The sequence below is a fragment of the Molothrus aeneus genome, chromosome 26, assembly GCF_037042795.1.
Source record: "Molothrus aeneus isolate 106 chromosome 26, BPBGC_Maene_1.0, whole genome shotgun sequence".
Classification (NCBI taxonomy): Eukaryota; Metazoa; Chordata; class Aves; order Passeriformes; family Icteridae; genus Molothrus; species Molothrus aeneus.
In genome coordinates, this window is record NC_089671.1 from 2,621,595 (window position 1) to 2,763,412 (window position 141,818).

The following is a 141,818-nucleotide window of genomic DNA, read 5'->3' on the forward strand; positions in this document are numbered from 1 at the left end:
CACAATGAGGACAAGGCTGCAGAGTTTTTCCTCTGGAGAAGCTGGGCTGGAGACCCCCTGAGTCACCTTCTCAGAAATCCTCTGGAGCATCTGCTTGGGGGATTTAACTGATCAGAAAAAATACCAGCAGATATTAAAATATAATTTTAATTTTTAATTTTAAATCTATTTTTATTTTTATTATTTTTGCTATTATTTATTATTATTAATTTCTATAAATTTTTACATATAAATCATATACATTTTTGCCAAGTATTTTATATATAAATTATGTACATTTTGCCACCTCTCAGGAGTGAAGGCTCACCCCATCCAAGGCCACCCCAGCTCTGCTGCCCGCTGGGAACATCTGCAAGGGTTGAGTGCAATCCTCCAAAGCGTGCTGTAAACACGCCCAGGCTCGGGGCCAGCTGGTTGTAGGTGCTGTTCCAAGGCTGGGTCATCCCTGCAGAAGTTTTGGGAGGGTTTGGATCATCCCTGCAGAAGTTTTGGGAGGGTTTGCCCGGGTGACGTCAGCCTGGAGAGGGGCAAGGCCACCGGGCTGAGCCTCCCTGGGGCTGAAAAGGGACCAGCAGCCCCGACACCCCAGAGCTGCAGGAGAGACCTGGGCCCCATGGAAAACACACCAGCAGGTAAGCAGCCACAGACCTCTGCTTTCTTCAAGGGGAAAATTAATTAAGAAAGTAAGGATGGGAAAATTCTCCGTGCAGGGTTTGAGTTTTCGTGAGGGGATGATGAGGTTTTCCTAATTAGTGCTTTATGATGCTTCCCTCCAGCTCTGTTTTCTGGTGGACTACAAGTTCACAACAAAATATTTTACAGGAAGAGGAGTAAAAATATTCAGCTTTTCTGGGGGTGTGTGGGTTTTGGTTCTCCCTGTGGCTGCAGGTTGAGCACTGGATGATGATCCCTCCCTTTGCTCTCCTCCTCCTCCTCCTGCCCTGCTGTCACTAAAGGCATCTAAAAATACAAAACCCCCAAATTTCACTTCTCTGTATGAGCTGAAGCTTTGGGCTTTGATTAGGGACAGGCTTAGAGTTGTTATTTTCAAGTTGAGGGTAGGAAAAAAACAACCTGTTCCAGTCTGAGTTGGAGGGGAGTCAGTGCAAATCTGTCTCGGGTTTATCAGATGCAAACACAAAAAACTGCAAGAACTGGCAAAGAGGAGGGGATGGGAAGAGCTCTGCACTCTCCGTGTGCTGGGATTCATCCTTGACTCTGGGAAAGCCACTGGATCCTCTGGAAGTGTGAGATGCACCATGGATTTGTCCCTTTGAACTCAAAATTGAGAGGCCCCTGCCAGAGCTCCTGAGGAGCAGCTTGATTTTAGGAACTAAAATGATAAACTCCAGGAATGCTTTGGGTTGGAAGGGACCTCTAAAACTCACCCAGTCCAACCCCTTTACAATGAGCAGGACACCTTCAAACAGACCTCAAAAAGTTAAATTTATAGAGGAAAACAGTGTGAAGAGGTGCCAAAGAGGAATTCCCTGGGATAGTAAATAAAGGGATTATATGGGATGTGCCTTCCTGGGACAGCTTCTGGTAGAGCAGAGCTGCACACAGGGGCCAGGAAAAGTTATTGCAACACCTTGGCAGGGAGTTCCTGGAGAGCAGGAAGTTTGGATGCACTTAATGAGGCCCTGGAGACATCCAGCTTTACAAGTGATGCTCTTGAATGGATTAAATTTCCCAAACATCACTGCCTCCAGTTTCTGATGTGTTTATTTTGCCTTCTGCATCTGAAGTTTTGAGCCTCAGACCACACAGAGGATTCTCTCTTGGCTGTATTTTTTACCTTTTTGGTGATTATCTAATAGATTGATTAGATACCTAATTTAAAGTTAATAATAGCTAATATTTATTAGATATCTGACCAAAAGTTAAATTCCACAGCCTTTGTAGGCAGCATCACTTGTTTGAATTCCTGGCTTCATATTTGGCTCCCAGTGGTATTTGCTCCTTGCTCCACGGGCAAAAAGCAAATTAAAACTGGTAGAAACTTGGTTAAAATGTTTTAAAAAGCTTTAGATTTGCTCCATCATTTAAAAATTGTTTGTTGTGACTGCAGAGATTCCGTGCATCCTTTAAAGACCATCATGTTTTCATGTTTTCCTTGTTATCCAAACACCACCACACTTTGTTTACTACCCAAACATCCTGGGCTGAGCTGCTGCTTTCAGTTCATGACTGAAATCCAGACCTGAGCAAAAAAAGAAAAAGAAAAAAGTGACACTTCCTAGAAATCTCTTCCTATTTACCTTTAACTTTTAGTGCAGGCAGCAGGGAGGAATCGTGGGAGGAAGTTTGGGCAGGGAAAGAGAGATAAAGTAAGATAAGGTAAGCCCTGTGATAACTGGGATCTTGGATCTCTTACCCCCAGAGTACACAAATATTTAATTATTCCAAAAAACAAGCAGTGAAGGGAACAGAGCAGTGGAACCATTTATTAACTCCAGCTGCCCAATGCATGAAATCAGGAATGCTGTCCAAGGGGAATGGAGACTCTGCCTTTGAGGTTGCTTTGATTTTGGGTTTTTATGATTTTGAGTTTCAGCCATTTGAAAGGATTAAACCACAAAAACATGTTGGGAGGTTCCCTGCCCTGTTCCCATCACTGTGAACCTGCTCCTGTTCTTGCTGCTTGGCCACAGGATTCAATCTGGAGCTGAAATAAATATCCCAAAGAAATACTCCCTGTTCAGCATTCAGGAGGGTATGAAGGAGCACATGGCTGTTCTAATCCTGCCCTGCTCTAACTGCATTAAAGTTCCTTAATATCTGGGTGAAAACAGAACAAACTGGTCTCTTACCAGCCTGGTGAAGGCAGGCAGTGGCAGCCTCTGTTTTGGGTTATTTTTCGCATCTGCCCAGTGTTTGTAACGTGATTCAGGGCCTGGTTCAGAGCCCAGGGCACGTGAGCAGTGCTCTGCCAGCAAACCACATCTCTGAGGCCAGACACAAATTCACTTCCTGCAGTGAAACGTGGAAAGTGAGCGGTTGTCTGTTCCACAAAGCCTCTTTGGGATGAGGAAGGATGAGTTTGGGTGAGGAAGGATGAGTTTGGGTGAGGAAGGATGAATCTGGATGAGGAAGGATGAATTTGGATGGGGAAGGATGAGTCTGGGTGAGGAAGGATGAGTCTGGGTGAGGAATGATGAATTTGGGTGAGGAAAGATGAATTTGGGATGAGGAAGGATGAGTTTGGGTGATGAAGGATGAACGTGGATGAGGAAGGATGAATCTGGGTGAGGAAGGATGAATTTAGGATGAAGAAGGATGAGTCTGGGAGAGGAAGGATGAGTCTGGATGAGGAATAATGAATTTGGGTGAGGAAGGATGAACCTGGATGATGAAGGATGAACCTGGATAAGGAAGGATGAACCTGGGTGAGGAAGGATGAATTTGGGATGAGGAAGGATGAATTTGGGATGAGGAAGGATGAATCTGGATGAGGAAGGATGAATTTGGGATGAGGAAGGATGAATTTAGGATGAAGAAGGATGAGTCTGGGAGAGGAAGGATGAGTCTGGATGAGGAAGAATGAATTTGGGTGAGGAAGGATGAATTTGGGATGAGGAAGGATGAACCTGGATGATGAAGGATGAACCTGGATGATGAAGGATGAACCTGGATAAGGAAGGATGAACCTGGATGAGGAAGGATGAATTTGGGATGAGAAGGATGAATTTGGGTGAGGAAGGATGAACCTGTGCACGTGGAAGAGGCAGCTCAGAGTCCAGCCCAGCTCTCTGTTCCCTTGCATGATCTTGGCCTATTTCCTTTCAATTTTAGTTGTCCAAAGTTAAGGAGACAACTTTTCCCCCCTTGGCATGTTGCTGGCTTCCTCTGAAGTGCTATTTAACTCCCAGTGACCTGTTTTGTTCTAAATTACATAATTTTCTTTCCCATCTTAGCTGGAAAAATGCAGGGGGCATCCAAGAAAGCCTCACAAATATTTCAGCAAACCTGTGCTCTCCTGTGGAAAAATATCCTTCTGGTGTGGAGGATGAAGACAAAAAGTTTCCAGGCAAGTGTCAGTTCCTCCAAAGGGAAATCAGGATTTCTACTACCGAGTATTTTCACGTTGCATTGTTTTTGTGTGAGGGGATGTGAGAAGGCTCAGCTGTGGTTCCCTGGGAAATGTCAGCAGTTCCTTCTTCCTGTGACACTGCAGATCTGCCTCGTGACAGAGCTGGCTGCTGCCTTTTGCTTGTTGATCCTGCCCTGTGCAGAGGAACACAATGTCCAATTCATGGCTCCAGTGTCAAATTATCCACAGACCTCGCTGGCTCTGGGACTAACAAAACATGTTTTCCATCTGAGACCTTGCTGGGATTTAAACCCAGCACACCTGTGGAACAGCTCTCCCTTGTGCACAGGGGAAAGGCCTGAGCTGGGCTGGGCAGGGGGGGCAGAGCTGGGTTAGAAGGGTCCTGGAGGAGCCTCCCCAATGCCTTGCAGTGGCTCCCTAAAACAGAGGCAAGATTAAGGGAATAAAAGTGGGTATTTATTGCAGGCCTTCAATAAATACACCTTGGGCAGCCAGAAGCCTCTGAGGGGTACACCCCAGGTGGACAATGGCACATTTGGTCCATTTACATATCAGGGGTTAATCCTCCAATTACAGCTTCAGATAATGAAGTAATTTACTCCCAATTTCCAGCCCCAGTTCACTGTTGTTTCCATCTCCCCAGGCCTGAGGCAGTGAGGTATCCTTAATTCCCAGGCCTGGAGAGGAATTTTTTGTCTGGGTAAAACGGGAGAACAGCAGCTGTGGAGTTTTAGAGTGACACCCTAAAGGAGTGGACCTGAAAAACAGAAAAGCTAAATCCTGAGGCACCAGCACTTCCCTGGGCTGCCCCTCACCTCTGCATTCCCCCCCTTCCTTCCCTCCTTCCTTCCCTCCTTTCCTCCCTCCCTCCCCTGCAGGAATGGGGGCCTCTCTGGTTTTCCTCTACGTCCTTTGTGACTCTGCAGGGCTGACCATGGACTGCCCCTCACCTCTGCATTTCCCTCCTTCCATTAGGAAAATTATTCCACAAACAGCAGAGGTTTATATTCAAAAAGGAGATAGAGGAGTCCTTTTTACTTTATTCTAATAACGGCCATGGGCCATTCCCCTGGGGTCTCTCCAAGTTTTGGAGGACACAGCCTCCCTTTTTATCCCAATTTCCAGCCACATTTCCCTTCTCTCTTTCCCCATTTCTGAGGTGCTTGAGAGGTTCAGACTTCCCAGAACACCTGATCCCAGAGATTCCCCTCTAATGTACAACCCTCCCTTTTCATTTTTAATTCTTATGGAATTTAGGGATTTTTCTTCCCCATTGTTTCTTTCATCTTTCAATACCTAATTTCATTTATCAGCAAACCTGAAGTTTATTTGTAAAAGCAAATACCTTTTTCCATTCACCAATCAGTGGAATCCTTCCCATTGTTTCTTTTATCTCTCAGTGCTGGTGTTATCCTCCAGCAAACCCACAGCTGGTTTGGAAAGACAAATCTGCCATTCCTCTCACTTCCTCCCCTGCAGGAGTGGGTGGCCTCTCTGGTTTTCCTGTACACCCTGAGGGACTCTGCAGGGCTCATCATGGACTGCCCCTCACTGTCACCCTGATTTTTTAAGTTTTTCTAAGCCTTTGGATGTTTATATTCTTGTAACAAACCTTCTCACACACTTTATGGAAATAACTTATTGTTTTGCATTCTTTTAGAGAGAAGGAGAAATTTGATGGACTGTTGGTTTGTCCAGCGTCATTGGAGAGGTGTCACCCCCCAATCCACTGTCACTTTCGGAAATCTTTAAATGTTGGAGTCAGAAATTTAAAACCTCTCTTTTATCTTGAAAAGAGCAGCACATCCACATCATGTTGTGTCCTATATTCAATACCTAATTTCATTTATCAGCAAACCTAAAGTTTATTTGTAAAATCAAATACCTTTTTTCCATTCATCAATCAGTGGAACCCTCACCATTGTTTCTTTTATCTCCCGGTGCTGGTTTGTAAAGACAAATCTGCCATTCCTCTCACTTCCTCCCCTGCAGGAGTGGGTGGCCTCTCTGGTTTTCCTGTACATCCTGAGGGACTCTGCAGGGCTCATCATGTACTACCCCACCCAGGAGTTCCCCTACAAGGCCCTGGGGCGCCTGGACGAGCCGGCCTTCAACGCCTCGGGGGTCACCCTCATGTTCACCCCTGCAACCAGCAGCACCCGCAGGATCATGGCCAAAGCGGCTTCCAGCTCATCACTGAGGGGTAAAAGCTCTTAAATCCACGTTCCTGCAGTGGCTCGAGTGGTCCTGACCCACCCTCGTGGCAGGGAGGGACGAGAGCATTTGTCCCATGTGATTTTTGAGGGGGGAAAATGGTGGTGATGCCCAATTTCATTGTTGTTGTCTGAATATTCAGACAAGAGCTGTGTGACCGTGTTCACAGGGCTCTGAGGATGAGGGAAGAGACGAGGATCTGACTCCATGTTTCAGAAAGCTTGATTTATTATTTTATGATAGATATTATATTAAAACTATACTAAAAGAATAGAAGAGAGGATTTCAGCAGAAGGCTGGCTAAGAATAGAAAAAGAAAGAATGATAACAAAGGCTTGTGGCTCCGACAGAGAGTCCGAGCCAGCTGGGCTGTGATTGGCCATTAATTAGAAACAACCAACATGGGCCAATCCCAGATGCACCTGTTGCATTCCACAGCAGCAGATAATCAATGTTCATATTTTGTTCCTGAGGTCTCTCAGCTTCTCAGGAGGGAAAAATCCTAAGGAAAGGATTTTTCATAAAATGTGTCTGTGACAAGCTGTGCTGGTTTTATTTATTTTTTTTCTTTTTTTGTCAATATTAATTATTTATTCTAATGGCAGGTATAATCATAGAAGAAGTGGAAAATGAGGCAAAAATGGAAGAAAAAGGACTTTTGGAGGAGGAAACCATTGGTGTTGTTTTTAAGGATGATTTCTCCTACACACTCAGATTTCAAATGGGCAAAGCAATGTTTCCAAATGAAGGCTTTGAGCACATAGGTAACAAAATAAATGAAACTCCAGGCTCTGTTTTTGCATTAAAAACTGTTTAGCTGCATTTCTGTGCTGCTGTGCTACCCCAGAGGGATGGAGGCTGCATGTGCCAAATGGCTCGAGAAAAACATGAGTTAAAATTTGAGGTTTTATGTCTGTAAAAGGAAAAAAAAATCAGAGAAAAAAAAGCTGTAAGAACATAAATGTCATCCACAGTTAGAGAATCAGAGAATCCCAGAATGGTTTGGGGTAGAAGGGAGCTCAGAGATCACCCAGTGCCTTTTTGCCCCTCTCCCCTTTGTACCTTAACACATCAAATCATGCCTGGAAAATGAGAATTGTGTGTGCATTAATGTCCCTGGCCAGAGATTTAACACATTAAAAGACAAAAGGCTGAGTAAACCCCAAGTCTTGATTTCCTCACACTTAGGTAAAACTCATTTTCAACCCCACATGTCACGCACAAGTATTTATATGCACATGTGCATGGAAATGTATTGATTAATATTGATTAATTCTTTTTTAAAAATTTCTTTCCCCAACAGAAACCTGCTGGGATTTTTCAGCAAGGCACTGCAAAGTCCCTCTGTACTGGTATGGGGGGTTCCTCTCAGTGCAGTCCAGCATTGATGCAGCAGTCATAGAAGTAAGTGTGCTCAGGGTGGAATTTGCTGTTCTTCCCACAGTTCTGTGTAAACTTAAAACCCAAACTGATTAAACCAAAAATAGAGGGGAATAAAACCCCAAGCATCACAAAAACCACCAAGCCAGTTCATTTTTCCAGCCCTAAAATTGTCCAAGGCCAAGTTGGACAGGGCTTGGAGCACCCTGGGATAGTGGGAGGGGTCCCTGCCCATGGAGGGGGTGGAAAAAGAGGATCTTTGGGGTCCCTTCCAACCCAAACCATTCTGGGATCCTGTGATGCTCTGATTTTCTGTGGTCATCAACTTCTTAACTAATTAGTGTAATTCAAAATTTAAAAGAATGACAGATCATTCTCATGGCTCAAGGCAGCGAATGGAACAAGGATTTAATAGTGTTTATTGCAAGTCAGCACAAAAAGATGCTAAATACTGGTAACTTGCTTAAAAACATAACCCTATTATTGACAAACTAATAATTCTGATGCTTGTAACCCCCTGCTTGTTCTGATGTTGGCTATTGCATTGCAAAAATGAAATTAATTTAATTTCCGATTTCCTTTAGATGAAAACCAACCACTCTGTGTGGAAGGAAATGAAGTCAATTAATGGAGTTCACCTGCAAACTGTGATGAAACCTCTGTTCAAACTGGATTACCTTTGGTTCATCATCTGTGCCATACTGAGCTACTGCCCATACATGCACTTTTTATCAGTGAAAGTTCTCAAGGAGAAGAAGAGGCTGAAGGTATTGATGAGAGCAATGGGTCTGCAGGATATTTCCTTCTGGTAAGCCTCAGAAATTAATCAGTGCGTAATTACTGGAATTATTTTATCAATGTGTAATTACAGGGATTAAATTATTTATATTAAATTATTTTATCCAGTGTATGGAGCAGCCTGGTCTGGTGGGAGGTGGCCCTGCCCGTGGCAGGGGTGGAATTCGGGGATTTTTGAGGTGTCTAAACCATTCTGGGGTTCTTTTTGTCGGGGGACCTCTGTTTCCAAGCCTGTGGCTCTGAGGCAGATTATTTTTGTAGTTGTTTTGTTGCTTTTCTCCTCCCCAAAAAAGAGGAGGAGCCCTCCCGGTGCAGCAGGGTTCTGGGTGGGGAGGGGGTTTTGTGGAACACGCAGAAACAGCAAAGAAACAACAAATTCTGGAGAAAGCCCTAAATGCTGAAGCAGAGGAGGGATGCTGGGCCTATCCAAACAGGTTTCCTAACCCATCTGGGCATGAGTATTTCCCATCATTGGAAAAGCACACGGATAAAAGGTCCTGGCTGCAGATTCTCTGTGTCCCCTTGCTGCCATCACTGAGCTGCAGAGATCTGGGCACGTGCCAGGCCTGGATTTGTGGAAGAACTTTTTTCCTGAGCAGTAACCAAGCACTGAAGAGGCTGCTCAGAGAGGAATGTCCCTCACTGGAGATACTCCAGACCCACCTGGACACATTCCTGTGCCTTGTTGAGCTCTGGGATGTCCCTTTTTGGGCAGAGACATTGACCCTCCCTGTCCCTCCCACCCTGACCCTTCCTATGCCTCTCTGATATTTGCACCTGCCCACTCTGGAAACTGGAAATGGTTGAAAATGCAGAATATTTGAATTCCAACCACTTTGGCTATGTCATGGCAGTGTTATTATGCTCAGGGGCAGAAATAATTGTGCCTTGCCTTGTAGGTTATCCTGGAGTTTGCTGTACACTGTGTATGTCTCCATCACAGCCAGCCTGCTGACCTGGGTCACCCTGAGTGAAGTTTTTAATCACAACAGCTTCTTGGAACTGTATTTTTTTTATTTCTTTTATGGCATGGCATGTGTAAGTTTGCTTTTGTATTCTTATATGATGCTCCTTTTTTTTTATCCCTAATTAAAATATCTGCAGAGTTTTTTAGGGCTGGTATTATATGAGAAAGTAACAAAAATACTCTGCTGTGATTTATTGTTATTTTTTATAGGCTAGGTTTTAGGTTATTTTTTTGTATTTTTTTTACCATTATATTTTGGGAGATTCTGACTCAAAATCAGAGTGAAGAGAGGTGCTAAAATGAGAAATGAGGCTGGGAGTGATTTGTCTTATAAACCTCATAAACTTTACAAACCTGCCCTAAATCTCAGAGCTGCTAGACAAAGCCTTGTGCATCTGGAGGGAACAACTGAAACCCAACAGGGTCTCTAATTTTGCTCCTATTTTCATGTTGTTTTATTTTTAATTGCAGCAGAAATGCATCCTGCTAACTACTGGTTTTCTCTGCTGTAGATTCACTTCACTTTCCTGCTCAGCTCGTTGCTAAAGCAGCCAAACATTTCCAGTTTTGTGGGATTTCTCCTTCACATCCTCTTTGGGGCCCTGGGCTTTTTGACACTGTTTGAGAAACTGCCACGGGCTTTGGAATGGATTTTAAACCTCTTCAGTCCTTTTGCCTTCACAGCTGGCCTTGCAACGGTATGTCCATAATAAAACCAGTGCATCCCCAGAGCTCAGCCCCCAAAATTCTGCCAGAGAGCAGCAAAATCCACAATTTGCATCACCAGAACAACCCAGTCACACCCCTCTGCTTTTAAAAAAGAAAACTTGGCTCCAAAAAATCTTTAAAAAAAAATCTAAAAAATCTGTGCTAAATCGTGGCAGAGATGGTTGGACACTCAAGTGCATCATGAATTTTACTGCAACAGATTTAAATTTATAAAATGAGCAGTGGGATGTGGCTGGTGGGTACCAAGGGCTGCAGGAACTGAGGGCTGGAAGTGCTGCCTTTGCAAACAGCACTCTGTAACTTCTGCATGGTTTGAAATTCAGCTTACTGAGGCATTTCTGCTGCCTGTGGTCAGAATAAACCCTTTCCCTCCTTAGAAACAGCGTCGTGGTCACGAGTGAATTGGCTTTGAGTGAAAATGGCTATGATGACACAGCAGTAGCTCACACAAAGTATTTCTGTCTGAAGGAAATGTTGCGTCTGAATTTTTCTTTTTTTTTTTTTTGCTTTTTTTCCTCCCCTAGATGGTAAAACTAGAAAAATATGGACGAGCATTTAGCCCAGAGTTGTACCCTTTTTATAACCTGTACCTCATCCTGAGCCTTGACAGTGTCTTGTATTTCCTGCTGGCCATCTACTTCGATAAGGTTTTGCCTGGTGAGTGAAAGTGTGAGGGGAAAAATGCAAACTTCATTGCTTTTTCTTCTATAATTCCCTGATTTGTAGAGGGGAAGTCACCGAAGGGGTGGTGGGAGGAGAGAAAACAGCAACCCTGCAGTGAGATCCTGCTCCGACAGCCCTGACCACTGGGGTTGGAAGGGTGTTGGAGGACTTGTTCTGATTTTTTGGGACCAAAGAGGTTGTAAATGGGTGTGATTATTCCCCACCTGCATTTACAGATATGGACAATTTAAATTGCAGAATTTATAAATTCTTTCACTCTGCTGGAAGTTCACGTCCTGCACTGCCGGGGGAGCGGTGGCTGGGTTGGGCCTTTATCGGAGCTGACAGATGGAGGTTTTGGGAGCTTTGGGGGTTGATATTTCACCTTCTCTGCCTCTGATTCAGGCAAGTATGGGGTCCCACATCCTCCTGCCTTCTTCCTGAGACCCTCCTACTGGCTCAGGGGCAGCAGAGGGTCCGTGGGGGTGAGAGCTGGCAGCAGCCACGACCCCGTTCTGGGCGGTGACACCGAGCCGATGCCGCCGGGCTTCGATGGCAAGGAGGCCATCAGGTAAGGGGCAAGAGAAATACAGCTCTGAGTGGGTTGTTTGGCTCCAGAGAGCACAGCCACGCTGCACTGGTGGGTGTGAGGCTGGCAGCTGGCATTGTGAGTGAGATTAATGCAGATGTGTGAAGGGCAGGGGTTGCTCGGTGTTTTGTCCCACTCCGGAGCTGGATTTGAACATTTATTGGATGTGGGGCATCCTCCAACTCCCTGCGCTGTACTTCCCTCTCAGCAGTGAGTCTGTTCCCCTTCCCCAGCATCTTCACAAGAGTGTGCTGCAGAAAATGCTGCCCTGTCCATCCTTGCAGGGCTGGGTGGGCTCGTGGCTGGTGCTGCCACCACGAAATGTGCCAAAATAACAGCCAGGTCATCACTCCTAATTAAATATCCACGTTTATATCCTCCTCCTTCACTCACCAAATGTTCCTCGAGTTTGGCTTTGAAACCTTTCAAACAGCTTTTAGAAAAGCACAGCTAATCCTGCTTTAAAGGTACCAGAAATGAATTACATCAAGGAATTCCTTCTGCAGGACCAGTTGGAGGAGGAGGTTGGGAAATATTCCCCCAAAAGTTTTCAAAGTTTAATTTGAGGCAGAGGAAACAGCCCCCAAATTGTGATTCAATAATTAATGGCTTGCTTACTTTTCTTTAGGCTAAACAATATTAAAAAGATATACAAGAAGAACAACAAGAGCATCGAAGCTTTAAAGGGTAAGGAGAGGCTTTGTAATTATTTTATTCATTTTTCACTAGATAAGAACCCAAAGTGTTTGCAAATGTACTGGCTGTACTGAATTCTGCCTCTGGGCCTGTTAAATTATATTGTGCAATGGTTATTTCTGCTGGGGTAAATTACTGGCAAATTTCTAACAGGTCGTTATCTCCCTGTTCCCTCCAGGAAAAAATCACTGTTTATTATTTTTTGCAACAGCAGAAATCTCCTTAAAAGCTGTGTTTTTGCAGTGATGAACCACTCTAGAAATCCCCTCTCAAACCTCCCTTTCAAAATGTAAACTATTTTGGGCAAACTGGGGATTTTATGGCCAAATCTGCTGCCCCTGCCTGAGCTGTGTTCTCCAAGAACTTGCCAATGCAAATATTTGACACAGCCATAGTAAAGTCATGGGGTATTTGTTAAATGCCTTTGTTTAACAAGAACTCCAAGTGAAAATATCAAAAATGAAAAATACAAAAATACTAAAAATATCAATATGGCCTCAAAGGTATATATTGAGTGGAAAAACCAAGCAAACACAACCTGAACAACCCAGAGAAAGACAAAGTATTTTTTAAAAAAGAAAATGAGGGGACAAAGTCTGGCTGCTTTGAAATATGTCGTGAAATCTCACATCTTGGAAAAGCTCTGCGCTCTTCTCTTCCTGAGGACTCTTTTTGAGCCACACTAAAATAAAATGTGAACCTTGTATAAAACTGAAGTCAAAATTCATTAAATATTGAAAATAATACATTTATTCCCTCAGTTCAATCAAGACATAATTCCTTACTAAGCTTAGGCCTAACTCCTGAAGAACCAACCTGTGCTTTTGGATCTGGTTTTGCCTCTCAGTTTCTAAAAAATGTCACTTCTGTCCCCTGTGGCAAAAGCTACAGGTCCAAGTCCACTTCTCACACACTTCCATCTACTGTTGTCCTTCTTTTCTTCTAGGTTTGTCCTTAAATGTGTATGAAGGGCAGATCACTGCCCTGCTGGGTCACAGTGGATCTGGGAAAACTGCTCTGTTAAATGTGCTCAGTGGATTTTCCAAGCCTACAGCAGGTGAGATGGATGGGCCTGGATGCTGAGCTGTTTTGTTCAAGTGTAAGGGGAAAATAAGCAAAAAACCTCCAAGTTTTCCCTCAGTCATTCATGCTAGGTTGTTTGCAGTGCAGATTTCTCCTTCAGCACGAGCTCCAGGGATAATGGATCCTTCATGTGTGCACCATCTGGATGACCTGGTGCTTTCCATCAGCTGCACACCTACAGGAAATATGGTTTTATTTGTAAGGCAGGGTTTTGGTGCTCTGAAATATTTTTTAAAGGTATTAAATCTTTGAGCTATCTGGTTATTTTGCTTTTTTGTTTCTTGCATTTTTAATTTAACACTTGGGAAGCATCTGTGGTGCTGGAATTATTGTCAAATATTTCATTCACCCCCCTGTGCAGGTTCTGCAATGATCTACAACTACAATGCTTCTGAAATATGGAATATGGAAGGAATGCAGGAAAAAGTTGGGATTTGCCCCCAAATTAATTTGCATTTTGAAGCCTTAACAGTGAAGGAAAACCTGAGAATTTTTGCTCACATCAAGGGGATTCAGTGGAAGGAAGTAGATGAAGAGGTTGGTATGTGCTTCTCAGCCATTGACTTCTCTTTTATGGCATCTTGGGCACTTTTTGCTTTATTTATAAAATCTGATCACCTGCATCTTGTTCTGTGGAAATGAGAACAAACCTGATTTAGTGCCAAAGTGGTTTTCCAGTGCTCTCTTATCCTCATGCCATGAGTTAAAACTCAGACTTGTCTTATTTATCTCCAAGCAAAGCCATTATGGGTAGGTAAGTTTGAAATCTTGAAGTTGTAATGTTTGCAGCCATTTAGGGATTCAAACCAGTGCTCTGGAAATGTGACTCTTGTCTTTGTGTGTTCCCAAGGTGCAGAGAGTTCTCATCATGTTGGACCTCACCGACGTTCAGGATGTTTGTGCTGAAGCCCTGAGTGGGGGACAAAAACGAAAATTGTCTCTTGGAATTGCAATTTTAGGAAATCCCCAGGTAGGGAATGGCTGTGGTTATGCACACACAACATGTGTTGTTTTGGGACATAGCGTTGCATTTTGACTTGGCACAGAGACTGTTGTGGTTTTCCCCTGCCACTCCAGGCTGCTATTCCCTTACTGGAAGGATTGGGGAATCTGGTTCAATCAGAGCCATATTTTTAATTAGAAGGGTGGTGATACTGCAACAGAAGAAGGAGCAATAAAAACGAGCCATCCTTGAGGGTACATTCTCTTCTCTGTACGGGACCATCAAAAGCATGAAACCAAGTGATGCAAGTGTGGAACTGAGCCACGTGGGCTGGTGTTGTAGTTGAGATGGACACAATATAAAACAACAGACTCCATTTTCAGAAGGCTTCAAACTGTTTTTATTCTAGCATGCATGCTTTTTATACATTCTTACCAAACTCATAAGTTTACACTTTACTCATTGGTCAGGAAAGAAAAAGTGCTCATTGGAACAGGCAGCTGCAGGTTTCTCTTATTTATCCTTCTTTCTTTCTTGGTTTCTGTGTCAAGGAGCTTGGTAGAAAATTCTTCCAGGGGTGAACATGGATCCTGTTATCAAACTCCTCTCTGGCTCACAGAAGTCCCTGTAAAACTCGTAGTGTGGCATCCCCAAAGGGGTAATAATTAGCATTGACTCCATGATTCTCAGAAGGCTGATCAATCACTTTATTATACTATATATATAGTATAGTATATATACTATATAGTATATAATATATATACTATATAGTATATATATATTATATAGTATATATATATAGTATATATATACACTATATATAGTATAGTGTATATATATATACACTACACTACATATATATACACTATATATAGTATAGTATATATATATACACTATACTATATATATACTATATAATATATATAGTATATATATTATACTATATATATACTATATAGAATATATATTATATACTATATAGAGTTATTATTCTATAGCATAGAATAGTGATACATATATCACTTTATTATACAATTCTATCACTTTATTATACTATTCTATTCTTCTCTTCTTATTAAGAAACCCATTGCCTTTACAGACAGTCACAATACAGGTTGACCTAATTGGTCCTTTACTAAAAACACCATCACCATTGGCCAATTAGGAAATCACCCTTTGGTGAACAAAGCTCCCAAACACATTCCACGTGTTCACAACAACAGGTGCAGCAAGTGAAGATAAGAATCGTTCATCATTCTTTCCTCTGATCTTCTCACAGCCTTCCCCAGGACGGTGCCTGGGAAGGTTGTGTTTCTCTCTGTGGCCAGAGAGCTGCTGCCACACCAAACCTCTTGCCCGGGCTGGGGTGTGGGGAGTTCTGACCTGGTTGTGCTTTGCAGGTGCTGCTCCTGGACGAGCCCACGGCGGGGCTGGATCCCTGCTCCAGGCACCACGTCTGGAGCCTGCTGCGGGAGCGCCGCGCCGGGCGCGCCACGCTCGTGGCCACCCAGTCCATGGAGGAGGCGGACACTCAGGCTGGTGAGCCCCGGCTGGCACCTTGGGGTGCACACCAAGGGTTTCCAGGGCACAGCCCACCTGTGGCACTGCTGGGTGTGTTTTTTCTGACAGTGACCACCCAAGCCGAGCTTGGCGAGGGTTAAAACTGGGCTGATGTGTCCCTCCAAGGCTTTGCTCATGCTCCTCTCTAGGATAAAGCAGTCTTCTTTGCTCATGCTCCTCTCTAGGAGAAAGTATTTCCACATTATCTGGCTTTGTCTCTATGTCAGCAAAACTTAGTTTATTTTCCATAATTTTCCTTTGTTTTTATTTTACTTGCCGCTATTCCCATTTCCGTATCATTCCTGTGCTGCGTGGGAAATACTCCAAAAACCCACAAGAATGCAGAACTAAAATAATTAACCATGATGCTGAGAAGAAAGGCATTGGTTTAAAAATATTAAAAAAAAAAAAAAGACCTTCAGGCCTGGCCTGGCTTTACTCCTCTCAATTTATTATTAAAATGTCTGTTGAGTTCAGAAGGAGCAGAGTGAGGTCAGTCTGCTGCACTCTTGTAAATCCCCCTAAATCCTTTGCATTCCCTCCTCCTTAGATCGAAAAGCTTTCCTCTCCTGTGGGAGATTACAGAGTGTTGGCTCATCTCTCTACTTGAAGAGAAAGTGGGGAATTGGCTATCACTTAAGGTAAAACCTTTTGTTTTGGTCATCATTCTTTTTGTGAAAAGCTTCTCATTCTCATATTTTCTTGTAGAGTCTGTGTTTTTGTAGAGTTTATCTGGACAGTAGTAGAAATCCTGACAATTCATTTTAGAAGACCTTTAAGGCTGCCAAAATGTTCCTGCTTTGGACAAGAAGCTGCCTTTCTTGGGAACCCAACCCTGAAAGCTCTGAGCACGCAGCTAAAATGACTCTGCAGTGAAGGGGGACCAGAGTGAGGTGATCTGTGGTGCCAGAGTGACGTTCAATGGCTTTGATGCAAAGCTATTTTTCTTCTTAGGAGTTTGATTCCTGAGTTCTTGGTTTAGCAGCATTGTCCAGGATCATAATTCTTACCCTCAACCATTTTGTGCACGCATGGCAAAACCAGGGGCACTGCAGATGGCTGTAAAAATTCCCACTGAAGTTCTGCCCAGTTTTGGAGATTTCCCTATGGGAGGATCACTGCTGCCTCTGTACTCCAACCAGATGAGGCACAGATTTTTTATTTCTTATTTAACTTTATAACAAATGGATTTTTTTTCAACAGGATGCACATAAATGACCTGTGTGACCCCGAGCTTGTGTCGTCCACGGTCAGACAGTACATCCCTGATGCTGTGCTCAAGGGACAGAAGAGGGATGAGCTGTGTTTTAGGCTGCCTCTGGAAAACACTGACAGCTTCCCAGGTGAGAAACCTGCCCCTGTGCCAGGGTTTTAAAGGGAAACCCACTGGTGGGAAAAGCAGAAATCAAAGGTACTGTGAAGGGAATAAATATATTCCTTGGTCCATAATGTGTGGAATTATGAAGCTGCATAAATATCAGTTTTATAGAAAGCCTTCAGTGCACATGCTAATATTAATGAGGAAGATGAAAAAAAAGAAAATCCACCAACTAATCTACAAACTAAAATCCACTGACCCTCTTCTGTTTTCAGGATGGTCAATGAAAACCAAAACCACTGAATTTTCCACTAGTTACCTCTAAAACACAATAAATTAGTGATGACTTTTACGTCATGGGGGTTAATGACGTGAATGCTGGAACATCCAGTGTTAATTGGCTGAGTTTTTTAATTAAGACTTGCTGAGCCTGTGCTCAGCACGAGCTGTGGTACCTGGGCTGAGCCTGGTTGTTTCTCCTGTCCAGATCTGTTCAGCCACCTGGAGAGCAGCCTCTTGCAGGGGGTGGTGAATTATGAAGTGACCAGGACAACCCTGGAAGATGTTTTCCTGAAGCTGCAGGGTGAGGAAGCCATCGATCCCGAAGGTAAAGCCTTCACTCCCTTCTGCAAGCATGCCATCCGTAAAGTTCCATCTAAATGCGTGTTTTAATTGAATATCTAATCCATTTCTGCTAAATGTCAATATTGATAGGCCTAGAGTGGCTTAGTTGTGTCCCACTTGCCTTCAGTGAGGAACATCATCTTGGAGAAGCCCAAATGATTCTGTCTTGGTTTCCCAAAGGGTTTCAAGTATGAGAATTAAAGCTCATGTTGGAAGGGTATTTATTTACCTTTGAAGGGTTGTACAGCCCAGACCAGGAGGTGGGAAGGGATAAAGTTTGCGGAAGGCACTTCCTAAGGTCAGTGAAGATCTTGGATGTGTTGCCACACCAGCCAGTCTGCATTCACCAGTATAAATTCTGTTCTGGATTAATTACGGCCCCTGTTCTCTGCACTTCTAACTCTTGTCTCTCTAAAAAAAAAAAAAAAAAAGGCAAAAAAAAATTAAACAATTCAAAGCGTCCCTCTGTTCAGAGCAGAAGATCCCTGATGATTGCTGGGGATTAAAAGGTGTCCTTGGAAGGCTCTTTGTGGATAATGGCATTTCATGGTGAACACACAGGAGAGGGAGACCTCGAGGAGAGGGACCAGAACCTCCCGTGGCTCTCCAAGCAGGGCATCCTGGCCATGAGTGGGATGATGCTCTGGAGGCAGCAGGTGTGTGCTGTGCTGAGAATTCACCTGCTCAGACTGAAGCACGATGGAAAGTTCCTCAAGGGCATGTAAGTACAGAAGCTCCCACCTGCCCTGCAGCCCTGGAGCAGCTCAGGAGGGGTTTAAATACTGCTGGAGATGTTTGGAAGCAGAGAATTAGGTGGGAAATGTTTCAAAGGTGCAAAAACAAGGGCAGTCTGGACTTAGCAGGAGAACTCTGGCTTGCTTAAGTTTTAAATTTCCCCATAAATAACACAATTACTTATTGGTGGATTTCCCCTGGCCTCACTTATGGTCTGTTTTTCCATCTAGATTGCTGTTGTTTGGAATATTTATCCTTCCACCACTGATGGTTTTAATGCTGTTTCATCTGTGGCACACCGCCAGCAGCTGGGAAATCACATCTAGCCAGTATTTTCTTCCCACAAAAGAGAAAATTCAAAATAGGTCTACAAACCTCCTCATCTTCAATGACACAGGTGAGGAACAACATGTGAGGCTGACTCACTTTCTGCATCAATGTGAATTTTATTATGATTGACAGAGCAACTTTGCAAATGCCACAGATATACAAAGGAATGTGCATTGAGAGGTGTTTTATTTTGAGCAAAAGGAAATGCAGTCCTAGTGATGATTTAGATGATATGTAAAAGAGTAATGAACCAGGAAATCTTAAAAAAAGGCAATAAAAAAACTAAGTTTGAAACACATATATTTTGTTTGACCAGTTTAAATATATAGAAAAGATATACAAAATATGTGTTTGCTTAGAATCTCAATATTTGGGGTTTTTAACATAACTCTGCTTTGCAAGTAGGAACTTGTTTACATCAAACCCTTTTTATTTAAAGAAAAAAAAATTCCTCTAATGACTCTAATTTCTGTCCTTGACTTGATTTCAGGATCAGAAATCGAGGATTTCATTGCTGCTTTGAAGATTCAAAACATAACCCCAGAAATAACCTCGGAGAAAAACATCACAAGCCTTCCAAATTATAATGGAGCTATAAAAATATCCCTGGAAGGCAAGGTGAGGGATATTTTTTTTTTCCTTCTTTCATCCTGCACATCAACAGGATTTCCTGAGAAGTATTTAAATGAGAGAAATAAACACACCTGTGGCCATCATGTTTTCTGGAAAAATCCCCTTGCCCGGGATTTTTCTCCTGGGGAGCTGAGAAGCCTCAGAGAAAAATGAAAACAATAATTATCTGATTTGCTTCCCCTGTGTTTTGCTGCTTTGGAATGTGTTTGGAGATTGTTTATCCAACAGGTGATTGTTTCATTGGTTTTTGCTGTGGGTTGTTTTCACTCCTTGGCCAATCAGGGCCAAGCTGTGTCGGCACTCCGGAAAGAGTCACGAGTTTTCATTATTATCTTTTTAGCCTTCTGTAAGTATCCTTTCTGTATTCTTTAGTATCGTTTAGTTTAGTATTCTTTAATATAATATAGCATCATAAAATAATAAATTAACCTTCTGAGAACCTGGAGCCAGATTCATCATTCCTGCCTTTGTCTGGGAGCCCTGGAAATACAAGACACACCAGAAAAAGGAGAATATTTTTTTGGTACAATAAGGAGTTTCAGTAGTGCTGCTCCCACCTCTCAGGGACATGAAGGCCTTTTTTTATTTTGACACCTTCAGAGCCGCCAGTTCACGGTGATGTGCAGCCCAGAGCCCATCAACTGCTTCCCTGTGCTGGTGAACATCCTCAGCAACACCTTCCTGCGGCTCTTCAACTCCACCTCCCGCTTCCGCGTCTGGAGCCAGCTCTTCTACACGGTCAGGGTCCCTCCCTGCCATCACCTGGGGCAGCTGGAGGGATGGGGACTGCGCAGCCTGGGGGCTGGGGGAGCAGCTCCCAAGGGCTGAGGGCAGTGGTCCCACTGCTGCTGGTTCCTGGGGGTGTTTAATGGGGATTTTTCCAAGGGTTCTGTGGGGTTTCGGTACCGTGAGGAATTGGTGCTGTTTGGAGAGGATTGGGATTGTTCTTGGAGAAGTTTCAGGGTGATCTACTTGTGGCCTTCCAGTCCCTGATGGAAAGATGGAGAGAGGCTGTTTACGAGGGCAGTGACAGGGCAAAGGGGAATGGCTTCCCACTGAGCCAGATTGGTTCAGATTGGATTTAGGAGGAAAATGTTCCCTGGGAGGGTGGGGAAGCCCTGGCACAGGTGCCCAGAGAAGCTGTGGCTGCCCCTGGACCCCTGGAGGTGTCCAAGGACAGTTTGGACAGGGCTTGGAGCCACCTGGAATAGTGGAAGGTGTCCCTGCCCACAGCAGGGGTGGAATGAGATGGGCTTTAAGGTCCTTTCCAGCCAGCCCATGCTGATGAGCGTGGTGGGAATACAACAGTGATCTTTGCAAACCACACCTTTCCTCAGCAACAAAAAGCTGGTCTCCATCCTCAACAATTTACAGTAACCCAAATTCTTTCTGCAAATTCTAGGATGCTAAATGTCATTATTTTGTTCTTTTTACCTTGTTTTCTGTTCTTATACACCACTGATTTAGCATTAGTGCTCTTGCTCACTGCTGTGTTCAACCATCCCATGAGCGTTGAGCCAGGCAGATTTTCCCTGGGCAGCATCAGCCGTGGATGACTGAATTTCCCCCCACAGGGAGAAAACCCAGAGCTGAAGCATTACATTTTTTTTGGCTTATTCACCTACCTGCTGGTTTTGTCTGCTGGTTTGCCTCCTCTCTTTGCGATGAGCAGCGTGGAGGATTACAAGGTAAAGAGCACAAGGAGTGAATGCAATGCAAAATATCCGGAGAGCACCAGTGGGGAGGCCCTGGCACAGGTGCCCAGAGCAGCTGTGGCTGCCCCTGGATCCCTGGAAGTGTCCAAAGCCAGGCTGGACAGGCTGGGAGCAGCCTGGAACAGTGGAAGGTGTTCCTGCCATGGCAGGGATGATCTTTAAGGTCCCTTCCAACCCAAACCATTCCATGATTCTGTGGTTTCTAGGTAGGATGATAGAAGAAAATCAGTCAGATCAGTACCAAAGTGCACTTCTCTGCATCCCAGGGAGCCAGCTGGGGCTCACAGTAATGTGGATGTTAATAAAGCTTTTGAGATCTGAATGATTTAATTTTCTTTTCATTTTAGGAATGACGTGGTTTTAAACAAATGGTTGAACTGAGAATTGGAAGTGCTCAGAAAGGAGAGGAAGGGAGGAGCAAGGGAATAGAGAAGGAGCAGGGCTGATGTTTTAGACTCTCCCTTTTCTCACTTTTGTCATTTTTGCAGCTCCAGGCTCGCTCCCAGCTGCGGCTCGCGGGGCTCTTCCCCTCAGCCTACTGGTGTGGGCAGGCTCTGGTGGACATCCCCTTCTTCTGGAGCCTGATGTGCCTCATGTTCGGGCTCCTGGTGCTCTTCACCCGCATCTGCCCCTTGGAGACCCGTGCTGTGCTGACCCTGGTGAGCTCTGGGCAAAATGGGTGAATGGGAACAGCTCCCTGCCTTCATTTCACTGCAGGATTTGGCTTTAGAGAGTTTATTTGCAATGGGCTTCTCTGGGCAGGTTGTCATGTGTCCAGAGGCACCTCCTGGTCACTGATGTCTCTCTCTCTCCAGCTCGTTTGCATCTTTGGTTATGGAATATCTCTTGTCCTCTTCGTTTATTTAATGGCCTTCAAATTTCACGTGGGGCGAAGCAATCGTTACATTTGGTCCTTAACCTTCATTTTGGTAAGTGAGGAGCAGCTTCACTCTGAAATGTTTGATTTACACACCTTGCCACTTGGAGCTTTGTTTCAAATTTGCATCAGTAAATTTCAGTTTATATCAATATTCAGCAGAATAACCTGAATCACTGACAAATATCCTGTTTTTTTAGCATTAATACATTAGTGTTGTAAATCGTTTTTCTGCTTTATTCCAGGTGAGTTATGTTGCTTTTATGCACAGTGATCATCATGAAGTGCTGTACTACATCTGTATGCTGATCCCTATGTTTCCCCCTGTGGGCTGGATCATGTTCTCTGGACTAGTAAGCAAAACACATCCTACTAAATTCAATAATTATCCTAATGGTGCAAAAACTGGCAAAGCAAGAGGCACTTCCCAAATTCCCAGTCATAAAGAGAGAGTGGGAAAAGAAAAAGGAGTTCCAGGCTGTTGAGTGAGAGAAGAGGCTGAGATTTGACCTGTTAATCCTCTGTTTGATTGGGATGTTTTTGGTTTGTTTAGTCACTAAGAGCTGTTACAGTGGCTGTATGTTGGCAGCAGGGGTGGGATGGGAGGGGAAAGTGTTGGAATGGGAAAACCAGGAGGGAAGAAGTGAGATGGGAGAAGGCCAAAGACCTGGGAAGAGAGAAGCAGTGATGGAAAAGGTCAACTTAACCTGGCTGATTTGAGGCCTCTGAATTTCTGTAGCCAAGGAAGCCACAACCCCTTGAGGCAGTAAGAACCAAAGGAAAAAAATGCAGATCAAAGCTCCTTTATCCTGTCCTGAAGAAAAGCTAAACATCCCTACCTGCCCCACTTGCTCTGACCCTGCCCTGAGACACACCGTGCTGAGGAGTTTTCTAATTGACTCATCTCCTTTTCTTCCAGAACTTCCTCATGTACCACGATTTCACCATTTTTGAGACATGGAATTACATCTACATGCCTGTCTTTGCAGTAAGGAGGGACTTGGAGATGGTTGCTTGGGCAGGGGCGACTGTCACTGATGCAGTGGGCTTGCACTGGGCTTGTAAACTCTCCCCATAAAGAAAGGATGGGGTTTGTAGTCAAAATTTCCCATTAAGTGTTGGCAGGGGAGGCAAATTCCAATAAATCCTGAGCTTGTGCCTGATGTGGCCCTTGGATGCTGCAGAAGTGGGGCAGGGGCTTAAGTGGAGCTCATGTAGAAGGCAGAGATATCATTAATAAAGTGATCATGCCAATGCTGCTGCCACAAAAGGATGAGAGGATCTCCCATCCCATGGGGTGTCTGCTGGGGTGCAGGTGGATTATCTGGGCTAGAGCTGCTGTAAGAAATCAAGGCTTTTGCAAATGATCTGCATATCAGAGAGCAATGTCTGCAAAGCATCAATTTGGCTCCTTGCCCCTGCAGACCTTTCAACAGCTGCAATTAATGGGATGGGTTACTGCATCCCTTTATAATTAAAATTAACAGGGTGTGTTGTTACCTTGTCTGCACCCAAACCTAATGAGTGTCTGCTTTTCAGCCATATGTCCACTCTGTGATTTTTGCTTTCCTCCTGCGCTGTTTGGAGATGAGATATGGAGAAGCAGTCCCAGGGCTTGATCCCATTTTCAGGTGGGTCCCAGGGAATCCTTGTGAGCCACAGCTGTCCCAGTCTGCAGGGTGGGCTTGGAGCTGCACAGCCTCCTGACAGCAGGGGGGAAAACGTGTTATGAGAAAAATGTTTGTTAGCATGTGGATAAAGTTCGTATTTTTAATTGTTTCTGTGTCCTTGAGAGGACAAAAATTGTGATTTCAGCCTTTTTTTAAGGCTCATAGCTGTGATTTCAGGGCGTTTCCCTACAGGGGGTAAATTTTAGTTCCAATTTGAAAAAGAAAAGTTTTAACTCCTTTTCAAAGGTGCCAGTGTTGCTCCAAAGAGGAATGAGAATTTCCCTAAATCTTGATCAGCGTGTCCAAGTGCTCCCTGCTTAAGTGTCACCAACAACAAGTGACCTGAGTGACATGAGAGAAGATTTATAAAAAGTATTTAATTACCAAACACTATGTGGTTTTGGTTAATTGGTTAATTTGGTAATTTGGTAAAATGTCCCAAAAAAGGTAAAACTTGGTAACATTTGTAATTGGGTTAAATGCCCAAATTGCTTTGCAAACCTGCCACATGTATTTTAATTCTCCTTGACCAGATGATTGGAATGTCTGGAGCAGGGAACCAGTCAATAATTAAAGATGAAGGAGAAGCTGAAGCTGGCCTTTATTTTCTCAGCCATGCCAGTGAGGTTTTGCTTTTCCTCCCCAGGAATAAATTCTTGAGCAAACCCCATCAGGGGAACAGCTCAGTGATCCTTGTGTGTCCCTTCCAACTCTGAGCCTGTGAGCTCCCCAAGGGCAAATAAATTTTGGGTTTCATTGGTGCTGCCAACTAAATAAATTTAAGGGACCACACTTTAGGTGGGAGCCCTGCAATAAATTTAAAACGTGGCAGCACTAAAAGTGTGATCCTTTAAACACATTTTACTGCCCCAGAGGTTTGGGGCTTATCAAAAACACTTATCTGGCAAAATCTGGGCCTGGAAGGTGCCATTTCGCAGGTTCTTATCTAATGTTTGTGTCACCAGCTTCAACCTCAGCTGGCAGAAAAGTATTAAATTAAAAAAAAAAAAATAGGGAATTTGAGGCTTCGAGGCAATTTTATTTATTTCCTTCCTGTCACTGTGGTGGGTAGTTCAGGCCCCAGTCTGTGCACTGGGAGATAAATTTGAAAACTATTATACTTATTTCTAGATATAAGTATCCATTTATGTCCTCTCTATACTGGGAAAAAACTTATAAATGCAAACCTTTTTGGAAGTGATTCCCAGTGAAAGCATCTCTCCTCCTCTGTGGGAAAAGGATTTGTAGAAAAAGTTTAAGATTTGGCAGAAGGCTCACATAGTGTGTATCTGTGTGTAAACTTTGATATAAGAAATACTGACTTAGAAATGTTATAGAATAGATATTGTTGAGAGAGAAATTGAACTAGAAATAAGTTTTAGAACATGGTTTTGCAAATAAGACTAGATGCTTTAGGGAAATAGAACTATGAAAGATGTATTGTAGTAGGATTCAGAAGGGGTAATTTGTCACAGACATCTTGTATGAAAAATCCTTTCCTTAGGATTTTTTCCTCCTGAGAAGCTGAGAGGCCTCAGGAACCAAATGTAAACATTGATTATCTGCTGCTGTGGAATGCAACAGGTGCATCTGGGATTGGTCTCGTGGGGTTGTTTCTAATTAATGGCCAACCACAGTCAGCTGGCTCAGACTCTCCGTCCAAGCCACAAACCTTTGTTATCATTCTTTCTTTTGCTATTCTTAGGATTTCCTCAGAAGGCTAGCTTTCTTCTATTCTTTTAGTATAGTTTTAATAAAATATATATCATGAATAATAAATCAAGCCTTCTGAAACATGGAGTCAGAGCCTCCTCTCTTCCCTCATCCTCAGACCCCTGTGAACACGGTCACAGTAATTTTAGATGATTAGACATTGAGATGATTAGACATGATGTTAAGACATTTATAATACAGTGTGGTCAAAGTTGATAGGTTAAGAAATGCTTATAGTGTTTTGTAATTAGGAAATAGTTGGCTTCTGATTGTGATGTTGTGAATTAGAACATCTGTATTGTCTCAGCCTTCACGAGACTGAAAATGGAATAAAGTTTTTAAAACGCCCCTCAGTTTGCCCCATCTGTGGGTCAGAAAAGGGCTTAGTCTGACCCTGCTGCACTCTAGGATCCAGCAGAGAAGGGAGGAGCCCCAGCAGAACAAGGAGCCCCCCGGAGAGGAGCCCCCCGAGGTGCAGGCGGAGCGGGACCGCGTGCGCGCCGCGCTGGCCTCGCTGCAGCACGAGCAGGTGAGCCCACACCCAGCCCTCTGCATGCTCTGCTCCATCCTCCATCATCTTCATTCTCACATCTGCCTCTGCTTTCTTAGCTCATGCACTCAGATGTTGTCAGAGCCCAGGAAATCCCTCTGGCTGCCCCGGAGGACTCAAAACCCTGACGGGGGCTCAGAGACCTTGGCACAGAGGCCAAGACCCCTGCGCCTTTGATTTTGACCCATGGAAAAAATTACCAACCTTATATGAAGATCTACAAGCCACAAAAGTTTAAGTAGAATGATAGTGAATTTATCACAAGGTGAAAAGTAGAATTTTGAGGTTTTTAGAATGGTGGCTCGAAGTCCCAAGACAGAAGAATTTGAGCGTGCCCTTATCCTTCTTCTTTCTTCTTCCCAGCCTCCGTGCTCTAAGTGATGTTGGCACTTTTAGATTAGTTTAAGGTAGAAACTCACTGTCCAACATAAGTGATAAGTGTTAAAAAGTTATTGTAATTAATTACATGTAGTTTTTAGTATAAAAGACAGCACTGCCTCTGGGGGTGGCCAGTGTGCCTCAACCTGACCTGACCTCAGCGAGTCAGAAAAAGAATGTTATAAATAAGAAATAATAAACAACTTTGAGAATGAGAACAGATAGAAAAGAGACTTGTACATATCTCAGAGTCACTCTGACCAGCAGAAATCCCAAGAAGATGTGATCTCACCGTCCAGCCCACGGTCACCCTGGCACCACAAGGACTTTAGTTGGCCCTGTTATTTTTATTCCCATCCTGCATATTTTCCTGTTTTGGTTTTTTATTTTTTAACCTCTGTTTCATGGCTTTTTAATTTAGAAATTTTCTCTTTTTCAAAGTCCTGCTTAATGGTAAGAAGAGATCAGCTGTCTCGTGGGGTAGGAGGAGAATTTTTATTTCCCTCTCTGTCTCTTCACAGGACTTGGTTGTTGTCAACAGTTTGCGCAAGGAATACGAAGTCAAGACAGCCACTTCCATCTTCAAGAAAAAGAAGAAACTTGCTGTCAAAAACCTCTCTTTTGGTGTTAAAAGAGGTTCAAGTACTTTTCTGCACTCCCTGTAATATAAATGACTAAAATCTAAAGGGAAGGCCTCGTTTGGAGGCAATGTTTTTGTTAGAATTTTCTTGTAGGCATTGAGACCTGACACTCTGGGCTCCTGCATTCAAAGTTTTAATTTATGGGCATAAAACAACCCTTTCTCCTACTGTACTTTTAAATGTTACATGGAATGCAGGGGAGCAGTCATATGACCAGTAAATATTATTAACAGTTGTTGCATTTTTGTTCCAGGAGAAGTCTTAGGTCTGTTAGGACCCAACGGAGCAGGGAAAAGCACAACTCTGAACATGATTTCTGGAGGTGTAGCAGTGACTGCTGGGGAGGTAGGTGGCTCCTTGGAGCAGCTGCAGAAATAACCTTGATGCATTTATAAATTAAAACTGTGATAAGGCAAGCCAGCAAAATCTTCCTACAACCAGGGGATGTTTGGATGTTTATGTACAATTTATGTGTCCTGGATATTTACAGAGCTGAGAAAAAGTGTTGATTTATGCCAAGCATAAATTCTAGTGTTCATCAAAGTCAGTGTTACAGATTTAAGAGTTTGAGCAACAGGAAATCTTCAGCTGGCATTGGAAACCCATTGTGAAATGTCTCGAGCCCTGTAAGAATTGTTGACATCTAAAATACCCCAAAAATAACACTCTCCATAAACAGCCTTGCAAAACCAGGAAATTGAAAACGAATGTGAGCAGTGTTGGGCCAGTGACAATCCATCATTAATTGCGTGCAGAATGATTAATGGCATGTGCTGGGGGAGGGGAAATGCCATTGCTCTTACAGATTTGGGACTGAAGGTTGGAAATAGAAAAGTATTACTAGGAAAAGACAGGCTGGTGTTGGTAATATCACCCAAAGTGAAAAAGCAGATGGAGCAGCATCCCCCTGCTCATGGAGGGTGACCACTCCCAAGTGGCTGCTGACCACTCAACTGCTTGCCTTGGCCAGTTGGATGGGGCTTGGAGCAACCTGGGCTGGTGGGAGGTGTCCCTGCCCATTGTAGGGGTGGGATGGGCTCTGAGATACCTCCCACCAAAGCCCCCTGTGATTGTGTGACCCCACAACTGCAGAGCTGTGTCTGTGCAGGTGCTGCTTGGGGCCCTGGGCTGGTGGGAGGTGTCCCTGCCCATTTTAGGGGTGGGGTGGGATGAGCTCTGAGGTATCTCCCACCCAAGGGATTGTGTGACCCCACAACCGGAGCTGTGTCTGTGCAGGTGCTGCTCAGGGGCCAGGATGAAGCCCTCCCGTGCCCAGGGTCCCTGGGCTGGTGCCCACAGCAGGACCCACTCTGGCCACACCTGACAGTGCTGCAGCACCTGGAGGCCTTCACTGCCATCAGGGGAATGAGGGAGGAAGATGCTGCTCTTGCCATCAGCTGGTAGGAAGCCAAATGATCTCATCTGTTGGTTCTCCCTCCCTCCTGAGGTGGGGAGCCTTCCAGCCTGTCTGTCGCTGCTGGAAAGGAAGGGTTGGGACTGTTTTCAAGCTCAGAATGATTTATTGCTCAGATAAAAATCATTCTCAGAGGCCATGAGATGTTAGAGGAGCAAGCATTTGGCCATAGCTCAAGAGTAGTCACCAGTTTCTTCACTACAAGGCAATATAGAACTTTCTAAACCAATGGACAGTTGCCACTGTCCATTAATTTATTATATTATAGAATTTTATTTTGCTTTTATAATCTATCACCTTACTCCTGCTGCAGTGCAGATACTTTTGTCTTATGGCTTCTGTCTCACTTGCACACAAATGCTTCTGTTATAACTTCTAAACTCTCAGCTTATTCCATACAACCCCACCCTTATTATAAGTCCTTCACCATCTTATCAATACAGTTTCTTACTTACTTAAGGCATATTCTCACCTACAGCTATAGAAATATAAATTTATATTTATGGTTTTTCTGCTTAATATCTGTGCGTTGTATTTTTGCATCAATCTAAGCTTCTTCCAAGGCTGTAGATTAAATCCTTCGGTGTCTGTGGAAGCTTCTGTGTTTCTGATTCCCACACCACCCCAATCACTCTGTGATTTTATAGGGTGGGGAGGGGTTTCTCTGTTAACAAAGCTGGCTCGTGTGGTTAAGAGACAACATCTTCAATGCCTCTCCCCTTAGAGAGGGGCTTCTCCTGATGAGGTCTGCTATTTTATACTGTTCTCAGTCCCTTGCCTATGAAGATTGTAGCCCAAGTTTACCTGGGAAAATTCAGAAAAAAAAAAATCAAACTTGTCTCAGTTCATGGCTAGTTGCATGAGTGACACTTCTCTCATTAGCTGCACTTCCTGCCTTGAATTTCTGCAAAAATTCCTCCATTTAACATCCAAGTTAGGAGCAGAATCCCCAAGTAACCCAAGGTGATGGATATCAACCAAAACATGTCAGTGTTCCTCAGCACCCCTGACCACCAAGGTTGCACGCCAAGATGGTCATTTGAGGCTTTTCCCTTTCCATTCCCCACAGCATAGGAAGGACCTTGGATCTCCTGAAGCATTTCAGGACCCCAGCAAGGAGTTTATCTGCTGGAGAAGCCAGAAAGGTACGTGTTGGATTTGCTACTTCCCCAAACCCTGCTCGCTCTTTCTTGGACGTGGTGCAGAGGAAAACTTCAGCTGAGTGGGTTCCTGGCATTATTAATTTTCATCAATACCTTTTGAATCCATCCTGGCAGGATTCCCTGCCTCCTCCTCACCCCCTTTTCCCCTTCTTCTGCACTGTGTGCTTAATAAGTGCTGACCACAAATTGGATTTACAATCACCTCTTCACGCCCCACCACCTTCATCTTCCAGTAAATGGGATGGAAAACCACTTTGACATCTTTGGCAGGCTCAGGGGTTCTGGGGAAATCTGATTTTGAGAGATTAAAACATTAACTGAGAACACCTGAAGTGGGATTTTTTTTAAATCCCTCTTCCTTTTGTACTTTGGAATCAAGAGCTTCAGCTTTGAAAAAATTCACAGGGATTAAGGTTCACCAGTTTTGCAGGTAAACAAAAGAGCCCTGACCTGATGTTGTTCCCATTCCAGCTGTCGTTTGCTCTGAGCATCCTGGGAGGCCCAGCAGTGATGCTTTGGGATGAGCCCTCCGTGAGCGTGGACCCCAAAGGGCAGCGCCGCATGTGGTGAGCAGCCCTGGCCTGGCAGGAAGGGGAATCTGGGACAGGTTTAACAGGATGAGCTCACCCATCATTGCAGGAACTCTTGGGCAGGCAGAGGTGACAGTGGAGGTCTGACATTTCCCTTTTTCCCAATGCCCAGGGCATGGGGAGAGCTTGCTGAGCTCCTCACTCAGCTGGCAGCAAGCCCTGTAACATAATGGTCATTAATACACCCCAAAAAATTACCCCATCATGGTTATTAATACATCCCAAAAGGTGACCCCATCATGGTCATTAATACACCTCAAAAATGACCCCATCATGGTCATTAATACATCCAAAAAAATGACCCCATCATGGTCATTAATACATCCCAAAAGGTGACCCCATCATGGTCATTAATACACCTCAAAAATGACCCCATCATGGTCATTAATACATCCAAAAAAAATGACCCCATCATGGTCATTAATACATCCCAAAAGGTGACCCCATCATGGTCATTAATACACCTCAAAAATGACCCCATCATGGTCATTAATACATCCCAAAAGGTGACCCCATCATGGTCATTAATACACCTCAAAAATGACCCCATCATGGTCATTAATACATCCAAAAAAATGACCCCATCATGGTCATTAATACATCCCAAAAGGTGACCCCATCATGGTCATTAATACACCTCAAAAATGACCCCATCATGGTCATTAATACATCCAAAAAAATGACCCCATCATGGTCATTAATACATCCCAAAAGGTGACCCCATCATGGTCATTAATACACCTCAAAAATGACCCCATCATGGTCATTAATACATCCCAAAAGGTGACCCCATCATGGTCATTAATACACCTCAAAAATGACCCCATCATGGTCATTAATACACCCCAAAAAATGACCCCATCATGGTTATTAATACAGCCAAAAAAATGACCCCATAATGGTGATTAATACACCCCAAAAAATGAACCCATCATGGTCATTAATACATCCCAAAAATGACCCCAGCATGGTCATTAATACACCCCAAAAAATGACCCCATCATGGTCATTAATACACCCCAAAAGATGACCCCATATTGGTCATTAATACACCCCAAAAAATGAACCCATAATGGTCATTAATACACCCCAAAAAAATCTCATTAGGCACCAGCTGAACCCATGCATTTGGTACAAAAGCCCAAATTTCTGTTTTCTTCAGAGCAAGGGAAGAAAGGGAAGAATTTGTAGGAAGTCCTCCCTTGAGTCATTCAGGGCTGGTGTTTGCTTTTGCTTTTCATCAGTGCAAAATTTGGAGGGATGCTGACATGACAAATTACAACATAGCAGTGGCATCCAGGTCATCTTTAAACGAGAAAACTGATGTTTTTTAAATAGTTCTCTGCTTTTTAATAACTTTAAAAAGTTGTTTCTAGGGAGGGAGACAGACCAGTGTTGGAGTCTTGGATGCCGAGAATTTTAAACTTTCTGTGCTGAAGGGCACAGACCCACAAGAAAATACTGTAATTGACCTGAGGCTGTGGAGAAGGCTTCCAAAATTGATTGATAGCCCTGGGATTACGGGTGTGGAGTTTGATTAGAAGTTTGTAATATCACAGGGTGGAAAACTCAGAGTTTGGGGTTTTAGAATATAGTAATATATAGAGAGCAAGATGGAGGTTTTAGAGTGGAGGCTGCTCCTTCACCTTCTTCTCCATGGGTTTGGGTGGTTTTGTGTACTTGGACAGAAAAGTCTGTGGACTTTGAGTGACCAGCTATTGAGTTAAAAGTGAAAATAATTTAGGTGTCATTCCTTAATTGGATAGTTTGGCCTCAAAAGACCTTGTGTAGAAAGATAGTTAGCCATTGTGTAGCTTGTTAGTAGAATGCTGTAGAACTGATGACTTTTAATATCGATAAGAAATAACAAACATCTAAACCTGAACACGAAGTACCACCTGTAGCGCTTCAATCCCCGCCTTGGCAGGGGCAGAAAAAGGAGCCGGGAGATTCTCTGTGGCTGTTCCCGCGAAGTGACTGCGGTCCCTCTGTTGGCAGGAGGATGCTGGAGGCCTCCGTGAGGAGCAGGGAGAGGGCAGCCATCCTGTGCACGCAGTCCCTGCCGGAGGCGGCGGCGATCTGCGACCGCGTGGCCGTCCTGGCGTGCGGCCGGCTCCGGTGGGCACGGCAGCTGGGGCTGGGCTGGGCCTGGGGCTAGCTTGGATTAGTTTGGGGTTAACCTGGGGTTGGGGTTAGTTTGGGTTCATTTGGGTTATTTTGGGGTTAATCGGGGGGTTGGGGTTTGTTTGGGGTTAGTTTGGGTTCATTTGGGTTATTTTGCGGTTAATCAGGGGGTTGGGGTTTGTTTGGGGTTAGTTGGGCTTATTTTGGTGTTAGTTTGGAGGTTGGGGTTCATTTGGGGTTAGTTTGGGTTCATTTTGGGTTAGTCTGGGTCATTGTGGGGTTAATCTGGGGGTTGGGGTTAGTTTGGAGTTAGCTGGGGGTTAGTTGGGAGTTGTAGTTAGGTTTGGGTAGGTTGAGGTTAGTTTGGGGTTAGTTGGGGTTAGTCTGGATTAGTTTGGGGGTAATTTGGCATTAGTTTGGAGGTTGGGGTTCATTTGGAGTTAGTTTGGGTTAGTTTGGGTTCATTTGGGTTATTTTGCGGTTAATCAGGGGGTTGGGGTTTGTTTGGCGTTAGTCTGGAGGTTGGGGCTTGGTTTGGGTTAGTCTGGGTTATTTTGGGGTTAATCTGGGGGTTGGGGTTAGTTTGGAGTTAGTTTGGGTTAGTCTGGAGTTAGTTTGGGGTTAGTTGGGGGTTGTGGTTATGTTTGGGTAGGTTGAGGTTAGTTTGGGGTTAGTTGGGGTTAGTTTGGGGATAGTTTGCAGGTTGAGGTTATTTTGGGGTTAGTTTGGGTTAGTTGGGGGTTAGTCAGGGTTAGTTTGGGGGTCGTTTGCAGGCTGGGGTTGGTTTGGGGTTTGTTTGGGTTAGTTGGGGTTTAGGATTAGTTTGGGGTTAGTTGGGGTTAATCTGAGGGTTGGGGTTATTTTGGGGTTAGATTGGGGTTATTTTGGGGTTATTTTGGGGTTAGATTGGGGTTATTTTGGGGTTAGTTGGGGTTAGTTTGGGGTTATTTTGGGGTTAGTTGGGGTTAGTTTGGTTTTTTCACTTCCTAATCTAATGGCAAATACTGGTTTGGGTGCTCCCACGTGTGTAACAATCAGTTTTGTGGGAGGTAGCATGGCATGAAGAGCTGATGAAGAAGAGGATGTACAGCCACTCCTCAGCTCCCTCAAGCCATGGATTTCTTTTCTGGCTGTGGTGGTTTGAGCAATGTTTTCCCCCCTCTGCAGGTACATCGGTTCCCTTGAGGATCTCAAAAGGAAGTTTGGCACAAGTTACCGCCTAGAACTCAAAATGACAGAGGCGGGGCAGAGCGATGCTCTGCACACCGAAATCCTGAACCTCTTCCCCCAGGCAGCTCGGCAGGAAAGGTCAGTGCCCACGGGCTGCCCATGGCAGCCTGGATTTGGGTTGGGATGCTCTCTTCCTCCTGCTGGCCTTGCTCAGTGATTTACCTGGAGCACAGTTATCCTACAAACCCCCCCCTAAACTGCAAAGCTGAGTCACAAGATGAATAATTCCTTTATTTTTATTAATTTTTCAGGACTTCTTCCATGCTCACCTACAAGATTCCAGTGGCAGATGCACTACCTCTGTCCAGGTCTTTCTCCCAGCTAGAAGCAGGTAAAAGGAAACCACCAGTTAAATAAGGAAATCACTTTCAAATGGTTTCTGTGGATTTGCTTTTTAAGGATGCTTTCTCCATCCCTCCGCAGCCAAACGGAATTTCAAGCTCGAGGAGTACAGCTTGTCACTGAACACTTTGCACCAGGTAGGTTTGTGCAGGAGCTCCAGGTTGGGAATTGCCTGTGGAAGAAGAAGGAATAACCTGTGAGCAGCACAAATACAGCCAGTCCCTGGCAATGATGGGGTGCTTCCCACTGTGTCCCCTTGCAGGTGTTTGTAGACCTCACCAGGGATGCAGAGGAGCACGACCTGGAGGTGGCATCCAACGGGGCTGTGGAGCAGAGACCCCTTCAGCCCTGACTCCTGGAGCCACAGTGGGAAATATTCCATGCATTTCTTCAGTGTTACTGAATTTCATCAGTGAAATCACTGGTAGCTGTGGTCAGCTGCAGCCCCAGCACTCGGTGACCCACGTCACAGCACACACAGCCCTGCAGGTGTTCTGCCTCACAGAGAAAAAAAAAAGAGTTATTATTTTAATAAATAAAGCCTTTATCCTTTGACAAATTGATGGCTGACTCTCATCTGTGCCCCTGCTCAGGGTGGCTCATGTTGGAATTCCTGACCCCAAGGCTGTGAGGGACACTGGGCTGGGAAAGGAGCTCAGTCCCTGGGGAGAACCAGGAGCAAACCCTGGGGAGGCTCTGACACCTCTCTTATCCTTGGCAGGAGGACACCAGCTCTCTGCCTTGTCAGCCCTGAGAATAATCACCCTCTGCCTGGTGGGATGTGGCCAGCACAGCTGCTGATTCCTGGGAGAGAGGGGGACAAAATTTTGACCCAAAAAGCTGCTCTTGCTGTGAGTTCCAGCTCAGGCCAACTTGGCCCATCCCATCCTCTCCACTGGGGCCAGGGACAGAGGAAAGGCGTCAGCAGTGGCTGGATAAATGTAATGAAAACTGGCAGCTCTAATATCATCATCATCAAAAGCCAGTTATTAATTAGAGTCAAAATAAGGTGTGCTTTGACCCAAAATAGAGCTGAAGAAGGACAGCAGACCTTGCTTTGGTCACCGGGAAGAGAGGGGGGCTCCTCACCAGCACCCCTGTGGGTGCTTGGGAGGGATGGGGCAACTGATGGGGAGCTGGGTGCAAGCTCCATCAGCCTGACCCTGTCTGAGCAGGTCAGCTTCTCCTCTTGGATTATCTGCCTGCCTAGGGCTAGAGTTAAAAAGTAAATTAAAAAAAAAAAACACAAAAAAAAAAAGAAAAGCAAACCCAAAACCCAAACCAAACAAAAACCCAAACCCAAACAAACAAACAAACAAACAAAAAACCCCCCAAAAAATAAACTAAAGAAAACAGGAGCATCCAGGTGTTTCCCCTTGTGCCCCGTTGCCCTCTCCCCCAGCACCCTCTGGCAAAGGCTGGGGACCCACTGGAGGCCAGGGGCAGTGCCATGCCATGGGATGGACACAGCAGCACGACCCTCAGCATGCCCTGAGCTGCCCTGGTTGGTGTGGGTGATGCTGGGCTGGGACACAGCAGGGAGGATCCTGCAGGTGCCTCGGGCAGGCAGGGATGGTGTCTGGGCAAGCAGGTACCAGCAGGTGGCTGCCGTGGCTCACGGATGGGCTGCTCCTGCCAGGAGCAGTGCCCAGAGCAGCCACCCACACCCCAGGGTTCTGTTTTCCCCCTGGATCTCCCAACATCAGGGCTCTGCCAAGGAGGTGGGCAGGGAAGAGACTGAGATTCACTGCCTGGCACCTGGAATCTCCCCCCTCTTCACGTTAGGGTTGTTGTTTTTCCTTTTGGAAGGAGAGGAGGAGAAGGTTTGGACCACCAGGAGATGTTCGGGGGACAGGTTTAACTCCATCCTGTGCTCTGACTTACTGCACCTCTGCTGTCTGCCTCGCTCTGGCACATCTGAATGGGATTCAAACCTTAGGGGTGGTTTTATCCTGCTAGACAGAGCAGAAGGAAGCAGATCCAGCTGCTCCACTTTTCCTGTCCCAGCTGCTCGAGCTCCCTCCCACCCCTGGTCCCTCAGCCCTGATGAGCCCAGGGATGCTGCTTTGGGCTCAAACCAAACCCATCCCCTTTAGAAGCGCAGAGTTAGTCAGGAGATGTTTATTTCAGCATTTCCAAGATGGTTTTTTAGCTGGGAGAGCTGTTGCTGTCCAGGAGGCAGCACTTCCCTGCTGTTCCTGCTCTGTGACTGATGCCACGGGAAGAGTTTGCCACCTTTTGTCCTCCCCTGCCTGTGCTGTGACACCACTGTTGTCTTCAGCCCCTCTTGCTGCACTGAGAAACACAGCAGAGTTTGCCAGAGAAAGGATTTTTGTGTGGTTTGTTGTGGGGCTGGGTTTTCTTCTCTTGGCCACCACTCAAGAATGTCCCGAGTTAACCTTTCGGACAAGGCTCCAGCGCCTCAACAGCGATGGGCTCTGTTTGCTTCTTCTGACACAAATAAAGCTGGAGCCCTGCCAGGGAGGAAGAAGAAGAAAGCCAGGGGAACAAAAGAAGCCATGGTGTGAGGAATGCCCTTTGCAGAAGTGCCTGAGGAGGGAGAAAAACGACAGAGGAGAGCTGGGAGTCTCGGGGAGAGTCTCGGGCCAGCCCAGCCCAGGGAGGCTCAGCACCCCTGCTCCTCCAGGACAAGCTCTGGATCCCTCTCAAACCTTCCTGTTGAGGTAAGGCTGAAGCATTCTTCCTAAACCTAAATAACAAATGTTATTTTGAAGGTATGGAACCCCCAGTAAAGGATAGTGCTGTTAATAACACTGGGTGAGGGTTCAGTGTGTGGGTGGGGCACGGGGCATCTTTCTAATAGGTTGGGTCAAGCTTAGGGGGGTTTAAAGGCAACAGAGTCTTTTTAACCTTTCTTTGAGATAAAATAACATACAAATGGAGCTCAGCTTATGGCAGAGGTTTATTTCCAATGTTTCTCAGCACTACAAGGAGGCAGCAGCTTCAGCTCAGTATTTTAAATGATCCAGGACATACGAGGAGCAGATTTCTTTCCCTACCTCCAGTGTAAGCTAAAGTTTGGATTTAAAAGTTCTGTCCATCTAATGCTCTAAAAAAATTCTCCTGAGCAAAGAAATCAGTTGTGCCACATTTTCCCCAGCTGCCCAAACCCTGCAGCAGCACGGGGTCAGTGGGCACTGAGGGGTGACCACACAAGGGACATGTGGGATGTCCAGGATGAGCTCCTGGTGTGCCCCTCTCCACCCCAAGATGCTGAGGTTACTCCATGGGACTCCTAAAACCACCTGGCAAGGGGCTTTAGCTGTGACACCAACCCCGTGGCAGTGGTGGAGATGTGCAGGTGACACACAACCTCCTAATCTTCACTTCTATGGGGTGAAAAAGCAACCAAGTAATAGCAAGTTTAAACCCACAGTTTATTCAAGGAAGTCTAGAGGTAATTACACAGGCTAAATTCAAATTTTTATACACCTGGATTTAGTGAGACCATCAGTGAGGAAAAACTTTGTTAAGAGATGATGGCAAAAGCCAGGGCAAGTGTTTGCAGCCCATTTGTTGCAGCTGCTTTTCCAGCATTTCAGTGCCTGCTGTCTCATCACACCAAGATTCAACCCCTGAGGGCTGAACAGAAATATCTGGAGGAAGATAAAGTCTGTTTTGCCTGTCAGCACCTGTCAGGAGGCATTGTGCCCCCGGGAACAGGACAACGTAAATCTTCCTTCCTTCCCTATGACAGGAAGGCTTGAAGGGATTAGATCTGTAACAGCTCCGATTTTTCTACCTGAGAATCACTTGAATCACTTAGAGAAGATCAGGATTTTGTTGAAAAGCAGATTTTATCTCCAGATGTGACAGCAGAGCAGTTTGGCTGTGTGAGCAGAGCTCTTTTACACGGAGCTACTGAATCCTTTTGCTCATTAAAGGTCCTCATGGATATTTTATGGATGGTTAAAAGCACACTTCTCATCTGCAAAAATCTGACAGGTGCTTTGTGCTTTACTTCTTTCAGTTCCCACCACCAGCATTAACCAGGCAAAACAATCCTTGTTTTGCTTGGATCGTGTCATTTTGAGGATTCTGCCCTGTCTGTTGGAGTAACACCTCAGTGCATGCTCGTGGCCACTCAGTTTTATCTCATTTCTCATTAACAACCTGCCAGTGACATCTCTCCCACGCGCTTCCAAGAATTTGCTCTCTCATGGCCCTGAGTTTCCTTCAGCAAATGCTGTTTTCCACAAGAGCTCAGCTCACACCTCAGCCAGGAGTTGCTCAACGCTTCTTGGTGTTGAGCCTAAAGCACATTAAAATTGCAAGCAAAAGGATTTTAGGGATTTTAATTGACTATATGGTTGTTGTTTCTTGGATATGGAGCCCACCCAAGATGATTAGGTCATGTAATGTGATAGTCCCTTTTTATTTCATCAATAAATGATGAACTCCTCCCAAACTCCCCATGCTGAAGCATGGAAGCCTGAAATTCTGATTTCTATCAGCGTTTGCTGCTGAGCTGTGAGGGTTGGAGTGTGTTGAGGGTGATGAGGTCTCTTGGACCCTGTGCTGCGGGGGTGGTTGTACTCAGCACACAACATCTGAGTTTCTCCAGTTCATTCTTGCTGTAAAAAGGGAGAAAAAGCTTCACTGCACATCTGCAAGGACTGTGCAAATAAAACCAGTTGCTGCTGGTTTGGCTTTTGTTGTATTTGAAAGCAATTTTCAAAAAGAAATTGTCTCTAGGTTCAAAGATGAAGACAGTGCAGAGGAATATAAGTGTATTCCAGCAAACTAAAATTCTCTTGTGGAAAAATGTCCTGATCAAGTGGAGGATGAAGATGCAGAGCTTTCAGGTAAGAAAAAAATTAAAAATAAAACAAAAATAGCAGCTAACTACTGAGAGTGGCCAATCCCTGCATGCCCCTAGACACCAACTTCTTTGGGTAAAATTAGAACTTAAAGTACTTTTGAGAAGCCTGCCTGGTAAAGAACACTTGGAGACTTGATTTTTTTTTTTTTAATGGTGATATATACGTCTGATTTGTGACAAATCAGGGCACAGATGGGCTCTTGGAGCAGGTGATGGGCACCATGCAGAGAATCTCTCCATGCCCACCTAAGAAACGGGTGTGAGCAAATCCCTCTTATTTACATTTGAATCCCACAACGACTGAATTCCTCTTGCTCCCATTTTAATCTCACAAAGAACCTGCTTCTATACTGCCATGGCATTCTCCTCCCCGCTCTCCCTGGTGCAGGAGTGGATTCTGTCCCTGCTCTTCCTGCCCCTGCTGTTCATCGTGTCCGGGTTTGTGTTCATGACGCAAACCCGCTACCCCGAGGCGCCCGCCGAGCACCTGGGCTACCTGGACGACCCTGCCTTCAATGCCACCGGGGTCACCGTCACCTTCACCCCCGCCACTGCCACCACCAGGCACATCATGAGCAAAGTGGCCTCCAGCTCCGTCATGACGGGTGGGTTTTGCTTTTTGAATATTGGATTTTGTCATTGTTGAACCTGTTGCGCATGCCCTGTGTCGTAGCGGTTCTCCAACATCTTTGATCATCCTCCATTTTCACAAATATTTCTTCTTTAGGATTTAAACTACCTGTGAGGCCAGTGTGCCCTTCTGAACTGGAAAGCTCTGCCTTACCTAATATCCCCTAATACTTCTAAAACACATTAAAAAACATTCTTTTGAGGTGCATTTCTTCTCCACTGGTAAAGTCTCAGGAGATGGTTTTAAATTCATCCTAAATCCTCAGTTTTCACAAATATTTCCCCTTAGGATTTAAACTACCTGTGAGGCCAGTGTGCCCTTCTGAACTGGAAAGCTCTGCCTTCCCTAATATTCCCTAATACTTCCAAAACACATTAAAAAAACATTCTTTTGAGGTGCATTTCTTCTCAACTGGTAAAGTCTGAAGTATTTAGAGCTGCCTCCATGGCCAGTGAGTGTGGATGACATGGGACAGAGAGAGAGAAACGGCAAATATTTCTCACAGCAGCTTGTGAGAAGTTTTAGGGAGCTGGAAAGATGTGATAACTTGTTGACTATAAACAATTTGCAGGTGGTGTTTTTCTACTTTATTTTTCTGTTCCTCTCAAGGACAGTGCATGAGAAAGATGTTTCTGTTAGTTAGCCAATAGAATAGAATCTATCGTACCACTCTATAAAAACCACACGGTTCTTTTGGATAAAGCCTTCTTCGCCTTTTCTACAATCCTGCCTCTCTGTTCCTGTCCCGACCCTGGCACAAGAGTGACAAGTGAGAACTGGAAAAGGAGGAGTTGCAGTGCTGAGAAAGAAGAACATTCCCTCAATGCCTCTGGACACAATTCCAGACTAACAAAATCTCACGGCAATATTTTTCTGGCACTCCACAGGTATAAAGCTAGTGGAAGTGGATGATGAGATAGCCATGGAGAAAGCCTGGATTTCAAACAGGGAAACTATAGGAGTTGTGTTTAAGGACAACTTCTCCTACCACCTCAGGTTTCCAATCAAACATGTGATTATTCCCAATGAAGTCATTGGATACATAGGTAATACAAAATGAGAATTTCAGGGTGGTTGCCTGGTGTGGACAGGGTGGGAATAATCCACATTTGTTAAGTGATGGAATGAATTGTGGTTTGGGTTTTTTTTGTTTGAATTTGGGTGGTTTGGGGTTTTTTTCTTGTCACTGTCCATTTGAAGAGTTTCCCACAGTGCCAGTATGTTCTTGTCATTACATTTAAAAATGAAAATTAATCACTTTTCATTAGTGTGATGCCCTTTGCCTTGCAGACACCTGCTATAACTTCTCCTTGAAGAGCTGTGAGAGCCCAAGGTACTGGTACAGAGGTTTCCTGTCCCTGCAGTCCAGCATTGATGCTGCCATTATAGAGGTAAATCCAATTTAGGAACTGATGGAGACATCCTTTCATTTTAAATATTATATAGGAAAGGCAAACTCTGCTGTGAGAATATCAAGGGATGGCTTTGTCAGAAAATAAAGCTGCTTTTAAAAGTTACTCCAGGGAGGATGAAGCAGAATATTCCTTGTATAAATGCATCTCACTGCAGGAAATAAGCAAAACACTGATCTGTTGACCTTGCATTCCTTTAGATGGAGACAAATCATTCTGTTTGGGAAGAAATGGAATCCATTGCTGGTGCCAGAATGAAGTCCCAGAGCATCATCTTCTCCGTCAGCCTGGAGTACGGCTACTTCATGGTCGTTATCGTGATGTGCTTCTTGCCCTTCATGTATTTCTTATCAAGGAATGTCACACGAGAAAAGAAGCAGCTCAAAGAATTGATGAAGACCATGGGGCTGCAGGACATTGCATTTTGGTGAGCTCTTTTTTAACTGGAACACATTTGCCAAAAATCAGGCTGTTCCTGGGCACTTGTGGTATATTCTGAGTCCCCAGGATGAAGGAGGAATTGAGAATCTGTCTCCATGTTCTTAGAAGGCTGATTTATTATTTTATGTCCTTATATTATATTAAAGAAAGATATCCTGAAACTATACTAAAGAATAGAGAAAGGATACAGACAGAAGGTTACAAAGAATGATAATGAAAACTCGTGACTGCTTCCAGAGTCCCAACACAGGTGGACCATGATTGGTCATTAAGTCAAAACAATTCACATGAAACCAATGAAACAACCACCTGTTGGATAAACAATCTCCAAACACATTCCAAAGCAGCAAAATACAGGAGAAGCAATGAGATAATATCATTTTCCTTTTTCTCTGAGGCTTCTCAGCTTCCCAGGAGAAGAAATCCTGGCAAAGGGATTTTTCAGAGAATGTGACAGTGACAGGCACTTGAGAAGCCAATTAATGAGTTAAAGGGGTTTATAACTTTTCTCCAGCACCCTGTGAGATTGATTCCTGGTAGAGACAAGGAAACACCGTTGTGCAAATATTTCAGTCAGTCAATGAAAACACATATTTGCATTGCTTGAAAATTATTGTCAAATATTAATTGATGCAACTGATCGGTGCTTTTGTTCAGTTTCTCATGCAGAAGGTTGAGCATGGCAGTGGTGTCCTCTGCTCCCTGGGGCATTTCCTCCTAAGCTGGATCACCCGAGGATGTGAAAAAGAAATTATTGCCGTGGGAAATAATTAATATTTCAATTTAAACACTTCTGACGCGCTGATAAGCTGTAAGCAGAGGTGTTAATGACCCCCAGGGCTGATGGCACCTCTCCCTCCCCAGGCTGTCCTGGAGTTTGCTGTACTCCCTTTATGTGCTGATCTTCTCCTGCCTGCTGACGGCCCTGGTGCTGCGCGAGCGCTTCTACACCAGCAGCTTCCCTGCAGTCTTACTCCTCTTCTTCCTCTATGGCCTGGCCTGTGTAAGTCAGGCTTTAAAGCCAGATTTCCTCCCCACATGATTTATTGCCCTGTTGATGAGCCTGAGCACTGCTCCAGAGCCTTTTGCAGGGTGCTCAGGAGCTTTGTGGGCCGCGCTGGCTGAAACATCTGAGTGGCTTTCTAGGCCAGCAGCAGAGATTTGATTTGCAGCCTGAAGGGCTGACAGGCTCTTGTTTGGCTACAAAACACCCAGCTGGAAAACTCAGATCAACCCACTAAGAAGGGCTTTAGTGGATTTTATTACACAGACTCAGCTCAGCAGAGATCTGGTGCCTGGCAGATGGAAGTGCTGCTGTTAAGAATATTTAATTCTTTCAATGGTTGAAGGAAAGTCCTGTCCTTACAGATCCACCTGGTTTTCATGCTCTGCTCCCTCTTAAGGACCTCCAAGCTTGCCAGCTCCATAGGCTTCCTCATCATCTTCATCTTCGGGTCCCTGAGCCTGGCAGTGCTGATAGAAGAAGTCCCCAAGCCCCTGAAGTGGTTCCTTGGCCTGATGTGTCCTTTTGCTTTCAACACTGGCATTGTCAAGGTATGGGGGCACCAGCCCCGCAGCTGAACCTTCCTTCCTTCCCCTGCTGGTGGAGAAAGGTGCAGGAATTCCTGCCCTTAGCTCAAAAATCCAGCTGGAAACCACCCAGGCACTTTCCCTTCCTGTGCACAACCCCCAGGTGAGCTGAGCTGTGCTGGGCAGCACAGAGGGGCTCCAACACCCCCATCCCATTCCCCTGCTTCAAAAGCAGCTGAATGCAGAGACAGGCAGGGCCCTTGACACAAAAAATCTGCTGTTGTGCACGTCTGCAGCTTCTACATGGCCCCATCCTGCACACAGCAGCCCCATTATGCTCAGGGACACCAGGGACAGCATCCTTGGCTGCCCAGCCACTCCCCTGCCCCTTCCTGGCAGCAGGGACTGTGCAAATGCAGCTCTGGATTGATTCCTGCTGCTGCTGCCCTTCCTCCATCCCCACCCTGCAGAAATCCATTTCCCACTTTTCCATTAGTCATAGCTGCACAGCTCTTGCTAGCTCTGGTAATCTAATATTTGATTTCTTGATATGTATTTTAAAAAAATCTGCCTGGGAGAGGAGATTTCTGCAGCAGCAGAAAAAGGGACTGACTTTGTTAATTTGCCATATGGTTAAATCAATCATTATGTAAATTATAACATTTTTGTCGTGACTCTGTCACATTAAGAGTGCCCATATCAGTTTTTTTTTTAATTGGTCTCCTCTAAAACTGTGATATTTTCTTCTATTTCTGGATTGTTCTGGAAAATTCTGGATTAAAGCATGAAGATCTCTGCATGGATTAAATTCATTCCCCTTCCCCTTTGGAGAGAAAATAAGAACAGTTGGTCAGTACTGCAGATGATTTCTGGGTTAAGAAACAGAGTTGCATCCATGGTTTGGTGGCATTTGCATATTTTTCCAGCCTGAAATTTGTTTTTCTTTCTCTTTTATTTCAGATTTTCGATTTAGAGAAATATGGAATAGGTTTCTCCTTTTCCAACCTTATGGAGGAAGCATACTTTTTATTTTCAACCTACATACTGCTGGTGTTTGACTCAGTCTTGTATATGCTGCTGGCTCTGTATTTTGACAAAATTCTGCCAGGTAGGAATGGTTTATTTTTATTTACATGGATTGCATGGGCTATATCAAGGAAATGATGGGCTTCTCTTTTCCTGGACTCAAACAAAATAAGGTTTGGACTAAAAGAAATTTATGATGCCATGGAGTGACTTTTCTGTTTCTGGCACATGCCAGATTCAGAGTATCAGTGACAACAAAGTATTGAACATTTTTTATTTAATATTTTTTCTTTCTAATGATGAGATTATAGTGTAATAACACGTAGGACAATACTTTAATTCATTACAAAAACCACTGAATTCATGACATAATTCCCTGGAGCCACGCTTCTTGTCTCCTCTAGTTCTGATCCAAACCTGGCAGGGGGTTGACTGGAAAAAGCAGCAATTTTGTGCTATTTGAAACTCCTAAAAACTCCTAAAGTAAAAGTTTAGTCTAGGATGGTGTCTTGGCTGTGCCTGTGGTTGATGTCAGGCCATCTTTCTGCTTTCCTGGCAGGCAAATACGGGATCCCAGCCCCTCCTTTGTTCTTCCTGAAGGCCTCGTACTGGATGAGGAGCAGGAGAGGCTCCAGCAGGGACGTGCCCAGAGCCACAGCAAACCCTGAGGAACTCCTGGGGGATGATGTGGAGCCTGTGCCCCCCCAGTTCCTGGGGAAAGAGGCCATCAGGTTCAGGGAGAAGGGACTGCTTGTGTCTGATTCAGGGCTCCCTGCTCCTTCCATCAGCTTGGGTTGGACTTTCCTAGGCTGCTTTCATCTTCGTGAGGCTCTTGCAAAAGGGCTGGGCTTGAATTTTGTTTCACAGAGAAAAATTAGAGATAAAAAGATAATTCAGACTGGTCACTAAAGGTGAAATTTAGGTAAATTTTGATTTAAAAATAACTGGTTTGTTGGTTTTTTTTTTCTTATGGACTTTCAGTGTCCTTTAGGGACAAAAGGGAGAATGAAGACGGTCACCCATTGTGAAAGTGTTGCAATGGGCTTGGCCCTGTCTTTGCCAGTCTTGGTGCTCCGTTTTTGGTGCCAGATTGGGATGTTCACAGCTGGGCATAGAGCCTGTCAAACCTCTGAATCTCAGCTTTATTTCCCAGCACCTCTTATTTTCTTCATGCTATTTCTGTCATGGTAACTTAAGGTCCATAAAAATGCAAAAGGGCAGCACGGAAAAGCATTTACAGCAATCTCCAAATGATAACCTCCTTACCTTCCTTTCAGGCTCCACAATATTAAAAAAGTCTATAAGAAGAAGGACAAGAAGACAGAAGCTTTAAGAGGTATGAAAGCTGTGAGATTGATTCCTGCTAAAGACAAGGAAACGCCATTGTGCAAACAGTCAATGAAAAAATCCATTTGCGATGCTTGAAAATTAATGTCAAATATTAATTGATGTGACTGATCACTATTTTGTTCAGGGTTTACTAATTTGCTGGTTTTAATAAGACTAAAGAGTAGAAATATTTTAATTTTTTAAAATTGTTTTATTTCTGTCTTTTCTGGTAAATACAGACCAACTCCTTATGCCTTTAAATGTTTGCAGAGCTTTGCCCCACTCAGTGCTCTTTTGGCTAATTATTATCACTTAATTCTTGTACTTGTTGACTTCTCCTGCTTTGACAGTGAGGGAGGGCAATTCAAACCTCATTTCTCCCCAGACTTGATTGTTATTTTTGTTCTAGGTCTGTCTTTAAACATTTATGAGGGTCAGATCACCGCCTTGCTGGGCCACAGTGGGGCTGGAAAGACAACACTGCTGAATGTGCTCAGTGGGCTCAGCTTCCCTTCGGAAGGTAGGACAAGGCTGGGATGGGATGGCCTTGATCCAAAAGCTCTAAAGATCAATTCATTCCCCCTCATCCCATTGTCTTGGTTTGGAAAGGCAGGTGTCTGCTAAGGAAGGCAGGAGCCTCCGTTGAAATGGAAAATGTAAACCCCTTAACTCTGAATTATTATAAATTTGAAATTAAGGGGCTCTCAGGCAAAGATATGGGAGTAAGAATAACAGTTCTTTATTAGGAAAAAAATTTAAAATAAAAAGGAAATGTAAAAATACAAATGCAGTAATACAAAACAACCCTGCCAGAGTCAGACCATGCCCTGTCCCCCTGTGTGTCAGGGGGTGGCACAGCCCCATCCCATGGGGGCTCAGCCCTCCTGCAGTGCCAGCTGTGGCTCTGCTGGAGCAGGGATCCTGCACAAGGGGGGAGTTTTCCTCTGCAGCTCCAGGGCTGCTGGAGATGGGCCTGGGCTCCCTCTGGCAATGCAGGGCAGCAGAAGCTGCTCCTCTGGCAATGCACTGGGCAAAGGCTGCTGTGCTGTCCCAAAACTCAGATTGTACCCAGGTAGGAATGCTTGGCTCCTCCCCTGGGCGGAGCATCTCCCCATGGGATGATGGGATTGGATCAGCCATGCAGGGACACTCACTGGCCATGGACAGAAGATAATTAATAATTAATGGCCCATGAACAGCAGAGATCTCCTGGAGGGAGGATTGGTTGTGGAAGAGATAAAGAAAACTGCCCAATGAACAGCAGAGAACTGCCCCAGCTCTAACAGATGGCAATAGAATATTGCCAGAATATTGCTACCCCCAGCCACATTTTGCATTTCCAACCCAGGACACCATTTATCCCCATGAACAGGCTCTGCCACCATATACAACTACAAACTCTCTGAAATGGGAGACAGGGAGGAGATCAAGGGGATGATTGGGATTTGCCCGCAGTTCAACACGCAGTTTGAGGTCTTGACAGTGAAAGAAAACCTGAAAACCTTTGCAGAAATCAAGGGCATCAAGTCCAAAGAGGTGGAGCAAGAGGTGAGTGTGTGTTCCCCACCATTCCCCAGAGACTCCTTTTGCACTGGAAAGGTCAAAGAATCCACCTGGGTTTTCTGAAAATTGAAGCTCCAAGCCCCATCCATCCTGGCCTTGGGCACTTCTAGGGATCCAGGGGCAGCCACAGCTTCTCTGGGCAGCCTGTGCCAGAGCCTCCCCACCCTCACAAGGAATAATTTCCTTCTGATGGCTAATTTAAATCTAAATCTCCCCTAATAAAGGATAGAAGGACAATGGCTGCTGAGAGTGGACATCCTTCTGCTGTTCTAGGTGCAAAAGATTCTGGAACTGCTGGATATCAGCAACATTCAAGATACTCAAGCTGAAAAACTGAGTGGTGGGCAGAAAAGGAAGTTATCCATTGGAATAGCCATGCTTGGAAACCCCCAGGTAAAGCAGCAGGCATAGCTCTGTGATGTGGGAAATAGGTCCACCACAATTAAAACCTTGGGCATGTATTTGGCTCCAGGATTTCAGACTTCTTTAAAGTGCTTATAATAAGAATGAATACATTTCATCATTTTTTTTGTTTTTTAAATTCATAACCCACCTTGCCAGCCAAGTTTTGGAGCAGGCAGAGTTCCCTGAGCTCTCACAGCCCCCAGAACAGCTGCCCTTGTCTGAAAGATGCCCAGGATCTCTTGCCTTTAGAACCCCAAACCCTGTTGGGTTACCTGTGGCCGATTCCCTGACTTCTGGGACTCTGGCTTGGCCCTCCCTGGGGCTCCCCTGTCGGGGGAGACCCTCCTGGAGTGGTTTTGTGTCAGGAAAGAGAGACCCACTGGATCTTTTTTTGGTCTTCAGGTTCTTGTTTATTGTTATCTTATCTAGAGTTTTGCACGCTGTCCACGCCAGGCTCAGCGTGCTGGAAAAGCACCACAAAAATGGCCAACAACATCTTGCAAGGTCTTTTAAAGCTAAACTATCCAATTAAGAACTGACACCTGGATTATTTTCCCTTTTAACCCAATAACTGATTCCCAAAAACCTGCAATGCGGACTTTTCCACCCAATTACAAAATGTCACCCAAACCCATGAAGAAGGAGGAAGAAGAAGCATGAAGAAGAAGCTCAGGACAACACCCTGTGCCCTCCATCTTGCTCCCATCCACAACATACTAAAAATCCTAAAATCTAAATTTCCCACCTCTACACTACTCTACACTACTCTCTACAATCTACTTCACACTCTAATGGATTCTGGAGTTTAGGAAACTTTCTCCATGAGTGAGGGTCAAAGTCAGTGCTCCCCTGGGGGTCAGGGCACCCCAGAGCAGGCACAGAAATATTCCTGGTGCCCTGGTGTAGGAGTGCCGGGGGTAGAACAGTCGGGACGGATGGAGACCAGAGATCTCTGCAGCCAGGTTGTGGAACTTGGGGTTTTCTGCAAAGGGCCTGGGTGCAGGGCCCTGCTGGGAGCTGCCAGCACAGCTCAGAGCAGGCCCAAGAGAAGTAAAGAGAGTGGTACAGAAGATGAGAGAGAGAGAGAGAGGATGAGAGGGTGAGAGGGTGAGAGGGCGAGAGGGTAAGAGAGCGAGGTTCCCATTCCAATACCATAAATCTTCTTCTGTGTTGAATATTCCAATTCTCACTAACCAATCTAGTCCAAGATACAAATCCTACAGCATTTACATACAGCCTATAAGAATCACTACATTACCATACTGTGTTACATTTTAAACCCTAAAAACTCCTCTTTGGGCCCCTTCTGCCAAGCTGTAGGGTCTGCTCTGAGCCTTGGGCCTGTCTGCAAGCAGAGGGTGTTGTTCCATCAAAAGGGGATCACCTTCAGCTGGCCACACCATTGTTTTCCCATTGTTCAGTAACTGAGGGATCTCAAATATTGCTCATTTCAATCTCACTTATAGTTTCCGTATTCTCAAAATCTTTTTCCAGGCCATCATATTCATAAGGCTTTCTTGTTTCATCTTCCCCAACACCCTGGGTTTCCACAAAACCCTAAAGCCACACCACCACTCCGGCAATGGGGAATGTCTGATCCCATCCTCCTTGCAGGTTTTGCTCCTGGATGAGCCCACGGCGGGGCTGGATCCTCTCTCCAGGCACCGGGTGTGGAGCCTCCTGCAGGAGCAGCGGGCGGGGCGGGTGATCCTGTTCAGCACCCAGTTCATGGACGAGGCTGACATCCTGGCAGGTGAGCTGCGCTCAGGCATCCCTGGGGGATAAATGAGCGAACCCCAGCAGCCCCAAGACAGTGGACAGCAGGGAGGGGTCACCCTCCCGTGCCCTGGGGGTACAGAAGGCAGCCAGGCTGATCTCCTGCAGCAGAGGAGATGCTGGAACAATGGCGGAAGATGAAGGGGCCAACTCTCAGCAGGGGTTAATCCAAGGTTTATTTCAGGAGCTCCTGGGAGCCTTTACAAACCTCAAGGGGCCTGCTGGTGAGAGCCCTGGGAGAGGTGCCAAGGTTACATTTAAAGTGAGGTAGAAACTGAAAGTAGATGACATTTTACTGACCAATAAGTGAATTCAAGGTACGGACACTGGGGAATGAGCATTTAGGACAGTGTATGGGGTAACACTTGTGGGGCTGACCCCTAGCCTCTGGCTAATCACTCCACGTCCTGGACTGAAAGTTCTAGATGGAGGGGATGGGATGCTGAGTGACTGACAGAGAGACAGGGTGGGGATTTGGGGATGATCTCAGCAAAGGAGAGGGATTACACAGGTAAAGGGAGGGGACACAACCCGGGGCAAACCATTTGGGGAAAATAAGGGGATTCAAAGACAAAACCATTATATAGCATAAAAACACTCTACAACAGATAACCCAGCAGCACAAAGCCCCAAAAGATGGACACAGCTGCTCTGCACTAGAAATTCCTTTGGCTTTTCCTTTCTGCAGACCGCAAGGCTTTTATCTCGCACGGGAGGCTGAAGTGTGTTGGCTCTTCTCTGTTCCTGAAGAAAAAATGGGGAATTTGCTATCATTTAAGGTATCTCCTGAAGCCCCAACAATACCCGGCAACATGCAAGTACAAGGGGACACCAGAATTCATGAAACCCTAGAGCAGATGTCATCAAAACAAACAAATTGCCTGCATTAAAGTCCAGGTCCATTAACTGAAACACTAAAATTTAGGGTTAGGGTTAATTAATCCAGAGCAGGGAATGAATGAAGAATACTGGAGTTTTCTTTTAATGCATCCATGAAATAGTGGATGTTGTTTGTCTGGGTGGGTTTGGCTTGTTTTTATTCCAAACCTAAGTGTCTGTGTTTTTTTCCACACAATAGGATCCATGTCAGTGAGTCTTGTGACCTGGAGAATCTGACATCCCTGGTGAAAGGGTACATCCCCAATGCCACGTTCTCAGGACACACCCAGTATGAACTGAGATATAAACTGCCTTTAGAAAACATTAATGAATTCCCAGGTAATGTATATGAAATAATTGAGGATTATTCATAGAGAGGAAAAAAAAAGACAAATGTGTGGAAGGAGAAATGCAAAGGGAGATTTTTTTACAGGAGTCACATCAGGACTTCCAAACCAATGCAGCTTGGGTTTTCCCCACTATTTTATCATATATTTAAGATCAAATTGTGCAAAAAATGCTTTTCTACTGTTTGCAGTGACAAATCCTGCAGGCTAAACAGGGCCACGTGTGTTACTGAGAGTTCAGTTCTCTTTCTGTTAAATGAAAAGGCAGAGATAAGAGAAAACCCCACACAACCTCTGCTGTTCCATGCCCATTTCTCACCCACTGTGCCAATCACTTCACTCTGACCATCCCACAGAGGATGAAAACAGTCTGAAATGTTGGTGCTAAGCAGAAGAACACCTTCCATGAGGATGGCTTTGGCAGATTTGTGTTCCTCCACACCTTTGTGCCCTGGCAGTTCTCTGTCACTGGAGATGCTCCAGTCAGGTTGGCTCAGCTGAGCCAGAGTGGTCTGGATATCTGTGCTTATGCCTTTATTTTATCCCTGTCCTCCAGATCTGTTCAGAGGCCTTGACAGCTGCTCTGAGCAGGGAATTATCAACTATGGAGTCAGCATGACAACCCTGGAGGACGTGTTCCTGAGGCTGGAGGGAGAAGCCATGGACAATCAAAAAGGTACAATTTACATCCCACAGCCAAAGAGATCAGCTCCTCTGCAGTGACCTCCAAAGGTGCCTCTTAAACTTCCCTGAATCCCAACGTAGAAGCTGGTCTTATGTAGCTGCAGCTCTCTTCACAGAGAGCAGGCAGGCACAACTTCCCAAGGATATTTCTGGGAATGGCAGCAAGTAACCTCAGAGACAGAGAAAACAATTCTTATCTCTATTCTCTGCTCCTGTTGTTTTTGCACCTGTGGAATGTGTTAGGAAGACTGTTTACCTGAAGGGATTTGTCAGTTGGATTCTGCTGAGGATTGCTTTGTTTCCTTGGCCAATCACTCAAAGCTGTGTCCTGGCTGTCTTGGACAGTCACAGGTTTTTCTTTAATGTTCTTTGTAGAATAGTATCTCTTTAATACAGTATAGGATTGTCTTGGTTTCAAAAGGCAAGTGTCTGCTAAGGAAGGCAGGAGCCTCCCCTGAAATGGAAAATGCAAAACCCCTCCCTCCAAATTGCTATAAATTTTAAATTAAGGGGCTCTCAGGCAAAAAATATGGGAGAAGGAAATTACAGTTCTTTACTAGGGAAGAAAATAAAATGATAAAATGAACAATGCAGTAAACCAAAACAGCACTGACAGAGTCAGAACACAACCTGACATCCTGTTGGCAGCAGTCCCATTGGAATTGTGGCTCAGCCCTCCTGCAGTGCCAGGGGTGGCTCTGCTGGAGCAGGGATCCTGGAGAAAGGTGCAGTCTCTTCCTCTGAAGATCCAGTGGAAGGGGCAGGTGCTGTTCCTCTGGGCAATCCAGTGCAGAAGCTGTGCTGGTGTTCCAGAATCTCCAGATTATATCCAGGCAGGAATGCTTGGCTGGTGTTCCAGAATCTCCAGATTATATCCAGGTAGGAATGTTTGGCTCCTCCCTCTGGGCTTACATCTCCCAATGGGATGCTGTAGTTCTTATCAGCCATGCAGGGACATTCAACAGCCTCTTATCAGCATATGTCTCCCTGGAGGAAGGAGTGGGTGTGGAAGAGATAAGGAAAACTGCCCACTGAACAGAAAACATCTGCCATACAGATGGCAAATAGAATACAAATTGCTTGACAATCCAGGACAATAGTTTAATAAAGCAATTGTTCAGCATTCTGAATCAATGGAGTCAGGTGCCAGTCATTCCCCATGTCAGGGACACCTGCATTCTATAATCTTGGACATAAATGTGCACGTGGAAACTCTCTGCAGATGAGCACGTCCCTGGGGAGGAGTGGGGAGAAGCAGCCCCAGGATGCCCTGAGGAGGCCAGGCCAGGCTCCCTGCTGCTCTCGGACACCGGGATGACATCAGTGCAGGGCCTGCCCCTCTGGAGGCAGCAGGTCTCTGCCATGGCACAGGTGCGCTTCTTGAAGCTCAAGAGCTCGGTGAAGAACCTGCAGTCCATGTAAGTGCCAAGGGGGTTCTGCAGGAGGGCAGGACTCCTGCACAGCTAACCAGTATGATTGAGCAGAAGCCACTTTATTGTTTACATTGTGCTCTATTTATACATTCTAACACTACTGCACACTAATCACACATTTCTTGATTGGTGCCTCTACCTTGTCCACATGCTCTGCACTTTTCAGGATATGTGGCTGGTTACAATCCAGTGCTTCACTGACTTTCCCTTTTTTCACAGCCTTTATCTAATTCTTGTGGTCTTGGCATTTTGTTTCTCTGCCTCTTCTTTCTTAATTTAGCACAATTTATGTCCCAGTAACTTTGATGAATTCCAGAGGGCTCTGACAAGAACAACCAAAAGTGGTTTGGCTGGAGCACACTGCAGCCCGAGCTGTTCAAATCCATTGCTACAGGGTTAGCTCCTGGAGGTCTGGAACTGGACAAGGTCACACCAGGGGGGACAACTTCCACACCCCTGTTTCCATGAGTTTGGATTGATTTATATGAGGTCTTGGCTAGGAATGATCTCAGTCATCTGCACTCAGAGGAAGGGAAAGTTTTTTGCTTTCCAGTGCCAGTAACACAATATCTCCTTTTTGTGCATTTTCATTTCTATGCTGAATAATTTATGCAAGAGAAACCCATTTTCTCTCCAAATAAAAGAATCATTTAGAAATACTTTTATGTAAAATGGAGGAAGTTTTAAAATAAGTCAGTGGGTACAGAGAGTGTTTTCAGGCTTCCTTCTTTTTTTTTTTTTTTTTTTTTTTTTTTTTTTTAATTCTCTCATGTTGCCAGTGTTTGAACTCATTTGGCCCGGCTGGTGTTCAAGCTGGAGTTCCTGGTGGGGCACAAGGAACTAAAGGAAGATGCTTATTTATGAGAAACTTGTATCTAAAGGAAGTCTGAAAGGCATTTCACGGCCCTAAAATGTTTAGAAGGTTCTTATTTATGAAAACCTTGTACCTAATGGAAGTCTGAAAGGCATTTCATGGCCCTAAAAAGTTGAGCAGTCTGGATCTGAGGTTCTCTCCCTGCTACATTTTGAATCATTTGGTGAATGATCAAGGTTTGAGACTTCTGGAAATAAAATTCTCCCTGGTCATTGGTGACAAAGCCTGAGGGAATGGCTGGAGATGTGTCAGGGGAGGGTTAGGTTGGATTTTGGGAAAGGTTCTTCTCCTAGAGGGTGCTGGGCACTGCCCAGGCTCCCCAGGGAATGGGCACAGCCCCGAGGCTGCCAGAGCTCCAGGAGTGTTTGGACACCACTCCCAGGGATGCCCAGGGTGGGATTTTTGGGATGTCAGGGCCATGAGCTCAATCATTGTGGGTCCCTTCTAAGTCAGGATATTCCATGATTCTATGAAAATTGCCAAAGTTTTTAACAGAGCTTTGGGTAATCTGAATACCATCCACCATTTCCTGCACACAAATGCATTCTGAACACACTTCTGCTGAATATCTCTTTTTCAGACTGTTTATTCATCTCTTTCTTAACGCAGTTTGCTGCTCTATGTGGTTTTTCTGCTTCCTCTGGTGCTGCAACTGTGCTTGTTGTCAGGCTGGCAGAGCCTGGGTGCCTGGCAGCTCTCCCCTGCACGGTACTTCCTGCCCCTGGGGAAGAAATCCCACCTGGAGACCACCACCCTCCTGCTCTACAACCACACAGGTGAGGGGGAGAGGCTTCTCCTCACCCTCCCCAGCTCTGGGTTCTTGCTGCTCCAAAGGAAAACGCAGGACAGAGCAGAAGGGTGTAGATGAGGAGGGTGCAAGGGGGGATGAAGGCTTTAACGAGGGAGGAGGGATTGTCTTTAGAGGGCTGTGGGGGAAACCTATCGGGGCTTCAGCAGCTGGTGAGACCGTGATGAGAGATGTGCAACAGGGAGATAAGGTGGGGACAGGGTTTTCTCCCTGCCACAAATCCACGTCTCTATCCAAGCAATTTCAGAGTGTGGGGTCTTCAAAGCAGGGACCACACTCCAGGCTCACTCATGCTGGGTCAAATTAATGGGCTGCTTCCAGAGTTTCATCTTCAACATTCCCATGAGTGAATGATATTTCCTGTTATTTAGCCAGAGAATGACACTGGTATCTTCATCAGATGGGCCCAAAGGAAAATTCATTTTGTAGCACTCAGGAGAGGCTAGGGGAAAAAAGGACAAGGCAAAAATTCAGTCTGAAATCCATTAACTTCCCAAAAACTAACGTGCAATGATCCAGCACACATGTGCTGGCTGATCCCCACAGTTATTAGATTTCTTCTGGTTTTGTTTGGTGGTAATGGATTTTAAAATAAAAATAAAAATAACAAATAAAAATAAAAATTAAATTGCCAAAGACTCTTTTGTTTTCCAGTGTTATAATTCCTCTGTTTTTGGTCCTCACACCAGGCACAGACATTGATGACTTAATCCATCTGCTCCAGAGCCAGGATATTACAGTGGAAATAGCAAAGGAGGAAAACATCACAGAGGAGCTCGAACACAACGGCGCTCTACGATTGTTCCGCGAAGATCAGGTGAGGATTTTTCTCCTGTCTCTCCGGTCTCCTCACAACAATTGAATAATTAAGCAAAGTTCCTCCATCATCTCTCCCTGTGGGATGGCCCTGTCGACTTTTTGTAAGGTACAAAAATTAGGAAGTGTTTTGAGCAGTAAAGTCCTTGCTAGAGGAGACCGTATCTCCCTGACCCTCCACCTCAAAATGTGTATTTTTAGCACAGCAATACAGAATTCCAATACCTCATAATTTGTTTTTTTAGCAAACAAGGCATAAGTAAAGCTGTTTCAGGGCTGGATTTTCCTGGTGTGCTCTTTTTCTACTGCTTCCCTGCAGATGAGAAAAGCCAGGAGTTCTCACCTTGTTTTCCTGCTCTTTGAAGAGCTACAGGTTCACTGTGCTGTGCCACTTGGAGGCTGTCAACTGCTTCCCAGTGCTGGTGAACGTCATCAGCAATGCCCTGCTGAGATCCCTCAACTCCACCAGGCACATCCAGGTCTGGAGCCACCCCTTCTTATCTGTAAGTGAAGCCAGAAGCTGTCAGAAAACCGTTTAAAGTCTCACTAATTCATCAGATTTTATCACATGTTAATCCACCTTCCTTCACCGTGCCGCTGGAACCACCACATTTGACTTCAGGAAAATCAGGTTTTTCCCGTGTGGGTCTCAAGGGCTGCTGGGTGGAGAGGGTGGCTGGGAGGGTTTCTCCAGGTGGTTCTTTATTCTCTCCAGCACATTATTCAAGCTTTGGCTCGGCTCATCAGTTGGTGGAAGAGAGAGCTCCCCACAATTCTGGGATGGAGAAGTGGGACCTGCACCACCCATCTGTCCTCATCAGCAAGCACTTTGCATGGCTCTGCTTTGGGAAAACCTTCCCAAATTTGGTTTCAAATCCCTCTTTTTGTTCATACTGCCCTGTAATCCATAAGAAACGCAGTAAAATGAATGGTAAAATGAATTGTAGGCATTTTCCACGGATGCTTTGTTCTTCTGTTTTCAGCTGCGCAATCCAAAATACTGGGATTATGTCATGTCCGTGTACCTCGTTTATATGCTGCTGTTATTCCCTGGTTTTCCTCCTCACTTTGCCATGGGCTACACGCAGGATTGCAAGGTAAATTCCTTGGGATGGAGCAGGTTTGGGGTGGGCAGAAGGGATCACAACTGCGCTGCCAGAAGGATGTTTGAGTACAGAACCATGGAATCATTTAGGTTGGAAAACACCTCTGAGGTAACTGAGCCCAGCCCTGTGATTGGCACCTTGGGGTGTTTTGACCCATGAGAAGTTTTGCAGCCAGCACCAAATATTGAAAGACAAAAGGGGGTCGAATTTTACCCCAGAATCACAACAGTGACAGATTTTATTCCCTTTTCATTTCCTGGGGCCATTCCCATGGGTGCAGGTGGCCAACCATGCACGGGCAATAAACTACCCTTTAAAATTGTTCCTTCCCAGATGGGAGCTCGTGCCCAGCTGAGGATCTCGGGGCTCTTTCCCTCGGCCTACTGGTGTGGCCAGGCACTGGTGGACATCCCACTCTGCTGCATCCTGCTCTTCTCCATGTTTGGGATCCAGTTTGCCATGAACAGCAAGATTTCTGGCAGCGCCAGCATCACCTTCATGCTGGTACATCCCATTCTGGTCCTTGGTGCTTTGCTTGGAAGGGATTGAGGGAAAATATTTTGTGTGGGGGCAGCTGAGACACTGTGGGTGCAGATGGTGCTGGAACACTCTTGGTCCTCTTAGTGACCTTCTTGTTTCACCTCCTATCCTTCGGGTTTCTCCAGCTGGAAATAAAAGGCAATAAATCTTGCCTTAATGCATTCTTTACACCCCAGAGTAAAATTGTGGTAATTTCTAAATGCCCTGCTCTTACTCTGTGATCATTTCCACTGCTCCCTGTTGCTTTAGATGGGTTTCTGGTGGTTTACCTCACTCAATTTTCTCCACCAAAAGCCTTTATTTCCCTGTAGGTCACGGGGATGTTTGGTTATGGAATTTCCCTCATTTTCTTAATCTACCTGATCTCCTTCAACTCTCGCAAGGGATGGAACTCTGATCTTTGGTCTTTCATCCTGATAATGGTGAGCACATGGTTGGATAATGCACTGCAGGGATTGCAGACATGCTGAGATCTTGAGGATGAGCTAGATGTGAAAACACCAAGCAGAGATGTGGAGCAAAAATCTGGGCATGATTCATAGCAGCCAATTCTGTATTAAATTTGTGTCACCGTGTTTTGTTGCCACAATCCTGCTGTGACAGGTGGGAATACCTGGATCCAACCTGAACTGGTGCAGGAATGGAGACAAAAAATGAATTTATCACTCTGCTTGACACCCCACATCCAAGAGATGTAAAGTGTTGGGACAGGACCCATCAGGCTAGCCTGACCTGCAAGGAGGGGGATTATTGCCATGGATTGGGATGGGAATGAACAGGATGGGATCCCATGTTTGACTTTTGTGCCTGGAGCAGCCCTGTCCCTGGGAAGAGGTCTCCCCAGCAGCCCAAAGCAGCAGCCAACCCTCAGACAGAGACGGCTGAGAATCTCCTGAGCCCTCTCTGTGTCTCATCTTCCTCAATTTTTTGTCCATTTTTATAAATTCAACACGGAGTTGCAGAGCTAGACCCACACAGTTTTAAGGAGCAGTTTAACCCTTCCCATCAGCTGAGTCACCCTCTTGTTTTATTTTCAGGTGTGCTTGATTTCTGTTATCATCAGCAGTGTCATCGACAACCTGGGCCGCCCCATCTCCCTCTATATTCTGTCCTTCTTGTTTCCTGTGTACTCCCTGATGTGTTTTGCCATCGATTTTGGGACTGACTCCCATGTGAGTGATGCTTCTGGGCAAGGAGAGGCCTGAAACACAGCCCTGGGTCCTCATCCCCCACCAAAGTCTGGGGGTAACTGCCCCAAAGTCTGGCAGTAACTGCACCAAAATCTTGGGGTAACTGCACCCAAATCTGGGGGTAACTGCAGTAAAATCTTGGTAAATGCCCCAAAGTCTGGTGATAACTGCCCCAAACTCTGACAGTAGTTGCACCAAAATCTGGTGGTAACTGCACCAAAATCTGGGGGACACTGCCCCAAAGTCTGACAGTAACTGCAGCAAAATCTGGGAGTAACTGCAGCAAAATCTTTGGGTAACTGCAGCAAGATCTGATGGTACCTGCCCCAAAGTCTGGGAGTAACTGCCCCTAAAGTCTGTTGGTAACTGCACCAAAATCTGAGGATAACTGCCCCAAAATCTGGGGATAACTGCCCCACACTCTGGGGTTAATTGCCCCAAAATCTGGGAGTAACCGCCCCAAAATCTGGGAGTAACCACATGCTGCAGTCTGGGAAGGCTGATCCTGAGTGGGATTTTCCAGAGCGTGTTGTTAAACGACTCTTTCAGCTCAGATCTCATTTCCCAGCTGCTCATCAGGGCTGGGGGTGACTTCTTGTGCAGCTGTGACTGCAGGTTAGGTAAAAACTCTTAATTCCTTCCATAAAGAGTCATAGAATGGAATCATGGAATGGTTTGGTTTGGAAGGGACCTTAAAGCTCATTTCCTTCCACTCCCTGCCATGTCAGGGGACACCTTCCATTAGACCACGTTGCTCCAAGCCATATCTAAGCTGGCCTTGGACAATGCCAAGGATGGAGCAAGCACAAAGTCAATCAACTTGGCTTGACCAATCCTAAGAGAAAATCTGAAGCCACGGATCTGTCTTTGCATGGAAAAAAAAAAAAAACCTGAGTTAAAATTTAGAATACTCACAAGGGGCTTTACTCCATGTCAGCTGACAGGGGTGGTGGAAAGTCAGCTGAGAATTTGACAAAACCCCCATCTATGTGCAACACTGCTGATAAATGATAAATTACTGAGGGGTGAAGTCTCCTCTGTCCTGTCCCACTCACCTCCTCTCCACTGGGACCCAAAGCAGAGATGTTTGCCTGGGACAGAACATCTGGAACAAGAATCTGCTCTGTGTACTGAGAGCTGTGACATGTTCTGGTGTAGGACCAGGGTTCCCAAAGCCAAACATCTGTATCTGTTCATCTGGGGAAAATCAGAAGTTTTGCAGCTTTTCAAAGCATTTCTGAATGTTACTGCATTAAACAAAATGATACTAAAGAATTACACTTCTTCACTGAGTATTTTTTTTATTCTTACAGATCCTGTGGGACACTGAGCCATTCAGTTCGGCTTCAGGCAGTCATGTACTGATTGCTGTCTTTGCAGTAAGAAAACATTTAACATTGCTTTTATTTAGGAATGTGGGTCTCCTAATGTCACATTCTCTGGAAAAATCCCTTCACCCAGGATTTTTCTCCTGGGAAGCTGAGAAGCCTCAGAGAAAAGGAAAACAATTCTTATTTCATTTGCTTCTCCTGTGTTTTGCTGCTTTGGGATGTGTTTGGAGATTGTTTACCCACAGGTGATTGTTTCACTGGATTCTGCTGGGAGTTGTTTTCACTCTCTGGCCAATCAGGGCCCAGCTGTGTCAGGACTCTGGAGAGAGTCACAAGTTTTCATTATTATCTTTTAGCATTCTGTAATTATCCTTTCTGTATTCTTTAGTTTAGTATAGTATAGTATAGCATTCTTTAATATAATATAGTATCATAAAATAATAAATCAGCCTTCTGAGCACATGGAGTCAGATTCATCATTCCTTCCTGCCATGAGGAAATACCATATCCTAAAGCCCCTCCTCAGTTATGAGGAAGCAGGAGGAGGACTTGTGTGGATCTGGATGACATTTTACCCACTGTGCTAGAATAATTTCACACCTTTGAACTGGGGAAAGCAAAATGAAATAAGCCCAGATCACCTCATGCTGTTCTGTTATTTTATGGATTGGGTTTTTTCTGCCCTTAGTGCTTTCTGCAGTGTTGATTACCCAGAGTTTCAGTGTTAATGGGCCATTTTCATGTATTCTGTTTCCCCCACATATTTTAAAGCACTGCCACCACCTCAGTGCCAGCTGTGGTGGGAGGAAAGGCAAGGCTGTTAATGTGGCAACCTCTGTTTTTCAGCCTTACATCCATTCTGCGCTGTTCGTTCTTCTTCTTCGCTTTTTGGAGTTAAAATATGGAAAAGCAGTGCTGAGACGGGACCCCATATTTAGGTTTGTATTAACACACATGCACAAATGAGATCTAAACTCCCACCCCACTGCTTCTCCTTGAAAACATTGCATTTGTGTCCCTATTTTAAAATATATTCTTTTAATACTGGTGATCTTTTGATGACTTCAATAGCCCCTTAAATACTGCAGTGGTGTGATAATATAAAACAGCTTTTAAGTTATGTCCATAGGATGTTGCCTGTGCTGTGGGATGTACCAGCTTCTTTTTTTGGTAAAAACCAAAGATTATAAACCTCCTCATGATCATCATCATCCCCGACAATAACAATAATGATGATGATTTTAATTGTAATCATTATAATATTGCATAAATTCAATTCCAGGGAAATTCCCTCTTTGGTTTATCCAAAATGCACTGGTGGAGAACAGAGGTAAAGAACAAAATCCTAAGCTAAACCTGGTGGGTTTTCAGGATTTCCCCAAGAAAAGAAAGCAGCCAGCAGCACCCCAAGGAGCTCGAGGAGGAAGATGAAGATGTCAGAGCTGAAAGGGAAGCAGTGAGAAATGCTCTGGTGGCTCCCAGTCAGGACGAGGTACCCCTGAGTGTTGTCCTTGTTGTTTTGTTTGATTTTCTATTTGGTAAAACACAAACCTGTGCAGGGCAGGGCTCTGGCTCTGTTGTTCTCACTGGGAAAATCAAAATTCCAAAAGTGTGGGTTCCCTGAGGAGAAGAAAGCTCTTAAGAGGAACCTTGCCAATAAAGTGTCCTCTTGCACCTCATATTTGTGGTGAACTACAAAACAAAGATCTTCAGAAGGTTTTCTGCCTTTTTTAATGAAAAAAAATCACCGAAAGATTGATGCTAGCCAAGATAATAAATTAATCTTGCTCTTTCCTCCTCACTTTCAGGAATCAGTCATTATAGTCAGCAATCTGTGCAAGGAATATGAAATAAAGCAAGCTGGCTCACTTTTTAAGAAGCAGAAGAAAACAGCCACCAAAAACCTTTCCTTCTGTGTTAAAAAAGGTGAGAACTGGGACTGTCCTGCCAGACCTGTGTTGGACCCAGAGTTAATTCTCAGTTACCTGAGCAAGGACAGAAAGGTCAAATCTATTTTTTCTGTTGTTAAAGCACCTTCAGTCTGGACTTGATGTGTTAATGGTGCATCCTATTGATGGCCTGTGACTGTCCATTATCTAAAATAAAGATAAAATAAAGATCCTGGGGAGAGGGGACCACTTTAGCAGTGGCTCCTGGGAGCAATTCACAGCATCAGTTTTAAGTTGAAATCTTATGGGCTGAGTGTGTATTTTATACAACAAAACCATTTATTTTATATGATCTTTGATATTAGCATGCTTCCTTTTCTATTTTTTCTTTTGTGGGACTGTATACATTGATCTATTTCTTGTATATTTATTATATATTTATGATTATTCTTATATATTTATGATATATTTCTTGAATGGGGAATAGCCCTAAGAAATTCTGTGTATTGATTGCAGGAGAAGTGTTAGGACTTCTGGGGCCCAACGGAGCTGGGAAAAGCACAACTATCAAAATGATCACTGGAGAGACAGCCCTGACTGCTGGGAAGGTAGGATTCACCTGGGGACAAGGGATGGGCCCATGACAAAAATCCAAACCTTGCACCTCGGCTTTTTTATCAAGGCTGCAGCTTTTGTCAGAGCATTATTGGTGATCAGGGTTTTAATCGAGTGCCATCGTGCTATTAAATTAAATCATGTCTTAATAAGGTGATGGCGAGCTACTTCTAATTTTGATAAGCTGCTGCATCTGCCCTAATTGCCATATTTATATTTATAATTCTAGTTATAGTTATAGTTAGTTATAGTTATAGTTATGAACAGTATGAAATCACTCCCTCCCCATGGGTTTCCTCACTTAAACCCCATAATCTCCCCTGAACCACCCCTTGGGTGGGAAAACTGTAAAGGTAAGAAGACTTTCAGAAAGCTGTGACAGCAGAGAGCAGAGAGCTCAGAGCTAGCTGCAACTGCAGAGTCTGAAAGTAGAAAAATGACAACAGTACAGCAGGCAAGGATATGAAACAATGGTTTGAGTTTTAGGCTTGGCTAAGATAGACCTTAAGACTGCAGAAAAATATGCCTAGCATATGAATTGGGGGTTTTAGGGTATAAAGGTAGAATGTTTAAGGTTTGTGGTAGAAGGTTTTAAGATTAATACTGGAGTATTGCGTATTGTTAGTAGAGAGCAGACAAGCCAACATTGTGTGAAGCAGGTGTACTTTAATGTACTTTTTGTGTACTTTAATGTGCTTTTTTTCCTAGAACAACTGTCTGTAAGCTTTAGCAATGTGCTGTTGGCTAGAAAGTTTTTAAAATGCTCTGTAACAAAGAAATCTCTGGCTGCTGCTGGCTGTACATGAGCTGTTGCCATCTTCCAGTTGTCAGTGACTGCCTAAACAACTGTCTAAGATTTAGCAATGAGCTGTTGGCCAGAAAGTTTTGTAAATGCTCTCTAACAAAGAAATCTTTGGCTGCTGCTGGCTGTACGTGAGCTGCTGCCATCTTCCCATTGTCTCAGCCATGTACTGAGGCTGATAAAAGCTCAAGGAACAGATCCCAGCAGTCCCACCCTGCTCCTGAAAAACCCCAACACGGCCTCGTGCTGGGCAAGGCTGTGTGAGAGGACAATGCCCAGCCTGGTTGTGCAGGTGCTGCTGAAGAGGGGAGATGGAGGAGGCTCCCTGGAGCAGGCTCCTGCGTTCCTGGGGTGCTGCCCCCAGGAGAACCCCCTCTGGCTGGAGCTGACCCCACTGCAGCACCTGAGGATCTACGCCGCCGTCAAGGGGCTGCACCAGGAGGACGCGGCTGCTGCTGTGCACAGGTACATGTGTGTGAAAAACAACCATCACTTGCTTTCAAAATTGTAAAAGTTCGATAGTAATAAAAGGGTTATAATAAAGTAGTAATATAATTAGAGTAATAGCAATTTGGACTATTTGAATTAGGACAATATGAGACAATAGAGCAAAGAGTTGCGGACGGTCCGGGTACCTTTTCTGGGCAGTATAAGCCTGAAAAAGGACCCACGTTAACAGAGGATTAACCCTTAAAAACAACAGCCTGTTGCATATTCCTACACCTCATACATGATGCATAAATTCCATTCAAACACAGGATTCTGTCTGGGCAGTGTCAGCTTCTTCCTCTGAATCCTGACCGTGTCTTCAGGGCTGAGCAAGGCAGGAAGAAGTTGGTTTCTCCTGATAAGGGAGCAATAAATTCTTTTTTCTCTGAAAGATTTAGGTGTCCTGTAGCTGCTATCTGGTGCAAGTACCTCATTCATTTCTTAAAAAAAAATCTCACATATATATTTTAACATTATGTTAAAATATTTAACATAAATAAATATAAAATAATATAAAATATAAAATAATATAAAATAACATTATGTTAGTTTCTATTTTAACATTATGTTATAACCTAAACTATATTTAACACACTACTTAAAAAAATTAATACAGCATAACCTTCTAACATAACACATATAATATTCATTTTAATATTTGCAAAAAGCCAATCATGAAATACACATTTTTCACACATGGAGGGTTGGGATGGTCCAAGTTCCACCCCTCAGTCATGGGGAGGGGACCAGAGAGTCAAAATTCACAGAGGAAACTTGGAAAGAAATCAGGAAACTCAGCTGCAAAAGTGCTTTTGTGCTGTGATTTAGTGAGTGGGTTTAGAAAACCTCCAATTTTCCTGAGTGTGTTTGGTGGGGATAAATTTATCACTAATGCCCTCTTAAGAAGGTTATCTTTAGGCAGCTTTTCTGAAATCTCTGAGGTTAGAGTCTGGCACCACAGGAAAGGGTGCTGAGCTGACACTGGCAAGGGGAATGGGTTTGTAATGCTGTTGACACTGGTGATGGGTTTAGAAAAGAGCTTGTGGCTTTTTCAGTGCATTCTGCTTCAAATACCCACTGCATTTTAGTAACACAATAAATGTTTAATGAAAACAAGCTGGAGCCGAGAGCAAGGGGAGAAAAGTTCCTTTTTCTTGTCATTTTGGGGACACTTGATGAGAGTATTGATTTGGAGTTATAAAAATGTTCTTTTTTCATTTTCCCCACAGAATTGTGAACACTCTGGAGCTTCGAGACTACTTAAACAAAAAAGTCAGAAAATTACCTCCGGGGATAACCAGAAAGGTGTGTTTTGGGTCACCTATAATGAACACAGCAATGCTCAAACACTAATTAAAACTCCCCTTTCTGAGTGGAGGGACCAAGCTGTGCCCTGAGCTACCTGGGAGCGCCTCGTGCTGGGTAGGGGCGATGGAACTGAGCCTTTCCCAAACCCACATTTCATAAAGCACAATTCCCATAAATGAGGAGGTGCTGTCCACAGCTGAGTGTGGGCACAGTGCCAGGAGGTTTGGCTGAGTCCTTTCTCTGTGTCACAGCTGTGTGTGGCACTGTCCTTGCTGGGCAACCCCTCTGTGCTGCTCCTGGACGAGCCCTCCACCAGCATGGATCCCAACGGGCAGCGCTGTGTCTGGTGAGCAGGAAAAATTATGAAGAGAAGTGTTCTGAAAGCTTTATTCTGATTCTTCTTACTCTTTCTTTTAGTTGCTGTCAATACATTTTTCTTTGTACCCTTTTAAAGTTTTGAGGCTCCTTTGCCTTTCTCCTAATCCCACCTCACAGCAGGACGTGAGCGCAGTAGTAATTAATTACACCACACTCATTAGTACATTAGCCAGAAAAATCTCAAAATTGGAGAAATCTCCAATTAGCAAACCAAAACCACTACATTAAATTAGTGTTCCCACCATGGGAAAGGGATGGGAAGCCAAAAGGAGAAGCTTGAAGTTACAGGAAAAGTAAAAAATTACCCCATCCACAGATGGTGCTGTCCCTCACATTGCAATGGTTCTGTTGGAAAATACATTTCTTGTCTCTCTCTAACTCAGGGATGAAAAACTATTTAACCTTCATCCTTTTTGCAAAATTTAGGGCAGGCCTAAGTGGGATTTGGGAGAATTCATGAAGAAACTCGAGTCAAAAGTATTTTTGTCATTATTTCAAAGCATTACCATGCGCTCATTAATCTAAAGTTGCTGCACTTGAAAATTTTATTCTTATTTTAGTGGAAAGGCATTTGGATGGACAAAGAACAATGAATGTCACTGACATAATTTATGAAAAATACCTTTGCTAGGATTTTTCTCCTGAGGAGCTGAGAAGCCTCAGAAAAAAATCTGATGGCTGTGGAATGTGGTCTGGGGATGGTTTACCAACAGGTGCATCTTTGATTGGTCTCATGTGGTTGTTTTTAATTAATGACCAATCACAGGTCCAGTTGTGTTGAGGCTGTGAGCAGTCACGGGATTTTATTATCATTCCCTTCTTTTTCCTTGCTAGCTTTCTGATGAAATCCTTTCTTCTCTTCTTTTAGTATAGTTTTAATATATCATTATAATATAATATAATATAATATAATATAATATAATATAATATAATATAATATAATATAATATAATATAATATAATATAATATAATATAATATAATATAATATAATATAATATAATATAATATAATATAACATATTATAATAATATTATTATATACATTATATATTTTATATATAATATATATAATATTATATTAATATGTATTATATTATATATATTATAATATATAATAATATTATTATAATATTTAATAATATATAATATATGATATATATAATAATATATAATATATAATGTATTATAATAATAATATAATAATATATTATTATATATTATTATATATAATATTTATATTATATTATATTATATTATATTATATTATATTATATTATATTATATTATATTATATTATATTATATTATATTATATTATATTATATTATCAGCCTTCTGAAACATGGAGTCAAAATTCTCATCTCTTCCCTCATCCTGGGAACCCACAAACACCACCCCAACTGATATTTCTAAGGAGTGTTGGATTTTGTTGGTTATTTTTATTTTTTTTTTTCATTCTGATCCTCAGGAAAGCCATCCGGGATGCCCTGAAAAGCAAGGAGTCAGGAGCCATCCTGACCACACACTACATGGAGGAGGCAGAGGCCATGTGTGACCGTGTGGCCATCCTGGTGTCCGGGCAGCTCCGGTGGGTGGCAGTGCCTGGCTGAGCTGGAGCTCACCCAGGCTGCTCCTCCAGCCTCTCCTGCGAGGGGTTTTATTGGGATAATACCAATATTGCCAGACTGGACATGCCTGAGCTTGTCTGGCCCTTGGTGCTGAACCAAACAGTGGCACTGTGGTGTTTCAGCCCATAGACACTTGTGCCTGCCTGGGTGTGTGGTGTTTCACCCACAGACACTTTTGGCTGGCTGGGTGTGTGGTGTTTCACCCCACGGACACTTTTGGCTGGCTGGGTGTGTGGTGTTTCACCCACAGACACCTTTGGCCAGCTGGGTGTGTGGTGTTTCACCCCACGGACACTTTTGGCTGGCTGGGTGTGTGGTGTTTCACCCCAGGGACAGTTTTGGCTGGCTGGGTGTGTGGTGTTTCACCCACAGACACCTTTGGCTGGCTGTGTGTGGTGTTTCACCCCAGGGACAGTTTTGCCTGGCTGGGTGTGTGGTGTTTCACCCACAGACACCTTTGGCTGGCTGTGTGTGGTGTTTCACCCACAGACACCTTTGGCCAGCTGGGTGTGTGGTGTTTCACCCCACAGACACTTTTGGCCGGCTGGGTGTGTGGTGTTTGACCCCACGGACACTTTTGGCTGGCTGGGTGTGTGGTGTTTCACCCCAGGGACACTTTTGCCTGGCTGGGTGTGTGGTGTTTCACCCCACGGACACTTTTGGCTGGCTGGGTGTGTGGTGTTTGACCCCACGGACACTTTTGGCTGGCTGGGTGTGTGGTGTTTCACCCCAGGGACACTTTTGCCTGGCTGGGTGTGTGGTGTTTCACCCCACGGACACTTTTGGCTGGCTGGGTGTGTGGTGTTTGACCCCACGGACACTTTTGGCTGCCTGGGTGTGTGGTGTTTCACCCCAGGGACACTTTTGGCTGGCTGTGTGTGGTGTTTCACCCCAGGGACACTTTTGGCTAGCTGTGTGTGGTGTTTCACCCCAGGGACAGTTTTGCCTGGCTGGGTGTGTGGTGTTTCACCCCACGGACACTTTTGGCTGCTGGGTGTGTGGTGTTTCACCCACAGACACTTTTGGCTGGCTGGTGTGTGGTGTTTCACCCCAGGGACAGTTTTGCCTGGCTGGGTGTGTGGTGTTTCACCCCACAGACACTTTTGGATGCCTGGGTGTGTGGTGTTTCACCCACAGACACTTTTGCCTGCCTGGGTGTGTGGTGTTTCACCCCACAGACACTTTTGCCTGCCTGGGTGTGTGGTGTTTCACCCACAGACACTTTTGCCTGCCTGGGTGTGTGGTGTTTCACCCCACAGACACTTTTGCCTGGCTGGATGCTGCAGCTGGTCACGTGGGGACAAGTCCAGGCCTGCAGGAGCTCTGGTGGTGCTGGGATGGAGCTTCCCCCCATAACAGGGGCTGCTCCTCAGGTTTCCCTCTGTGGAGAAGCTTTGAGGTGATGGTGAAGGAAAGGAGTCGGTTCTGATGGAGGGTTTGGATCCAGAGCTTTATTCTGGCCCTCAGGCCTCTGAATGCAGCACCAGCTCCCACAGAACTCCCTGAGCCCGTGGTTGCTGCTCCTTTAACCCCGGGGAGAGGGGCAGGGAAGGGGCAGGGAGGCACCAACCAGGTACAGGAGGGGAGGGACAAAGGGACAAAGGACACCTGGATGGCCCAATGCCCCCCAGGGGTAGAGGGCATCCTTTGGATCTGCCAATCACTCGAGGCCCTTCTGGAATTCCAGGATTGACAGACAGTGCTGGGAGGGGAAGGAGAGGTGACTGACACACCTGGGAGGGAATTATCAGGGAGGGATCCGAGGTTCTGAGGTAAACCCTGAAATCACAAAGCAATATATTTCATGAAGTGTGCCATGGTTTCCTTCTCAGGAAGAAGCAGGTGCTGAGGTGACAATGATTTCACTGTCACCTCCGTGCCTCCCTGCCCTGCAGGTGCATTGGCTCCATCCAGTACCTGAAGAGCAAGTTTGGCAGAGGATATCTCCTGGAAATCAAGGCCAAGGATGCAGAGAGCTCTGATGCTCTGCACGCTGAGGTTCTGAAGATTTTCCCTGGTGCAGCCCGTCAGGAGAGGTAACTGCAAAATGTGGGATGAGGAGGGGATTCAACCCTGCCTCATCCCTGAGAACAGCCCTGGTGGGATGGCCAGACACGGTTGTAGAGGGATGAACAGCTCCCTGATTTACAATGTCACCACATCCAGCCCTCCTGTGATCCCAGCAGCAGGACACCCATACAGGTTTGACCCCAGAACCTCAATACAGAGCAAGAATCACCTTTTCTTCTGTTTCCTCAAGGTTCCCCTCTTTGCTTGTCTACAAGGTCCCAATGAGAGATGCCCTGCCCTTGTTCCAGTCCTTCTCCAAGCTGGAGGAAGGTAAGAGCAAAACCAGGTGACTTTTTCAAAAGGCAGAACAGCAACTGCTCATTTTCAACCTTTTCCCCATTTCTCCACAGCCAAACGAAGCTGCAGCCTCGAGGAGTACAGCTTCTCCTTGAATACTCTGTCTCAGGCAGGTGAATTTTATTTGTGCTGTAAAGGCAGGAGCAGGGACAAAAGCTGCAGCCAAACCCAGGCTGGTGCAGTGGCCCAAAGGCAGCTCCACCAAAAAACTGTCCAAGGCTGGTGGGTGAGGGGTTCTCTACTGGCAAAGTGGTGGGAAATGGTTTGGTTTTTTTACTGCCAGGATTTTTCATGGTGGGGACAAGTGTGGATGAAATCTCAAACCCCACTTGGTCGAGGAAGGCACACAGCACACCCAAGGAGGGAGCTGCCCATGCCCAGCCCCTCAGGGTGCCCTGGAAACAGCAGATTATTGAGTGGTGCTGGTACAAGGCTGGTGGCAAAGATGAGGAATGTCTAAGTCAATCCATTGGTGGGGAAAACCTGTATGGAAATACCTACAGGCAGGGGATGCCTGCCTGGTTAATCCAGAGAGCACAGGAGGCTCAGCTTCTCTACATCCTTACATCCATAAAAGCATCAACGTATGGGGAAAAACCTGTGTGATACAATGGTCTCCCCAAGCCAGGTCTCACAAGCTCTTGGAGATCTATCTCACACCCAAGAGAGCTCAGCTGCCTTAGAAGGCATAAAATCAGCAGGATGGCCTCTGTGGTAGTGTTGGAAACGAAAAAGTTTTATTGAAAGGCAAAATAACAGAACTCTTTACAGAGAAAAGCCAAGCCAGGTGCAAGAGGTTCTTGCTCCTGGTAAAACACCTCATAAAAGCAATTAGCTTATTTGTTCTCTTCTTTTTCTAGTAAATTGCTTAGGTGGGACTTTTTGGCTCCTGTTCAATTGACTGTCCTTAAATTTGAAGTGAAGTCCCCCAGGTCCTATGAGGTGTCTTTTTTTTTGCTGATTGAGGAAAGAAACTTCTGGGATTTTTTCCTTTTTAAGGAGACACATTTCCTTTTTAAGGGGGCACATTCCTACATCTTATTGGAATTTGCATTATTTTATAATGCAATTATACCATCTGTGGGGAAAACCTGTATGGAAATACCTACAGGCAGGGGATGCCTGCCTGGTTAATCCAGAGAGCACAGGAGGCTCAGCTTCTCTACATCCTTACATCCATAAAAGCATCAATGTATGGGGAAAAACCTGTATGGGAATACCTACAGGCAGGGGATCCTGTCTGGTTACTCCAGGCTCAGTCCTGCTCCCAAAAAGCCTCCCCAGACCCCTCCCAGGGCTGCAGAGCTGTGCCTCCTGCAAAGGAGCATCACAGATAAATAACCCAAGCATTACCTTGCTCATTTCAGGTGTTTCTGGAGCTCTCCCGAGAGCAGGAAAAGGAAAATTTTGATCTGACTTTGGATGGGACTTTTGACTGGAAGCAGCTGCAGCAGGAGGACTGTTGAATGCTCATTTATGCCTTGCTCAGTATTAACCAAAGTGCACACATTTACTGCTACTCTCAGTGTACCATGGGGAGGGGAAGAGGCTCCTCTGTGCTGCAGAAGGTGTTTCACCTGCAGGGCTCTGCTCCAAGCTGCACTTCCAAAGCTGCCTGATCCAATAGGGCCTGTTTTGGGGAAAGCCCTTGGCAAGCCAGGCAGGGTGAAGCAGGAGGACTGAAAGCTTTGCAGAGAAAAGGGTCCCAATCCATCCCTATGGATGAAAAATCTCTCTGGATCTGGGTGCACCACGGTATCTGGACACGCTCTGCCCTCCTGGGTTCCTGTCCCACCCATGTCTGGGACTCTGCCTGTGATGTGTTCTTACTGGAATTTGCATTCTTTTATAATGCAATTATACCGTTTTTATACCCTTCCAATAAATGTCTCTATAGAACAAACTGCTCATCCCCATCTGTCATCATTGCTGGGGACCCTGAGGAACAGCTCCAGCTGCCTCCCCTGGGCATGGGGGTGATGCAGAGGGCAGGGAGATGTTACCTGGCTCAGTAAATGCTCAGCCCTGCCCTCCCCCCACTCTGGGGTGAGTGGTTGTCAGTCCTTCCCCTGGAACCCACCCAGGGGGAGCAGAGAAGGTTCCAGGGATTCCTTGGAACCCCTTCCAGTTGCTAAAGAGAGCTGGAGAGGGACTTTTTACAAGGGCAGGGGGTGATGGGACAAGGGGGAACGGTTTCAAGCAAGCAGAGAGCAGGTTTAGAGTGAATATTGGGAAAAAATTCTTCCCTGAGAGGGAGGTGAGACCCTGCACAGGGTGCCCAGAGGAGCTGTGGCTGCCCCTGGATCCCTGGAAACATTCAAAGCCAGGTTGGATTTGGTTTGGAATAACCTGGTCTAGTTAAAAGTGACCCTGCTCACTGCAGAGGGGTTGGATGGCGTGACCTTTAATGGTCCCTCCCAACCCAAATTATTCAATGACTTCCCTCCTTTTATCCCTGTGCCCAGCTCGTTTGCAAAGGTTAAAACTCTCCCAGAAAATTCTCCAGTTCTCTCCAGGCAGTCCCAGTGGTGGCTGTGTTGCAATCACTGCTTGTGCACATCCCACACTCAGCTCCAAAACACATTTTGGCAGTTGGAGGACACATCTTCAGGGACACCCTGGTTGTTTCCTTTTTTTTTTTTTTGGTATAATTAAAAAGAAACTTTTCTAACTGTGTTGTTTATTAACTACTTTGTGGTTGATAGTTATTATTATATAGTTATTATAGTTATTTTAATTATTATTATTATATAGTTATTATAATATATTTGTTTATTACTTGTTTAAATTTGTTGCTGCACAACAGCTCCCTTCCTACCCTGTACCCCTGAGAAATGGGTAAATGAAGTCATCAAACGTTTGTGTCCCCTGTTCACACACTCAGCCCCAGGAAATGGGGATTCTCTGAAAGGGAAGAGTTTTATTTGCTGCTCTGGGGTATCAGTAGCAGTGGAGAACTCAAGCCACGAGCCTCCAGAGATAAATACCATTTATATGATCTGTTGCTGTTGGAGTTTTTATTTCCCTCAGCATTTTGTGGTTTGTGCCTCTGCAGATGCTGCTTTGAGTGGGTTTGTGAAATCCACTCTGCTCTGCCCTCTGGGTCCTGCTGTGACACAGAAATCTGGGAAACCTTCCCTTGACCACCCAGCATGATGGGCCTGCTCCTTTGCAGACCTTTGCATGATGTAAAGACTCAAACAGCACCAAAATCCCCAGCAAACAAGTCCTGTCCCAGAGAGAGCATCTCTGGAGCTGGAGAGGGAAAGAGGAATTCCTTCCACTGCTGCTGTTCCTTCCAAGGAGCCACCACCCCTCCCTCCCTCAGCTGTGAGGGACTATTCCCCCTGATCTTGGACATTTTCCATTGCAGAGGAAGGTGAAACAAGCAGAGCTCACTCCATCACCTCGTGCACAAGGAGGAGAAGGAAAAGACCCCAAAGAGTCCCCAAAAGGAGCTGTTGGAGCTGGGGCTTTGCCTCAGGCTGGAGGGAAGGGGGACAGGGCTGGTGGCACTTCCAGCACACAGGGGACAGCTCCAGGCCCAAGGCCAGCACTGGGAGAAAGGGGCTCTGTCACCAGCACAAAGCAGAGTTTAGCCAGCAAGAGGGAACAAACAAAAGTTCTCAAAAAGTTCACGAGGACTTAACTTTTCCATTGGGGGAGAGAAAAAAAAAAAAGAAAGAACAAGAGAAGGGTTTCCTGGAAATGAACTGACTCCTTAAATATTCCCCTTGGAGTCTGCTCCCCCCTGAGCTGAAGGCTGAGGGAGGAGAAGCATCCCCAGGAGCTCTGCCTGTGAGAGGAGGCGCTGGCAGATCCTGCTGTGGTGTGGATTCCTGCTCCAGCACAAAACCAGCCCAGAAGGGCCCTAACTCTGATTATTCTCCCTATTTCCCAGCCCAGCACGAGGCTCCTTTGCTGTTAAAGCTGGAGCAGAGCCTGCTGGCCATGCCTGGGGGTGAATCCATCCTCCCTATTGTATTTGCAGGGTACCCTGTGGCAGGGAGGAATGATGAATCTGACTCCATGTGCTCAGAGGGCTCATTTATTATTTTGTGATACTATATTATATTAAAGAATGCTGTACTAAACTATACTAAAGAATACAGAAAGGATATTTACAGAAGGTTAAAAAAGATAATAATGAAAACTCCTGACTCTCTCCAGAGTCCTGACACAGCTTGGCCCTGATTGGCCAAAGAGTGAAAACAACTCCCAGCAGAATGCAATGGAACAATCACCTGTGGGTAAACAATCTCCAAACACATTCCACATGAGCAAAACACAGGAGAAGCAAATGAGATCAGAATTGTTTTCCTTTTTTCTCTGAGGCTTCCCAGGAGAGGAATCCTGGGCAAAGGGATTTTCTAGAAAATTTGAATCCATCTTCCCAGCTCCCACTGCTCCTTGCAGGAACCCAGCAAGAACTCGGCCTGACCAACAGAGAGATTCTCCTTTCTTACATTTAATAATGCCCCCTTTATCCAGCAAAAGGACAAAGCACACAAAGGGCCATTCAGCAGCTGCCTCCAGTGCTGATCCCCAGGCACCACATCCCAAATTGTCCCCCTGCAGTGACAGCCAGGAGCAGCCCAAGCCTTCCAGGCCAGGTGAGAAAAACTCACCCTGTTGGGGTTTTTTTTTGGGGGTTGAGGACCAAGAGAGACAGGCTCAAGGTTTGGGAGCTTGGGGACAGTGTTTGACCCTGTGGGATTTGGGGAGCAAAGGGGTGTTTGGTGTCTGGACAGGAATATTGGGGTTCTCCAGGTCTCCCCAAAACTGTGAATGAAATCAGCATTAAATGCTAATTAAGCAACACCCCTGAAGTGCAAGGAAGCAAACCCAACAAAAGTGGTATTTCTGAGAAGTCCAAGGAGCTTCCCAAAAATCAGTGATGCAAGATCCAAAGCAGCTGAGGCCGAATCCTGAGGCATGGGAGGAGGGGGAGGTTTGGGATGCCAAGCCCAGGGCTGGTGTCCTGCAGAGGAATCCCGAGGTGGGGTTGTGCCTCTGTGTCCTGTGCAGGTGCCTGGCACATCCCCCAGCCCTGTGCAGCCCCTCACAGTCCCCCTGGATCCCCCTGCAGGCACCTGCAGAGCTTGGAGCTCAGCTGGACCAAAACCACCCTTGTTCCAAACAACCCAGGGGGAAAAAACCCCAGAATGACAGGAGAGAGGAGTGACACCAAGGAGAAAGCTCTTTGTGTGTGTCCTGGAAGGAAAAGCCCTGTGAACAGGGGGTGTCACCTGCTCTGGGCACCTCCAGCCCCTTCAGCACAGCTCCTGCCCCTGCAGCACCTCTGCTCCATCCCAGAACAGAGCCAGATGTTCCCTGATGCCTTGAGAAGGCTGAGCTGGAGCAGAGGCTGGGCAGAGTTCCAGAATAAAGCAGGGATTTATTCAAAGCATCTCCTCCATGGATCCACCTTGGGCAGCACCAGAGCCCAGCCAGGGCTGCACCCAAGGTGAACCCAAAATAAATGGTCACAAAAGGAACCCAAAATGAATCCAGGATGGTCACAAAATGAACCCAAGATGAACCAAAATGGTCCCAAAATGCACGGCCGGGCACGGGGTCTCTCCCTGGGATCAGTTCTGCTCCATTTGCATCTTGCAGTTCATTGTCCCATTCCAGCTTTAGCCCCTGCAGTCCCACCCTGTTTGTTTTTCTCTCTCCAGCCCACGGGGTTTGTGCTCCTGGGCTGAGATTTGGATCATTTGTCCTTGGTGCCCAGCTGGAGCAGGAATTGTTTTGTGTCCCTGCTCTGTGCACAGAGCTCAGCATCCCCTGATGTGAGCCCAGCCCCACACACTAAAGCAGCACAGAACCTGAAAAATAGAAAAGCTCAAACCTGAGGCATCACTCCAAGCAGCAGAATTAAGGCAAGGCAGATGCTGGCAACCTCCACAGCTCAGAGGCCAATTCTCTTTTTCCATTCACTTGAGACAAAAGAGGAAATGGGGGTTGGATTCTGTGTCCACGTGTGGAGGGGAGCAGGGTGGATCAGCTCCTCAGCCTGGGAGTCCCAGGCTGTTGGAAAAGCATCTCTCAGCTTTTAATTTGTAAAGCATTTCAGCCTGAATTACTCTGCAGGTGAAGCTGAGATGCATTTTCCTCCTGCTCTGCTGCTTCCTGATTCATCTCAGCACCCCAAAGCCCTTTGGAGACTTCCAGCCCCAAATATTCCCTTTAACAGCAGATGGCTCAGATATCAGGCAGAAGAGGACGTGTGGCTGTGGCAGCAGCCAAACCCAACAAAATATTTGCTTCAAAGCAGGAGGAAGGACAGCGTGTCCAGCTGGGAAAAGCAGGAAATGGTTTCTGAAAGCATGAAAGAAGGGATGGAGAAGGGGATGATTGTGTAAGACATGATGTTTCAATTAGAACAGGCCTGAATGATAGCAGCAGTTCATGAACTCGTGTTCTAGGCAGAGTGGAGATGTTGGGTTTGTTCCTGTGCAGCTCCATCCTGGCACAGACAGCAGATGGTTCCATGGGCAGATGAGGGGGGACATGGGCTGTGCACCAGCTGAGCAGGAACACCCCTGGGTGTGTGTGACCCCAGTGGACAGCACTGGCAGGAGGACGGAATCCACCCCTCGTGCTGGGATTTGTGTTTTCAGGATGAGGTTTGGTCATTTGGAATGATCAGAAGCCATCTGGGCCAGTGTGGCAGCAGCTCTGTGGGCACAGAGAGAAACACAGCTCTGCCAGGCATCGTCCTGGGGGAGGCTGTGAGAGGATCAGAGAAAAGAATGAGAAACAATTCTTACCTTCACCTGCTGACCTGGCATTGTGAACAGGTAGAACATGTCACAGAGATTTGTTCACCAAAGGATGGCTTCTTAATTGGCCAGTGGTGATGGTGTTTGGGTTGGAGGACCAATTAGGTCCAGCTGTATCATAACTGTCTATAAAAGCAATGGGGTTCTGTCTTGGTTTGGCAAGACAGGAGTCTGCTAAGGAAGGCAGGAGCCTCCCCTGAAATGGAGAATATAAACCCTCCTCACCCCTCCAAATTGCTATAAATTTTAAATTAAGGGGCTCTCAGGCAAAAAATATGGGAGCAGGAAATAACAGTTCTTTAATGGGGAAGAAAAAATAAAAGGATAAAATAAACTGAATAAGGGTTATTATTGATCAGCCTTCTGTGATACATGGAATCAATGCTAATTATTACCTGGCTGTGGGGGCACCAGTTGTGGGTTTCTCTGGGTCTGGATTGAAGGCACCTGAGACAGTAATTCATGTTCACACTCAGGTGTTTATTATTTCTTATCAGTAAAAAAGCCTCACAACTATGAGTTCTGCAGCTTTTCATTAGAAGGCACAAAATGGCCACAATCTCTTGTTCCAAGGTCATTAAGACTGAACTATCCAATTAAGAGCTGACACCTGGATTATTTTCCCTTTTAACCCAATAACTGATCCCACAGAGCTGCAATGGGGACTTTTCTGCCCAATTACAAAATGCCACCCAAACCCATGAGGAAGGAGGAAGAAGAAGCATGAAGAAGAAACCCAGGATGACACCCTGTGCCCTCCATCCTGCTGCCATCCACAGCACACTAAAAATCCCAAAACCTCAATTTCTCACCAAGTGACACCCCTACACTGCTCTCTGTAATCCATTTCACACTTTTGTGGGTTCCCAGTCTATCTTGAAGTCTTGGAAGCTTTCTCCATGACTGAGGGTCAGAGTCAGAGCTGCCCTGGGGGTCAGGGCACCCCAGAGCAGACACAGGAATATTCCCAGAGCCCTGGGTTTGCACACCTGGCTGGGGATGCCTTACCATGACAGGTCAGCAATTTCCCTGCAGTGGGGCTGGCTTGGCCCAGAGGTGGGGCTGGATGTCAGCAGGACTCTGGGTGCCAAGGGGAACCATTCCTGTGGGTTTGGGGCTTGCTGGTTCCCCTGGGTGGCTGTGCCTGTGAAATATCACAGGTTTGCTGCAAGAGTTGGCACTGCTGTCACATCCCTGCCAGGTAAATGGAAGCAGCTTTAGGAAATTAAAATGCCTGTAAATAATCTGCTCTTGCAGGTGGCTACAGCAGCTTGGCCCTTGCTTTGAAACTAATTTTCCTTTTCCCTTTCCTATTTCCTTTTCTTTTTCCTTTCCTTTTTCCTTTCCCCTTTCCTTTTTCCTTTCTCCTTTCCTTTCCCCTTTCCTTTCCCCTTTCCTTTCCTTTTTCCTTTCCCCTTTCCTTTCTCCTCTCCTCTCCTTTCCCTCTTTTTCCTTTCCTTCACACAGACCTTGCTTTTCTTTGGCCTCATTGTGAGAAATTCATTTCACGTTCCAAATGCAAATCCTCTCAAGGATTCTCAGGATGCTAAGGAGGAATTCAGAAAAAAAAAATAGCAAAAAATAATCAAATGAGGTGGGTTTTGTTTAATTATTTTTTGTTTTAATTTAAAAAATAACTGGCTTTGAACCTGCCATGTGTTTCCTTCTCAGGAGAGGACGGAAGCCTCCTGCCAACATGGTGTCAAGGGCTGCACCACATTTCACACAAGGATTTGTGGTTGCCTCTCACAAAGGACTGAGGAGCGAGAAATGAGCTCTGGTGAGGAAATGATTGCACAACACCTCCTGCATCTGATTCCTTGTGTTTGCAGAACATCCCTCCCCTGTCCTGGGGCTTTCCTGGAAGCTGAGGGAGAGCAGTTGCAGGGCAAACAGATGGGAATGAGCAGATCTTGGTTAACGTTGGATGTGGAAACCCAAGAAGGGAAAACTGGGAGTGAAGGAACTCCTTTTTTGGGGAAGAAATCACCTTTATTTTATTAAAAACTGGGCATGGGCACAAAGTAGCACAGTGTGTGAGGGCCAAGTGACCAAGGCCAGGCTGGATGTGGCTCTGAGCACCCTGGGATAATGGGAGGTGTCCCTGCCCATGGCAGGGGGTGGAATTAAATGAATTTAAAGGTCCTTTCCAACCCAAACCATTCTGGGATTCTGTGTTTTACCAGCAACAGCAATGCACTTCAAAATCATCCCCTCAAGTGAAACACAGACATTCATTTTCTTGAGCTGCAGCTTTTCCAGCAGCAGGGCTGCAAGTCAGTGCTGCCTCCCAAGCAAACATTTTCCTCTGTCATCATAAGGTTGGGAAAAGCCTCTAAGATCAAGCCCAGCCATTACTGGCTGATCTCTTCCTTTTGCAGCCTTTCTGCTTTGTTAGAAAGGGAAAATTGCCATTTTTGAGGCCAAAAAAGCACCTTGATTTGCCATCTGCAGCTGTCTCACCTCAGCCACAGCTGCCTGTGGAGCGCTCCCACAAGGGCTGAACGTGTCCTGGGGGGAAAATGCATAAAAAAAAATGAAAATCCACAAAAAAAATGAAAATCACCTGATCCCACCTGGGAAGGAAGAGAGGGACACTGCAGGTGGGATGCCCAGGGCCACCTTGTCCTTGCTCTGCCAGGCTCCCTCCTGCTTTTTGCGCTGCTGCTGGATCTGCTCCTGCAGGGAAATGTCACAGACATCTTTTATGGAAAATCCTTTCTTTAGGATTTTTTCTCCTGAGAAGCTGAGAGGCCTCAGGAACCAAATGTAACCAATGGTTATCTGCTGCTGTGGAATGCAACAGGTGCATCTGGGATTGGTCTCATGTGGTTGTTTCTGATTAATGGCCAATCACAGCCCAGCTGGCTCAGACTCTCTGTCCGAGCCACAAACCTTTGTTATCATTCTTTGCTATTCTATTCTTAGCCAGCCTTCTGATGAAATCCTTTCTTCTATTCTTTTAGTACAGTTTTAATGTAATATATATCATAAAATAATAAATAATAATTTATAATAATAATAATTTAAAATAATAAAATAAATTATTATCATAAAATAATAAAAATTAATAAAATAATAAATAAAATATAAGCCTTTTGAAACATGGAGTCAGATCCTCTTCTCTTCCCCAATCTGAAAACCCCTGTGAACGCGGTCACAGGGAAACCTCTGCGAGCTGCTGCTGCTGGCACCAGCCATGGATGCAGCTTCCATAGGGAAAATCCCGACAGCCGGGATGTGGGAGCAGGGAATGGGGGCCAGCAAAGCCTCTGGCTCTGGGGGGACACGGCCAGAGGGTGTCCCGACAGCTGCGGGCTCCTTTTCCCCTTCTCTCCAAGCCAAACAGAGTTTGTGCCCTTTTTTTGTTCCTTTGTTTTGCACGCGGGAGCAATTCCGCACAAAGCCTTTCCCAGAAAAACGATGCGGGGCTTTTCCTTGGCTTTCCTGGAAGGATGAATCACCCCGCGCTCCTTTTGTGGGGTGTCCCGGCGGCCGGGGGGGCGCGACCCGGTGTGACATCCGCGCTCGGGCTGTGCCACCTCCTGGTGGCAGCGGGCGGTGCATCCCTGGATCCCTGCGTTCCTAAATCCCTGCATCCCCGCATCCCGGACTCCTGGCGTCCCCGAATCCCTACACCACTGAATCGCTGAATCCCTGTATCCCCACGTCCCTCCGTCACTGCAGCCCCACATCCCTGCAACCCTGCATCTCTGTGCCCCTGAGTCCCCACATCCCTCCATCCCTGCATCCCTGTGTCCCCATATCCCTGCAACCCTGAATCCCTGCATCCCTGTGTCCCTTAATCCCCGCGTCCCCACATCCCCGAATCCCCACATCCCTAAATCCCTGAATCCCCACGTCCCCACATCCCTGAATCCCTGCATCTCTGAATCCCCACATCCCCATGTCCCTGCATCTCTCCATTCCTTCATCCCTGCATCCCCTCATCCCTGCATCTTTGCAACCCTGAATCCCTGCAGCCTCACATCCCTGTGTCCCTGCATCCCCTCATCCCTCCATCCCCACATCCCTGCCCAAACCCCAGCCCCCCACAGCTCTGCATCACCAGGATTTTCTGGTTTTGTTGCCCAGCTGAGCCAGCCCAACTTTTCTTCCCAAGCCCAATTTTTATTCCCAGGCCTTTCCCGCAGCTCGGCGCCGCCGCTGGGGGGCTTTGGGAAGGAGGAGGTGGAGAAGCCGCCCCACAGGTGCTGGGATGTGGCTGGTGGCCACGGGGGTGCAGCAGCCACCAGCAGCAGCAGCAGGGATGTTCCCTTCTCAGCCTGGCCGTGGTGGAGCTCTGACCTCACCAGTGGCATCAGAGTTCTGGGGGCAGACGGGTTCTGGAATTCCCTTTGCCCAAAGGGAAATTAATATCAAATATATCCACTTGATACTGAAGGGAAAGAGTGGAAAATTAATGGATGCTATTCCAATATATCCCTGTCTCTCCTCCAGTGCCAGCTTCCCTGAAATTCTGCTATGCCCATGGCCAGGGGGGATGGAATTAGGTGATTTTTATCCAAACCAAACCATTCTTTGATTCTGTATCATGGGGGGGTGGAATTAGGTGATTTTTATCCAAACCCAAACCATTCTTTGATTCTGTATCATGGGAAGATATCCCAGCCCTTCCTGCTGCAGTTTGGGATTCTGGCTATCTGCTGCCTTTAATCCCTGCTCAGCTGAGGAGAGAGGTTCTGGTCAGTCCTGCCTCAGTGCTGCCAGATCAGACTCTGATTTTTGCAGCCATAACTCTCCTGCCAGTCCCACACCAAGCTCCATGAATGTGGGTCTCCTTTCCCCCTGGAGGATGCTCCAGTTCAGGGCAAGAAGGAGCAGTTAATTGGTAAGGAAAGAGTAACAAAGTGTGGGCACAGATCCGAAACCAGGATGTATTTAGGAAGATTTTCTGGTTATTATGGACTTAGGAACGGAGGATTTGTCAGAACAGATCAGAGCATTTTCATGGAATCTGGCATCCTGCATGGAGTGGTGATAGTGAGAGGATGTTCCTGGGGAAAGCTCTCTGCATTCTCTCAGAAGTGCAGGTGCTTGATGCTGTTGGAAAGGGGGGCAGAGGCAATGCTGAGGTAAAACCAGAACCAGCAGCAAAGTGCAGTTCCTGTCACACTGGAACCAGCTCCAGCCTGAGAAATGGAGGGGATGCTCCCCTGCTGCAGGATGGTGAGAGCTGCCCTTGGGTTACTGTGTTACTGTGTTAAAATAAACCCAAATCCTTCCCCAGCTCAGCCCCAGGTCCAGCCACATCCCCCTGGCTCAGCCACAAGGACCCACCACTCCTCTGGGTCACAGCTGGGGACACAGAGCACAAAACCCCCCAGGCTCCACCGAGAAACACATTTTGGATATTCAGCACTGGCATTCCAGCAACAACAACGTCATCCTGAGCCACGGAGCGCTTGGGCAATGTTTGGTTTGTGAGGCGGGGCTGGAGCTGCTGCAAAAACAATCCCTGTTCTTAAAAAGAAAACATTCTCTTGTAAACAAGTGGAAAAAACACCCCACATGTGTGTATGCAAAGGAAAGAGGACTGGGAAATACCTTTTCTAACACAGGATGAGGCTCTGGAAGGGCAGTGGAGATGAAGAATTTTGTGGCAGAGGGGGAGAGTGTGGGCTGGGCACACCAGGGCTGAGGTGGCTTGCTGCTCTGGCTAAATATAAATATAAATATAAATATAAATATAAATATAAATATAAATATAAATATAAATATAAATATAAATATAAATATAAATATAAATATGAGTTATAATTCGAGTTCATCAAGTGGGGCTGGAGGAACAGCAGGGAACCTCTCCAGAAGAGCTGTCTCCAGTTCAAGCACAGCTCCTGGGCTGGTGTGTGGAGGAGAACATCCTGAGAAGCCCCTTATTGTATTTGCAGGGTGTCCTGATGAAGGAAAGAATTATGAACTTGACTCCATGTGCTCAGAAGGCTAATTTATTATTTTATGATACTATATTATATTAAAGAATATTAAACTATACTATACTAAAGAATACAGAAAGGGTATTTACAGAAGGTTAAAAAAGATAATAATGAAAATTCCTGACTCTCTCCAGAGTCCTGACACAGCTGGGCCCTGATTGGCCAAAGAGTGAAAACAACTCCCAGCAGAATGCAATGGAACAATCACCTGTGGGTAAACAATCTCCAAACACATTCCACATGAGCACAACACAGGAGAAGCAAATGAGATCAGAATTGTTTCCCTTTTCTCTGAGGCTTCTCAGCTTCCCAGGAGAGGAATCCTGGGCAAAGGGATTTTCCAGAGAATGTGAATGCCACATCAGCTCATGGAGACAGCTCTGGGGATGGGGGGTTCAGCCCTGCACCAGCTCCATGGCTGGGGCACCCCAGGATGCTCTGTTCTCCCCCCTCTGTGCTCCCTGAGCAGCTGCCTCGGGGGTTTCATCCCCAGGACTCAGGACACAGCCAGCTCCTGTCACTGTCACACAAGGGAGCTGCTTCCCACACCAGGTGCAGGGAGATTTTCCATCACCAATTCACGCTGCCCTGAGGCCCCTGAGAGAGGAGGATGCTCTGGAACCCTCCCTGGCCTGAACCCCACCCTGGAAAGCCCCAAAGGCGGGCCAGGTTTCCTGGCTGCAGCAGAAGGAGCACACCAGGTGCGTCAGGTGGGTTTTGTCTGTCTGTGTGTCCTGTGTTGTCCCCACGTCCTTGCCACCCTCCAAGGCTCTCCCAGAGAGCAGCACTCAGGCTGTGCCATTTCTCCTAAAGCCACGGATTTGGGGCTGTTTCTCCTGAAATCATGGAGGACAAGCCCTTCCATTGGCATTAACTCCTGCAAGGTGCACCTGAACCCTTCAAGGGTCACCTTACCCTGCCTAAGCTCCTCTGTACTCCCTGATTTTACAGCTCATTCTTTTACATCTTACTTTTCTATTGGAAAGCACTTTTTTTTTTTAACCATCTATACATTACACCTTCTAAAATGCATCCCTTAATCCCCAAAACTGCACCCAGCAATGCCCAGAGATCCACAACTGGAAGCATTTCCCTGGGAAATGTCCTTTACAGAGCCAGCAGGGTCAGGGGGAAAGGAAGAACAACACACACACACATGATCAATATTTTTTAAAATAGGATTTGAAAGCAAAGCATGAGAAGCCTCTGTCTGGTTTTCATTTAAAATGGAAAAAAAATATGGCTATTAATACATGGTAATGTTACTCCACTGGAAGAACAAAGTGTAGATAAAACCTGCAGGCTTAATAAGGCTCAGGAAAAATCAAATTGAAAGCAAATCTTTGAAAATCTCTAGGTAATCTGTGTTCCATTTATCATGCTTTGGCAATCAGAAAGTAAAACCTGGCTTAACATAATGAGGAAAATCAAACAGGCTTTTTTCCCCCCCCTGCTGCTCTAAAATCCCAGAATATCATCATCACAGAAAAGGGGGAAAAAAAGGAGGAACCTCTGCCCTCCTGCTGGAGCAGAGGGAATTTAATTGCAAAGGTTTCTTCCTCTGTGCCTGAGAAGATGATGCAAGGCTGGCATTTTTTAATGACAATATTTAATTTCTCCTTGGTGACACGGAGCTAAAGCAGCACTCCTGTTCTGAGCTGGCAGATGGGAAGGCAACAATGGTTTGTAACGAGCTGGAAATGGGAGAAAGCCAAAAAAACCAACCTGACTTCTCTTGACATCACCTGGCCAAGTCAGCAGCACAGAGCTGAGCCCAGCCAGGCTGGGGAGATGCTGAGGGCACTGGTGGGAAGGACAGAGCTGAGGAAAAAGCTCTCTGATCTCTGCAAGCACCACCTGATTGAAAACCATAAAAAAATAAAACAGGGATATAAAGCTGCCAGTTGCCCACAGAATCAAATGGAATTAGTTCAGCTCAGCCTCCCCCATTTTTCCTTGGTAATAAAAGCACTCACTGTGCAAATATGGGGTTTTATGTAGGAAAGCAAGTGCTGGAGCTCACGTGAGGCAGTGGGAGAGCTCAGCCCAGTGAGGGATGTCCTGGGCTCTCTCTTATCACCACCTGCTCCTTGTATTACCCAAAAATAAAACAGCATTTTTCCACAGAGGGACAGGCAACAGGTGTGGATCACAACCACTCCTGGAGCTGTGGTGGCCTCACCCAACAGCCAAAATCTCCTCCTCCTCATCCAGAGGGAGCTTCCTGCACATCATCCTCACCTTCTTCCTCCCCTTGCACCTTGCAGGGCTGGGGAAGGCCCAGAGCAGCTGCCAGGGGTTAATGAGCAAAATCTCATTTTATGAGATTTTGGTTAATGAGCATCTCTCCTGCAGGGGAGGAGCTGAGATGGGAATATTCCATGCTCCAGTGGTGCTGGGAGGTGACAGCCCACCAAGGAGGCAGCTGGGGGAGACAATCACCTCTCCTCAGCTGGATCACAGCCCCAGCCAAGCTCATCTGCATTAATCTTGCACTCATTAAAATCAGTTGTTCTGTTTCTAATTCAACCAGCGCTGCCAAGATCAAGAATTAAAAATGGATGAGCCAGTGTCCCTGGGAAAAAAAAAAAAAAAATAGAAATAAAAAAAGTTCATCATCCAGAGCAGCAAGGATTTTAAAATAATCATGAAAAATGTCTGGCTGCTCCTTTGGGCTTGACTTTTCTATAAGGGGTGGGAAAATGTACACAAAATGAGAATGCTACACAATCATGGCAGTCCAGAGGCTGGAGCTTCCTCAGGGCAGCCCAAAAATGGCCTCATGGGGAAAACCCAAATTCTGAACCCCAGAAATGGCCTCACTTGTGGGGAAAACCAGATTCTGACCCAGAAATGGCCTCACTTGTGGGGAAAACCCAAATTCTGAACCTTAAAATTGGCCTCATTTATGGGGAAAACCCAAATTCTGAGCCCCAAAAATGGGCTCACTGATGGGGAAAACCCAAATTCTGAACCTTAAAATTGGCCTCACTTATGGGGAAAAACCCCAAATTTTGAACCCCAGAAATGGCCTCACTTGTGGGGAAAACCCAAATTCTGAGCCCCAAAATTTGCCTCATTTATGGGGAAAAGCCAAATTCTGAGCCCCAAAATTGGCCTCACTAATGGGGAAAACCCAAATTCTGAACCTTAAAATTGGCCTCACTTATGGGGAAACCCCAAATTCTGAGCCCCAAAATTGGCCTCACTGATGGGGAAAACCCCAAATTCTGAACCTTAAAATTGGCCTCACTTATGGGGAAAAACCCCAAATTCTGAGCTCAAAAATGGCCTCACTGATGGGGAAACCCCAAATTCTGAACCCTAAAATTTGCCTCACGGGGAAACCCCAAGTTCTGAGCCCCAAAATTGGCCTCACTGATGGGGAAAACCCAAATTCTGAACCTTAAAATTGGCCTCACTTGTGGGGAAACCCCAACTTCTGAGGCACAAGGATGGGCTGAGCTCGTTGGGCTCCTCTAATGCTGCCTCAGGCCAAGGGTCACTGCTGAGGTGACAGCAGCCAGGAGCTCTCGTGGGGACACAGCAGCACCCAGGATGAAGGTGGGAGTTAACAGCAGAAGTAAATAATGATTTTTTAAATTCTGCATGAGTGACAAACTCAACATTCTTTTCAACATGACCTAATTAAGGTCACCGATGACAATGGCTGGAGACAAAGATAAACACCATTTATTTGAAGCAGATGAGAACTTGGAAAAGGCTCTCCAAGAGCCAAAACTCAATAATATTTCAGAGAGAGCCAGAGCCCTCCCAGCCCACAAAAGCACTCACAAACTGCAGTGGCTTTTGCTGACCCGGGCTGGAGAGATCCTGCTGAGCTGTCTGGGTCTCTCTCCACAAATCTGCTTTTTTTCCCTCATTAAAAGGCACCATGTTTGCACAGAAAAGCTCAAGCAGGAGAACGTGGAGCCAGGCCAATCCCAAACTAAGCCTGGGAGAAGTTTGGGATTAACTCCTTTAGAGCCAAGCAGAGGTGGCTTCCTGAAGGAGAATCAATAAAAATGGGCTGTCAGTGATGGGGGATTTATTTATAGCAGGCATTCATTGCCTTCAGGATCTGGATAAACACCCATCAGCTTTCAAGGTGACGAATCAAGTATTAATTAACCCTGCTGGGAGGGAAAAAAAAAATAATAGGGATATTAATGTTTTAAAGGGAAGCTTCCAGCTGAGGAAAACAAAGGGAGAGAGAGCAAAGCTGAAGTTTCCAAATAAAATAATAAATAAATCAAATAAAACAATAAATAAATCAAATAAAACCTTTTAGTGCTGTAAAGGAGCAATGGGCACAGAAGAAACCAGGTGGATACTCTGGCTGGTAACTGGGAAAATATAAACCACCAACAACAAAAAAAATAAAACAAAAACAAAACAAAACAAAAAACCAAACCCAAAAACTCCAAACCAAAAAGAAAAAGCTTTCTTGGCATGTCTCCAGAGCTTCAGGGTGGAGAAAGAGTGAAAATTTAATGGGCATTGGTGCCCAAGCCAAGCCCTGCCAGCACAGAGCCACTCACACCCTGCAGAGTGGGAAGGGGCATTTGTCACCCCCAGACAAGGATGCCACAAGTGGGTTTTTGATTTAATTTCCCTCCACGGGTCCCTTCTAGACCCTCCTGCAGTGCAAGCAATGAAAATCCAGAGCAGGAGAGCAGCAGAGAGGGCAGGATGTGCTCTGGGGCTGCACACAGAGATGGGAGCAGCCCTTGGCACTCAGGTCCCACTTTGTCCCATTCAGGGACAGAATGTCCCTTTTTTTGGAGCTCCTGCAATGCAGCCACGTCCCAAGGAGACCAGCAGGGCTCAGCTCAGCACATGCACGAGAAAATAGAAATATTTCTGGAGGGCCAGACTGTTTTCGGAGCAAAACCGCCCAAAAATGAGATGTGACACCAAAAACTGGGCAGCACAAAGGACCCAATTTCCTGCAGGTCCACCACAGCATCCAGCTCCCTGGGATGGCTTGGCTGCATCCCCTCTCCTCTCTGCAGCTTCCAAGGGACGTAAATCAGAAGTTTGAAGAGGTTGTTCTGCAAATATCTGAGACACAGATCTCCTGCAGTCGAGCAGGGAGGCAAAAAAAATCCTGTATTATTCATGGTCTTCAGGATCAGCTTCATCTGCCTGTGCTCCACCCCTACAAACCCAAATCTTTAGCAGCTTCAGGCTCTTTTTAATTTTTTTTTTTTATATATAAGGAGAAGAAAGCATATGCAGCCTTCTTTTTCCTGCCCATTTTTAGCTCTTTTTTTCCCTCTGCATATTTCCAGTTCTCTACCCACACACAGCCACGCTGCAGACAAACCATCCTAAAAAAAAAAAAAAAAATTGAAAGAGATCTAAAAAAAAACAACACTAATCCAGGGGGTCATCAACTTCCAGAAATACAAACTGTCTTAGGAAACCACAAGCTCTTTCTGTTGTTGTTATTTTTTCTATGGGATTTTTTACAATCTTGTTTTAAGGACTGGCAAGGGAGGAATTCTCTCTTTCCTCGCCCTCCTCTGCTCCCCTGCTGCATGCAGACATTTCTCACCAGCCTTGCTCATCTCACATTTCAGGGCAGAGCAAATGTTTGTGCATGGAAGGGGGGCAGGGATGATGACTCAATTAGACACCTCATAAAAATCTGATTTAGAAAATTCCCTCCCACCACAAACCAGCTCAGCCCACTGCCCCCCTGGCAGACAGAGGCTGCTCCCTGCACTGAAACCTCTCTCACCCTGCTCAAATGTCACAAACCACGAGGCATCTGCCACTGGAAGTGAGAGACACCCTCCCAGCCCCATAAATCACATTGCCAGCATGTCACCATGGTATTTTCTGAAAAATCCCTTCACCAGGATTTTTCTCCTGAGAAGCTGAAAAGCCTCAGAAAAGAAATGTAAACAATAATTATCTGATTGCTTGGAATGTGGTCTGGAGGTTGCTGACCAACAGGTGCATCTTTGATTGGTTCCATGTGAATTGTTTTTAATTAATGACCAATCCCAGTCCAGCTGTGTCAGACTCTCTGGTCAGTCACAGGTTTTTATTATTCATTCTTTTCTAACCTTCTGATGTCTCCTTTCTCATTCTTTAGTATAGTTTTAGTATATCATTTTCATATAATACAATATATTATATGATTGATCTGATAGGATATGATATAATAAATACAATAAAATATAATATAATGTAATATAATATAATGTGATATAATATAATGTAATATAATGTAATATAATATAATAAAATATAATATAATGTAATATAATGTAATATAATGTAATATAATGTAATATAATATAATATAATATAATATAATATAATATAATATAATATAATATAATGTAATGTAATGTAATGTAATGTAATATAATGTAATGTAATGTAATATAATATAATGTAATATAATGTGATATAATATAATGTAATGTAATATAATGTGATATAATGTAATGTAATGTAATATAATGTGATATAATGTAATGTAATATAATATAATATAATATAATATAATATAATATAATATAATATAATATAATATAATATAATATAATATAATATAATATAATATAATATAATATAATATAATATATCAGCCTTCTGAGAACTTGGAGTCAATTCTCATCTCTCACCTCGTCCTGGGGACCCTCACAACACCAGGAGGATTTCTGTGCCATCCCTGCTGCTCCTTTAGCTCCATGGCCTCCCTGTTCTGCTGCTCATGCCCGAGCCCTGTGCTCCAGCTGCTTCACCCAGCCCTGGAGCCAGCTCAGCCCTCTGAACCTCTGCTCCTGCTGCTGTTCCCATCACTCCAGCCACAAGGAAATCCCAAGGGATGAGCCATTTGTCGCTCTGATCCTGTTTAATACCCATGGCACCTTCCAGTTCCAGTTGCAGAAGCTGGAGGGTGGATTGAGGGCTGGCACCTCCTCCCCCTGCAGATGGCCAGAGCCACCTGCTTCCTTCACACTGCTCTCTGGGGCCTGGCCCAAACCACCCACCTGTGGGGCTGGGCTGCACAGCCTCCCACAGTGCCAGACTTCCTTGTGTAGAACCTTCTCCATGGAGTAAAACCTTCTCCATGGAGCAAAACCTCCTCCACACACAGATCAAACCCTTCTCCATGGAGCAAAACCTTCTCCACACACAGATCAAACCCTTCTCCATGGAGCAAAACCTTCTCCATGCTGAGCAAACCCTTCTCCATGGAGCAAAACCTTCTCCACACACAGATCAAACCCTTCTCCATGGAGCAAAACCTTCTCCACAATGAGCAAAACCTTCTCCATGGAGCAAAACCTTCTCCATGCTGAGCAAAGCCTTCTCCACACCGAGCAAAACCTTCTCCATGGAGCAAAACCTTCTCTGCACAGAGCAAAACCTTCTTCACACTGAGCAAAACCTTCTCTCCTCATGCAGAACCTTCTTCCACAGTGCAAAACCTTCTCCACACTGAGAAAAACTTTCTCCATGGAGCAAAACCTTCTCCACACTGAGAAAAACTTTCTCCATGGAGCAAAACCTTCTCCACACTAAGCAAAACCTTCTTCACACTGAGCAAAACCTGCTCTCCTCATGCAAAACCTTCTACACAGAGCAAAACTTTCTCTACTCACGGAAAGCCTTTTCCAAAAGCTTCTTTCTCAGGCAAAGCCTTCTCCACACAGTGCAGAACCTTCTCTCCCTAAGTGCAAAACCTTCTCCACAAAGAGTGAAACCTTCTCACCAGAGTGCAGAACCTTCTCCCACAGTGCAAAACCTTCTTTCTCAGGAAAAACCTTCTTCTACAGTGCAATACCTTTTTTCTTCATGCAAAATATTCTCCACACTGAGCAAAACCTTCTCCACACTGAACAAAACCTTCTCCACAGAGCAAACCCTTCTCCACACACAGCAAAACATGCTCTCCTCATGCAGAACCTTCTCCCACAGAGCAAAACCTTCTTTCCTCATGCAAAACCTTCTCTCCCCAAGTGCAAAAACCTTCTCCACAAAGAGTAAAACCTTCTCTCCTCATGCAGAAGCTTCTCTCCTCATGCAAAACCTTCTCTCCCCGTGCAGCCATCCTGGCAGCATCATCTAAATGTGTCCATTCCCCATGCATGAAGTGTAATCTGAGAAACTGCAGCATTTTAGGGCAGGTTTTGATTTAATGGGCCTGGCCAGGTTCAGACAGGAAAATGAACAAGCAGTGCTGAGTGCTGGAGCAGCATCATTCCAAGCAGAACACAGCACTGCAATATTCATACCAGGAGACAGCAGTTCTGTATTAAAAAGAGCTGAATTTTTAAACTGCCCTGTAGTTTCATAACCAAGAACCCTGCAGGGTGCAGCCAAGCTGCAGAAAGCAGCACAAAGACATTCCTGGGACTGCATAAACTGAAGCCACGAGGCACAGCAGCCACAGCCACTGGGGCCAGTGGCCAGCTGGACTGGGATGAGGATGGTCTGATCACAGCCTGGAGTAACCAAAATCACAGAGGCCACAGGACCATGGCATGATCATTCCCATCAACAGCTTTGCACCCCTCCCACAAGGAGCTGGTGGTTTCCTTTGTAGGACAGATGAGTCTGTTGCACCTCTGTTTCATTTCCTTCTGGGTGAATATGCCTTGTTTTGTGGCTGGGCAAAGTAAATCGATTCATTATTCAATCAAACTCGCCTGGATTTTTATTTTCCCTTTCTCCAGTGAGGCCTGGGGGCACTGGGAGGAGTCCAGGCAGTGGGCTCAGACCCCAGGCATGACGATGTCCATGGGGTCAGTGCCAAACCCACGAAACAGAACAGGGAGAGCATCAGCCAGGTGAGGATTTATCAGCCATCCAAGGCTAATGCAGTATTTTCCACTGGACAAGTCCCTCCATCTGTCCCCAAACATTCCAGCCCATGAGTCCTGGTCCTGATTTAACCCTGAATTTCTGGCTGCTTGCTGGAGATGGCACATCCCAGAGTGACCAAATGCAGGGCAAGCGAGGATATTGCCCTTGGATCTCTCCTTTTCAGACAAAATAAAACCAAGTTCATGGTGATGTAACAAGAGAGTGGCCTTTATTTGCCATTGAGCTTCATAAAAATGTGAGGAAAGATGCCTGCATTTCAATTAAGTCCTGGGAGCAGAAAGAAGTGTACCTGGCTAGACTGCAGAGAGATGAACTCATTACTTCATCCACGTCCTGCCTGTTTTCCTGTGCAACAGAACCATCAGACAAGGGCTTGAAAAAGCAAATAATCCTTCCAAAAGAGCCAGGCCAGCACAATTCCCACGTGGCTGGACTGGGAGCCTCAAGCAGCCACATTTCTAGGGAGACTGATGGGCAAACACTCCCAAACCCAAACAGGCAGAGCTCCCCAAACAGGGCTGTGAGGGGGGAGCTCACCCCAGGCTTTTCCAGACTTTTCCATGGATTGCCCAGGTCAGATTTTCTGCTGAGAGACATCCCCAGCCTGAGCTGCCCTGTTCATCTCAGGAATGCACAGCTGGGAAAGTGAGGGGAGATTCCTCTGCCAGGACCTGGCTCCAGAACTGGGGATTTGTGCCCAAGCCATGGAGGCCAGGCTGGCATCACACTTTGGGGTCACATTTTGGGATCACATTTTGGGGTCACATTTCGGGATCACAGCCTGGGATCACATTTTGGGGTCACATTTTGGGATCACATTTTGGGGTCATATTTTGGAGTCACATTTCGGGATCACATTTTAGGATCATTTCTTGGGATCACATTTTGGGGTCACATTTCAGGGTCACATTTTGGGTTCACACTTTGGGATCAAGACCTCCAAGGCCATCGAGTCCAGCCCAGCCCCAGCCCCTCACCCAAACCCTGGCCCCCAGTGCCACATTCAGGCTTTGTTAAACACACCCAGGGACGGGGACTCCCCCACCTCCCCGGGCAGAACATTCCAGAACTTTATCCCCCTTTGTGTCAAACACTTTTCCCTGCTCTCCAACCTGTATTTCCCTTGGTGCAGCTCGGGGCTGTGTGCTCTGGTTGTGTCAGAGCCCAGCCCCAGCTGAGCACAGGCACCTTTCAGGAGCTGTGAGGGTGATGGGGGCACCCCTGAGTCTCCTTTGCTCCAGGCTGAGCACCCCCAGCTCCCTCAGGGGTTCCTCTCAGGGTTTGTGTGTTCCCAGCCCCTCTCCAGCCTCGCTGCCTCCTCTGTTCAAACCCTCATTTTCACACTGCAGACACAGCACACTGATCAGCTTTTTGTGCTTTTTGTCAAACAAATCCCATTCCAAGTGGCTGGCAGCACAGGGAAATGTGCCATGGTGCTGCTTTGAAGGGTTTACAGCTCACTGCAGCACTTTGGAGCTGCTGTTGTTTCCATGGCTGAGGCCAAGAGAGGCTGTGAACAGGAAGGAATTAGGCACTCATGCAAAGACCATTAAAGTCAAGGGGAATCTTTCCATTGACTGGAGAGGGTTTGGCTGCCAGCCCTGGATATCAGGGTCTGTTGTGGGGGATTTGCAGCAGGAAATGGGAGCAGGGCTTTCCAGGTTTTCTCAGCATTTCTTATGGAGTTTAGCACAGAAGGTCTCTGTGCCCATTTTCCTGTATGTAAATTAAGAAGTGAATGCTCCTCTCAAGTGCAAGGCCCTCACTGACCATCCTGGGCACCTCCTCTGCCATTCCTGGATGGCACACCTAATTCCAGATGGATGGGAGGAGCACATTCCTATGGGAATTAAGATTTCTTTATAGGTCCTGACACCTCAGCCTCTGATGCACAACCCACATATGGTGTGTCAGTCCAAGAGGCAAAAATACCACGGCCCAAAGCTTCAGCAGATCTGAAAATCTTGTTAATCCCAAGCTCAGATTCCCACTGGGGGTGAAGCCCCAGCTGGCATCCAGAGTCACTGATTGCAGATTCCCTGCCTGCTCACTTACAGCCAAAGCTCTGCACAGGGGGGTTCTGTCTTTGGATGGAGGCCAGGAACCTGCACCAAAAGGACAGAAGGTCTGAGCTGCCTCCACTGCTGTGGGTACGATGCCTCAGGCTTGAGATTTTCTATTTTTCAGGTTCTGTGCTGCTTTAGTGTGTGGGGCTGGGCTCACATCAGGGGATGCTGAGCTCTGTGCACAGAGCAGGGACACAAAACAATTCCTGCTCCAGCTGGGCACCAAGGACAAATGATCCAAATCTCAGCCCAGGAGCACAAACCCCGTGGGCTGGAGAGAGAAAAACAAGCAGGGTGGGACTGCAGGGGCTAAAGCTGGAATGGGACAATGAACTGCAAGATGCAAATGGAGCAGAACTGATCCAAGGGAGAGACCCCGTGGGATCAAAAACCAGATTTTCTCCTGTTTCCCACCTTACGGAACAAACCTGAGACAAACATCTCCAACTTGTTCCTTTTTTTACATAAATTAATCTTACTTTAAAAGGCAATTCTCCTTTTTCTGCTTCCAGCCTTAGAACAAACCTGAAACAAACATCTCCAGGGGCTGAATTGTTCCTTTTTTGACTCACTTTAATTAAAATTAAACTTTAAATTAATCTTACTTTAAAAGTCGTGCACTTTGGGACCATTTTGGTCCCTCTTGGGTTCATTTTGTGACCATTTTGGGTTCAATTTGGGACCATTTTGGTTCATCTTGGGTGCAGCCCTGGCTGGGCTCTGGTGCTGCCCAAGGTGGATCCATGGAGGAGATGCTTTGAATCAATCCCTGCTTTATTCTGTGACTCTGCCCAGCCTCTGCTCCAGCTCAGCCTTCTCAAGGCTGAGAGGCAGAGAAACAGAGAGCTGACCTGCCCCTCTGGAAAAGGATGCCTTCCACCCAAAACTGCCAGCACAGGAACCACAGCACACTCCAGGAAACTTCAAACTCTCTCAAAATACACGTGAGAGCCTCATTTCCTGCTCAGAGGAGCAGCGGTGCCTCTGTGGGCTGGCAGCAGAACTGGTCAGGTGAGCTCAGTGCTGTGCCAGCTGCAGGTGTCTGCAAGCCAGGGGAGGGGGGAATTGGCACTTGGGAGGAGCTGGGTCATTTTCTGCCTCAGCCACTCCCTCATTCCAGCGCTGGTGAAAGCAGGGAGGACATTTCTCCACCCCTCATGCCATGGGAAAGGTCAGAGCACAGCTCCAGGAAGAGTGAAACGAGGAGGGTTTGGAGCTGGCCAGCTCTGCTTTCCCATGGGCTGTGGGTGCACAGGAGAAAACATCCAGGGCTGGAATTGTGCTTCCCACTCCTCCTCCCTGGGAGAGTGCCTGGAGCAGAGCAAGGCTGCAGGAGGAGCAATTCCAGCCACAGGCTTAGGAAAACCTCTGCTCCTGGCAGCTGATCCTTACCTGGTGGGGGTTTAGGGAAACAGGGGTGAGCAAACCCTGCTGCAGCCTTCAGAGGGAAATGGAGGGACAAGGGGGTGCTTGGCTGCAAGAAACTCCACCCCAGAAAGGGGAGAAGGGAGGCTGGAGGAGGAAATTCATCCTGAACCCAAACCAAGTTGGTTACCCAAGCCAGCTCTGCAGAGCCGAGCTCTGCCAGCAGACTCCTGGAGCCAGAGAGGACAGGAGCATCCAAAAAACTGATTTTGGTGGCTAAAAACTGATTTTGGTGCTGTCAGTGCCACATCCAGAGGGATGTGGGTTTGGGAAATGAGCTTTTCTCCCACCTGCTGCAAGTTCTCCAGTTCAGAGGGCTGAGCTGCCAAATCTGGCAGGAGCTGGGGGCTCATTACAGCACTGAGGCTTTGGCACTGGGAGGTTTCTCCAATTCCGTTTCCAGGACACTGAGAGGCCGTGGCAGCAGCTCAAGGAGGGAGGCTTTGCAGCACTGCATTACCAAGTCTAGACAGTGCTGGAGCCCTGCAGGCCTGGAGAATCCCTTTTCCTGCTCTTCAGCTGCCAGCAGCATTCCTGAAGCTGGGAATGTTTCATTCCCTCAGACAGACCCTTTTGCACCATTGTGTCCCTCCAAAAGCTCCAAAGCTGTGCCTGGGAAGCAGAAGGTGCCAGCCCTGCTGAGCACGTGCCAGCATCAGCTCCTGTTGGACCAAACTGCCACCATCACATTTTCTGGAAAAATCCCCTTGCCCAGGATTCTTCTCCTGGGAAGCTGAGAAGCCTCAGAGAAAAAGGAAAACAATAATTATCTGATTTGCTTCTCCTGTGTTTTGCTCCTTTGGAATGTGTTTGGAGATTGTTTACCCACAGGTGATTGTTTAATTGGTTTCATGTGAATTTTTTTGACTTTATGACCAATGAGGGCCAAGCTGTGTGGAGACTCTGGAGAGAGTCCCAAGTTTTCATTATTATCTTTTTAGCATTCTGTCTGTATCCTTGCTGTATTCTTTAGTACAGTTTAGGATAATATAGTATATTATATATATACTAATATATACTAATATAATAATATAATGTAATGTAATATAATGTAATGTAATATAATGTAATGTATCATAAAATAAGAAATTAGCCTTCTGAGAACATGGAGTCAGAGTCATCATTCCTTCCTTGTCTGGGGAACCCCACAAATACCAAACCCTGCCAGGCTGCTTACAGAAAAGAAGTAAGGAAGAAAATTTTTTTAAACTGCCTAAATCCTGTGTTTTCATTCCTACCTAGAACGAAAGCAACAGCTTTGGAGGAATTCTTGGAATATTTGTTTTTAGCTGGTTTTACTCCTCTTTTCCTCACTGGAAACCCAGCAGGCAGGACTCCCTTCTCCACCAAATGATGCCCAAGAGCTGCTCATCAATATCTCCCACCAGCCCCAAGGGGAGCAGGAGACCTTCTGAACCTAAACCAAAAATTAGAAGTGATTTTAATCTATTCAAAGATTTCTTTGGAATAGAAAGAAATAGAAATTCAGGGCTGTGAATTCAATTTGCAGAGGGCACCTGTGAGAGAGGGGGATGGGGTTTTTTTCCCCAGGAATTAATATTGCTCGTGTGGAACATCATTAACTGTGAAATGCACTTCCTTGAGTTGAGGCACAATTTGTGCTGGGATAACATTCCAGCAACTCCCAAAATACAGCCTGGGGCAAGGCTGGGGGAACTGGAACAGTGTTTTTTTGGAAATGGGGGTGAAATCTGGGCAATGATTCAACTGGGCAGCCTGCAGGAGGTGCAGTGGTGAGGCCTCAGCCATTCAGCAGCAACTCAGAGGAAGAAAAATAGGAATATAGGAATTATAATTATATCATAGAAAAATTATGAGAATTATTAAAATTAGAATGATAAGAAATATAAGAAATTATAAGAATTGTAATGACATAATAGGAAAATTGCAAGAATTATAAGAATTAAAAATATAAGAAAATATAAGAATTGTAATGACATGATAGGAAAATTACAAGAATTATAAGAATTTAAAATATAAGAAAATATAAGACTTGTAATGACATGATAGGAAAATTACAAGAATTATAAGAATTTAAAATATAAGAAAATATAAGACTTGTAATGACATGATAGGAAAATTACAAGAATTATAAGAATTAAAAATATAAGAAAATATAAGACTTGTAATGATATGATAGGAAAATTACAAGAATTATAAGAATTAAAAATATAAGAAATTATAAGAATTATAATGATATAATAGGAAAATTACAAGAATTATAAGAATTTATAAGAATTATAATGTTATAATAGGATGATTATAAGAATTATAAGAAAGTATAAGAATTATAAGAAATTATAAGAATAATAATTATATAATAGGAAGATTATAAGAATTATAATGATATAATAGAAAAATTATAAGAATTAGAATTATAAGAATTATAAGAGTTATAAGAAATTATAATGACATAATAGGAAAACAGGAATTCCCAGGCTGCCTGTGGCAGCACAGGGAGCAGGCTGTGCTGTCCCTACATGGATTGACAAGTGCCCAGGATCAGTGTGAGCACATGCCAGCTGCTGGGGAATCATCTCCCACTCACAGCAATTACCAGGGTGTCCCAGAATCCCATAAAGCAGCTGAGAAGAGAGCATCTGGTGCTGCTTGTCAGGCACAGGGAGATGAATCTGGGCAATAAAGAAGTGTGATTTTTATCCCTCGAGTCATCGTACACCGTTTGGCACTGGATGTGTGTGATTCCTCCTCCCTTGGTGGGTTTGCCTGGGAGGAGATGAGCTGAGCATCCTTTCCCCAGCAGGGAGGAGGAGCTGCTCCCTTCCATGAGCTGAGCATCTGTTGCTGGCTGGGGTCTCTGTACAAATCAGAAACAGGATGGGATTGCTGTGGAACGTGCCCTGAGCTGTTTGATTTTCCAGCTCAGTCTCATTACATGGTTATGGCAATGGGAAGGTGCCACCAGCTCACATCTCAGGCAGCAGAGCAAGAACTCAATGTTACAACTCACTTTAAAAGTGTTTTGACCAATCACCCAAAGCAAAAGCACATTGACAGTAGTTCCATCCAACCACTATAAGCACACATACCTTCGGTTAAAACAATGCTTGCTTATTTCAAATACAATACCTGCTTGTGAGCCTTCAAACACAATGCACACAGCTCCGTTATTAACCTTAAAACCCCCTAATATCTTCCTAATATCTCACTAGATAAACTTTTCTGCAGCTTAGGGAGTTATTCTAGACAAGCATTAATGCACAGACCATTGTTCTATTTGTCCTTGCTTTTCTACTTCTTACATAATTTTTCTGCTGACCAATCTCATGGCTGCTGCTTAGCTCCAATCCCAGTTCTGCTGTCTCTGAGGCTGCCTTTTGCAGCTTTCCCAAACCTTCTGATTTATGGATTCCCACAATTCCCCCTCTCAGTTCACCTTAAAAGAAACTTTCCTAACTGTGTCCTTTATTAGCTACTTTGCATTTCATAGCTTTACTGTAATATTTCTGCTTATTACTTACTTAAAGCATCTTTTTGAGTGCACTAAGCATTGCTATATTACAACACAGCAATTTTAATGCTGTGAAAGTCCAGTCAGTTCAAAGGGCATAAGTCATGCCTGACAATAATTACAAGTCATTGTTCAAAAGAGTCTCGTGGGTTCCAAGGTCTTAATTCAAAACCTTCCTCCCTGTCTATACCTTCATCCACCATCTCTGTGAGATTTCAAGAACTCTCTGTGAATCTATTTCCTACCTCTCTCTCTTGTATGATAAAAATTTGTTTGATAGTTTTGCCCATCAGTTGTCACACACACAGCAGGGATCAGGAGCTGCTCCCTTCCATGAGCTGAAATTCCTTCCCCAGCAGAGATCAGGAGCTGCTCCCCTCCATGAGCTGAAATTCCTTCCCCAGCAGGGATCAGGAGCTGCTCCCTTCCATGAGCTGAAATTCCTTCCCCAGCAGAGATCAGGAGCTGCTCCCCTCCATGAGCTGAAATTCCTTCCCCAGCAGGGATCAGGAGCTGCTCCCTTCCATGAGCTGAAATTCCTTCCCCAGCAGAGATCAGGAGCTGCTCCCCTCCATGAGCTGAGATTCCTTCCCCAGCAGGGATCAGGAGCTGCTCCCTTCCCCTGCCCTTTCTCTGCTGATCCAGGTCCCAGCAGTGCTAATCCCCCAAAGCCATCAGCACCCCCAGACACAAATCAACACTTCACAGCCCCAGCAGCAGCTCCAGCCTGAGAAATCCCCAATGAGCCCTTCCCCAGCTCTGAGCTCACCCCTCCGTGCTCCCAGCCCTGGGAAAAGCTCCACAGCTCCAGGTAAGAGAATCAAAGAGTCATGGAAGGGTTTGGGTTGGAAGAGACCTCAAAGATCACCTCAAGGATCACCCCTGCCATGGCAGGGACACAGTGTCCCAGGCTGCTCCAAGCCCTTCCTTCCAGCCTGGCCTTGGACAATCCAGGGATCCAGGGGCAGCCACAGCTGCTCTGGGAATTCAATCCCAGCCCCTCACCACCCTCACAGGGAGAATTTATTCTTAATATCCAGTCTAAACCTGATCTCTTTCAATTTGAGCCCATTCCCCCTTGTCCTGTCCCTACAATTCCTGAAGAAGAGTCCCTGCAGTCTCCACACTCCTCTCCAAAAAATCCACCCCAATTTCAGATTTAAAAGACAGGCAAAGTGCTGAAGCAGAGAAGGTTCCTTCCCACATAAAGCAGCCAAAAAATAATCCCAGAGCAGAGGGAACACTGTGGATTACACAGCACTGATCCCATCTAGCACAAACACACAGCTGAACAGCTCCTTAAAAACACTCCTTGAAAACAGCTCCTTAAAAACTCTCCATGGATGATTTCTAGAAGTAATCACCAGCAAATTTTATTCGTGGGAAAGCACAGCAGAGCTGAGCTATATTTAATAGTGGAAAGAAGATAAAAGTAATCTCCAAAGGTCTGCAAATGCAGACTCTGCTTGGATAAACTTCAGTGCATCCTCTTGCAGTAAATTCCAGCACAGCTCAGGGATGTTTTCCTTGTGTGGGCAGCAATTCAGGGAATATTTGGTTTTCAGATCAGAGGCAGCCATTAAAGCATCTTTCCTGAGCTTCTTTTCACCACAAGCTGAAATATTTCATCCCACAGCTGGAGAGGACTGGAGGTTTGATCATTCAGAGCCCTCAAATCCCCCTGCCAGGAAGGTTTCAAGAACTCTCCTTGGAGAATCTGCTCCTTCTTTCCATTCCATTTCCCTTTGGGGTTTTTCCTGAAGCAGAGCTTTTTTGTCCCCAGGTAATTTTTCCTCCAAACCCCTGAAAAGAACCACAGCCAGCATCTCAGCAGCATCCACCCAGAAAGCCCTGAGTGGCCCCAAAGTCACCCCAAGCACTCAGAGTGTCACAGTGTTAGCACTGGAATCATTTCACACATCGATTTTTATGTAAATTGGGGCTCTCTGTTTACTTCTGGTAAGATTAAAATGCTTGGCATCAGCTCTGGGTTTTCAGGGCTGTGAATTCAATTTGCAGAGGGCACCTGTGAGAGAGGAGGATGGTTTGGTTTTTTTCCCCAGGAATTAATATTGTTTGTTTGGAACATCTTAGAGGCTGGGAAGGCATCATTCTGGATCACAGCTTATTGAAAGACAAAGTTGTTGGTTTGGTTTTTTTTTTTTAATTATATTTGGAGTCAAACACACCTTATTACTTTCAAGAAGCTGCTGCTTTTCTTTTAAACCTTTAACTTTGACCCTTTCTGGGTTTAAAATCCTCCTGTTTGTGTCCCCAGATCCTGAGTCCTCCTTCCAGTGCTTGTAGCACAGAGCTACAATTCTATAACTCCACAAAATGTTCTTTTAATGTTCCCACAGGGACACATTAAAAACGGGCTTTAAAGTATGAATTTAATGACTTGGGAGAAAATTGAGTTTGTGTGCAATATCTGACTCTAAAAGTGTGTAAATATTTAATTAATGAAGGGAAGGGAAGGGAAGGGAAGGGAAGGGAAGGGAAGGGAAGGGAAGGGAAGGGAAGGGAAGGGAAGGGAAGGGAAGGGAAGGGAAGGGAAGGGAAGGGAAGGGAAGGGAAGGGAAGGGAAGGGAAGGGAAGGGAAGGGAAGGGAAGGGAAGGGAAGGGAAGGGAAGGGAAGGGAAGGGAAGGGAAGGGAAGGGAAGGGAAGGGAAGGGAAGGGAAGGGAAGGGAAGGGAAGGGAAGGGAAGGGAAGGGAAGGGAAGGGAAGGGAAGGGAAGGGAAGGGAAGGGAAGGGAAGGGAAGGGAAGGGAAGGAAAGGAAAGGAAAGGAAAGGAAAGGAAAGGAAAGGAAAGGAAAGGAAAGGAAAGGAAAGGAAAGGAAAGGAAAGGAAAGGAAAGGAAAGGAAAGGAAAGGAAAGGAAAGGAAAGGAAAGGAAAGGAAAGGAAAGGAAAGGAAAGGAAAGGAAAGGAAGCACTGAGTGCCACATCCAGGCCTTCCTTGGGCACCTCCAGAGACTGGACTCCACCTCCTCCCTGGGCAGCCCCTCCCAATTCCTGACCACCCATTCCATGGAGAAATTCCTCCTGCTGTCCAACCTGAGCCTCCCCGGTGCAACTTGAGGCCATTCCCTCTTGTCCTGTCCCTCTGGTGTCCCTTTCTGTCATGTCATTGTTAAAACAAGAATTAGAATTATAAAAAAAACTTAAGAATTTTAATGATATAATAGGAAGATTATAAGAATTATAAGAAAATATAAGAATATAGGATATCATAGGAAAATTACAAGAATTATAAGAATTATAAGAAGTTATAAGAATTATAATGATATCATAGGAAAATTAAAAGAATGATTAAATTAAAAGAATGATTAAATTAAAAGAACATATGCTGGTGTGAGATGCCACCATGAGCAGAAAGGAAGGAATTCCCAGCCTGCCACTCGGGCCATGCCCAGCCCTTCCTCCCCAGCACCACCACATCCCAGCAGGCTCCTGAGCACCAACAGGGCTGTGGCCAAGCCCAGAGCTATTTTTGCACTGCTGAGGCCCCTTGGGGCCTGTGCCAGCTCCCACAGGAACATCCAGAATATCACGGGACAAGCTCAGGCCAGGCAAGGAAAGAGCTCAGCTGTCACCTTGTTCTCAAGGGCATTTTGCAGCTTTCCCCTACTTAACTGTGTCTCCAGAGCAAACAATGCCAGCCCTCAGGAGATGTGGATCCTCAGGGATCCAGCAGAGTGACAGCAACCTCAGCTGTAATTATGGCCCTGCAATCTGCATGTCATGAATAAATTGGGAGTTCAGCAATAGCTGCAATCACCACCCACACTTTGATGGGGAAGATGGGCAGCAATTGGGTAAATATTCATTTTTGATCTTTCCCATTTGTCCTGTGGAGGCCCCACACAACAAAAAGAGGGATGGAGTGCAGGGCCTGTCCTGTCCCCCAAATCTTCTGCACACATTAGCTGGGCTGGGAAGAAAGGTGGGTAATTTAGAAAATGAGAAAAAACTTCAACCACAGCTAAAATCGAGGCTTTTGTCCTCCTGTTCTTTGAGCCATTTGGTTCACAGATGTTTTTAGGAGCTCTCAGAGTGTGGCAGAGCCAACAGGGCACCCACACCATGGCCAAGGGGAAAACTTGCTGTTCTGAGCTCATTTTGGGTGCATGGACTGAATTTTGTGCAGTGGAAACCACCAAAAATGGTGATTTGGAAACTGCGAGGGGCCCCATCCAACCCACACAGTGCAGTGCCAGGCTGGAGGAGGAGAATGAACACCCCTGGCATCCCCAGATCTGATGGAGAAGGCGATCACTTCCAGCTATGCCACAGATTCCTGCTCATCAGCTCCTTCCCTCTGTAATTCATTTTTGATTCTGGAAGTGCTGGAGCCAGCTGGTGCCTCCCCTGAGCTTGGTGCCTTGAGGAGGCAGAGCTGGAGCAGAGGCTGGGCAGAGTTCCAGAATAAAGCAGGGATTTATTCAAAGCATCTCCTCCATGGATCCACCTTGGGCAGCACCAGAGCCCAGCCAGGGCTGCACCCAAGATGAACCAAAATGGTCACAAAAGGAACACAAAATGAACCAAAATGGCCCCAAAAGGAACCCAAGATGAACCAAAATGGCCCCAAAATGCACGGCCGGGCACGGGGTCTCTCCCTGGGATCAGTTCTGCTCCATTTGCATCTTGCAGTTCATTGTTCCATTCCAGCTTTAGCCCCTGCAGTCCCACCCTGCTTGTTTTTCTCTCTCCAGCCCACGGGGTTTGTGCTCCTGGGCTGAGATTTGGATCATTTGTCCTTGGTGCCCAGCTGGAGCAGGAATTGTTTTGTGTCCCTGCTCTGTGCACAGAGCTCAGCATCCCCTGATGTGAGCCCAGCCCCACACACTAAAGGAGCACAGAACCTGAAAAATAGAAAAGCTCAAACCTGAGGCATCAAGCTGAGGCAGCTGCAAACCCACGAGGGAGGTGCAGACCAACCCCAGAACCCCCCAAAGGTCCCCTTCCCATGCCAGAGACAGGATCCCATTCTCTTGAGCAGATTTGGAGCACAGGAGAGAGCAGGGGAGGTGAGCCCAGCACCCTGACAGGGGCAGCTCCCTCACCCCTGTGAGCCCAACCTGAACCTCTCCCATCCCTCTGTGACCTTCAGGGATGGCCCAGGCTGAGCCAGGGGAGCACCTGGAGCGGCAGAGAGCCAAGAGACCATTCCAGCAGTGTGCAGGAGCAGCTGGGCCTTCTCTCACTGCCAATTAAAGAGTTTTCCTGACAGTTTCTCATATAAATATTATATCTAATATTCAATATTAAATAAGCATTAATAATATTAAATATTATCATATCATATCATATACATATAATATAATGTAATATAATGTAATGTAATGTAATATAATATAATATAAAGCATGATATGATATAATATAATATAATATAATATAAGATAATATAAGATAATATAATAATATAATATAATAATATAATATAATATAATATAATATAATATAATATAATATAATATAATATAATATAATATAATATAATATAATATAATATTATATTATATTATATTATATTATATTATATTATATTATATTATATTATATTATATTATATTATATTATATTATATTATATTATATTATATTATTATAATATAATATAATGTAATATAATATAATATAATATAATATAATATAATATAATATAATATAATATAATATAATATAATATAATATAATGTAATGTAATGTAATGTAATGTAATGTAATGTAATATAATATAATATAATATAATATAATATAATATAATATAATATAATATAATATAAATGATATTATATTAACATAAATATTAAATTTTAAATAAACATCCCCACACAGCAGCAGCTCCACCAGGCAGGACACAAATGACTCCAAGGGCTCCTCAGCTTTGCTTCCCACCACCACAGAAGCCAAGGGCAGCAGGAACAAATCCTCCTCTGTGGTTATTGCGCCCAGCAAATGAACAAAGGCACCTCCCTGGCGTTGCCTCTGGATGAGCAGCAAGGGCAGGGGGATGAAAAACCCAAGGAGAAGCACAGAACCCCCCAAGAGCCCTTGGAGCTCACTGCAGAAATGGGATCCTCTGGAAATGGCTCGAGCTGCAGCTGAATCCATGTGTGAACAGGAATCGAGTGGAATAATTCACTGTGCACTGACTTTCACCACAGGGCCTGGGACTCAAATCCATGTTCTTTCCAAATGACTGTAATTTCCAGCCCATCTCCTGTGATGAGGAACACAGCCAGCCTGAAATGCCCCCACGGCGCTTGAAGAAATACTTTAACCTGAGATATAATTTACTAAGATTTAAATGTGAGCTCGGCAAAATCTATTTCTGCTGCAGGAACTTGTGCTAAAATTGGCACCAGCTCTCTCCAAGGCTTTCTCCATCCAGCACACTGGGCCTGGGGGGAGAAATCCACCTGTGTCCTTCTCCATGGACTGCAGAGGCTTGAAAATGTGGAGAGAAACAAGGTCAGAGGCGTTTCCAACTCCTGGAGGTGTCAGGAGAGGAGAACAGGGATGAAACACCCCCTGGTCTCTCTTGTTGGTGGCAAAGGGTCAATAAGGAAGGACAGAGCTGAAAAACAGCTGAATTTTCTGCTGGTAAGAGACCCCTCCTCCTGAGCCCCATTAAAACTATCCTATTTTATTGCTTCAAAATGAGTTTCCTGGTGTGAAATGAGAGGAACCAAGCAGAACTGACCCCTCCAGGAGGGGCAGCTTCAGCCCAAGATCTTTCCTCTGGCACAGGAATTCGTGTTTAAAATGCTGGGGGGTGGATTTTACACAGAGATATTTGAACCTCCATGGGGTCCCAGTGCCATAATTCCATTTAAACTTGATCTGAACATAAGCCTGTGCTGAAAACAGATAGAGAACAGCCCCAGGCTCGGCAGGAATTCTGTTACTGCAAGGGATTCATGCATTCTCCTTGGTTTATGTCCTACTGGAGATAAAAACCTCAACATTGGTGCTGCTTCCCAATGAAGTGAGAAAATAGGAAGCAAAGTTGCTGAGCAGTTAAAAATCTAAACAGTTTGGTGGTCAGAAAGCCACAGGAGGTGGCAGGTGACCAGGCTGGTGTGAGCAGCCCCATCTTGCACCACATCCAGCCCAGCACCCTCAGGAATGGAGCTGTGGCTCTCTCAAGGCCCTTCCCAGCTCCTCCTTTTATTTTTATTTTTTTTTAATTGTTCTCTTTCTTAGTTAATGCCACATTTATTGCAGAATAAGCTGCTGGACAAACCCGTGCATGAGCACTGTGTTCCAAAATCGTTGCTTTTATTACCCAATCCTGTGTGCACAGAGACACCCCCCCAGAAGAGTCATTGCCACCCCTTCTGTGGCCAGCACTGAGCCAAGGCCAAGGTGACCCTGGTGGCAGCAGAGATTGATAGGGGCAGGAAAGGGAAAAACAAACACACACATTATATAAAAAAACCTCTGGAAAAGCTGAGCAGGGCAGTGGCATCCCAAAATCCCAAAAGTTGCCTGGGAAGTGGAAGGATCTTCCCCCCTGGCTGAGATTGTGCTCACACACACCTGCAGCTTGCTTTTGACCACCCCAATGTACGTGTTAATTAACAATTTCCACTCTGGATTGAGGATGAAAGGGCTTTCCCCCCTCCCCTGAGTGCAACAAACATTTAAAAACAATTTGGGATTGACACATTCACTCCCTTTCCTTTTCTTCCCCTGGGAGTTCTGATGCAGGAGGGCCTTTCCCAAAAATCAAGGTGCAGAGAGGTGCTGGAATAAAACAGCAGAAGAGGAGGAGGAGGAGGAAGGAAAAAGGGGAAAGGGAAAGGGAAAGGGAAAGGGAAAGGGAAAGGGAAAGGGAAAGGGAAAGGGAAAGGGAAAGGGAAAGGGAAAGGGAAAGGGAAAGGGAAAGGGGAGAGGAGGAAGAGGAAGGTGCTTCCTCCTTCATCCCTATCCAGCCCCTTGGCACTTCCAGTGCCATCCAAGGTCCTTCCCAAACCCTGATCTCACCCACAACATCCATCCCCACCTCCTTGAGCAGTTCCACTTTATCCTCCCGCCAAAACCCTCATTTCCCAGCCTGGGTGTGCCTGTGCTTTCCCCTGGGATGAGATGGGGCATTGTAGGAGCAAACAGCACCCAGGATTGTAGAATTTCCCCTCTAAATAGTTGAAATCAGTGTTCCTGCAGACACAGAGGGGTCAGGCAGCCTCCTCCATGGAGGGACACAATGTTCAATTAACTCCTGAGGCAACTCATTAGCTACTGGAAATTAATGCTGCTCTTCTCTCTAGAGGATTTGCTTTTGAGGACAAAGGTGTCCTAAGGTCCATCACAGCCTGCCCTGCCCCAGAACTGGAGCTTGGCTGTTTTCTTTTGTGGTCTGGGTGAACTGGGGCTGGGCTGAGAGCTGGAAGTTTGGGATCCATCTGTGATTTCCCCATCACTGGAAGGAAGCACAAAGCCCTTCATTTTGGTTTGTACACAATCCTTGTCTCTTCCACTGTCCAGATTTTAAATTATTATACAGGGAGTCCCACCCCAGCCCTCAGTGGTTTTACTGAGAAAGTGCTGGGCCGAGGAGCCCAAGATTTGGAAAATGTTACAGCAGCTTCAGAGAGAGGTTCAAACCCTCTGCCCTGGGTTTGGGGACTGGCCCAGCCAACAGCAAAGGAACATCTGTGCCTCTTCCCAGCCCTTCTGCCTGCTAACAATAGACAAATAAAACAATAAAAGCTCCTCTCTTCAAAAGCCATTAAAATAAAATAAAAACCCTCTGCAAACAATCTGCGTTTTATCTTCTTAATGGCCCCAAAGCCTCCACTTGTCTACAAAAACAATTTCACTCAGCAAGGGTTGAGGAATATTCCTTTCAAATGGTGCACCAGCTGTCCCACAGAGACCACTATGCAGTTAACTACCAATAAAAGCAATTCCACAAAGTAAATACTCATTAAATAACGCGTGCGCAGACCCCAGCAGACGAGGGATGGGATTTGCTGTGATTTAACCTTTAATGGCACCAGCAGGCTGTTCCCATCTCCATGGCAGGAGTCCATTGGAGAGGGACTGTTTTGTTTGTGCTATCTTGGAAATCAGATCCCATAAGCTGAGCACAGGCTGAGCCCCTGCCCGGCCGGCCAAACCCCCAGCGTTGCTCAAGAGGTCGGCGCCGCTTTCCGGCCAATCCCAGCGTGTCCAAGACAAACAGCCCGGTGTCATCAGGGCTCCACGTCACCCCAGCCCTTCAGGGACGTGCAGGTCACTCTTCTCCACCAGCTCTGCCTGCACAGAGCTTCTCCAGGCTCCCAGGCTCGGTGTCCACCCGTTGGATTTCGGAGAGGAGCACTGAGAGCCTTCCCAGCCCCACACACCACACAAGGGCTCATGGCTCACCCCACCCTCCTGGAAAAGGCTGGTTTGGTGTTGGGATTGACCATGGAAAGCTGCCACAGCTCCCCAGGATTTTGCTCTAAGCCAGCTGCAGGGATGCTCAGAGGGAAGGAGGGAGGGTGGAAGAAAGCTGTGCTGGAGGCCCCGGCACACAAGAGCAGCTTGCTCGGACCACGGAGGTGCTTTCCTCTTGTTTGTGCTTAGCTGTGCAAGTTCACTGCCAAGAGGGAGAGGATCCACCCAGATTCCCCAGCCCTGAGCAGCTGGGAGCTCGCTGAGGCCAAGGGATGAGCGTGGAGCAGCAGCCAGGAGAGGTGGATGGGAGGAGGGAAGTGAAACCACTGATGGGAGCTGCTGCCAGGGATGGGGAAGTGTTAGAGAAGTGTTAGAGGTGTCATGTCAGGGGCACCTCTTCCCTTCTGCCTTCCCTGTCCTGTGGTGAAGGATGCTCCTGACTCATTCCTTCTTTGTGTGTTTCTAAACATTTCCTTTTATACCCTATAATTGCATTTTTGTACCAAAAACCCTCTGGAGGGAACACGCTTCTTCTCTCCAGACTCCTCTCCAATGAGAGCAGAGAGGCACTAATTGCCCTGTCAGGGTCTCCAGGGCTCTCCTCAGTGTTGTTAGCTATCAAAAATGTGTTCTTAATTTGAGCACTTGGCCCAAATATTTCATTTTTAATTACAAGCTGAGACAGAGCGTGAGACAGCCCAGAGCAAAGCGAGGGCTCCTCCCAGCAAACCAGCAGAGGCTGGAAGGGCTCCCACCCCATCCTGGGGGGAAACCCCAGCCCGGGGGGCTCAGGCAGAGGGGAGCCCCCTGTGAGAGGCACCACCCTCCTGGGAAACAAAAGCCCAGCCCTGGTGTGAGGCTGTGCCAGGGTGGGAGGTGCTCTTTGGGGACCATGAGGACAACCAAAGCAAACACCACCATCACCACTTCCATCACCAACATCATCATCATCATCATCACCACCACCAGCAGCAGCAGCACTGCCATCATCACCACCACCATCATCATCATCACCACCATCATCACCATCACCACCACCATCATCATCACCACCATCATCATCATCACCATCATCACCACCATCACCACCATCACCATCATCACCGCCATTATCATCATCACCACCATCATCATCATCACCATCATCACCACCACCAGCAGCACCACCACCATCATCACCAGCAGCATCATCACCACCATCACCATCATCACCACCATCATCATCACCATCATCACCATCATCACCACCATCACCATCACCACCATCACCATCACCACCATCATCATCATCATCATCATCATCATCATCATCACTATCACCTATCATAAAAGCAGGGCAATGCTGACAAAGGCAGGAAATGTCAAGGAGGACTTTATTTTATTAAAAGGGTAATTAGTTACTTTATTATACTATATTATTTTATATTGCATTTAAACTGAATCTGTACAAATATTTAATTTAACTCAACTGCTCAGAATTTTGTGACTCTCTGCTGACCCACAGTCTGCACACACACCTGGCCCTGACAGGCCAAGGAAATTAAACACCATCACTTTGGGTAAGCAATCTCCATTTGCATTTTAATTGGCACAACACAGGAGCAGAGAATGAGATAAGAATTGCTTTGACCATTCTTTTCTCTGCTTCTCTCATGTTCAGAAAATGTGAATCCCACAATCAACACCACCACCACCATCATCACCGTCATCATCGCCATCACCATCACCATCATCACCATAATCACCATCACCACCACGACCACCACCACCATCACCACCACCACCACACCCATAACCACCACCACTATCACCACCATCACCACCACCATTGCCACCACCACCAGCAGCACCATTGCCATCACCAACATCACCATCACCATCACCACCATCATCACAATCACATCACCACCATCACCACCATCACCACCATCACCATCACATCACCACCATCACTACCATCACCATCATCACAATCACATCACCACCATCACCACCATCACCACCATCACCATCACATCACCACCATCACTACCATCACCATCATCACAATCACATCACCACCATCACCATCACATCACCATCACCACCATCACAACATCACTACCATCACCACCACCATCATCACAATCACATCACCACCATCACCACCACCACCACCATCACCATCACCACCATCACCACCATCGCAACATCACTACCACCACCACCATCACATCACCACCATCACCACCATCACCACCATCACCATCACATCACCATCACATCACCACCACCACCATCACCACCACCATCACCACCATCACAACATCACCACCACCACCATCACCATCACATCATCACCACCACCACCACCAGCAGCAGCAGCACCACCACCATCATCACCACCATCATCATCATCATCACCACCATCATCATCACCACCATCATCATCATCACCATCATCACCACCACCACCAGCAGCAGCACCATCACCATCACCATCATCACCATTACCTCCATCACCACCACCACCATCATCACCATCACCACTATTCCCACCACCACCACGCCGGGAGAAGATGGCCCTGCTGCTCTGAGTCCCAGCTGGAGCAGGAGCAGGAGCAGAGCTGCAGGATTGCTCCTGGCACGTCTGTGCTCTTGGCAGTGAAGCAGCAAATTCAGAACTTGGCTGCCCCAGCTGATCTTTTCCTCTCCTTTGTGATACTGTGTAGCTGCCTTGGTGCTTAATCCTCCCAATTAAGGGCAGTGAGAAGGATAATTCTCATCTCCTCCCTTTTGCAAACATGACAATCTGCAGGGTGGGACCAGGCAGCTCTGCAGCATTTCAAGTTAAAAAGACAAAAAGCAGCAGACAGAGGCATTTACTTTTGGCAAGCCAAAGGCATCTCTAAGGAAGATGGGTTTGAAATCCATACTGTGTGAAAGAATTTAAATTACATACCTAAAACTCCAAATATTGTAAGCTGTTTGTCTGGAAAAACAAGAGGAATATCCTTTGTTTATTAAAAAATGACTTTGAAAAGGACCTGGCTGGCTCCTATCGGAAATACAAAGGAAGTATTTCTTACTCTGAGATGTCATCATACATTTATTTAAAGCTTTAATTATATGTTTTGGGACATCATCTACGCCTGAACATTTATCCACTGCAGTTGTCTGGAAGAAGGAGCTTTTTTTCCCTCCCATCTTTAAATAGTAAATGAGGCAAATTATCTAATGGTAATTCCAAATGGTAATTTGGTTCCTCTGGAGCTGTCAGTGGCCTATCAAAATAGTATTTCCAAGTTAATTTTAGGAACACATCCACCCTTTCCAGAGGGCTGGGATGAGTTCTGCTGAGCCCTGGGGTGGGAAGTGATGCTCACCTTCAGCCCAGGGACCCTGGCTGGGCAGGAAGAGCCACGAGCCAAGAAAGCAGAACATGAGGAGATGAGTGTGGGACAAGCTCCAGCAGGATCCCCCTGCTCCAAGGGACCCCAAGCCATGGATGAGCAGGGAAGCACCACTGTGGCATTATGGAAGCACCACTGTGGCATTATGGAGCACCACCGAGTTGTTCTAAAGAACACCAACAGTGATTTTGCATTGCAGCCAGCTGGGAGCTGGCAGTCCGAACCGCTTTGGGAAGAATTGTAGCACTTCAGTTTATTACACATTAATGGGATTGATTTATTATTTTTTTGTTTCTTTTTAATTAGCCTCATTAAAAGCCAAACAATCTTCCTGCAGAGCATGCAAACAACAGGGGCACGGGCCCAGGCACTGCTGGTTCCTGGTGCCTTTGTCCAGAATTAGCGTTGCAAACCAGGAAAGATTTATTAATGGCTCCTGGGAGAGATTAGCAGTGGGGAAACAGCTCAGGGAGGATTAGGAGCCAAACAGGTAACAGCCAGTTTTTGGTGGAGTGTTTGTCACAAGTTGTTCTTGGAGTTTGAAGTGGGTGTCCTTCAACAGGCTGGTAGCCACGGAGCAGGGCTGGGGATTCATCTGGGTTTGCTGAATCCTGGGGCAATATTTTTAAAAATAAGTTTAAAAAATAGAAGAAGAAGAATCCTATTGTCAGTCCCAGGCTGTTGCTTCATCTGGGGTTTATGATGTCACTGTCTGGGGGAGCTGCCAGGTCACCTGGCCCTGGAGGGGCTGAGGAGCAGGGTGTCCCCAGGCAGAGCGTGCAGCTGCACACACCCTTTGCTCTCCCCTGAGCCACCTGGCAGTGAGCTGGCACTCATTTCCCCCTGTTTACATCCAGCTTCATATCCTGGAAGCTCCTTCTCTCCTCCTGAGAAGGATCAGCTCTGTGGCTTCCCATCCTGCAGACCCCAACCCAGCACCTCTGAGCAGAGCCCCTGCCTGCCCCACACCTTCCCAGTACAACACCCTAAAATTTCCCCTCTCAACATCTCATGTCTGGTCTGGAGCCTGAAAGGATCCAAGTGCAATCATTTTACCAATTTTGTCCCCAAAGGGCACGGAAGGGGGGCACAGCTGCTGTCCCCAAAAGCCAAGCAGTGTGGGGAGCACATCCTCTCCTCCCACTGGTCCTTGCTGGTCACAGCAGCACCAGCTGCACTTTGTGCTTACAAATCTTCTGTGGAAAACACATAAAATTTGGTATTATGAAAAATAATAAAAAGAAAAAGAAGTTCAGAGCAAAAACCCTCAAACCTGAAACCCAAACTCTTCAAATATCAAAAGACTGAGCAATTTTGAAACTGTGTTTCTAAAGGAGAGTAAGAACTGTCTGCCAAACACCAGAAGACCGAGAGGACAGGTCTGTTTGAGGTCCCTGCAGCCACCACGCAGCCCAGGGGATTGTTTTATCCCTCCTTCTGGATCAAAGGAGCATCTCAGACACCAGGACATGCTCTGCCAGCAGCCCCTGCCATGTTTTGCTCAGTCCAACCCCGGCACTTCCCAGAGCCTCCCCTCGCCGTGCTGCTCCGGCCGGCTGAAAACGAAACCTTCTCCCTCTTTGTGCAGTTTATTTTCTGTTCTCCCTTCAGCACAGAGCCGGAGCCAGCCCAGTGTGGTCAGGCTCCTCCAGTTTCTCCGGCTCTCCCCTCCTTGGCCGCTCCCTCAGCCTGTCCCTGGCCGGGCTGCACGCCCCGCTCTCCATCCCGCAGGATGCTCCCAGCCCAAGCTCGTCCCCACGGCCCAGCCGCTCCCAGCAAACTGCAGGGAGGAGTTCCCTCAACTATAGGGGTTTTTTTTAAAAGAAATTAAAAATATTTTTTTATAATTTAAATAATTATATATTTTTATATAATTATTGTTATATATAAATATCTAATAATATAATATATCGTTAATATATTATATTATTATATAAATAGTAATTTATAGTTATTTTAAAATAAATTATATATAGTATATAATATATGTAATATATATAATATATTTATATATATATTATGTATATAATATATATATTAGATAGATAGATAGATAGATAGATAGATAGATAGATAGATAGATAGATAGATAGATAGATAATGCCCCGGGCACCCGCTACAGCGCATAATAATAGATATAATTAATATATTATATTATTATATAAATAGTAATTTATAGTTATTTTTAAATAATATTATTTATATTTATTTTTAAATAAAAGCGGCCTCTGAACCATCTGCCAGCCCCAGTACGGGGAGGTCAGAGCCCACCCGAGCCCTGCCCGCAGACACCAGAGGGGTTCCAGCACCCCCTCTATCCTCCCCGTTCCCACAGAGCCCCCGGCACCCCAGCAGCGCCCAGCACCCTCCAGCTGCTGCCAAAGCTCTCCGGGGCCGATTTTCCGCCTTCGGGAGAGGGGACGAGATCCCCGAAGGAGCTGGCGGGGGACGCGCCACCTGCGCGGGGGCTGCGCTGGGCGGGCGGGCGGCAGAGCCCGGGGCCGTTCGGCTCGGTCCCCTCCGGCACCGGCACCGGCACCGGCACCGGGCCCGTGTCCGGGGGAGGCTCCCCGGCCGCCGTGCCCCCACCCCCGCTCCCCCTTGCCGGGCCCCGAGCGCCCTGCCCGGTCCCCGCCCCGAGGTGCCCGCACCCCCCGGCTCCGCCGCTCGAGCTCCCCCGTGCGCTCTGCCCCGGGAGCCGCCGCCGCTGTCCCCATCCCCGTCCCCGTGCCCGTGCCCGTGCCCGTCCCCAGCCCGCACCGGCCATGCCGGGCCCGCGGCGGGACCGCCCGGCCGTGCTGCTGCTGCTCGGGGCTCTGCTGGCCGCCGATCTTTACTTCCACCTCTGGCCGCGGGCGCGCCGGGAGCTGGGCAGGGTCTCCCCGGGCTGCCCGTGCCCCGCGGCCCCCGCCGCGCCGCGCCCGCCGCTCTCCCGCGCCGCCCCCGCGCTGCGCCGCCTCTTCGCCCACCCGCTGTACCGCGCCGCCCCGCCGGGCCCCGCCGAGCCGCTGCTGGGCGCCCGCGAAGCTCTGCGCTACTACCGGCGGAAGGCGGCCCGATGGAACAGGTGCGTCCCGCAGCCGCGGATCCCCCGCGCCCGGCACCGCGCAGCGCCCGCGCGGCCGGCTCCAGGGCACCCCGCACCGCCAGCGCCTCGATACCCCCTTCCCGGGCATCTCCTGGGCACCCCCTTGCTGGGCATCTCCTCCGTGCCCGGCACCCCCTTCCCGGGCATCTCCTGGGCACCTCCTTCCCTGGCACCCCTTTCCTGGCTGTTTCCTGGGCACCTTCTTGCCCGACACCCCTTTCCCGGGCATCTCCTGGGAACCTCCTTGCTCGGCACCCCCTTCCCGGGTATCTCCTGGGCACCTCCTTGCCCGGCACCCCTTTCCTGGCTATTTTCTGGGCATCCCTTTCTTGAGCACTCATGCACCAGCGGCTGCTGGCACTGCCTTCCCTTCCCGGACATCTCCTGGGCACTCTTTTTCTGGTCATCTCTTGGGCACCCTCTTCCCGGGTATCTCCTGGGCACCTCCTTCTCCAGCACCCCCTTCCCAAATATCTCTTGGGCACCTCCTCCTTCCCCAGCACCCCCTTCCCAAATATCCCCTGGCCACTCTTTTCCTGGGCACTCCCTTCCTGGACAATCCCTGTGCTCACAGCTTCTGGGCACCCCTTGCATGATCCCTCGCTCCCTGGGCACCTCCTGGGCACCCCATTCTTGAGCACCCATTGCAGGGGAATCTCCTGGCCACCCCCTTGGGTGGGGTTCTCCTGGCACCATCTCCGTGCCCCCCAGGGGTGTCTTCTGAGCACCCCTGCATGGACACCCATGTCCTGGATATCTCCTGAATACCCCTTTCTTTCCTGGGTGCCCCTTGCATGGGCACCTCATTCTCTGGCATCTCCTGGGCACCCCCTGCATGGGCACCCCCTGCATGGGCACTCCCTTCCCTGGCATCTCCTGGGCACCTCTTTTTTGGACTCCCCCATGCATTGGGATCTCTTGAGCGCCCCCTTCCCAGGCATCCTCTGTGAGTGCACCTCCTGCCCTGGCATCCCCTGGGCACCCCCTTTCTGGGCACCCCCTTTCTGGGTACCCCTGCCCTGGCATCCCCTGGGCACTCCCTTTCTGGGCACCCCCTTTATGGGCACCTCCTGCCCTGGCATCCCCTGGGCACTCCCTTTCTGGGCACCCCCTTTATGGGCACCTCCTGCCCTGGCATGCCCTGGGCACACTCTGGCCAGGCACTCCCTGTATGGGCACCCCCAGGCACCCCCTCTCTGGACACCCCCTCTCAGGTACCCCTCCCTTTCTGGGCAGCTCTCCTGGGCACCTCTGTCCCTTGGATGTCCCGTGGGTGTCTCCTGGCATCCCCAGTCCAGCTTGGCTCCCCCAGTCTGGCTCTGTGCCCTCACCCCTCCAGCCCCCCAAGATCTGGGTGAGGGGCTCTGCTGGGATGCTCCTTCCTGGGGCGTCTCCCAGAGCCCCAGAAAAGGGGACCCCCAGCTCAGAGCCCTTTCCTGCTGCCTCTCCCAGCCCAGCAAGGAGGAAACTCCCTCATCCCCTTCTCCTGGGGTGGCACTGTCCCTGCCCTGTGGTCACTGCCTGGTGGGGGACAGTGACCCTCAGTGCCAGCTCCAAGCATTGGTTTTCTGTACCTGGAATCCCTGATCTCACCCCCCTCCCACGAGCACAGAGCACCCCACAGCTGCTCCCTGCATGCCCAGAACTCCTCCACAAACCTGGATACAGCAGAGCACAGAGCTCCTCATGGCATCACCTCACCCACTGGCCCCTCTGTGGGACAGGACACCTGCAAGGGGGTGACAACCTGTCCTGGGGACCCCAGGGCCCCCTGTCCTGGCACCTCCCCACTGCCCAGGTTTGGTTTCCCCCACTCCTCCCATCCCCTGTGGCTGCCCAGGCAGGATTCCCAAGTGCTCTCTCCCATGCCTGTTCCTCCTGCTCCTCTGGGACTCTCCCAGCGCTGGTTCCACGTGAGATTTGCTGCAGGAGATGATGGGAAGCAATAATGGAAGGAACAGGGAATGACCTTCATGGCCTGAGCAGCACCAGGGTCTGGAGCCCCCTCAGTGCTCAGCCAGGGCCACCCCTGCCAGGCTCTTCCCTGTGTCCAGTCTGGATCCTGTTGAATCCTTTGTCACAGCCCTTGAAATCCATGGCTGGTGGGTTTGAGTAGCCCTGGCTGTGCCACAGACCCACCCTGGGTGCATCTCAGAGCTGAGCACTGCCTGCTGAAGCCACCAGCATTTGGGTACCAAGGTGGATATTTCCCCAGCAAAACCCTGGTGAGAATTGGGGCTTTCAACCAAAGCAGCTCACAGCTTGATGGCACCATCAGAAACCCTGGGCACTTGCTGCAGCCTCCCTCGCAGGAGAGTGAGAAGTCTGCACTCTCCAGTTTTAAAAGATGTTAAAAGATGGAATTTGTGCTGCAGCCACGGCTGCACTTTGCCTCCTGCCCCAAGGTTTGGCTGTGCTGTGACTGTGAGGAGCACTGTGATGCCTTTTGTCCTTGATTGGCTTCACTCTGCACCTCCTGGGTGCAGGAAGGAAAGAAGGCAGAGAATTGATTATTCCTCACTCTGAAATAAAATATTTGATGCTCATAAGTGCGTGAAACCTCCAGAGAGCGCAGGCTGAGGTGACACAACTGCTCCTGCAAAAACCTGCAAGAACCACCAGTGCTGCAAATTGAACATGTAATCAGGGGGCACTCGCCAGAGCTGCTGGAGTTTATAAGATTGTTCATTTGCTGTGGGCACAGAGGAATTCCCGCCTCACTGCAGAGCCCGGGTCCTCTCTGATGTGGGCAGGGTCCTGGTGGGACTCAGGAATCACCCATGGCTTTCTCTCCCACTGCATGGGTTCCACCAAGCAGCTGCTGAGGACTGAAGAGCAAAAACTCCACAGCAGCTCCTCGTGCAGAGCCAGGCAGCAGAGACTCAGGGCTGGGTGTGCATGGGGTCCTCTCCTCACCATGACAGGATGGCAGCACATTTCTCCATCAGCCCTGGATGTGGGTGTTGGCAGAGCAGCGCTGGGAGCAGCAGGACTCTCCCCTGAGCGCAACAAGCTGCAGTTTCACCCTGTTCCTCCAGCACAGCCTGTCTGCCTTCATTTCTGCAGGCAGATGGACATCAGCTGGAGCTCTGTCCATCTGCTCTGTCCAGGGGCTCTGCCAGCTGGAGCAGCCCCAGCACATCCTGTTGGGACACCCATGGCCAGAGCGTGTCCTCCTCCAAACCAGCCCTGTCTGCTCCCAGCACCTCAGGATGCAGAACCAGCTGGGGATGCAGGAAGGAAACAGAAAAAACAAGAAAACATCCACACTTCTTCAACCCCCCCCCCCCCAAAAAAAAAATCCCTCAAAACTCCAGAGCTTATTTTTATCCTTGAAGGAGCAGCTTCAAAACCCCAGACTCAGGATGCTGGTGGCCTGAGCAGCGTCACCCCACGCTGTGCCTCCCTCCCAGCCCAGCAGAGAGCTGAAAGCCAGGGCAACCCCAGAGCTATTTATAGCAGGGTGGAAATGAACCCTGCTTTTGTATCATTATGCCTTTTGCAGAGATCTGGCTTTTTCCAGGGAAATATTTCAGGAATCCTGAAGGAAGCAGAGAGAGCTGTATTTCGGGTTGAAAGGCTGGGAAAGGACTGGCTCGGCCTGGGCAGGGACCATGTGGATGCAGGGCTGGGATCTGCCTCCCCTTGCATAACCACCGCATTTTTTTCCCCCTCAGTAATGCCTTGCTCACCCTGGGGGAGCAGCCTGTGTGTGTGGCAGGCAGGAGAGCAAATATGGTAAAATATTTGGGCAGCTTCCCTAGGGAAAAATCCTGAGTCACTCCTGTCCATGGCACTGGGTTTGTCATCCTTGGCTGTGCCCGGGTTAACACCTCATTTATTAATTCAGGCTTTATTAATGCCTCACCATTCATTAAGGTTGTGCCTCACTTAGCCATGGGAAGGGCAGCAGGCTGGGGGTCAAGGCATTTCTGCTGGAGCTGGTGGCACTGCAGGGCACTTCCTTGAGCACAGGGAATGTTCTGCCTCCTCTGCAGGCTGGAGCTGATGGCACTCCAGGGCTACTTCCATGGGCACAGGGAACGTTCTGCCTCCTGTGTAGACAGAGGCTGATGGCACTCCAGGGCCATTTCCAGGTGCACAGGGAATGTTCTGCCTCCTGTGCAGGAGAAGGAGCTGATGGCACTCCAGGGCCATTTCCAGGTGCACAGGGAATGTTCTGCCTCCTGTGCATGGTAGTGCTGATGGCACTCCAGGGCCATTTCCTTGTGCACAGGGAATGTTCTGCCTCCTGAGCAGGAGGAGGAGCTGATGGCACTCCAGGGCCATTTCCTTGTGCACAGGGAATGTTCTGCCTCCTGAGCAGGAGGAGGAGCTGATGGCACTCCAGGGCCATTTCCAGGTGCACAGGGAATGTTCTGCCTCCTGTGTAGACAGAGGCTGATGGCATTCCAGGGCCATTTCCATGGGCACAGGGAATGTTCTGCCTCCTGAGCAGGAGAAGGAGCTGATGGCACTCCAGGGCCATTTCCATGGGCACAGGGAATGTTCTGCCTCCTGAGCAGGAGAAGGAGCTGATGGCATTCCAGGGCCATTTCCAGGTGCACAGGGAATGTTCTGCCTCCTGAGCAGGAGAAGGAGCTGATGGCACTCCAGGGCCATTTCCAGGTGCACAGGGAATGTTCTGCCTCCTGAGCAGGAGGAGGAGCTGATGGCACTCCAGGGCCATTTCCAGGTGCACAGGGAATGTTCTGCCTCCTGAGCAAAGAGCTGGTCAGGGAGGGCAGTGCTCCAGCTCCCTCTGACCATGCACACGTGGCTTTTTCATGCTGGGGCTGGCCCAGTCCAATGGAAAGACAAACAGACTGGGAGAGGGAACAGGCACATCCAGCCTGTCTCTCCAGCTCTGAGAGGTCTCCCAGGATACCACTGTGTAGGAAATGAATTTGTGGAAAACCCTCAAAGCCTGACAGAAGGCTCACATAGTGTGTATGTGTATGTAAGCCTTGAGATAAGAAATGCTGACTTAGAAATTCTGTGGAATAAGACATAATCGAGAGAAAAATACAACTAAAAACAAGTTTCAAAGGATAGGATCGATACATTGTGTTATGTTTTAAAGCTAATCATCTAAAATTACTCTTCACAAGTCTTTCTACAATGTACCTTTCATATTCCTATTTTTCTAAACCATCTACTTTCATTGTCCTTTAAAACTTCTTTTGAGTTCAATTTTTCTCTCAATCATGTCTGTCTTATTCCACAATATTTCTAACATTTCTTATCTCAAGCTTTACATACACACACACACTATGTAAACCTTCTATCAAACTTTAAGAATTTTCTACAAATTCATTTCCTACACCACTGGAACATTTCTGGGAGGGTTCAAGCCTTGCTCACAGCCAGATTAACCCCCCTGCTCAGCCTGCTTGGATGGAGAAGGGTGATGGAAAATTGATGGAAAAATCCCAACCAAGCCCCAGCTGCTGGGCTGAGCAGGGACATAAAGAAACCCCCAGGAGCCCTTTGCAGCCCCAGTGCCATTCCTTGGCTGGTAAATGTCCTGGGCCATGGCCAGACCTCGCTGCTCAGGCTCTGGATGGGGTCTGGCCGGGCATGTGGCACTTCCCCCTGTCCATCCAGCCTTGGTTAATGTCCTACTCCTTATCAGCCCCCAGCTCCTGTTTGCTTTCCTGCATGGATCCTGGCACTTTCAGTGCAAACTGAGCTTCATTTTCCCTTTATCAGGACTGGCTGCTACACACACATGGGCTGGACACTGTTAATGAGAAACCAAAGCTCTGTCCTCTGCTGGCTGCAATCAGGGACCTTTCAGTTGCACAGCCCCAGCCTTGGAGTCTCTGTCACTGCTGAGCAAGAAATGACACAGATTCACCCCGAGGCTGGTTGGCAGGAGAAGAGCATTTCACACAAAAAATCCTCTCTTTTACAGAGAGATTCGACACATTCTACTTGACTGGCTAACTAATAAAACCATCTTTCTCACAAGCAGCCCTTTAGAAGAACAGAAAAGCAGAGGAGGAAGACACCACCTGCAGGTCGTTTATACTAACAAGTTACCATCGTTTTTCTACAACTCCCTCAAAAAGTCTCACAAGCCCACTGTGAGAAAACAAAGCCCATTCTCTCCCTTCTGGCCAGGCTGTGGCATCCACAGGTCTCCAGGTTGAGGGAAATGCTGATCCAGTGGGGAGATGGTTTGGGGTTATTCCTGAACTTGAGAGGCCCCTTCAGCTCCACCTGCCAAAAAAGGGTGGGGTTGAACCTTGGTTTTTAGAGATCATGGGCAGGATGCTGCCACATGAGCTCATAGCATCCCTGCTCACTGGGAATTTGGTCACAGAGGCAATTTGCAGCTTTTAGTGATTCCCCCCCCCCAAATTCTGGAAAAAACTCTCCCAGAGATGGTCAGAGACTCAGCTGCTGGGCTGAGCAGGGAAATAAAGAAACCCCCAGGAGCCCTTTGCAGCCCTCAGTGCCATTCCTTGGCTGATAAAGTTTGATAGAAATTTTCCAATATATGTGTGTGTATGTAAAGCTTGAGATAAGAAATGTTGACTTCGAAATATTATGGAATAAGACAGACATGATTGAGAGAAAAATTGAACTAAGAAGAAGTTTTAAAGGATAGCCTTGCAAATAAAAGTAGATAGTTATGAAAAATAGAAGTATGAAAGATACATTGTAGTAAGACTTGTGAAGAGTAATTTTAGATGATTAGCTTTAAATACTATCTTTTGAAACTTGTTTTTAGTGATTTTTTCCCCCAGCTTCAGGGAAAAATCTCTCTCAGAGATGGTCAGAGATTCAGTTTCCCCTTCCCCATCCTGTGCTCTGCTCCTGGTATCCCCCAGGCTCAGAGAAGGGAGCTTTTCCACATCCCCATCCCAGCACGCCTCTCTTGCAGGAGTAAGACTTCTGAAGAGTAATGTTAGATGTTTAGCTTTAAAACATTTATAACATATCAACACTATCCTTTGAAACTTGTTTTTAGTGACTTCTTCCCTCATCTTCAGGGAAAAAACTCTACCAGAGATGGTCAGAGACTCAGTTCCCCCTTACCCACCCCAAGCTCTGTTCCTGGCACCCTCCAGGGAGCTTTTCCATCCCCATCCCCATCCCCATCCCTCCTCTCTTGCAGGAAACACAAGCTGTACAAGGAGGAACTGAACCTCTCCCATTTCCACATCCTCATCCTCAGAATGTCTCTCTTGCAGAAGGCACAAGCTGTACTGAAAAGAGCTGAACCTCTCCTTTTCCACATCCCCATCCCTCCTCTCTTGCAGGAGCCACAAGCTCTACTGGGAGAAGCTGAACCTCTCCCTTTTCCACATCCTCATCCCCATCCCTGCTCTCTTGGAGGCGGCAGGAGCTGTACCAGGAGGAGCTGAAACTCTCCCATTTCCCCATCCCCATATCCAGAATTCCTCTCTTGCAGGAGGCACAAGCTGTACCAGGAGGAGCTGAAACTCTCCCTTTTCCACATCCTCATCCCAAGAACATCTCTCTTGCAAGAGGCACAAGCTGTACTGAGAGGAGCTGAACCTCTCCCTTATCCTCATCCCCATCCCTCCTCTCTTGCAGGAGGCACAAGCTGCTCCCATTTCCACATCCCCATCCCTTCTCTCTCTTGCAGGACACCCAAGCTGTACCAGGAAGAACTGAGCCTCTCCCATTTTCACATTCCCATCCCTCCTCTCTTGCAGGAGACACAAGCTGTACCAGGAAGAACTGAACCTCTCCCATTTTCACATGCCCATCCCTCCTCTCTTGCAGGAGACACAAGCTGCTCCCATTTCCACATCCCCATCCTCAGAATGTCTCTCTTGCAGGACACCCGAGCTGTACCAGGAAGAACTGAGCCTCTCCCATTTTCACATTCCCATCCCTCCTCTCTTGCAGGAGACACAAGCTGTACAAGGAAGAACCGATCCTCTCCCATTTTCACATGCCCATCCCTCCTCTCTTGCAGGACACACAAGCTGTACCAGGAAGGACTGAGCCTCTCCCATTTTCACATGCCCATCCCTCCTCTCTTGCAGGACACCCAAGCTGTACCAGGAAGAACTGAACCTCTCCCATTTTCACATGCCCATCCCTCCTCTCTTGCAGGACACACAAGCTGTACCAGGAAGGACTGAGCCTCTCCCATTTTCACGTGCCCATCCCTCCTCTCTTGCAGGATACACAAGCTGTACTGAGAGGAGCTGAACCTCTCCCATTTTCACGTGCCCATCCCTCCTCTCTTGCAGGAGACACAAGCTGTACTGAGAGGAACTGAACCTCTCCCATTTTCACGTGCCCATCCCTCCTCTCTTGCAGGAGACACAAGCTGTACCGGGAGGAGCTGAACCTGACGCTGCCAGCCCCTCTCCCTCTGCGTCCCGAGGCCGCCTGGCTGCAGTTCCAGCTGGGAATCAGCCGGGATGGGCTCTACCCCCGCTCCAGCGCTGCCGTCAGCCGGCTGCTGCGGGACCTGCGGGACCTGCCCACCATCAGCGCCGGTGAGAACACAGGGCTGGGACCGGGCATGGGGATTGGCTCCTTGGAGCCTGCCAGGGTGGCAGCAAAAGATTTTAAAGTCATAGAAAATTTTGGGGAGTTAGAAAGAAAGTTAATCCCAGGACTGGTAGGACCTGGGGTGTGACCATGTTCACAGGGGTCCAAGGATGAGGGAAGAGAGGAGGATCTGACTCCATGTTTCAGAAGGCTTGATTTATTATTTTATGATATATATTATATTAAAACTATACTAAAAGAATAGAAGAAAGGATTTCATCAGAAGGCTGGCTAAGAATAGAAAAAGAAGGAATGATAACAAAGGTTTGTGTCTCAGACTCTCTGTCCGAGCCAGCTGGGCTGTGATTGGGCATTAATTAGAAACAACCAACATGGGCCAATCCCAGATGCACCTGTTGCATTCCACAGCAGCAGATAACCATTGATTACATTTTGTTCCTGAGGCCTCTCAGCTTCTCAGGAGGAAAATCCTAAGGAAAGGATTTTTCATTAAAGATGCCTGTGACACTGGGGAAATGTTAAAAGTAGGCTCTGGGAAGTGTTAGGTCTTGTGTTTGCCAGATCATGTGAAATTGCACCTGTGTGGTCAGTATATGATAAATGATATAATTGTTAGATGTGATGATTGTTTAGTAATTAGATACAATTATTGTTTAATCGTAAGAAGAATCATGAGAAACCACGTTCAAGGGTTTGAGGGGGGATCACAATAAACCCATGCTTGAATGAAATCAATGTGTAAAATAGAACAATGTAAGCTTAATAATTAATATGTAAGTTATATAATGATAGAATATAAAACATGTTCATCCCAAGCCCATGGCAGAGTCAGATTTGGGTCTGTACCCCTGACACCCAGAGCTCTTCAATAAAAGCACCTGCATACCATAACACATAATCATAATCATTCTGTGAACACATAATCATCCTGTGAACACATAATCATCCTGTGAACATGTAATCATTCTGTGATTGTGTGTTCCTGAACACCAACAAGGGAGTCAGCAGCAAGAGATGGAGCCTGGTGTGTAGCCCCACATTTCTCTTCACAGAGAAAAGCAAGGCACAATTCTTCCCAAGAATATTTCTGAGAGTCACATTCTCTGAACCTCAGAGAAAAGGAAAAACAATTCCCATCATTTGCTGTGCCTGTGTTTGTGCAAAAGTAGAATGCAATGTGGAGATTGTTTACCCAGAGTGGTGGTGTTTGTGTGTCGGTGTGGGAATCCATAAATCAGAGGGTTTTGGGAAAGCTGCAAAAGGCAGCCTCAGAGACAGCAGAACTGGGATTGGAGCTAAGCAGCAGCCATGAGATTGGTCAGCAGAAAAATTATGTAAGAAGTAGAAAAGTAAGGACAAATAGAACAATGGTCTGTGTATTAATGCTTGTCTAGAATAACTCCCTAAGCTGCAGAAAAGTTTATCTAGTGAGATATTAGGAAGTTTGAAGGTTAATAATGGAGCTGTGTGCATTGTGTTTGAAGGCTTACAAGCAGGTATTGTATTTGAAATAAGCAAGCATTGTTTAACCAAAGGTACCTGTGCTTATAGTGGTTGGTTAGAACTACTGTCAATGTGCTTCTGCTTTGTGGGATTGGTCAAAACACTTTTAAAGTGAGTTGTGACATTAAGTTCTTGCTCTGCTGCCTGGGATGTGAGCTGATGGCATCTTCCCATTGCCATAACCATGGAATGGGGCTGATGCTGGAAAATCAAACAGCTCAAGGCTGCTCCCAGCAGTCCCATCCCAGCTGTGATTTGTACAGAGCCCCCAGCCAGGGATGTGTTGGGACTGTGGGCTGTCATGAGATCCTGTGCAGTTGTGTGCAGAGCTGAGTGCCTGGCAGATTCAGTTTAGATGGAATGTAACAGAGTGTAATAGAATATAGAATAATATAGTATCATAAAGTAATTAATTAGCCTTCTGATGAGAGGCACTCAGGTGCATCATTCTCTCCCCTCACTGGGGATGCCTGTGGATGCTGGTGGGGTCTCACTGCTCCTCCTGCCTTGCAGACTACAGCCAGGATGAGAAGGCCCTGCTGGGAGCCTGTGACTGCAGCCAGGGTGAGTGTGGCACCTGAGGTCCCCACCTGCCATCCCCAATGCTCCATCCTCAGCTCGGCCAGGGAAACGCCAAGCCAGGCTCTGCTCCCTCCCATTAACCCAGCAGAGGCTGGGATCACAGAGCATGGAATTATTCCAGCTGGAAAAGCCCTCTGAAACGATGGATCCAACCCCAGGGCCACGTCCAGGCTTTTTTTAACACCCAGGGGTGATAATTCCACCACCTCCATGAGCAGCCTGTTCAATGTGGGTGTCAGGACACCAGGACAGCACTGGTTTCTGCTGGGGAGGGAGGGAAAAGTCCCCAAGGGGATGTGACAGAGGGGCTGAAGGGAAATCTGCTCTGTGGCACAAGGGGGAGAGGAAAATAAATGGGAGAAGAGAGAGGAATAGCTGGAAGGAGTGAGGGGATGCACTCATGGGGTTGGAAAGATGGGTTGTGCTGGGGGTGTGACTGGGGTGTCACCAGGAGTTAACACCCCATTTCCCAGGAGTTAACACCCCATTTCCCAGGAGTTAACACCCCATTTCCCAGGAGTTAACATCCCCTTTCCCAAAAGTTAACACCCCCTTTCCAGGATTTAACATCCCATTTCCAGGAGTTAACACCTTATTTCCCAGGAGTTAACAACCCATTTTTCCAGGAGGTAACACCTTATTTCCCAGGCAGTTATTATCCCATTTCCCAGGAGTTAACACCCCTTTTCCCAGGAATTAACACCCCTTTTCCCAGGAGTTAACAGCTCAATTCCCAGGAATTAACAGCTCAATTCCCAGGAATTAACATCCCCTTTCCCAAAAGTTAACACCCCCTTTCCAGGATTTAACATCCCATTTCCAGGAGTTAACACCTTATTTCCCAGGCAGTTATCATCCCATTTCCCAGGAATTAACATCCCATTTCCAGGAGTTAGTACCCCCTTTCCAAGAGTTCATACCCCCTTTCCAAGCAGTTATCATCCCCTTTCCTAAGTCTTAACATCCCATTTCCCAGGAGTTAACACCCCCTTTCCCAAAAGTTAACACCCCATTTTCCTGGAGCTAACACCCCATTTCCAGGATTTAACCCCCATTTTCCAGCAGCTAACACCCCATTTCCAGGATTTAACCCCCATTTCCAGGAGCTAACAGCCCTTTTCCTCCCCAAGTGGTCAAGCCCAGCGGTGTGCACCTGAAGCTGGTCCTCAGGTTCCAGGATTTTGGGAAAGCCATGTTCAAGCCCATGAGGTAAGGCCAGCAGAGCCCCCCTGAGCCCCTGCAGGGTGGGCTGGGACCCTCCTTGGCAGGGGAAGGTCCCAGCCACACCTTCCCTCTCCTGCTCTCCCTACCTGGGGAGTGAAAAGGTTCCATTATTTTTCATTTTTCTTGGCTGCTCACACCACCCCAGGAGCACACATGGGTAAACACCAACATTCCCACACTGCTGTTGGTGTTGGAAATGTCTCAGTTCATGGGTGCCAGGTGGAGAAGGACCTTGGCACCCTTGTTCTCCTGAGATCTTTGCCATGAGGGACTGCTCCTCCTCAGCAGACTTTGGGGCTTGCCTTGTTTTTCCTTGGATTCCCCAGAGTGTTTCCAAGAAGCAGCCACCAAACAGGGGATTTAAATGGCTTCTGCTTTGGGACTCTTGACACCAATTCCCTCTCGCTTTACTGTCCATGTGTGACAGAGCAGCTGGCAGCACGTGGGCTGGGATAACAAATCCTCACCCAGGAGGAGCCAGCTCCTCTCCCCTGGGCTTCCACCCACCTCTGCCCAGGGTCCACCAGGTCCTGGAGGGGAAGGAGAGCACCCATGGGCTGCTGAGCAAGGAGGGATTTCCTGTGTCCTGACCCATTTCCCAGAGTTAACACCCCATTTCCAGGAATTAACATCCCCATTTCCAGGAATTAACATCCCCATTTCCAGGAATTAACACCCCCATTTCCCAGGAGTTATCATCCCATTTCCAGCAGTTAACACCCCCATTTCCAGCAGTTAACACCCCCTATTCCCAAGAATTAACACCCCCATTTCCCAGGAGTTAACACCCCCTATTTCCAGGAGTTAACACCCCCATTCCCAGGAGTTAGCACCCCCATTCCCAGGAGTTAACACCCAATTTTCCAAGGAGTTAAGGCTGAGCATCAAATCCCCGTGCTGCACCAACTGGGGCACTGTGTGCCAGCCAGAAAATGGAATTAAATGGAGCTCCCACCTCAGGAACAGGAGAGCATCAGACCTGAGCCCTCGTCTGCCTCCAGGGGAAGTGACAAACACCACCTGAAACTTCATCCTAGGAGGGTCTAAGCCCGTGTCCTGTCCCATTTCCCAGGAATTAACCCCCCTCTTTCCCAGGAGTTAGCACCCATTTCCCTGGAATTAACACCTCCTATTCCCAGGAGTTAATATTCCATTTCTCAAGAGTTAACACCCCATTTCCAGGAGTTAACCCCCACTTTCCCACTGTGTGCCAGCCAGAAAATGGAATTAAATGGAGCTCCCACCTCAGGGATAGGAGAGCATCAGACCTGAGCCTTCCTCTGCCTCCAGGGGGAAGTGACAAACACCACCTGAAACTTTGTGCTAAGGGGGTCTAAGCTCTTGCTGAAGCAGATTTAAAGCCCCAGTCAGCTCTTCTGCCTCCCCCAGGGTGCAAGTGCTGCCTCCTGGCTCCAGCTGGGCACTTAGCCCTTGGGCTCTGACCCCGTCCCCTTTGCGGCCACACAGGGGCTGTCCCCAGCCCCACCAGCTGTCCCTGTGCCACCCCGCAGTGTCCAGGCTGCCCAGGGCTCACCCCCTGCTTTCTCCCAGGCAGAAACGTGAGGAGGAGACTCCTGAGGATTTCTTCTACTTTGTGGATTTCCAGCGGCACAACGCGGAGATCGCTGCCTTCCACCTGGACAGGTAGGGCTGGCACTGCCCTGGCACTGCCCTGGCACTCCTGCTGCTCCTTTGGCCACCAGGGCTCTGGGGAAAGCCCTGCAGGGCTCAGGGAAAGGAAATTTCCAGGAAAAGAAAGGAAAGAACATTTCAAGGAAAGGAAATTTCCAGGAAATTTCGAGGAAAGGAAAGGCAAGGGAAGGTGGGGGAAAGGAAAAGGGGGAAAGGAAAGGAAAAGGAAAAAGGAAGAAGAAAAGGAAAATGGAAAATGGAAAAAGGAAAATGAAAAAGGAAAAAGAAAAAGAAAAAAGAAAAGGAAAAAGGAAAAAGAAAAAGGAAAAGGGAAAAGGAAAAAGGAAGAAGAAAATGGAAAAAGAAAAATGAAAAAGGAAAAGGAAAAAGAAAAAAAGGAAAAAGAAAAAAAGGAGAAGGAAAAAGAAAAAAAAAGAAAAAGAAAGGGAAAAAGGGAAAAGGAAAAGGGAAAAAGGGAAAAGGAAAAGGAAAAAAGGAAAAGGAAAAAAGGAAAAGGAAAATGAAAAAGGAAAAAGGAATCCTCTGGGAGATCCTCCTGGCTCTCATCTGACACCCCAGAGTCTGCTTTGCCTTGGCCACTGCAAGAGCAGGTGCAGTCCAGGTTGGAACAGGTCAGATTCTCACCTGGCTGTCACACATTGTCCCCTCCCTGCATCCAGGTGCCAGTGTGAGCCTGGGCACAGCCTGGGTGCCCTGCTGGTGGGGAGGCACACACTCCATCAGCAATCAAGGTGTGCTTTGGGTTATAAACTGCAGCAATGCGGTTTTAAGCCCTCAGATAATGAGCAATTAACCTGGCACCTCTTCCCAGCAGGGTGTGTGTTTAATAAAATAAAAAATTCCCTTCTGAAAAGATGAGGGCAGCAGCCTTTCTCTCCTCTGAGCACCAGACCTCTGATGGTCAGGGTGGGTGGAGATCTCCAGTTTCCATAGGATAAGCAGGACTAAATTAAGTCCTGTAGCTCAGACTCTGAGAAAGGGAACAAAGGGAGCTGAATTCCCTTCCCAGTTCTGCCCCAACATCCTCACAGTGACTCTGCTTGACTCAGCCACCACCACCTCGCCCCCGCAGCTCCACTGCCACAAAAATGAGGCCAGACTGCTTTTGTGAAGTGCTTTGTGGTTTTTAGAGCTGAAAGATGCTGGATAAAAGCAAATATTTTCTTCTCTCTGAATATTGCTCAATAAGTAGCAGGCTAAATCCTGTTCTGTGCCCAATTCCCAGGGCAGGGGGCATTACCCAAGGAGCCAAGCAGAGCATTAGCCAGCTCTCCCCATTTACTGACTCAGCAATCAGCAGCAGCTTCCCATTGACTGCCAGGAATGCTTTCCTGCCCCAGGCCCTGAGGTTTTCAAGAGTATTTTTGAGGAATTAGCTGGGCGTGAGTGCCTCTGGAGGAGGGGGTGCCTCCTAAGCCACATTGTACCAGGATCAACATCTTTGCTCTGTGTCAAACCAACATTGTAGAAGGGCCTGAAGGGCTGCTTTGGCCCTTGGAGCCAAAGTTTGTGTGCAAAGGGTGGGAGAAACCAAGGCAATGTTAGGGAAAGAGACAGGAATGCTGGAGAACATCCAGACTGTTCCAGACAGCAGCTATTAAAATACCAAAATCCAAACAGAGCCACATTACATTTTGGCCCAGGGGGGTTTTTGCTGGAAAGAGTCTGGGTGCAGCAATCCAAAGGCTCCTGGGTCACTGGTGGAAGGGGCAGGGGCAGCACCTGCCACCCCACAGTGCAGCAGCAGCATCCCTGTCCCCTCCGTGCAGGATCCTGGACTTCAGGAGGGTGCCACCCACAGTGGGGAGGCTGATCAACGTCACCAAGGAGATCCTGGAGGTCACCAAGAACGAGGTCCTGCAGAGCGTCTTCTTCGTGTCACCAGGTGGGCAAAGGCTGGCTCAGGATGGGGAAAATTATGGCCCCAGTTGGCTTCAAGGTCCCTTCACAGCTGACCCAAAGCTGTGGTGTTCTACTGTGGGAGGAAGGGCAGGGCTGCAGGAAAAGGGGCTGCAGGACTTGCGCTGTGGTGCAGAAATTTCTTGGGTTAATTTCTTGGGGAATTTCTTGGGTTAAACGTGCACAAAGACTTGGTTGAAGCCATGGTTCCCTCCATCTGAAATAACCTACCAGATCTACTCATTTGGCCTTTTTTTCTTAACCCTTCCCTACATTTGGCCTTTTTGTCTTAACCTTTCCCTTAGCACAGGACCCAGATTTGTGATTTGGCAGCTTGACATCCACACCATGGATGCTTTGGGGCTTACCTTCTTTTTCCTTGGATTCCTCAGAGTGTTTCCATGAAACAGCCATCAAACAGGGGGTTCTAAATTGCTCTGCCCTCATTTGCAGCCCCTTGGGACTCTTCCCATCTGCTCCCCCTCACTCCATCCCTGCCACAAGAAACAATCACTGTCCCCATGGTGGGGAAATGTGGCAGCAGCTCTGTGGGCACAGAGAGAAACACAACTTGCCCAAGCATTGTCCTGGGAGAGGCTGTGAGAAGATCAGAGAAAAGAATGGGAAACAATTCTCATCTTAACCTGCTGCACCTGGTATTGTGATCATGTAGGATGTGTTACAGAGATTTGTTTACCAAAGGGTGGTTTCTTAATTAGCCAATGGTGATGGTGTTTTTAGTGAAGGACCAATCAAATACATCTGTAGTGAACTAGTCTATAAAATCAATGGGTTTCTTAACAAAGATTATCAACCTTCTGTGATACACAGAGTCTATACAACTTCTTACCCAACCAGAGACCTGCTACAAGAGAGGGAAAGGCTCAGCCCTGGCCAGCTTGCACCCTGTGGTATTCTCTGAACAGAGAGAGACACACAGACTTTCCCAGGATTTTCCTGAGGAAGGCTGTGAGAATGCTCAGAGAAAGAATTAAATTAAATTAAAGAATTAAAACAACTCTTCATTTGCTGCACCTGTTGTTGTGCACGCACAGAATATGTTATGGAGATTGTTTACCAAAGAGAGGTTTCTTAATTGGACTCTGATGATGGTGTTTTGATTGACAATTAGATTGACAATTAGGTCAAAGCTGTACTGAGCTGTCTGGCAAGGGCAGTGGGTTTTTCTTAGGGGTCAAGTGTAGTATAAAATAATAAAGCAATCAATTGCAATAAAGCAATTTATCAGCCTTCTGCAATCATGGAGTCAATGCAGGTTATTCCCTTTTTAGGGGTTTGCTGCCACAATAGCACCTTCCTGAAGACTACAGCCCCTTTTCCCTGTGTCTTGGTTTGGAAAGACAGGTCCTTGCTAAGGAAGGCAGGAGCCTCTCCTGAAATGGAGAATGTGGAAACCCCCTCTCCAAATTGCTATAAATTTTAAATTAAGGGGTTCTCAGGTAAAAAATATGGGAGCAGGAATAACAGTTCTTTAATAGGGAAGAAAATAAAAGGATAAAATAAACAATGCAGTGAACTAAACCAACGCTGACAGAGTCAGAACCCAGCCTGACACCCTGTGGGTCAGGGTGTTGGCAGCAGAACCATTGGAATTGTGGCTGCAGCCCTCCTGGAGCAGGGATCCTGTAGAAAAAGGTGCAGTCTCTTCCTCTGATGATCCAGTGGAAGAAGAGGCAGCTGCTGTTCCTCTGGGAAATCCAGTGCAGAAGCTGTACTGGTGTTCCAGAATCTCCAGATTATATCCAGGCAGGAATGCTTGGCTGGTGTTCCAGAACCTCCAGATTATATCCAGGCAGGAATGCTTGGCTGGTGTTCCAGAATCTCCAGATTATATCCAGGTAGGAATGCTTGGCTGGTGTTCCAGAACCTCCAGATTATATCCAGGCAGGAATGCTTGGCTGGTGTTCCAGAATCTCCAGATTCTATCCAGGCAGGAATGCTTGGCTGGTGTTCCAGAATCTCCAGATTATATCCAGGCAGTAATGCTTGGCTGGTGTTCCAAAATCTCCAGATTATATCCAGGCAGGAATGCTTGGCTCCTCCCTCTGGGCTCACATCTCCCAGTGGGATGCTGTAGTTCTTATCAGCTATGCAGTGACATTCAATGGCCTCTTATCAGCAGATGTTCCACCCCAGAGGGAGGAGTGGGTGTGGAAGAGATAAGGAAACTGCCCAATGAACAGAAGACAACTGCCATACAGAATAGAATAGAATAGAATAGAATAGAATAGAATAGAATAGAATAGAATAGAATAGAATAGAACACATCTTGCCTTGCAATCTGGTTCACCCTGTTTTCTTCTCTCCTCCCAGCCAGCAACGTCTGCTTCTTCGCCAAGTGCCCGTACATGTGCAAGACAGAGTACGCCGTGTGTGGGAGCCCCCACCTCCTGGAGGGCTCCCTCTCTGCCTTCCTGCCCTCCCTCAACCTGGCCCCACGCCTCTCCATCCCCAACCCCTGGATCCGTTCCTACTCCTTCGAGGGAAAAGAGGAGTAAGTGGGTAAATGAGGCTGCTCCCCACGTCTGCGCTGCAGGGCACGGACATACGGACAGAGCTGCAGAAATAACCCAGGCCAGGGTTCAGGGAGCCCACAATTAGTGTAATAATTAGTGTAATAACCCTTAAAGCCATTTGCTGTGAGAAGATCAGAGAAAAGAATGAGAAACAATTCTTATCTTCACTTGCTGTGCCTGGTATTGTGAGCATGTAGAATGTGTTATGGAGATTTGTTTACCAAAGGGTGGTTTCTTAATTAGCCAGTGGTGATGGTGTTTTAAGTAAAGGACCCATCAAATACAGCCATGAAAAACATCCACTGTCACACCAGGAGGCACTATGCAATGGCTCAAACCCCTCTAGAAAGTTCTAACAGCTTTTCCCACATTTGCTGCTCCATTGGCTGTGTTTCAAATCCAGTCTCCTGCATGCACAAGGGGAGATTTATTTCCTCCTCCTGTACATCTTCACATGGAAGATGGGGTTTGGGGTATTTTTGGGATGTGGCAGAAGCAGCTGAGGGTGTCTCCTTTTCTCCATCTCCTGCAGGTGGGAAGTGAATCCACTCTACTGCAACACAGTGAGGGAGATCTACCCCTACAGCAACAGCAACCGGCTGCTCAACATCGTGGACATGGCCATATTTGACTTCCTGATAGGTAATGATGGAGGGAAAGTCTTTCCTTTTCCTTTTCCTTTTCCTTTTCCTTTTCCTTTTCCTTTTCCTTTTCCTTTTCCTTTTCCTTTTCCTTTTCCTTTTCCCTTTTCCCTTTTCCCTTTTCCCTTTTCCCTTTCCTCTCCTTTTCCTCTCCTCTCCTCTCCTCTCCTCTCCTCTCCTCTCCTCTCCTCTCCTCTCCTCTCCTCTCCTCTCCTCTCCTCTCCTCTCCTCTCCTCTCCTCTCCTCTTCTCCCCTTTCCTTTCCTTTCCTCCACTGTGGGGGCACAGGGGAGCCCCCAGACTCACCCCAAAGGGAAAGCAGCACCTTGGGCACCTCCAGCATGGCAACAAATACTCCGTGCAGAACTGAAAGAAATCTTGGGATAATTCAGCCAATTCCCTGCAAGGAAGGTAAGCTGTGTCCCTCTGTGTGGCCTTTGCAGGGAACATGGACAGGCACCACTACGAGATGTTCACCAAGTTTGGGGACGATGGCTTCCTCCTGCACCTGGACAACGCCAGAGGGTGAGGCAGGGGGAGGTGGGGAGGAGGAGGAGGAGGAGGAGGAGGAGGAGGGCAGGCTCTGAACTCTGCTTCACCCCCCAGGTTTGGGCGGCATTCCCACGATGAAATCTCCATCCTGGCCCCGCTCTCCCAGTGCTGTGTGTAAGTTCCAGCTGCAGATTCCATCCCAGGAATGTCCGGGCTCCTGCTGTCACTGGGGAGGTCACCCTGGCCTGGCTCCCCCCAGCAGCTCAAGAAGGACCCTGCCAGTCCCAGCCAAGGGGGGGCTGGATGCTGGAGCAGGGGAATCACGAGTGGAAAAACATCCACTGGCACACCAGGAGATGCTGTCCAATGGACCAAACCCTTCCAGAAAGTTCTAACAGCCTTCCCCAGCCCATCAGCATGAGGGGCTCTCAGGAAGCACAGAAATCTCCATCCAGAATCCTGGTGGAACTTTGATGCACTTCATCAAGCTTCCTCTTCTCATGGCATGAAGGAGAAGCTCATAATTTTAACCCCGTGTTCTCCTTTCATTAGTTCACATAAATCAGCAGCTGCAAGTTAAATTTAAGAGGCAGAAGCAGCTGCTCTTTCCTAGAGTTTGTCTTCAGGAGATGTGGAGCCTTTTTCCTTGCTCTACCTGCTCCTTCTCCCCCTCAGGGTGGTAACTGCACTCTCCCCATACACCTTTAATTTGAAGAACTGTTATTTGCACTCAGCAAGTATTTTCATTTCTAATTGCAGGCTTGCAGGGAATCCTTCTCTTGAAATTTTGTGCAGTTTGAAATTAACTCTGCCTCTTAATTTGACCTTCATACCATAGTATCCACAGGTCACAGCATTCCTATTCTTCCAGATCCACCTCCCAGAAGCTCCTCTTAATTTAATAATTGTAAAAGGCAGGACTTGAACACCTTGTCATAAGCAAATAAGGGCCAGGAACAGCATAAAAACAACTTGTGCTGCCTGAGGGAGACACACAAACCCTCATTTCCCACAAGAGCTGATCCATTGGAGAGGGAGAGCATCTAAAACCACTTGGGAAGGAAGGGAAGAGGTTTTGCTTGAGTAAGCACACAGAGGCCACAAATTTCAGCCTGCCCTGACTACCAACCTGGACTCAGCCCACCGAGTTTCCTCCTTGCTCTGACACCAAGCTGAGCCATGAGAGCAGGAAAGCTCCTCCAGCCAGGAGCACTGGGAGCACAGGGGTGCTGAGAGCAGGCTGTTAAACCCATCCACCTCATTCCCAGCTGAGTTCTGCTCCCAGCCTGGCTTCCAGCAGATTTGGGTCTGTTTTATCTGCCTCTCCCAGCTCCCAGCCTGTCCCACACGTTGAAGCCTGCACGTCTCCTCTCCCAGACCGCGAGTGGCACAAATACAGCCATGCCATGAGGTGACCCTTTCCCTGAAAGCATCCAAACCCTGCTGCAGGCACAGCCAGGCCTGCAAGCAGCCCCAGGCAGGCTGCTGGAGTCCCTGGAAGGCTCGGGGTGAAAGGTTCAGCAGTCCAGCCCAGCCGCAGGGTCACAGCCCCCGTGGGAGCGCAGCGGGGCTGGCGGCAGCGTTTCCATCTCAGCCCTGTCTGTGCTCTGTTTGTTTGTTGTGTAACTGTTCCAGCACTCCATCAGCTGCTCCTCACGGGTCACAGCGGCCCTCTCTCCACCTCCAAGCACTGCTGGGACCAGAGCAAACACAGCTGGTGTTTACCCACAGCAGCTCCCGGGCCGAAGGACAGCGCACAGATCCTCGTTCGCATCTGCTCTGGGCACAGCTTCCCCTGGCAGCAGCAGCAGCAGCACCTCACAGCTGGGGTTTAAAGCTTCCTTGTCAGCCCTCACACTTGATCAATTGATTCTTTTAGGTTTTTCAGGGATGTTAATGCAGGAAGGTGATGTCTGGCCCTGTGGCAGCAGCATCCTCCTTCCCTTGTGCCGCTGCCCACACACACCTTGCTCCACACACACTCCTGATTTAGATTGGATATTAGGAAAAAAATTTCCTGGAAAGGGTAGTAAAACATTGGCACAGGCTGCCCTGGGAAATCATGGAGTCACCATCCCTGGAATTCTTCAGGTGATGTGTGGATGTGGCACTTGGGGACGTGGTGCTGGGACAGCAGCTGGACTTGATGATCCTAAAGGTCCTTTCCAACCTTAGTGATTGTCCCCAGCACCTGGAACAGCCACAACCCTTTCCCAAACAGCACATATGGCCTGTTGGAGCTGCAGAGATCCAGATCAACGTTCCCAATGGGTGCCCTGGATAAACAACAGCCTAAAAATAGAAATTCTTGAGCTGCCTAAAACGGATCTGACTTCACCTTTTTCCACCTGAAAATTCTGATTGGGCTGAATCCAAATGGTTCCATAAACATGGACCACTTTGTTTCCAAGATTCAAAGGGCAATAACTACAGTCACTGATTTATTTCAGTATTATACATGCTGAAGTCAACACATTTCTGCTGAGGATTAAACAAATGATTTCAGAACACTTCATTTCATGCCCAGAAGCATTCCAAGATTGCAGCTTTTCATCCCATTTTCTGTCAAAGCAAATCACATTTGAACCTCAGTACCCCCTAAGGTGAAAAGTCACAGTTACATCAGCTCCAGGAAATATTCCCTCTTTTTGCTCAGAGTTTTGACAGAAGATATTTTCTCATTCATGTCTTTTCATTTACCTCCCCCTCTGCTCCCATCTCATCAATGTCATCCTTGGGGAGATGGTACCACCCTGCAGAACCTGGGGAACTGGGTCATCTCTGACTCACTCACTACTGAGAACTTCAATCATGTTTTTCCTCTCTGCTGACAGAGATTTGCAGAACAAATACTCTGGGAAAACAAAGGGAGAAGTAGAGGTTGCTGTAAAAAAAAAAAAAAAAGAATTCATTACCTTCCAAAATTAAAACTACAGAACGTCTGTTCCAAAATTCTTTAAATTCCTTCACCCATCCCTGCCCTGCTGCTGTCAAGGAGCTCAGCTGCTCTTGCTGGGAGGCATTAAATTGTTGATTTGTTGTTGTTGTTTTTTCCAGAATAAAGAGAACGACGTGGCTGCGCCTGCAGCTCTTGGCGGAGCCCGAGTACCGGCTCAGCGAGGTGATGAGGGAATCCCTCCTGCAGGACCCCCTGGCCCCTGTGCTCACCGAGCCCCACCTGCTGGCCCTGGACAGGCGCCTCCAGCTCATCCTGGAGGCCGTGGGGAAGTGCATCGACACCTTTGGAGAGGCCACGGTGGTGGCCAACGACACCACGCAGCCCCAGAGCCCTGCAGTGCACAGAGCCAAGCTGGACACTTAGAGCCAGGAGAACCCTGCCAGGCCAGTGGCAGCTCCAGCACTGCTCATTTCCACCCACAAACACTCCCAGAGACTCAGAGGGGAGATGGCAGAAGATCAAGAGTCACACGGGCTCCTCTGCTGGTGTTTAAGCAGAGCTCCGGTGCTCGGGCAGTGCCTGTGGCTTTGGCTGATCTCTACACCCCAAACACAGCTCTGGGGTGGAAAAGCTGTGATCTCCAGGTCTGGAGTTGGCCATGCCCTTGGAGGCTGAAGGAACACCTGACCTTGGTTTGCTCAACCTCCACAGGGGTCTGAGGAGGACATGAACTTGACCTGAGGGTGAGGGTTGAATAAAGAGATGCCAAGAGCATTTTCCTCTTAGTCAGTCTTTGTTCTGTGGTCAGGAGTGTATATTTGAAAAATACCTGCCCCTGGCACAAGACAGGGCATTGGTCCATTCTGACTCTGTCAGTGTTGTTTTGGTTTACTGCATTGTTTATTTTATCCTGCTCAGACCAGGGGGCTTTGTGAGAAGCACAGTAAAGGTCAGAAGACTTTCTGAAAAAGATGTGACAGCAGGCTCAGAAACACAAAGAGCAGAGAACTCAGAGCTGGCTGCAGCTGCAGAGTCTGAAAGCAGAAAAGTTACAACAGTACAGCAAGCAAGGACATGAAACAATAGTTTGAATTTTAGGCTTGTCCAGGATGGATCTTAAGGCACTGCACGTGCTCACTGTCAGGAGCAGTGACACCCCAGCCCACACCGACCTGTGCATGTCTCACAAAGCCTCACTGGCACTGAAACCACTTCTCTGCCCTGCCTGAAGGGCCAGTTTGGATATAGAACACAGGCAGGTGCTGCCTTGGATCCCAAGGGAGAAAACCTAAACTAAAAAAATCCATGCTGAAAATCAAACCATTCTGAGACACAGGACTGTATTTACAATTCAGGAACCCATTTCTGGGGAAAACATTTTGTCAGAGTAATCTATCTCTATTTTGTCACAGGAATCTATCTCAGGTCATCTCCTCATATCTTTTAAAATACATTTCTCCTCATATCTTTTAAAATCATTCAGGTTGTCATAATTAGCTGGAAAATAGAAATGGTATCCCCATCTCTGCCCCTCTCCAGGTCTGTGCATTTTGAGGAGATGCAAAAGAAACTGGGGACCAAAACAAAGCATGGGGAGGGAATTTTCATGGGTGTTTCAGTTCCCAGCTGACCCTTCACCTCCCAACAAGAAGGTTGAAGAATAACTGGATTAGTGAAGCTCTCTTTAATAGCTTTTTCCTTTAACTATTAGGAATTACTACACTGAGCCTTTTGGCAGCCTGGGGGAAGTAGTTGAGGAGTTTGTTGACAATTTATCATCCTTAAGGGGGAAAAGGAAGCCAACAAAAAACCCCACACCATAACCAACCTACCAGAAACTCGTTCTGAAGTAACCTTTAAGTTAAACAAAAGTCAACCTACAGCACTGCAAACCTTCCAGAGGATCCCAAATCCCTGCACAAAAGCTGCCAGGCAGGATTTGGACAGGATCCAGCACCACCAGCTCATTGTCCCAAGGGCTGGAGCTTTGCCTGACCTGAAGGGAGCTCGGTCAGTGACACCAACAAGTGCCTGGATGATGCAAGGAAGGGACAAAGCTCATTTGGCCGCAGCTGTTTGTCCAGGGGATTATGCTGGTGGCTTCATTTAACTCCAAAATATTCTGATAATGCACCTGGCTCCAAACTGCAAAGCCACAGGAGAGGTGCAGCTCTGCTCTGAGTGTGTCCTACAGGTGCCCATTTGTGTGTTTGAGGAAGGCTGGAGTGTTTCATAGTGAAGAAATTCCTCCAGTATTCTGAGGCCACAAAGGTGAGCAAAAACCCCACAGAAACCCACCAAAAACCCCATATAAACCCTACCAAAAAACCCCATATAAACCCACCAAAATTCCACATAAACCCCACCAAAAACCCCATATAAACCCCACCAAAAAAACCCATATAAACCCACCAAAATCCCACATAAACCCCACCAAAAAACCCCACATAAACCCCCACCAAAAAACCCCGTATAAACTCCACCAAAACCCCACCAAAAACCCCACCAAAAACCCCATATAAACCCACCAAAACCTCACGTAAACCCCACCAAAAACCCCATATAAACCCACCAAAATCCCACATAAACCCCTCCAAAAACCCCACATAAACCCCACCAAAAACCCCACATAAACCCCCACCAAAAAACCCCATATAAACCCTACCAAAACCCCACATAAACCCCACCAAAACCCCATATAAACCCACCAAAACCTCTCATAAACCCCACCAAAACCCCATATAAACCCACCAAAACCCCACATAAACCCAACAAAACCCCACATAAACCCACCAAAACCCCACATAAACCCTACCAAAAAACCCCATATAAACCCACCATAATCCCACATAAACCCCACCAAAAACCCCACATAAAACCCCACCAAAAAACTCCATATAAACCCCACCAAAACCCCACCAAAAACCCCATATAAACCCAACAAAACCCCACACAAACCCTCCAAAAACCCCACATAAACCCCACCAAAAAACCCCATAGAAACCCCACCAAAATCCCACATAAACCCCACAGAAACCCCATATAAACCCACCAAAACCTCTCATAAACCCCACCAAAAACCTCATATAAACCCCACCAAAATCCCACATAAACCCCACCAAAACCCCATATAAACCCACCAAAACCCCACATAAACCCCACCAAAAACCCCATATAAACCCCACCAAAACCCCACAGAAACCCACCAAAACCCCCATATAAACCCTACCAAAAAACCCCATATAAACCCACCAAAACCTCACGTAAACCCCACCAAAAACCCGCATAAACCCCACCAAAAACGCCACTCCAGGCTCCTTTAGTCTCTCCCAAATTGTGGTTCAGACAAATCCTTGTATTTCCAACTTTTCAACAGTCTCAAGCAGATTCTTGACCTTTTTACTCTTGGGACTTACAGACGTTTTTACTCTCGTGGACAGAGAATTATGAAAATAAGAGGATTTGTCTCCTTCTCAGCACGTTTGCTCTGTTGGTTATTTCTGTCCAGAACAGTGAATTCCCAAAGTTTTATCTCCCTCTACCGGTGGCTTTTTGTGCTCTCCCCACACAGGACAAACCCAGAATTAATTCCATCTTCTGCCATGGAATGGTGACTGTTTGCTGCTTCAACAGGAAGCACATGGCAACAGAAGATAAGCTTAAATTTAAAGTTGTAATTATAAAGTGTGTATTTATAGTTATAAGGCTGGAAGTGGAGGGTTTAAAGTTTCATTTTATGTAATAAAAGTTCTGTTTTCAGCCTGGTTTTTTTCAGTGGAGGGGATTGGGAAAGGGAGGGCAGGTGAGGGAAATACCCATGGATATTTAAATGGCTGGTACAGGGTCATTCTTACTTTTATTCTCCTTTACATGACAAATACATTTTTACTGGACCTTCAAAGCTGGGTGACTCAGCTTTCTTGGAGCTGGCTGGAAAACACATCCAAGTGTGAGCTGCTTCAGGTCACTCTTCAAATTGTTTTCCTGCTTCATCACAGCTGGAAACCCCCCCTTTTTCCATTTCCCACCACAACTTATTCATGATTATCCATCACATGCTCGTGAAGGGGTTGCACAGATGGCAGCAGCCAACTTAGAAACCCAAAAATCATGGCTGGGCTGGGAATGAACACCTTGGGAGAGATCAAACAGGACACAGGTCCAAGTGCAGAGGAATTCCCAGGCTGGCACGTGGAGGCTGAGCTCTCCCCAGGCTCCAGGGGGAAGCCAGGACCTGAACTCACCCCTCTGGAGTTTACACCAAGCTTAATCCATTAAGCTGCTTATTTTCTGCTGCCTCATTCATAACACATCCTCTAAAGCCAAAGGAAAACACCACGTAGGGGCAGGGAATAAAATAAAAGAGGCTGATTGCATTTAAGAATTTAAATCATTTTATTGCTTTACCTGCCATTAGGACAATCTATAACAAAAGGAATATAATATAATATATTAGCACATACAGTAAATCAGACTTATAGAGTCAGGTAACAATACAAAAATGGTCCTCTGGTTGACTATAGCTTCCTAGGGCAATAGACTTCATCAGTTTGCTGAAGATAGACTAGCAAAAAATTACTTCTAAAGCCCTGAATGTTAGCTAAGGCAAAACTATGCCAATTGTGGTTTCAAACATATTGAAATTGCACACAAAGGTAAAGCTATAACTGTGTTTAATATTTAACTCAGACTTAGCTGATTTATCTTAAAATCTTGTAGGTAAAACTACAAAAGGGAGTAAACAGCAAGCTAAAAAGATGCAGTAGTGAAACTTGATTAGAAAGCCTTATATAAAAAAAATGTGCATTTTTTTTTGTGGAGCTCTAACTGGTTTACACAGTTTTTGGTGCTTTAATGTAACACAAAACACATATGAAGAAAAAAACCTGCAGAGTCAAAACTTAAGAAAAAAGTTTTACCAAAAAAAAAAAAAGGAGGAAAAAAGAAGAACCAAAAAAAGGTAGCATTTACTTATTCCTTAAGGACTCTGGCAGAAATCCTCTATTCAACATCTCTTGAATAGAGAACTCAAACCACAAGCATTTCAATCCCCTTCCTGGGATTTTAGTTTCAGAAATACCCTGAAACCTTTTGTAAAGGCTTGATACCTTCAGTATTATTCTGCATGAATTAGCAGACTCTTCCTGATTCTGTCCATGCCTGGAAAAATGCTGGATTTGCATCCACTCCACCTCAGAAAGGAAATAAAACAAGGGCTCCATCGTTAAAGTAGTTGCACAACAAATGCCAAACTGCTTGCTGTCACTCCCAAATACAAACCTATGCTACTTGATATAAATTACAGTTTAAAGGAAACCTTAAAAATTGCCTACAATTATTGAACCGTGGAATTCAGTAAAAACTTTTGGGAAGTCTTGGTGAGCACAGAGTAATGGAACACAAAGCTGGGAAATACTGAAATACATTTAAGACTCCGCAACAGATTGAACTTGGGGGGGAAAAAAAAAAAGGGATTAAATAAGTGTGGTGGAAATTCCATAAGCAAGAAAAGAGAATGCACCTTTTGGCTTTGAACTAGATTTATAGTGAACCATTTTTAAAATGATGAATTGACAGCTCTAAAAACTTAAAACAACTGAGTGTTGCAGGAAAGTTCAAACATTCAGGTTTTTTGCCTCACGTTCTCTACTAATAATGGAGCTCTACAGACCAGCAATCTTGTCACCTGCAACTGATACTGGCCAAAACACTCAGCTTTTATTTTCCCTGGTAACAAAGGGTCACTTGAACTGATGGTGATTTTTTAAAAGTCAACTGAGGATTAACAAAACAATCCACAGGGAAAATCAAATGTTTGCTTTCGACTTCTACGCCAATCTAAGCACTCAAACAGTACTAACAGCTGGACAGCTGCACCATTCTTACACCAATCTATGTACTACAGACCACAGTCAGGCATTTCATGGAGCATTTGGTTCTTGCCACTTGGAACAGGAAGAGTTTTAAATGGCAAATCTATGGCTGGAGAAAGAACAAGTGGAAAAGATCAGTTGCGGCAAGTCAGCAAATGGATCACCAGCTGAAGTAGTTCACCAGAACTATTAACCTGGAAAGCTTTTGATTTACACTTGACAAGAACAGAACTAAGCAATCTTAAACCAGCAGACACAGGAACAATTATACTGGTAAATTCCAGCTGTGGCTTTCTTAGCAGCTGATGCCTCACGATTGAACCTAGGATTACAGTACCCAGAAAATGAAAACGAAACCCAGGAAACCCCAAGCCCCAAGAAGCTCAATTACAAGGGTAGCTCTCATGTGAAAAGAAATACAGCAGGTGATGACCACAGCCTAAAAATCTGTCCAATAATTTGAGAAACACCTTTAAAAGAACTTTTCCCCCCCCTTTACTGTCACCTCCTCACTCTATGGCAATGGCGTGGTGCCAGGAGGTCTCTGAGCACTGGCCTGAGTTGGACACTGGTGCACAGAGAGAAGCAAACGTCTCCACTGAACTTTTTCTATTAATTTAATGGGACAGAGAGCACAGAAATAATATGCTCTAAATTAATGACAGTGCCATGATAAGCAGTTTATTTTTTTTCCTTTTTCTTTTTTCTTTTTTTTTTTCTTTTTTTTTTGTTTTTTTTGTTTTTAACCGGACAGGAAGCTGCAAATGCCAGTGGCGATGTGGCTGTGCACAAGGGGAAGGAAGCAGTCTGCATTCGTGAAGCATGGCTTGGACAGGGAGGAAGGTTTCAGACAGACAGTGATACAAAACTGTTGTACTGCTGGATGTTCCTCTTGAGGATATCCGAGCAGGGGCCCAGCACGCGCTCGAACCGGGGCCGGTCCAGCTTCACACATTTCAAGGGGCCACGAGCCACGACGGTGGCAGCACGAGGACGGTTCATCAGCAGAGCAATCTCACCTGGGACAGCAGAAACAGCAGAGTTACCAATCAGTGGGAAAAAGAGGCAGAGAAATGACCCTTCTCTGTGCTATTCACATTTTTTGAAAAATTCCTTCGCCTGGGATTTTTCTCCTGGGAAGCTGAGAAGCCTCGGAGAAAAATGAAAACAATGCTGATCTCATTTGCTTCTCCTGTGTTGTGCTCATGTGGAATGTGTTTGGAGATTGTTTCATTGGTTTTTGTTTTCACTCTTTGGCCAATCAGTGCCAAGCTGTGCCAGGACTCTGCAGAGAGTCATAAGTTTTTATTATTATCTTTTTAGCCTTCTGTAAGTATCCTTTCTGTATTCTTTAGTATAGTTTAGTTCATTTCACACAGAATCAGCTGCT

The 141,818-nt window shown here is 46.5% G+C and overlaps 4 protein-coding genes and 1 pseudogene across 5 annotated transcripts in view; 4 read left to right on the top strand and 1 right to left on the bottom strand.

Annotated features, from left to right (window-relative positions):
* The first annotated feature begins 598 nt into the window (after nucleotides 1-598).
* LOC136566684 (ATP-binding cassette sub-family A member 9-like) lies at nucleotides 599-34,267 on the top strand. Its single transcript, XM_066565945.1, has 39 exons — nucleotides 599-632; nucleotides 3,918-4,030; nucleotides 6,047-6,257; nucleotides 6,874-7,032; nucleotides 7,572-7,672; nucleotides 8,233-8,456; nucleotides 9,346-9,484; nucleotides 9,926-10,111; nucleotides 10,667-10,799; nucleotides 11,211-11,376; nucleotides 12,023-12,081; nucleotides 13,037-13,147; nucleotides 13,535-13,710; nucleotides 14,024-14,143; nucleotides 15,517-15,655; nucleotides 16,227-16,317; nucleotides 16,880-17,019; nucleotides 17,482-17,601; nucleotides 18,180-18,339; nucleotides 18,584-18,750; nucleotides 19,174-19,301; nucleotides 19,917-20,054; nucleotides 20,891-21,004; nucleotides 21,520-21,690; nucleotides 21,847-21,960; nucleotides 22,154-22,261; nucleotides 22,828-22,896; nucleotides 23,448-23,539; nucleotides 25,700-25,820; nucleotides 26,741-26,855; nucleotides 27,114-27,205; nucleotides 28,097-28,260; nucleotides 29,344-29,419; nucleotides 29,909-30,003; nucleotides 32,026-32,145; nucleotides 33,319-33,459; nucleotides 33,633-33,712; nucleotides 33,805-33,860; nucleotides 33,986-34,267. The coding sequence occupies exons 1-39, from the start codon at nucleotides 614-616 to the stop codon at nucleotides 34,073-34,075; spliced, it is 4,818 nt and encodes a 1,605-aa protein (XP_066422042.1). The 5' UTR covers nucleotides 599-613; the 3' UTR covers nucleotides 34,076-34,267.
* Nucleotides 34,268-38,447: 4,180 nt separating this feature from the next.
* On the top strand, nucleotides 38,448-69,946 carry LOC136566668 (ATP-binding cassette sub-family A member 10-like). Its single transcript, XM_066565912.1, has 38 exons — nucleotides 38,448-38,549; nucleotides 38,955-39,171; nucleotides 40,085-40,243; nucleotides 40,488-40,588; nucleotides 40,810-41,036; nucleotides 41,915-42,053; nucleotides 42,419-42,604; nucleotides 43,541-43,688; nucleotides 44,166-44,337; nucleotides 44,884-44,942; nucleotides 45,345-45,455; nucleotides 46,308-46,483; nucleotides 46,772-46,891; nucleotides 48,518-48,656; nucleotides 49,368-49,458; nucleotides 49,758-49,897; nucleotides 50,462-50,581; nucleotides 51,812-52,007; nucleotides 53,506-53,672; nucleotides 54,394-54,521; nucleotides 54,886-55,023; nucleotides 55,504-55,617; nucleotides 55,960-56,130; nucleotides 56,478-56,588; nucleotides 57,204-57,338; nucleotides 58,670-58,735; nucleotides 59,534-59,625; nucleotides 60,059-60,179; nucleotides 60,496-60,613; nucleotides 61,093-61,184; nucleotides 62,286-62,458; nucleotides 63,712-63,787; nucleotides 64,042-64,136; nucleotides 65,637-65,756; nucleotides 67,692-67,832; nucleotides 68,057-68,136; nucleotides 68,217-68,272; nucleotides 69,531-69,946. The coding sequence occupies exons 1-38, from the start codon at nucleotides 38,448-38,450 to the stop codon at nucleotides 69,627-69,629; spliced, it is 4,896 nt and encodes a 1,631-aa protein (XP_066422009.1). The 3' UTR covers nucleotides 69,630-69,946.
* A 6,775-nt stretch (nucleotides 69,947-76,721) lies between these two features.
* Nucleotides 76,722-78,924, top strand: LOC136566651 (uncharacterized; annotated as a pseudogene).
* Nucleotides 78,925-112,298: 33,374 nt separating this feature from the next.
* FAM20A (FAM20A golgi associated secretory pathway pseudokinase) lies at nucleotides 112,299-135,340 on the top strand. The gene is made up of 11 exons (XM_066566029.1): nucleotides 112,299-112,600; nucleotides 120,929-121,110; nucleotides 123,143-123,193; nucleotides 124,342-124,420; nucleotides 125,987-126,079; nucleotides 127,858-127,973; nucleotides 130,322-130,502; nucleotides 131,057-131,166; nucleotides 131,608-131,689; nucleotides 131,771-131,830; nucleotides 134,714-135,340. The coding sequence occupies exons 1-11, from the start codon at nucleotides 112,299-112,301 to the stop codon at nucleotides 134,976-134,978; spliced, it is 1,521 nt and encodes a 506-aa protein (XP_066422126.1). The 3' UTR covers nucleotides 134,979-135,340.
* Nucleotides 135,341-138,926: 3,586 nt separating this feature from the next.
* The window catches only part of PRKAR1A (protein kinase cAMP-dependent type I regulatory subunit alpha), an 18,183-nt gene continuing 15,291 nt past the window's right edge, over nucleotides 138,927-141,818 (bottom strand). For both annotated transcript variants that reach the window (XM_066565909.1, XM_066565910.1), the window contains one exon: nucleotides 138,927-141,447. In XM_066565909.1, coding sequence (XP_066422006.1) covers nucleotides 141,275-141,447 — 173 coding nt within the window. In that variant the 3' untranslated portion in view covers nucleotides 138,927-141,274. The remainder of the gene's footprint in view (nucleotides 141,448-141,818) is intronic.

What these genes read in the sequence shown, in the direction of transcription:
- LOC136566684 (XM_066565945.1), top strand. An exon ending in CTGCAGGATATTTCCTTCTG is followed by an intron (nt 8,457 to 9,345) that starts GTAAGCCTCAGA and finishes CTTGCCTTGTAG; the next exon opens with GTTATCCTGGAGTTTGCTGT. An exon ending in CTGGCGTGCGGCCGGCTCCG is followed by an intron (nt 32,146 to 33,318) that starts GTGGGCACGGCA and finishes CCCCCTCTGCAG; the next exon opens with GTACATCGGTTCCCTTGAGG.
- LOC136566668 (XM_066565912.1), top strand. Translation starts at nt 38,448, where the DNA reads ATGAAGACAGTGCAGAGGAATATAAGTGTATTCCAGCAAACTAAAATT. An exon ending in AGCCATGGACAATCAAAAAG is followed by an intron (nt 50,582 to 51,811) that starts GTACAATTTACA and finishes AACTCTCTGCAG; the next exon opens with ATGAGCACGTCCCTGGGGAG. An exon ending in AGACGGGACCCCATATTTAG is followed by an intron (nt 59,626 to 60,058) that starts GTTTGTATTAAC and finishes GTGGGTTTTCAG; the next exon opens with GATTTCCCCAAGAAAAGAAA.
- FAM20A (XM_066566029.1), top strand. Translation starts at nt 112,299, where the DNA reads ATGCCGGGCCCGCGGCGGGACCGCCCGGCCGTGCTGCTGCTGCTCGGG. An exon ending in GCTGCCTTCCACCTGGACAG is followed by an intron (nt 126,080 to 127,857) that starts GTAGGGCTGGCA and finishes CCCTCCGTGCAG; the next exon opens with GATCCTGGACTTCAGGAGGG. An exon ending in CGTCTTCTTCGTGTCACCAG is followed by an intron (nt 127,974 to 130,321) that starts GTGGGCAAAGGC and finishes CTCTCCTCCCAG; the next exon opens with CCAGCAACGTCTGCTTCTTC.